A 144179-nucleotide genomic window follows, 5' to 3' on the forward strand; every position below is an offset into this window, starting at 1 on the left:
TTGTGCTCCACTCCACAAGTCATAGTAAAATACTATGACTTGTGCTCCACTCCACAAGTCATAGTAAAATACTATGACTTGTGCTCCACTCCACAAGTCATAGTAAAATACTATGACTTGTGCTCCACTCCACAAGTCATAGTAAAATACTGTGACTTGTGCTCCACTCCACAAGTCATAGTAAAATACTGTGACTTGTGCTGTACTCCACAAGTCATAGTAAAATACTATGACTTGTGCTCCACTCCACAAGTCATAGTAAAATACTGTGACTTGTGCTCCACGCCACAAGTCATAGTAAAATACTATGACTTGTGCTCCACTCCACAAGTCATAGTAAAATACTATGACTTGTGCTCCACTCCACAAGTCATAGTAAAATACTATGACTTGTGCTCCACTCCACAAGTCATAGTAAAATACAATGACTTGTGCTCCACTCCACAAGTCATAGTAAAATACTGTGACTTGTGCTCCACTCCACAAGTCATAGTAAAATACTATGACCTGTGCTCTACTTCACAAGTCATAGTATCATACCATGACTTGTGCTCCACTCCACAAGTCATAGTAAAATACTGTGACTTGTGCTCCACTCCACAAGTCATAGTAAAATACTATGACTTGTGCTCCACTCCACAAGTCATAGTAAAATACAATGACTTGTGCTCCACTCCACAAGTCATAGTAAAATACTGTGACTTGTGCTCCACTCCACAAGTCATAGTAAAATACTATGACTTGTGCTCCACTCCACAAGTCATAGTAAAATACTATGACTTGTGCTCCACTCCACAAGTCATAGTAAAATACTGTGACTTGTGCTCCACTCCACAAGTCATAGTAAAATACTATGACTTGTGCTCCACTCCACAAGTCATAGTAAAATACTATGACCTGTGCTCCACACCACAAGTCATAGTAAAATACTATGACTTGTGCTCCACTCCACAAGTCATAGTAAAATACTATGACCTGTGCTCTACTTCACAAGTCATAGTATCATACCATGACTTGTGCTCCACTACACAAGTCATAGTAAAATACTATGACTTGTGCTCCACTCCACAAGTCATAGTAAAATACAATGACTTGTGCTCCACTCCACAAGTCATAGTAAAATACTGTGACTTGTGCTCCACTCCACAAGTCATAGTAAAATACTATGACTTGTGCTCCACTCCACAAGTCATAGTAAAATACTATGACTTGTGCTCCACTCCACAAGTCATAGTAAAATACTATGACTTGTGCTCCGCTACACAAGTCATACTAAAATACTATGACTTGTGCTCCACTCCACAAGTCATAGTAAAATACTGCGACTTGTGCTCCACTCCACAAGTCATAGTAAAATACTATGACTTGTGCTCCGCTACACAAGTCATACTAAAATACTATGACTTGTGCTCCACTCCACAAGTCATAGTAAAATACTGTGACTTGTGCTCCACTCCACAAATCATAGTAAAATACTATGACTTGTGCTCCACTCTACAAGTCATAGTAAAATACTGTGACTTGTGCTCCACTCCACAAGTCATAGTAAAATACTGTGACTTGTGCTCCACTCCACAAGTCATAGTTAAATACTGCGACATGTGCTCCACTCCACAAGTCATAGTAAAATACTATGACTTGTGCTCCACTCCACAAGTCATAGTAAAATACTATGACCTGTGCTCCACTCCACAAGTCATAGTGAAATACTATGACTTGTGCTCCACTCCACAAGTCATAGTAAAATACTATGACTTGTGCTTCACTCCACAAGTCATAGTAAAATACTGTGACTTGTGCTCCACTCCACAAGTCATAGTAAAATACTGTGACTTGTGCTCCACTCCACAAGTCATAATTAAATACTATGACTTGTGCTTCACTCCACAAGTCATAGTAAAATACTATGACTTGTGCTCCACTCCACAAGTCATAGTAAAATACTGTGACTTGTGCTCCACTCCACAAGTCATAGTAAAATACTATGACTTGTGCTCCACTCCACAAGTCATAGTAAAATACTGTGACTTGTGCTCCACTCCACAAGTCATAATAAAATACTGTGACTTGTGCTCCACTCCACAAGTCATAGTAAAATACTGTGACTTGTGCTCCACTCCACAAGTCATAGTAAAATACTGTGACTTGTGCTCCACTCCACAAGTCATAATAAAATACTGTGACTTGTGCTCCACTCCACAAGTCATAGTAAAATACTGTGACTTGTGCTCCACTCCACAAGTCATAGTAAAATACTGTGACTTGTGCTCCACTCCACAAGTCATAGTATCATACCATGACTTGTGCTCCACTCCACAACTCATAGTAAAATACTGTGACTTGTGCTCCACTCTACAAGTCATAGTATCATACCATGACTTGTGCTCCACTCCACAAGTCATAGTAAAATACTATGACTTGTGCTCCACTCCACAAGTCATAGTAAAATACTATGACTTGTGCTCCATTCCACAAGTCATAGTAAAATACTATGATTTGTGCTCCACTCCACAAGTCATAGTAAAATACTTTGACCTGTGCTCCACTCCACAAGTCATAGTAAAATACTATGACTTGTGCCCCACTCCACAAGTCATAGTAAAATACTATAACTTGTGCTCCACTCCACAAGTCATAGTAAAATACTGTGACTTGTGCTCCACTCTACAAGTCATAGTAAAATACTGTGACTTGTGCTCCACTCCACAAGTCATAGTAAAATAATGTGACTTGTGCTCCACTCCACAAGTCATAGTAAAATACTATGGCTTGTGCTCCACTCCACAAGTCATTGTAAAATACTATGACTTGTGCTCCACTCCACAACTCATAGTAAAATACTATGACTTGTGCTCCACTCCACAAGTCATAGTATCATACCATGACTTGTGCTCCACTCCACAAGTCATAGTAAAATACTGTGACTTGTGCTCCACTCTACAAGTCATAGTTAAATACTGTGACTTGTGCTCCACTCCACTAGTCATAGTAAAATACTATGACTTGTGTTCCACTCCACAAGTCATATTAAAATACTGTGACTTGTGCTCCACTCCACAAGTCATTGTAAAATACTGTGACTTGTGCTCCACTCCACAAGTCATAGTAAAATACTATGACTTGTGCTCCACTCCACAAGTCATAGTAAAATACTATGACTTGTGCTCCACTCCACAAGTCATAGTAAAATACTATGACTTGTGCTTCACTCCACAAGTCATAGTAAAATACTATGACTTGTGCTCCACTCCACAAGTCATAGTAAAATACTATGACTTGTGCTCCACTCCACAAATCATAGTAAAATACTATGACTTGTGCTCCACTCCACAAGTCATAGTAAAATACTAAGACTTGTGCTCCACTCCACAAGTCATAGTAAAATAGTATGACTTGTGCTCCACTCCACAAGTCATAGTATCATACCATGACTTGTGCTCCACTCCACAAGTCATAGTAAAATACTGTGACTTGTGCTCCACTCCACAAGTGATAGTAAAATACTGTGACTTGTGCTCCACTCCACAAGTCATAGTAAAATACTATGACTTGTGCTCCACTCCACAAGTCATAGTAAAATACTATGACTTGTGCTCCACTCCACAAGTCATAGTAAAATACTGTGACTTGTGCTCCACTCCACAAGTCATAGTAAAATACTATGACTTGTGCTCCACTCCACAAGTCATAGTAAAATACTGTGACTTGTGCTCCACTCCACAAGTCATAGAAAAATACTGTGACTTGTGCTCCACTCCACAAGGCATAGTAAAATACTGTGACTTGTGCTCCACTCCACAAGTCATAGTAAAATACTATGACTTGTGCTCCACTCCACAAGTCATAGTAAAATACTGTGACTTGTGCTCCACTCCACAAGTCATAGTAAAATACTATGACTTGTGCTCCACTCCACAAGTCATAGTAAAATACTGTGACTTGTGCTCCACTCCACAAGTCATAGTAAAATACTGTGACTTGTGCTTGCATACTTCATACTTAGTGCTTGTCTAAAGCAAGGTTTTAGCTTGTAAGAATTTAATCTTACATCTGAAAATGTAGAAATCTAAAATACGAAATAAAACCAAAAGAACTATGTTTGAGAATTTATTCCACAATTGTATAGAGTACAAACAACAGGCGTTGTTAAGGTAATGTTTGTCTACAAAGAAAAGTCGTTTCTATCGAATGTATATACATTCGATAGAAATGCAATTACAATGTCGTTATACTACCTCTCCGAACCAGAAAAAAAAATGTGTGGGAACGAACTAAGAATAATTTTAATTTTAGTTTCCAGACATTTTTTTCTGAATGAAAAACAACAATTTCAAAAAGAAAATTTTGATTTTAATTTGCGTGATTATTCGTAGTTAGGGAAAACCCACAAAAAATGGCCTTGCGATGAAGTACAAGCTCTGACAATAGAAAATGTTAGAAATTGGTTTGTTAAAAATAAAGTGATATTTTCAAAAATATCAAAAACTTTGAAAATCAATTTTAATCACTTTCTAATTACAATGAAGAAATACTTAAGAGTTTGTAAATTCTTCACCTTTGTACTTCATTGATGACTTGATGATGTTGAAAAACAAATCGAATTGGAATATGATGAATCAACTCACCAAACCTAGACGAAAAGATGGGTGCTACGTAAAAAGCTCTTTATGGATGTTAAGCTTAACAAGTCTAAGTTTAAGGGAGGGATTCAGTTCATCATTTGAATACAATTTATAGATCGAATTTGAATCATCTTTTGAAGATAGTGAAATTTTATTAATTTTCGGTAAAATTAAGCGAAAAGTTTTCAATATTTTCGTTACAACGAATATCGATTGTATATTCGTCTATGAAATTCAAATAATAAAAATTTCGATTAAATAAATTTTCATTTCTAGAATTAATAGCATTGGATAAAGAATTTAAATTGGTCTGAATATAAAAATTTCGATTCGAAAGGAAACTATGAAATTTTTTGATTTCAAAGACCATCGCTAATAATTCTTGAGAACATTTATTAAATCTCTGTTCAGTATCAGTCATTTTCCTTGATGCGAGCGATAAAGGTTTCCAAGTACCTTCAATTTTTTGTTTTAAAGTAACATTCAGTCCTGTAGGTGAGGAATTTGTTACTACGAAACTGGATACGCTAATTTCGGCGCAATTAATAACTTTTGTTTTATTAAATTAAAAGCCGAAAGTTGTCGTGCATTCAAGGAAAAATACTTCGCTGAATTTTGACTGTATCTAAGAAGTTGATTCAATGGAGCCAAAATTTCTTAACAATTCGGAATAAACCGATTAAACAGATTAATTTTCCCCAAAAAATTTTGAAGATATTTAGGGGTGTTCGGAATTGGGGAATTTGAAATTCATTTAAGGATAGAAGGAGATGGAGAAATTCCTTCAGAATCAATTTGATAATTCAAATAATTTAATTTTGAAACGTTAAAAACAGATTTCGATGAATTTGAATTTTCGCTCTTTTGAGAATCACAAATATAGTTTTAAGTTGTTGCTTGTGGTGAGCATCAGTTTCGCTAAAAATCAGTAAAGTGTCGCGTGAGATGAAAACAAAAGCAAAATCTTTAAAAAGTTCTGCCATAAATTTAAAGTTTGATTGAGGAAAATTTTGTAAATTAGGGGGAACAAATAAAAATTCAAAAGTTCCAAAACTGGTATTTATGGCAATTTTTTCGATATCACTTTTTAAGGTAGGTATATGGTAAGAAGGACTATGGTAAGAAGCAAATTCAATTTTGTAAAGACTTTCTTACCATGTAATTTAGCTCGTAAATTGTTTAAATTATTTGAAATGGTTTTTCTTCATATATAAAGGTGAAGACCATTTATTTGAAGACGATTGCCTGCAAATTCCCAAATCCAATAGGTTCAGTGATAGAATGCTCGCTTGCCACGCGGGCGGCCCGGGTTCGATTCCCGGACGATGCACCAAATTTGTAAGAGTTTACTCTTACATCTGAAAATGTAGAAATCTAAAATACGAAATAAAACCAAAAGAACTATGTTTGAGAATTTATTCCGCAATTGTATAGAGTACAAACAACAGGCGTTTCTATCGAATGTACATACATTCGATACAAACGCAATTACAATGTCGTTACAAGCTACCTAAGCCCGCATTTTACGCCCAAGAATTGATATTAGTTATATAGCTTATATAAATTCTTTTATATATAAGTAAAAAGTTTTAACTAAAAGAAAATCTACTTCAAAAGAAAAACTTTTCCAAAACAAATTAAAATGCACTAAAATATAAAAAAATAACGATAACATAATGTAGTTAAAATTATTGTTATTTTTGGAGTATTATTCGTCCTCTTGTCGTGCATATCTTTATATATATAAATATATATATATATATATATATATATATATATATATATATATATATATATATATATATATATATATATATATATATATATATATACGCCAACCGATTTCGATGATTCTTTTTTTAGTGACAAATTAGTTAGTGTACTTCGGATTCACTAAAAATCATAAAATAAAAAAAACAAAAAGAAAACCGACTTCAAAAGAAAAACTTTTCCAAAAAAAATTAATATGCACTAAAAAGTAAAAAAATAACAATAACATAATGTAGTTAAAATTATTGTTATTTTTGGAGTCGGTGTCAGCTAAGGAGTATACTAACTAATTTGTCACTAAAAAAAGAATCATCGAAATCGGTTGTGGTGATATTGAATTGTTATTCGTCCTCATGTCGTGCATACTTAATGCAAATTAAAGTAATGCAAAATCGGTTCACCCAGTCAAAAGTACTGAGGTAACACACAATCAAAAAAAAATTCACGCCAACCGATTTCGATGATTCTTTTTTTAGTGACAAATTAGTTAGTGTACTTCGGATTCACTAAAAATCATAAAATAAAAAAAACAAAAAGAAAACCGACTTCAAAAGAAAAACTTTTCCAAAAAAAATTAATATGCACTAAAAAGTAAAAAAATAACAATAACATAATGTAGTTAAAATTATTGTTATTTTTGGAGTCGGTGTCAGCTAAGGAGTATACTAACTAATTTGTCACTAAAAAAAGAATCATCGAAATCGGTTGTGGTGATATTGAATTGTTATTCGTCCTCATGTCGTGCATACTTAATGCAAATTAAAGTAATGCAAAATCGGTTCACCCAGTCAAAAGTACTGAGGTAACACACAATCAAAAAAAAATTCACGCCAACCGATTTCGATGATTCTTTTTTTAGTGACAAATTAGTTAGTGTACTTCGGATTCACTAAAAATCATAAAATAAAAAAAACAAAAATAAAAATTTTGTGTGAGTGTGGATGTCACTGAACTCCACCTAGACGGCTGGACCGATTTTGATTAAATTTTTTGCGTGTGTTCAAGTGGATCCCATGATGGTTGAGATTTACAATTCGGTCAACTACAATTGTTTTTGAGGGTTCTTCACCAAAAAAATGAAATTTCATTAAATGGTGGGAGCGCATATAAATCATACATTACATTATATTACAACTTACTATGTGTACTATGTATTTTTAATAGTATTTAGGTATTGTCAATAGGCATTTATTATAGCCATATGGAAGCGCAGCGAGCTCTACTATCAAAGGCCAGCCCAAAGGTCGAAGGTCAGGCCAGTCCAATAAATAGGAGTTACATTGGGGCGGACAAGCTAAACGAGGTCGCTAGAATAATGTAAATTTAAGACTTTTATGGTTTTCTCATGGATGCCGTTGTCAGAACTGAACCAAAATGAAATGGGACCACACGGGAAGCACCAGCTTTCAAATAGGTCAGTTAAGAAAATAGTGCCTCCGCACCAAATTTTATCAAAGTCGCGCTATCCATTCTAAATTTATGGAAGAAAATGGATTTTGAAATTGCAAGTTCAAGAGCGCATAGCGCCAAAATGGAAAACTTTTGCTAAGGCATGTTTAGCTAAATCGACTTATTTTGAGTTATGCTATATATGGTAGAGCGTTGTTGTTTTAGCAACATCCTGTATATTTAAAAACTGGGAATTAATCAAATAAATTGACAATTTTCAAAACAAGTTGAACATGGCCTTAATATAAATAAAAATTGGCAAAATTTGCCCTCAAAATTATTGCGGAAAATGTAAACATAAATAAAATTTATATTCATAAATTCTCTTGACGGCCTTGTAAACAAATAATTTTCATTGAATTAATTAATGCAAAATATACTTACTTGTACAACATACATATTAATTATAAGTTTTTCAAAAATTAATTGTATTTACATCCAAAATAATAAATCAAATCAAATACTCGAAGGGCATTCGCTGGAAATCAGCCAGAAATTAAAGGTAGAATCTTATTATCGCGTAACTTATACGCATGGGACACGGTTAATATAATTTGCTTTGTTACATTTCCATTTCTTGAGTTGAGACTTTGTATTTAAAATAAAACTCTATAAGTAATACCTAACATTGTTTAATTAACAAGGTCAATATTTTAATTTTCCGATAGAAAGAGATTGTTATCAACCCCATAAACGAACTTGAAAATTATCCTTACGTTTTAAAATGCTTAATATGAGAAATTAACATTTAAAAAAATTTGTAAACTCATCACAACCTTCACCTTATAAATATATATGTCGCAGCCAAATAGCTTAGTTAGCCGTTCATCTGACAGATTAGCCTTTTCGAAGCGACGCAGTTCAATTAGAGGCCTGAATGATATTCAACCGTAGCGTCTAATACAACATTTAATAGACTGGCTGGCTGATGCTTAGGCCACTCATACAATAGAGTGATTTTTCTGCAAACAAAGATAAAATATGTAACATAAGAAATTGTTTATTTTCGTAATTTAAAATATAACATATTGTTATTTGGTAAGTATACACATGTACATAGAGACGTTGCATGTTTTGTCATTTTATTTTTTTTTCAAAAGATTATTAAAAATTACTAATAAAAAATTTTAAAAATAATGTTTTTATACCATGTATATATGAAATATACATAGTATATTAAGTTTAGTCCCAAGTTTGTAACGCTAAAAATAATGATGCTAGGAAAAAAAATTGGTCATAGGTGTTCATAAAATCACCTAATTAGTCCATTTCCGGTTGTCCGTCCGTCCGTCCGTCTGTGGATACGATAACTCAAAAACGAAAATAGATATCGAGCTGAAATTTTTACAGCGTACTCAGGACGTAAAAATTGAGGTCGAGTTCGTAAATGAGCATCATAGGTCAATTGGGTCTTGGGTCCGTAGGACCTATCTTGTAAACCGTTAGAGATAGAACAAAAGTTTAAATAAATTTCGATTTTTGCCCCAATTCCTAGATCAGTTTTTTGTATTTTTAAAATACGTATTTTCGACTACCAAGTAGTCATCATCAGTAAGAATTAGCTAGTGAATGTTACTCTTTGCTAATTTGGTGGCGGACGTGCAGTCCGCCACCAAATTAGCAAAGAGTAACATTCACTAGCTAATTCTTACTGATGATGACTACTTGGTAGTCGAAAATACGTATTTTAAAAATACAAAAAACTGATCTAGGAATTGGGGCAAAAATCGAAATTTATTTCGACATATCCTAGAGTTCTCATTTATTATCTTCGATAATATTTATATTAAAAGTTTAAATGTCAAAAAAATGTTCCTTATCAAAAATTAAACAACTTTTGTTTGAAACATTTTTTCGTAAACATCACTGTTTACCCGTGAGGGCGCCACTTAGGCGGAAATTTTATAATATGTACTATACTTGATTATCAGTTATGTATGTGTCACATGTTTGTATGTGTAATGTGATAAAGAAATCAACACTGACTATGCATGGTATTTCATCAATTAACTGAGTCAATTGTTTGTTTTCACTTGTTTAAATTGATTTTTCATTTAATTTTACAATTGAAAATGGTTTTTCTAAACTATAAATTCAAACGGCAGTGACGTCAACACCTTGCTAATGTAACGCGATATTAATGGAAACGGAGACTACACGAAGAAATGATAAAATAATATGATAAATAATGATAAATGGTTTGTATCTCAGCTGGTTTTCACTATATTATAACGCAAATTTCCATAGAAACCGATTGGCTCACAGCCTCAACGGATTTCAATACGTCACTACCGTTTTATTTATTTAAAAATATAACTATAATAAATTTAATTATTAATTTAAAAAAAAAAATTATTCTTTCATTTATATATGAATATGTGGTAAAACAAAATTTTTGCTTCTTTGCTTCAAACTTCTCTATATTGTTACTCTAACATGTTTTTTTCTGTCCTACCCTTATCTTCCATATTCCTTTATCAAATTCCATGATTCACCCCTCATTTTCAAGCTTTTATATCTAGGTTTGACTATTCTCACTTTTCTACAAAATTTTTTGTTTGTTATTTTTAGCCAAGGTTACATGGTAGCCGCGGATAACGGTAACTACGAGAGCGAAGTTCGGTACGGGTCGAGCTAGTTCAATTTTATTTGTTAACGCAAGTTAAACTTACATGGCATTTTGATTCGCAAAAAAATCTTGTTTTTAAAACAAACACATCTATTATTACGACACTGATTCACAGCAGGTCTATAACTACATCCCCCGGAGACCGAAACTGACTTGCCATAGTATCTCTCAAAGAATTTTAACTTTCTGAAAGTTCGTCTGCGGACACGATAACTCAAAAACGAAGAGAAATATCAAGCTGAAATTTTTACAGCGTACTTAAGACGTAAAAAGTGAGGTCGAGTTCGTAAATGAGCAACATAGATCAAGGAGTTGTAAACCGTTGGAGATAGAAAAAAAGTTTGAACTTTCTGAAAGTTCGTCACCATAGTTTGCATCTAAATACTGCTGCTCTTATCTTGAATACCAGTTTTTAATAGTACCATACTTAGTTTCAACTGTTTGTAAAAAACATCCAATGAAAGAGTGTAATGGCTCTTTCATGAAAACACTAACAATATTGTTGCTTGCCGACACCTTAATGACAGTGTGTGGGTTTCAGCGCCAGGTGGCAGAAATTGGAACTAAATTTAAATGACTAGGCTAGGCAAGTACTTAAACGTTATCAATCCAAGTCATTTGCCTAGCTGTTTGTTTGAATGGCTAAATATCGTCCAGGCTGCTAGTTGAACGTTGTCCTTTAGTAATAATTCTAGGTTGTTAATTGAACAGTTAATTAAGCGCGTAAGCTGCGACACATACAGTATGTACACAGAACATACAATTGAGTTTACCGTAAGGAAAAATTTTTTACTATGTGTTTCCCAAAAAAAGGCATTCTTTATAAAAAGTTCTGCTTAATTAAAAAAAAAATTGAAGTTACAAATAATTTATTAAAATGTACAGGGTGGTATTTAAGAAATCGTGAAATTGCTTCAAAAGATATGTACATTTATTTATTCGCTCCGTGCGTGAGTTTCGTTTCCATGGTAACGATACACTACTTTAATTATAGAATTGTATGGATGCATATATAATTGTATGGATTGCATTTAAGACTTACATTGAAAATTTAATATTATTGTCTCACAAATTTAAATAAATAATTATGATAATTTACATTTGAAAAATAATATTTGTGCAATTTGATTTCTTATTTTCACAATTTTTAATGCATTAAGTTTAATTAATTCGTGTTTTACAATAATTTTAATTTGACATTTCTATAACATTAACATGTAAAGAACTGCAAATTAGTAATAACAGCCCCCTTTAACTCCAAAATCGATTTTATTGTCCCTACCATGACTACGCACACACCAAATAGGTATATATAGAACAATTTCATTAGAGAAAGTTAACAATCAAAATCAAAGTAAAAATATGAAATTATAAAAAAAAAAATATGTTAACATTTATTATTTATTTTTTTAAATGAGTATCTGGAACTCGTCCAAAAAGACTGGTTTTATTATAATTTACCAATGTCATTGTCAGATCGTAAAAATTGAACTAAAAATATGTTAACGTTAGCGCAAAGAATTTACATAATAAAACGTTTTGCGACTGGGGAGCTGTGCTACCGTGCGGTAGTAAGAAAATTCAACAAAAAATATCTAAGAAAATGCCAACCAAAAGAACTCAAGTGACTGCAAAAAAAAAATTACCAAGATTTTGGAAATTACGTTTTAAAATAAAGAAAGAAGAGTTTAATGAATACGAATGGCACTGTCTGTCACTCTGGAGAAGCTCCTTTGGCTTTGAACAAATTGTCTTCAGCAATACCCATTTATAAAAAATTTTCAATTGAAAGTGCCGTTAAAGATGTCCAAATGTAGCGAGAAAAATATATATCGAACATGTCCCGAAAATCATATTCTAAATCTCGTGGATCTTTTATACAGTGAATAAATCTATATTTTCGGAGAAAAAAAAATGAAATATTAAAAACTCAATAATTTATTACAATTTATACTTCCAGGATATTATGTCCTATGAGATTCTCTCCAAAGATTGTGCCTTGTGGAAATTGATTAGCATAAGAGGAAAATAAATTATACTTTTAATTATAAGTCATATTTTCCCCGAAAATATAGACTTATCGAAGTTATAAACTGTGTAACCAGAACAAGCGGTTCATAATTTAGAAAGGATTTCCAGGAGAAAAAATCGCTTTCTTGAAGATTATTATAGTTTTAAACTTCTGTGCAGCCGCATATAAAATCGTTATGCGGGTTGAGTTACTGTCAAGGATGTATCAACTTACCAGCCTCCTACCCTCGTTTTATACCATGTAATAATATGAAATAAATCAAGGTATACTAAGTTTAGTCCCAAGTTTTTAACGGTTAAAGACATTGTTGCTACAAACAAAATTCTGGTACAGGTGTTCTTAAATTTACCTAATTAGTCCATTTTTAGTTCGTCTGTGGGCACGATAACTCAAAAACGAAAAGAAATATCAAGCTGAAATTTTTACAGCGTACTTAAGACGTAAAAAGTGAGGTCTAGTTCATAAATGAGCAACATAGATCAAGGAGTTGTAAACCGTTGGAGATAGAAAAAAGTTTGAATATTAAAAATTGCTTCAAAACTTTTCATCAGTTTCCACAAATTTAAGTTAAAATTCGTTAACAGCGTGTTAAAAAACATATAAAACAATGTAAAACTCGTAATATTTTTTAATTATATTACAAAACCGGCGAATTTTATCGATTTTCCGCTTTCCACGTTAATATTATGGAAACTGACTCAAAAAACATACTGGATCCCATTTTGCGCGTGCTTGATACGAGTTTGAAGCATCTCTAAATGCGTATAATAATGTATGTGAACTCTAGATGTAGAGATACGTAGATTTTCCGATAAGAAAAATGAATATCTTCTTATTTTAAAAAATAATCAATTAAAGCTTAAAATCTGAGAAGTATCACTATTATTTTTTTGAATTCCGACGAGATAAAAATTTTTTTAATTTAAACTTTTTTAAAGCACATTTGTTCGAAAAAATCACTAGAATAATATGTGTTTTATTTTGACCGTTTTACGCTTAGAAATCATTTACGAATGTAAAAAGTAACTGTTTATTAGTTAACAAATTAATTTGTTAATAAAAATTAATAGCCCACTGGCACAAATTTGTTTTTTTTTTACCAATTGACTCCTTTTGGGTCAAGGTTTACAAAAAGTACATAAATGTTTAGTCGCATTCACATTTCCAGTGATTGGTCAGTCATTTTAGTTTTGCCAGGGGTTTGCCGTTTGCCTATATAGGTGAAATTATATAGTTCGCGGGGTCACCTAGTATAGAAATAATAATTAAATAAATAAATTTTACATTTATGTTGCATGTTAAATACAATTATTTTCTTAATCAGCAAGTTATAAGTCTGGTCCCTAGATGTCCAGTTCCATCATTGTTTGTTCTGAATGTAAATCAATGAATTTCATTTGTAAATAATTGATTTCAAGGGCAATAAATATAATTCAATATCTTACAATTAAAAATAAAATTATTAGTAAATAACTAGATTCAAAAGATTTATCCTCGGTTGTATAAGATGCATTACAGGGTCATTCCATTTTACCGTATAAAAAATTTTGATTACTGGTTTGGTAAATTATTGTAAATTTTCCTTGTAGAAGCTTTTTTATTTGAATTAAAACATCAATAATCGCCAAACAATTACTAACATTTCACAAAAATTAAATTTCCGTAAATTCCTACCTAGCAGACGTAGAAAATCACCTTCTATTTATTGGGTGTATCGGGTGTTTGATTTTTAACCCGTAATGTTTTTTCAGGAAGACTCAAAACAAAAAACAATCCGGGGGAGATTTAGGATCAATTAAGCGCTCAATAACTTTCTGAGCAAGTTAAATCAATATTCATTGATTATAATTTATTTTCTAAAATTCTGCCGTCATTACATAAAAAGTTATACCTTCCTATCTTAAGGATGTATGAGCATGGTAGTGGGGGCACAAATTTAAAAATAGATATTTTCAATTTTGATGATAAATTTATATTATTACTTGACGAAATAAGACGAAAAGTAAGAATAAAATTTTTCGATATCTGGCTTAATTTTCAAAATATCGAAAATTGAAAATTTTGTTTAATTATTTAGCTTTCGATATTTCGAAAACCAAGACACATATCGAAAAATTTTATTCTTATTTTTCGTCTACATTCATGAAGTTATAACAAAATTCATCATCAAAGTTGAAAATAAGATAAAAATAATTTCAACCCTTAATCTACCCTGCTCTTACATCCCTAATATGGACGGTGGCACTTAGTTTTTTTCTTTTCTAATTCATTGCTAATATGTTTACTTTCTATTAAAAGTTTTTTTTTAATTTGTTTTCATTCATTCCAAATGAAAATTATCAAAAACTTCCAAAATATGTCGTTTTTTGAGATTCCTCCATAAGAGCCAATGTTTTAACCACATATTCTTTGAGTAAAAGACTACCTACAAACAAATTTTGAGCCTTTAAGTCAAACATTGTTGTCATGCTCATACATCCTTAAAAACAAAAAATTTTACACTAAATAAGAAACAAATCTCTTCATATGTGCATAGAAATTAATTTTTTCAAATTCTTTTGAAGTTTAAAAATTATTTTTAATACTTTGTATTATGATTAATAAAATCAATTTTTTAATTTATTTTAGGGAATAATTGATTAATTAGTAAAGACCAGTACAAATTTTAATTTAACTTATCTTATTAGTTTTTCAGAAAGAAAAAAAACGAGAACGCTATAAAAAAGCATTTGGAAATGGTTGGCCTTTTTTAATTTATCAGGTCGAAACCTTATGTATGATAAATATATCCATTTTACAAATAATAATCGGGAAATTCCAAATTTGGCTTAAAATTGAAATCTCTCCGTTGTCTGATTAATACAGAAAAATGATCTTCTACAGTTTATGCTAATTATCCTTTTTAGTACAGAAAACCCGGCTGTTGTTTAGCTGTTTTTCTTTCGCTCCAATTTGATTATTGGTCCGTTCCACTAAGCACTCACAACAATCGTGCTCACGACCTCTTTTTTTCGTTCAATCATAATCTCAAGGGGAATGGATGATGGAACGTTTTGATCGTATATGAAAACATTACAAACGGCGAGTTTGAAAAGACAGAGCAACGAGGTTACAATTTTTAATCCTTAACAGTAAACGTTAATAATTTTGGATTAACTTAATTTTAATTTTTTTAAATAATATAATTTTTTATATTTCATTTTAATGGAGTTTTAAAATAATTTACGATTAAATATAATCAAAAGTTTTTCTAGACGAACATAAGTTTCCACTAAAATAGCTTTTTCCAAATCATACAACGTAAATTTTTCTGTCATCTTCGATAAGTTTTAAAAATTACGCTCGAACTTCTCACTCTACGTGCATCTGAAGAGATGGGCCAACAATAAAGACCGTGCAGACCAAACTTAGCGCTCCCCCAAGAAAATATTAAAAAGAGGTCTAGGTGCGACCCGAAAGGTCCACACGACTAACTTCCAGTCCTCCTAGTGGAAAGGATAAAAAATATAATATGTTTTAATATTTATAATTTTTTTTGTAAATTTTTTTTTTTTTCATTTTTCCGTGGACCCTTCCCCCATGTGCACACACGGACATTCTTTTAAAAACCATACTATTCAACTCCAAAGGCCTTGAAACGTGGAGATATATGGCACGCCATTTTACTATTTAATGTCCGAAAAAAAATGATCGTAATAATAATACATTATTATTATGTTATCATCATAATAATAATCATTTTCATTATGTACATAATTTTAATTCAATCATTTTTATTATGTACATAATTTTAATTCATATTAAATAGTAAAACGGCGTGCCATATATTTCCATTATGTACATAATTTTAATTCAATCATTTTTATTATGTACATAATTTTAATTTTCTATTTCCATTATGTACATAATTTTAATTCTCTATTTCCATTATGTACATAATTTTAATTCAATCATTTTTTTTTAATCGAATTCAAATAAAATTAACTGATTTATTATTATGTATCATCATAATAATAATACATTTTTATTATGATGATAACATAATAAAAATGTATTATTATTATGTATCATCATAATAATAATACATTATTATTATATTTATTTTTTTTATTCGTCTCAATTCAATCAATAGAAGCAAAGATATTCAAGAAAACGTCACCTAAGAAAATAATGAAGAGATAATTGGTCCCAAAACCGCGTGCTGAAGGTCGTGCGATACGTTGCGGAACCTTTTCTCTGTTTTTTACAACGAAAGAAATCTATTTAAAAAAATTAGCCTTCTCCCAAAATTTTCCGTATTAATTATCAAAATCCGGTAGTTAGTAAACTCTGATATTAGCTGTGCTCTGCGCCCAGCGAATATCATATCAGCATATTAATGTAGTTTCTGAACAAGTTAAATTTACAAAATTTAAAAAACCGCCAATTTTTTCGGGTACGTAACTCAAAGCTCGCACTTGAAACATATCTGAGAACACTCTCCATTTAATTACCTTTTTCCTTAAAGCCTTTTCAAACTGAATCGTTGTTAAAGATCATAACCAATTTTTTAGTTTTTTCGGATACGGATCCCTAAACTCGCACTTGAAAAGTATCTAAGAACATAATCAATTAAATTACTTTTTTCTTTATAGTCCTCTCTAGACAGAACATATTTTGTGGTTATCGCATTTTATTTATTTTTTTTTTTTTTGTTTCGGGTACGAAATTTTTTTTAAATGCATTGGTGCTTGTACATACTTAAAGAGTATTCAAAATTGTATCTACTTATAAGAGAACATTAATAAAAATATGTACAAAGGTACTATTTAAAGATGATCTTAAGAAATTTTAGAAGAACGTTCTTAAATGGTCCAAACGAAAGTATTACCCTCAATTATACGGATATCAGACCTATTTTATGTGAAATATTATATGTGTCACTGAGTGAAGGGCAATGAAACAATATTAAAAATATACGGTCATTGTTTCTGTTGTCTGACCCCTGTTGAGTTTATGTTTATTATATGAATGTTTTTAATGGGTTCATTATTTGTTAAGATATTGTACGAAAGTATTCTGATTTTAATAAACTGAGACGAATACGGAATGCTAAAAGAAAATATTAAAATAATATTTAAAATGATTATTGTTAATAATTGAATTTAGCCTCAAACAATTAAATATAATATCATTATCATTTATTTTGTATGAATAAGTAAGTAGATAGTTAGTTACATCCCTTTATGACTTAACTTTAACTTGTATAGGTAGTATTTGTATTTATACAGTAGCGTAGCTACCAGTGTTCACGGAACACGGACCCCGCTTCTCTAAACGCTCCCCTTCAACAGCAAATGCCATTTTTTTTTTTGTAAACTATGAAAATATCAGAGTTTCTCCTTCATGTATAAGAATGATGGCTTTAATTATCATGATTGAGTTTTATTCATTGTCAGCTTGAACACAAAGCTGAAAACCTATCTTTCATAAATTTCCTAGTTCGCACTGATCGTGAATTAGAATTGCTGCCATGTATGGCAGATGATAGCCCGATCTAAGAGGTTGCAAATCGGGAAAATGCCCAGAGCGGTAAGATGAGGGCACCAGGCGATTGGAAGTAGTCCCCAATTTGCTCTCTTGGAGAAAAAACTAACATTATTATTATAACAAAGTCGTGAGTAGAGTCTGATGCAACCCTTGAAGTCGACACGAATAACTTCGGAGTGTAATAAATAGTTATAACAAAAATAAATAAATAAAAACTCGATCGACTGGAAACGACTCGAACGAATGTTATGAAATTCTTTCCAGAATATTGCCGTCAAAACGTTCCAATCGACACCTTAACGAATTTTTACAGGCTGTTGGGAGTACTCTAGGATGTCTATCCATAGTTTTCGACCTCGAGGACTCTATGCTAACTTGAGTGGGAGAGGACAAAAACTTCAAAATTTTTAAACGTCTTTCAATTTTTCGCTTATATCTCGTTACTTAAGCCCATTTTTTTTTTTTTTTTTTTGCATAAGCCCAGTTCGATGGTTTATTACAAGTTGCAGAACATTAAATTAGCTAAAATTTGGCATGCAAAACGATTATCTAGACTTAATAATAACCGAGATACAGCCGATCAAGAGTAGACAAAGTTTCTCGAAAGGTAAAAAAGTATCCGAAAAATGAAGGTTTGAGCCCTATAACTATTTATTACCATCATATTGTGTAAATTATGCTAATCGCACATCAATATCAACAGTTTAGTACTACTATGACTTCAGCCCTACCCCCCTACCCTTTCCCCAACTTTCTCCCTTCCCCAAACGTGAAGGTCTTTTAATGTAAGAATTGCATTTTTAGTAAGAATTGCATTTTTGGAAACCTTCACGCCAAATAGTGTTTCGTTGTACACTCAAAGATTTGCGAGATTTCTCTTCAGTAAATCTGGTCCGGCTTATTTTTCACGAATCCTGCAAAAAAAGTTTTTCGATGTTAAAATTTATTATCTGAGAAGAAAGGTCAAGAAAGTTAGACCTTTTTGGCTATTATTTGTATTGAAAACGAAGAAGCAAGAAACTAAACAAAAATATGAAAGTTCGCAAGAAGGATTTTTAGTAATCACTAATCTATAATGCCTTTTCAATGTACAAAATTGGAAAAGATGCTTTTTATAAACTCAGCGCAAAAGAAAATTCTTTCTTTTCTTTGTAAAATTTATAGGGGAAAGGAAATCCAATAGAAAGGGGAGAGTACATTTTTCTCGTTGGTACACATCTCAATCGACAGTAATTACGCCACTGTATTTGCTGTATACGTATTAAATTCATTTCAATGTGTTAATTTATTGGTACGAACTGTGTTTCTTCATGGTAAAATTAATTTTATTTTTTTATAAACATATCAAATAAAATATTCCATCATTTTTATTTATTCATTATCATTATTACTACTTATTTCCACTCGAGAAACCTGTTGAGCAATCAGAAATATAGTTTATGGTCTAAATCTCTTAATATCTAGAATTTATATTCTGCAAAGAAAATACGCATAGCCAAGAGGATTCGCGGGTTGAGTGATTTTTCCAATTTATCAATTAGAATCAGCTAGGTTTAAGGGGGTATTCTGGCCTAGAAGCCTAGATTGTAACCATTTTTCAAACTAAGATTATGAAAAAATGAAATAAATTTTTATAGCCTACATTTCATATATTTATTGACTTTTTAAAATAATAATCAAAAATTGTAAAAAGAAATTTAAAATTCAACGAATTACAGACCGGTAAAGTGGTGGCTACAAAAAAAATACAGCACTCTGGCTGACACTAATCCAGCTGTCGTAGTGATCCGAAACAAAAAATACTTAAAAAAATCACATAATGGAATCGAAATAAAAAAAAGTTCGATTTGACGATTTGAGACTTCTTATTCTTTATAAAGAGATTTATAAAGATGATTTCAACTAAATTTCAAAAGAATCGATCGAATGGAACTTGAGATATCATGTCAACCATCTCAAGTAACTCGGATAATATTACTCTCTTTAGATTAACAGGGCAATCCCAAATCCATACATTGAGCCTTCCTCTACTTCATATGCAATGCTTTACAAATTTATTTCTGTTAACCGAGCGGTTTTGCCTTCTTTTGAAGCATCAGAATGTCGCAGTATATAGCGATCAATTCTAACTTCGTCAGCAGAAAATTCTCTGTATCTCCGAAAATGAATCGAGTTTGGAAAAATTCGTTTAAAAACATATTCTTAAGAGTCTAACCCTTAAAAATATGCACACACAAAAAAAAAACTATTTCTTCAAATATCTAGACCAGAATACTGCCTTCAGAAATACCTCCAAGGTTTGTTTTACACGTGTGTGGTAATAATGAACCAAAAACTAGTCTTTATGGGCAGGTATAGCCAGCGGTGGATTTATACTATAGGCTTGAGGGTTGGTGCCCATGGAGGCAATTTTCAAATTTCTAGACCAGAAAACTGCCTTAAGAAATACCTCCATGGTTTGCTGTACACGTGTATGATGGTAATGAAACAAAAACTAGTCTTTAAGGGCAGATGTAGCCAGCGGTGAATTTATACTAGGGATTGTGAGGGTTTATGCCCAAGGAGGCACATTTTCAGGGGCGGAAAAATTCGGTGGGTGAAATTTTTTCGCGTTATCGAAAATGCTTTAAAAAGTGAAATCGCTTAACATTTCAAATAAAGATTGTTTTCAAAATTGTAAACATTGCAGATTCATCAACAAAATTAACAAAAAAGTTTCAGTGATAAATAATTAATTAAGAATTATTTTAATTAATGTTCAATTTTTGAGGCTGGTACATCAACGCCATCTAAATTTAAGGCTATTTAGGGATCACTTTTCGTTATTAAAGGGTATTTGACTTTAAAATAACCTGACCAATACACATTGGACATTCATAGCCATAATAATATAATAGTTATGATTTATTGTTATTTATCATTAACATTATACAAACAAAAATATTAATTATGAAAATTTACGTTGATTTTTAAAATATTATTAATACCGGAATGTTTTTGTTATTGTTATTGATTAAAATATAAAAGATTATAAACTTACCTACATTAATTTATTGTTTTTATTACCTTTTACATATATAGGGTGAATAATATAGTACAAAATTTCAGAGCGAGATCCTTGAACAATATTAAGCCAAAAATAGTTTTTACACTTTTGACTAAAATTCAATTGCTAAGAAACTTCATGCAATATAAATATGAAATTTAAAAGTAAATATTCTTTAATTTACTCTGTATATATGAAATATATCAAGGTACAATCAATTTAGTCCCAAGTCGTCTGTTTAGTTCGGTTGTCTGTCCGTCTGTCTGTCAACACGATGTCTCAAAAACGAAAAAAGGTATCAAGCTGAAATTTTTGAGCAACATAGGTCAATTGGGCCTTGAGTCCGTAGATCTTGTAAACCTTTAGAGATTGAACAAAAGTTTAAATGTAAAAAATTTTCTTATAAACAAATAAACAACTTTTGTTTGAAACATTTTTTCTTGAACATCACTGTTTATCCCTGAGAGCGCAAATTGTATAGAATGTATTATATGGAAAAATCAGTTATGTGTCTGTCGTTACATGACGTAAAAGAACAAACGATTGCATAATCAACACTATCTATACATGGTATTTTAACCATTAACTCAGTCAATTGTTTGTTTTCATTATGAAACCAATTTATTATTAAACCAAGTTTTTGGGTAGTTTATAAAAGGTAGGCCATTTTAATCAATTACGGCTAAAGCTCGTTTTATGGTTAATCAATCCAAAAATAACGAACAAAATTTGCAGAGTTTGATGGGGAACATCCTGTTCTGATATCAGATTAGATCTGGTTCTCCTAATTGCTTTGATAGTCCATTTAGATTCTAAAATGGAGAGATAGAATAACACTTTAAGTTAGAAAGTTGATCCTCATAAAAAAAGTAACACTTTTTCGAAAATCGTTAGCTTTCGGAGGAAATGCGATTTAAAAATATGGCATTATTGCATTCAATTGAAAGAAAATACGCTAGCTTTTGAAAAAATGGGTTAGACAAAAGTAATCAAGGGCAATGAAAGTTATTTATCAGTGTCTTTGAGCTCTGGTAAAATTTCAAAATGATTTGAAGATTCAAATGACCTTGAAACTAAAATTGGACACAGGCGAATATTCTCTATTTCCCTTGACAACTTTTGGCAAAAACATAGCTAGCGTATTTTCATTCCATTTAAATGTAATAATAACATACTTTTGGGTCGCATTTCCTCCGAAAGCTAACGATTTTCGAAAAAATGTTTAAAATAAAAAATGTTACTTTTTTTATGAGTTTTTATGAAAAAAAAAATTGATTTTTTTTCAAAATATATCTTTATTAATTATAATTCATGTATGAGAAATATTACCGTCAAGTTTCATTCAAATCCATTGAGCAGTTTTTGCGTGAAAGGGTAACAAACAAACAAATATCCTTACTTTCACATTTATAATTAATAGGGATTTAGTATTTTTTTAAACATTTGGTCATTTAGGTACAAAAAATTCTATCAAGTGTGTTTACAATTTAAATAACCGTTAAAGATTATTAAGTTAATTAGCAGTGATACTTGAATAATTAAATATTTGTTCCTGATTTTCCAGATTTTAATTATCGTAATAAATCGATTTATTAGTAACAGAAAATTTTCCATTTTCTGTATATCATATAATTATTAACTAGCGACATACGACTAAAATAGTTTTGTATTAAAAATTCCAAATATGTTTAACAACGACATAAAGCTGTAAACAAAATTTTAACACAAGTGATTGTCTCTGATGGCTGCTATAAATTTTCAAAGTTGTCGGTAGTTAACACATTTAACAATAGGAAATATTCATGAAATTTAAATTTGGTTCAAATATTTTTCTTCCGTAACTTTAACGACTGGACATTTCAACTAAACCATTATTTTAGTAATTATTATCTTTTTATACCATGTATATAATGAAATAAACATAGTATATTAAGTTTAGTCCCAAGTTTGTAACGCTTAAAAATAATGATGCTAGGAAAAAAATTTTGGTATAGGTATTCATAAAATCACCTAATTAGTCCATTTCCGGTTGTATGTCTGTCTGTCTGTCGTCTGTCGTCTGTCCGTCTGTCATCACGATTACTAAAAAAGATATCAAACTGAAATTTTTACAGCGTACTCAGGACGTAAAAAGTGAGGTCGAGTTCGTAAATGAGCAACATAGGTCAATTAGGTCTTGGGTGGGTCCGTAGGACCCATCTTGTAAACCGTTACAGATAGAACAATAGTTTAAATGTAAAAAATATTCCTTATAAAAAAACAAACAACTTTTGTTTGAAACATTTTTTCGTAAACATCACTGTTTACCCGTGAGAGCGCATATTATGCGCAAATTGTAGTATTATATGGGTATATCAGTTATATATGTTTGACATGTATGTAAGTGTAATGTGTTAGAGTAATCAACACTGTCTATACATGGTATTTCAACAATTAACTCAGTCAATAGTTTGTTTTCACTTGTTAATTACTTAAAATTAATTAATAAAAGTACAAATTCAGTGAGGACAGTTAAAAATTTCTAAAATGGAAATTCAAATTTTTATACGAACGTGACATCAAAGTACGGGCTTGTCAAATTTGTTGACATACTGTATGATATTAATTACTTACATTTTATATGGTATTTCATTTAATTATATTATTCTACGGCTTTTTATTAGAAAATTTAATAATAGCTAGTGTAAATTCTGAGTTGTAAATTCATTTAAGTGTAAACTATACATTGAACTGTCACCAATTGGCAGATCACGTACTTATACGTCATCAACAGAGAGCGCCAAAAATAAATATCTCAAAATTCAAACAAAAGTTTTTTATTTTTTTATAAGGAACATTTTTTACACTGAAACTTTTGTTCTATCTCTAACGGTTTACAAGATGGGTCCTACGGACCCAAGACCCAATTGACCTATGATGCTCATTTACGAACATGACCTCACTTTTTACGTCCTGAAAACGCTGTAAAAATTTCAGCTCGATATCCTTTTTCGTTTTTGAGTTATCGTGTCCACAGACGGACGGACGGACGGACGGACAACCGGAAATGGACTAATTAGGTGATTTTATGAACAGCTATGACCAAATTTTTTTCCTAACATCATTATTTTTAAGCGTTACAAACTTAAGACTAAACTTAATATACTATGTACATTTCATATATGCATGGTATAATACTGTTGTTTTTTATTATTAATTATTTATATAATTTTTTCTAAAAATAATAATTGATAACACATCTAGACATAAATATGGAACTACAACATTTCATTTCATGTCTAAATTTTTAGTATTTTTTTGTAAAGCTTACCACCAAAAAGTTACATTGTAAACTAGTAGAGGCTCGCTTCGCTCGCCTGGTAATAAGCGTAAAATATGGCTATATCTCGGTAAATTTTTAACCAAAAAAATTTTTCAGTTTACCATTTAAAAGTAATAATCTACTGTTTTTTCTAAAAAAAAAAAAAAAAAAAAATATGGGCGAAAAAGAAAAATACCACAAAAAATCGTAATTTTTCCATTTTTTTTCCTGTATGTTGAAAAATGTTTTGGCATGAATTTTTTTTTTTTTTTTTTAAATTTGATTCTCTACAAAAAAGTTTATATAAAATTTCTTGAAATTTTGCTTAATTTACGAGATATTTGGAAAAAACCAAAAGGAATGTTTTTTTAATAACCCATTGAACGATTCCTGCAATAAAGCAGTCAGTTGTTTCTCTGTTTTTTAAGGCATACAATAATATAGTCGTGTCATTTTAGCATTTCATAGAGAATTTTTTTGTACTTTAACCTATCGAGCCAGTTTTTTTTTTTTTTTTTTAAATTATCAGGATGATCCATATATCGGATTCTACATCTAACTTTTTGCCGCTAGAAAGTTTTGGTTTTTACTATGGGCCAAATAGGCCAATTATTAGAATACATTAATGAGGTGATTTTTGAAAATTTTAAAACCTTGAAAATATGGGCCAGAAACGTATACTCGGAGGTTTTTGGAGTCTCTAATCACTTTTCCGAAATTGGAATTTCGATAAATTCTCCATCTCTTGGGGTAATTTACCTCGCTGGTCCAAAATTGCAATATTCTGTAAATATGCAACAAAATGGATCAAAAAAGTATACTCAAGGGTTTTTTGATCACGATTTCGAAGTTACAATGTAGATATACTCTCCCCCTTCTTGGGGTTTTTCGCCCTTCGTTGACCTAAAACTGCAATTTTCTGTAAATATTCAATTTTGATCCAGCGGAGTGAATTACCCCAGGGAAGGGGGAGTATATCGAAATTATGATTTCAGAGTAGTGATCAGAGATACCGAAAACCCCCAAATGTACGTTTCTGGCCCAGTTTGTTGCTTAATTTCAACGTTTTGAATGTATTATAATAATGGGCTTTTTTGGACCATAACAATTGCCAAACTTTCTGGCGGCAAGAAATTAGATGTAGATTTCGATATATGGACCTTCCTAAACACTTAAAAAAAAAACTGGCCCGAACTATTAGTGTAGTAAATAAGCTGGAAAATACTGTAAAATCTGAAAATGTTGCGGGCAAGCACTGATTCCAAAAATTCTTGTTGGTACGTATTTCTTAGGCTCACTGGAACATTCATCCCCTCTAACCCATGCCTCAGGAAAAAAATGAATTAATGGGGGTGATAATTAAACACCCCAAAACGACAAAATTGTTTTAAAATTGAATCAACCGATATTTTGCTTTAAAATTGTGCTCCAGTAGGTTTTTTGGATCGCTGATCACGAACTCGACGTCTAAATGGAGTGAATACGTATAGTTTAACCCCCAACCCCCAAAGCACCTCGAAAAGTAGCTGTTAGGCCCTTTGCTTTAAACCATTTGCTCTATTTAGACGCCGGATTCGCGACCAGCGACCGAAAAAACTATATAGAGATCATTTTTAAGGCAAAATATCGATTTATTAAATTTTAAAACAATTTAATGCTTTGGGGTGTTTAAAACCATCCCCATTAGTTCATTTTTTTTTGAGTCAATGGTTAGTGGAGATGAATGTTCCAGGAGGTCTCAGGATTACGTACCAGTAAGAATTTTTCAAATCGGTGCTAGTCCGAAACTTTTCCAGATTTTCCGGCTTATTTACTCGATTATATTACGAGTAATAAATATCTGGGAATACCCCGATTATTTAATAAGAAATCAGTAAAAACGTTTGTTTAATCTTTATATAATAAGAAAAGTAATAAACAAAATTGACCGTGATTTGAATATAAATAAACAGACATAAAAAATATCCTGCACGGGTATTTACCAAAACAGTGATTTCACTTTACAAAGAAAGAAAGATCCTTTCAAAGTAAAAATCATTTTAAAATAAATAAAATATATAAAAAGAGATCAAGCAAAATACTATTATAAGAACCAGGTAAGTTTAATATAATAAAACATAACATTATAAAAAATAAATCCCACCAAAAAAGAACGAGTATACACACAATAGATGTATTGTATATAAACCTATCTTTGTTTATTGTGAAATAAACTTCGAAGTTGTTAACATATAAAAGTAGTTGTTAAACAAAGATAACTTTATGCAGTTACCCTTTGGTTATCTTTTTTTATTGAATACAAGTTGTTACTTTTATAAAGTCAAATCAATTGGCTGTGTTTGCATGAAGCATTGACTTAAAACGGTTCTGTACACATTTTTGAATGGCGTGAAACTTTATAATTTTTTAAAGAATCGTCGAAAATATTCATTAGTGGCAAAAAAAATTTAACAGAGAAAAGCGGTTTTCCAGATAAGAATGGTTACACTTACAATTGACTTTCAAGCACAGCGATTATACCCTTTACTCTATCGTTTCGAAATTTGGATATGTTATAGGTATTCATATTCTACGAGCCCTGAGGATTTTTAGAAAATCCTGATAATTTTCCCAATTTTCATTGTTCACACCTAGGTTCTTTTTCAAAAATAAAAGTACCCAAGGCAGGTAGAATATGAATACCTATAACATCCAACAATATCCAAATTTAAAATCGATAGTGTAAAGGGTATAATCGTAGTGCTTGAAATTCAATTGTATTTTTAACCATTCTTATCTTCAAAACCGCTTTTGTTACAAATTTTTTTTTCCACCAGTAAATATTTTAGAAGATTCTTAAAAAGCATGATTTCACGCATCAAAATTCACGCAATCAAAATCAAACTGGGGACCAAAATTATAGAGCGTGGGAAAGAATGGGCGCTTTGTTTAGTGATAAATACATATTTTTAACTTGGTGAGTGGCTTATTTTTGGCAAGTCTTCCAACTTTCTCCGCAACTTTTCGGAGAAAGGAATTTGTCGGACACTAAAACCACTTGATAACATAAATAAATTATTTAACAATTTAGAAAAAGTGAACCATGTATTTAAAAACAAAAATACTTAAGTACTCGAGCTTAACTTGTATTATATTGTACTTGTATTTGTGTCGGTGAAAATAATTTATTGTTAAATATAATTATTAATGTTATCAAGTGGTCATAGTATCCGACAAATTCCCTGCTGTTTTTTTTGGTAGACTCGTCAAAAGTAATCCACTCATAAAATTTCAAGTATGTATTAATCATTTAACAAAGCATCCTTTTTGTCCCACGGTCTATTTGTATTTATTTACTTGATATATATTTCATATACACAGGGTATAATAACAAATGACTTATTAAATGTACATCCCTATATATTGTAAATGTGAAAGTAAGGATGTTTGTTTGTTTGTTTATTTATTTGTTACGCTTTCACGCAAAAACTAGCGAATGGATTTGAATGAAACTGTACAACAATATAGCTCATCCATCAGAATAACACATGAGCTATAATTTATAAAGATATATTTGTACAAAATATTCAAAAAATTAAATTTATTCTGACATTTTGCTGCTCCATCTATGATAATCATTTTAAACCATAAATTAAAGATTTCTGTAAAAACTTGTAAAAGTAAGTGTTAAACAATTAATGACCTTCTTTTTTGATATACTCAATAAATTATGACTATTTTTACATTTAAAAAAATTGTGAAAATATTTTAGCTGTGTAAAAAAATTCCTCCGAGTGTTATGGAAGGGTAATAAGTGAGATCAAGAGGAAGTTACACAGTTGGATGGTGGACACAATGTTCTGACATCAGATTGGACCTAGTTCTTCGAGTTTCTTTAATAGCCAATTTAGATTCTAAACGGTAAGAGATAAAATAACACTTTAAATTAGAAAGTTGATCCTCATAAAAAAATTAACAACTTTTATTTAAACATTTTTTAAGAAAACGGCAGCGAATCGAAAGAAAACACGCTAGCTACAGAAAAATTATTTAGCCAAAAGTTGCCAAGGGCAATAGAGGACATTCGCCTGTGTCCATGACTTTGATCTGTCCATGACCATCAAACCTTTTGTTCAAGTTATTTTTTTATTGATTAGCAACAAAACGAGATATTTATACGTATAGATTAAAATGGCTCACACAGTATGTTATCCATAGCCTTTCTTGTCCACTAAGAATAAATCGGTCGGTTTCGATCAAAAGTTTCTAATGATTACTCAAGCTTTGCAGAAAACAAAACACTAAATTATTTTTCATAAAAAATAAAGTATATTATTATTTTGATAAAATAATTTTAGTAAAACTAGGTATTCAGTCACGTGATAGTAAACACCAATCAGAAAGTATTGAAAGTATTACGTCACGCCAAACGTAATGTAAACAACATTATATTTTAATAGAACGAAGCAGGTTGCTTGATTACAAAAGCTTAAACTTGCATACACACAAATGATTGTATGCCAAGTCGTGATGTCATTCATGTCATTCAAGATGCCATGACACTCTACATTGTTTTCGAATTTTTGAATTGGTTTTTGAAAATGCAAAGTCCATAATGTAAATAATGTTGTTATACTCTGTATATATGCTAAGTTTAGTCCCAAGTTTGTAACGCCTTGAAATATTGATGCAACGAACAAATTTTTGGTATAGGTGTTTATAAAATCACCTAATTAGTCAATTTCTGGCTGTCTGTCCATCTGTCCGCCTGCCCGTCTGTCTGTGGACACGACAACTCAAAAACGAAATGAGATATCAAGCTTAAATTTTTATTTTAATTTTAATGAGGCTAAATTTGTAAATGAATAACATAGGTACATTGAGCCTTGGGCCCGCAGGACCCATCTTGTAAACCGTTAGAGAAAAAGTTTAAATGTAAAAAATGATCCTTATAAGAAAATGAAGAACTTTTGTTTCAAATATTTTTTCGTATACGTCACTGTTTATCCGTTAGGGCGAAAATTAGGGCAAAACTTTGGTGTCTATTTTCTCTAAAACTATAAATGACTAGCAGTACCCTTTCACGCTTCGCTATTGCACATTATGATTGTATGGAAATAAATGAGAAGTCTAACGGATCGTAAATTTTATAAAATTTGGCAACTTCCCGGTAAAAGAGTTCAGATTGTTCATCCCTACTTCCATTCCACTCCCATATCTCCATGCGTTGGGGGGTTATAGTTATGTAGGTAATGTACACGTCATGCTCTTTTATTCGATACCTTACTTGGGTATATTTGAAAATAATCGAGTGTTTATCCCCACTTCCCCTTCCATATCCCACTTGCGTCGAGGGTAAAAATAGATAAAACCATCCTCTAAGCGGGTTGCATATCGTGTAAAAATTTGAACTGAATCGATGCAGAACTTTTTGAGTTTTTGAAGCGTACACAAACCAACATAATGTATATATATATATATATATATATATATATATATATATATATATATATATATATATATATATATATATATAGAGTTAAAAATTTGTAGGTAGCTTCAACTAGTTAGTGGTCTTGTGAAATATTTTCGCAAAACGAAAAAAAATTATAGAAAATACTTTCGAAATTTTTTAAAATCAAATAAATGGCTGCTTAAAGGTCGCCATAATTGTGTTGGTTTTATAAACGCTTATAATTTATAAACAAAATTGCAAACACTGATATTAAACACTTTCTATACAGAGTACTTAAACAATTAACTCAGTCCATTGTTTCTTTTCATTTGTTTTAAATAATACTATTTTGTCATACTATGGTAACTCCCTGAAATAAAACTCATGGACGAAGCGAATACTATAACAGCAGCTACAGTACAGACATGGCCAATTGAGTAGAAGCAGTATTTTATACTATTTTATGTTATATATGCAGCTGCTCTAAGACAGTTTTGTTAATAGCATAGTAGTAAAGGTAGCGTGTACATAACACAGACCAATAATACAAAATAATAACAATACATACACAACAGCAACAGTTACTGAGTTACTGACTGGTGTGTGTTGTATCGTATGTTTTTATTTAAAAATAAATAATATTTCAAAAATATTATTTTTGTTTTTTTGGTTTTTATTTTTTGTATTAAAAGCTGCCTTATAGACTATGCAACAACAGAAATATTATCAAAAAATATTAATTCTTTTAAATTTAACCTAAAGTGTGTTTTGTTTATTAATTTTTTTATTTAAAAAAAAAGTTTAATTATTTTTTTATTTTGTAAACTAACAGTGATAGAAAGTACAGTAATTACTTGATTTGTGAAAGTTTTATATGTTATTTAATTATTATTGATGAAATTGGTGTTCTGATTTATTTATTTTGATCAGTTTTTTTTTGTTCTCTTGTGTGTTTTGACCTTGATAAGTGCAACAAATTAAATTTTGATTGTTTTGCTTCTAATTCAAATCTTATTGTAAGTACAATAGTTTTTTTTTTTATGTAATGTATTTTTAAAAGGAATTCATTGTCCATTTTAAGTATGGTTAATTAAAACAAACAAGTTTTTGCAATAAGTTAATTAGATGCCGCAAAAGAAGTTTCGAGATTTAATTAAAAATCCAATTCAATTAGGTACAAGTTTTTTCTTTTCTTTTGCTATAGTTGTAAAAGGTGAATAGCCCCCAGAATATAGTTTGAAAAAATTCTTATATAAATAAATTGTATTACTTACATCATTTTAAAACGGTTCCAATGAAGTTTTTTTTTGCAACAACTTTAGTTCTTTGTAAAAGTTCTTAGTGTATAATTAAGTAAATTTCAAGTTTTATAGTTTGAAGGCTCATAAAATTATGAAAGGTACTTGTAAATTTGAAACATAACCTAAGTTGGTATGTGTCCTTGAAAGGGAATTTAAGGATTAAAATATGAAGGTATTTGATGAAAGTATATGTAAATAAAAAAACTTTTAGTACTTCATATTGTAGTCATTTTATGAACAAAGTTTTTCCCGTGCTCAAAGCTAACTTTTACATAATTGATGATTGTGACAGTCGGACATATTAATATAAAAAATAACTTAAATAAATAAAAAAACCCGACTGCGTTAAATACAAACTGAAGAGAAAAAAAAACAAGTCCAGCAGTTTACATAGCGACTTTAACAGCCGGGACACATTCTTGGAAAGATTAGAACCGGTGTAAACTTTAATGGGTCCCGACTGTTAAAGTTGCTATGTAAACTGCTGGACTTGGTATTTTATTTTCAGTTTATATTTAACGCAGTCGGATTTTCTTGATTTTTGTCATTATTTTTTTTATTTAACCTTTTTAGTTAGGATTTATAAATACTTATTCCAACGATACCCCACTTACCATAGTTTTTCCACTTTCATTTTCAGCCTATGAATGTATGTTTTATCTTTTTTAGCGCTCTAGACGCGTGTGTCGATTATAACGTTAATCGATGCCTATTTAATACTTATTCAATGATATTTGACATAGTTTGTCGACTTTCATTTTTTTCTTTTTCACAATATGGAATCTAGTGATCGCCATATTGAATTTTCATAACTGCCATATCTTCAGTAGCACTCGCAAAGTTAAGACACATCGATTGACGTATATATATATATATACGTCAATCGATGTGTCTTAACTTTGCGAGTGCTACTGAAGATATGGCAGTTATGAAAATTCAATATGGCGATCACTAGATTCCATATTGTGAAAAAGAAAAAAATGAAAGTCGACAAACTATGTCAAATATCATTGAATAAGTATTAAATAGGCATCCATTAACGTTATATATATATATATATATATATATACTGATAAACACATTACCACTCCTTTGCGTCGCGCACTCGGGTAAAAATTTGGCATTAATGATCATTATAAGTTTTTTTTTCCTTGTCTTCAGAAATATATTCTAGCACAATGATCAACATTGAAACGTGTCAATTGATTCAAAAATAAACTAAACTCCTAACTCGAAAAATTTTATTGCTTAATTATCAATAAATATCCGTGCTTCAAAACTGAACTACAAAATAAACACTTCCTGAATTTTATAACTTTCACCCTTGGTTTAACATTCTCCAAGGCCTAGAGTCAGGTTAAATTTTGTCAACTCATTTTATTAAAAATTAATTAAAACAAATTATCAAAACTACCGATTTTATAGATGTCCTCATAAAAAACAATCCAGTGAATTTAAATCAGGAGAACGTGGTGGCTAATTTACGGGGCACGTTCTCCTGATTTTAGTCCATTAGATTATTTTTTATGGGGATATCTTAAGTCGGTGGTTTACTGGATATCACTAGAAAATATTAGACAATAAAGTTATGGATTGTACTTAAAAACTTACCAAAAATCGTTGTGAATAATTAAATGCTATTTCAAAAATATCTGAATCAAATGAAAATAATTTTTCGAAGCTTAATTTTTGTCTTAATCTGGCTGCTACTAATGATTAAAATTGCAAATTGGGAGTAAACCATGAAAATAATCGATGTTTATGAAGAGGACTTTTTTATTGTCTGCTAGCTTTAGTTCCAATTTAAAGGAGTCCCGAAAAATAGCTTTGCACAACTTTAAAATCTTAATATGCTCAGAAAACTTTCTTAAGTAGGTATACGATTAATAAAATAAAATCAAAATCGATAGGGAAAAAAATCATTAGGTTTTAATCACAAATTATTAATGGTTTTTCGACCTCATCTCCGCGGATCCCGATATTCCAGGAGTCCCTAAAATAGGAGTTGAACGTTGCATCAAATCAGGTATGTTTGTTTCTTTGATATGTTGTTCGCAATGTAAAGGCAATGTTAACTCCAAGTTTTCGACTCCGGTATACGACCAGATCATGCCGAAAAATAAGAAATTTTTACTTTATTTCGATTTTTCCTGATTTTGACCTGGAAGAAGGATTTCTGATTTTTATTTTTAAAGAAGGTTAAATTTGCAATCATTTAAAATCAAGCCGTTTTTTATACGACTGGCAGTTTCGGAAATACAGCTTTTCCAAGTTTGTCTATTTCTTCCAGTTACACGATTTTAGGCAAAATTACATCATACATTCGAGTTCGGTTGCAATAACTGAAGTTTAAATAGGGACAATTGAAAAATAAAAAATATTCTGAAACTATAACAAATTTTTCTCATATATAATTTTTCGATAAGGGCTGGCTTTCAACTTACTAATACCGGACCGGAAAAATGATAAAACTTAATACTTACAATCGTGCTAGCTTCGTTGATATATAACGCATAAAACGTATTTTTATGAGCGTAAAATTAAAATATAGACTTATATACCTTTATAATGAATACCTTAAATATAAATTTATTGGCCAATCTACGGGTCAAAATACGTCGAAATACACTCCTTGTTCGGTGATACCTGTAAATGCATATGAAACCCACTGAGCGCCTACATTACATTTACTTAAATTGAGGTATGTTAAATGATTATTAATTGAACGTATAATGAAATCAAATTCGAATCTCAAAAATGAACACCTGCCCCCAAAAATATTACAAATATGTGGCTACTATGAAATATAATCTAATATTTGAAACCACAATACGATTGTGTTATTAAAACTTTATAGATTCATTGTCTTTGTTTCACATGCACAGGATATCGTACCTAACTCAAAGGCATTTTAAATTATTTACTTATATAAATAAATGCTAATCGATTTAAGTATCAAATCCATTAACTTTGTCTGTAAGCCAAAATTTTATCATCTTGAAAGAGGGTATTCTTTTTTTTATATCCGGTGTAAATTGACGAATTATGTTTCGTGTTGGTATTAGATAACAATCAGTCAAAATAAATAATCATTGATACAAATCGGCTGTGTTTTTATGATCTTCAATTTACATATTTATATATGATTGTGGTTAATGACCCAAAAAATTATAAAATACCTGAATATTGGAAAAACAAGATTTAATCAAGATATAGATTACAAAGAAGATAGTCAGTCATTAGAAACTTAAAACTTGGGAATAACTGTGTTTTTTTATTTAATTTTTGTAATTAATTATAGTATGAGTAATTAAAACTTCGTAACTTGTAAATGGAAATTATTTACGTGGGTATTAAAAACTATTATCTCTATCTTCTCTATCTCTATATATTATAAATGTGAAAGTAAGCATGTTTGTTTGTATGTTTGTTGCGCTTTCACACTCAAACTAGCGAATGGTTCTTAATGAAACTGTTCAGCAATATAGCTCATATATCAGAATAACACATGAACTATAATTTATAAAGATATATAAAAAATTAAATTTAATTTAAAATTTACCATTTTATAAATTTTTACAGAAATCTTTATTTTATGGTTCAAAATGATGATTATAGATGGAGCAGATCTCTGATCATCATTTTGAACCATAAATTAAAGAATTCTGTAAAAATTTAAAATAGTTAATGTCAAACAAATCATGGGCAACTATTCTGATATACTCAATGAATAATGACTATTTTCAATTAATAAAATTCAAATCTGTGTATATTAAGAGAGGGTGGAGGCTATAAAGCGGTGGTTTTTACTTTTAAGCCCAATGAAGCGGGCGGGTATCAATCTAGTCAATAATAAAACACACAATTGTTAATTGTTGAATTACCCTGTATAGCAAATATTTAAAGCCATTGCTTTATAAAGTAGAAGAGTTTAAAAAACCAACAAAATTATGCCATCTATTTGTCTTCGAATTTATTAATTTTCGAAAGTATTCTTAGAATCGAGATTACTAAATGAAGCTATCTGCAAACTTTCAACTCTCTATCTTTTATAGTTTTCTAGAAAATAAACACCAAAATTTTATCGTAATTTACGCCCTCACGACTTAACAATTATGTTTACGACAAAATATTTCAAACAAAAGTTGTTTATTTATTTTTTATAAGGAACATATTTTTCATTTAATTGTTTATAAGGAACAAATTTTACTTTTGTTCTATCTCTAACGGCTTACAAGTTGAACTCAAGACGCAACTGACCTATGTTATTACTCTTTTACAAATTCAAATTCAGTTTTAAATCCTGAATGCGCTATAAAAATTTTAGCTTAATTTCTCTTTTCGTTTTTGAGTTATTGTGCTCAGGGGTGGACTGATAGAAAAGAACTAATTAAGTGATTTTATGAACACCTTTACCAAAATTTTGTTCGTCAATATTTCTAAACGTTATAAACTTGAAACTCAAATCAGTATACCTTAATCGTACCATCAATATTTCTAGGCGTTAAAAACTTGGGACTCAAATTAGCATACCTTGATCAACAAATCCATATTTTTAAACGTTTTAACTTGCGACTCGAACTATAGTATATCTTGAAATATATTTCATATATACAGAGTATGCAAACATAGTATATTAAGTTTAGTCCCAAGTTTGTAACGCTTAAAAATAATGATGCTAGGAAAAAAATTTTGTCATAGGTGTTCATAAAATCACCTAATTAGTCCATTTCCGTTTGTCCGTCCGTCCGTCCGTGCGTCTGTGGACACGTTAACTCAAAAACGAAAAAAGATATCGAGTTGAAATTTTTACAGCGTACTCAGGACGTAAAAAGTGAAGTCAAGTTCGTAAATGAGCATCGTAGGTCAACTGGGTCTTGGTCCGTAGGACCCATCTTGTAAACCATTAGAGATAGAACAAAAGTTTAAATATAAAAAATGTTCCTTATCAAAAATTAAACAACTTTTGTTTGAACCATTTTTTCGTAATCACTGTTTACCCGTGATGGGCGCCAATTAGGCGGAAATTTTATAATATGTACTATACTTGATTATCAGTTATGTATGTGTCACATGTATGTATGTGTAATGTGATAAAGAAATCAACACTGACTATGTATGGTATTTCAACAATTAACTCAGTCAATTGTTTGTTTTCACTTGTTACTGTGTTGGGTTTCGAACGCAGGTTTTTTAAAAGGCACAATAAATTAAACAAAAATTTTTATGATTTAATTTTTCGTTAAATAGTTATTTAAATCTTGTAGCAGATGTTATCTTTCTTTATCGATAAACAAAGATCCACACTTGATCGATTTTTTAATAGTTTTGGTTTTTAAAAAACATAATATATGTAATTAGATACGTTAAAATGATACAGTTAAGTTAGGTTTAGGTATAGATAACTTTATGGTTTTTAAAATGAAATGAGACTTTTTATAAAATAAAAATCACCGCAATGTATTAAATGTAACTTATTGATCGATGTGACCTTTTTGGCTTTGGCTAGTATGGTATTGTATTGTTTGTTATACAGTAAACCTATTATATATACATTTACATTTCTTTTTTATTTATAATCAATTTTTATTCATTAGTTACTTATGAACTAAATTCTAAACAATCATTTAAACATCAAATAATACTACAATTGTTTCGTTTTTTGTGCTCTATACAAATTTTATTGTTAAATTTTAACTATTATTGATTCTGTGTAAAGGCTGATCTATAATATTTTGGAGTCTTGAACCGACTACAACACTGATTTTCTTTCTTTAAATCGAAAGAAGGCGGGTATAAACAAGTTTTGTTGGTACTTTGTACTTTCTTTGCATTTCTATAAACGTCTAGAAAAAGTTTCAAATTCGAACAGTGCAAACATCGTTTCGTACTCCAACAACCCAGGAAATTAAAGGTTTTCCTGGTTTGTTGGTCCAAAATAAAGATCCGGAATATATAGATCAGCCTTTACACCAGGCATGGGCGAGTTATTTTAAGTCAAAGTCACCATCGTTATAACTTTATTGTGTCCATAAACTTTACTGTGTATCTCTATCCAAGTCCGCATTGCTCATAGAGGAGGAACCGAGACGGGTATACGACTTTTTTACCTATCTCAGCTTCTCTAATAGTAATGATATAGGTAGAACAAAAATGTTGTCTCTCTGTCTTACTCGTATTATTGCTTGACACTGGTTAGGTTGTCGCTGTCTTGCTCGTTATTTAGATACAGAAGTGTAAGGGACTTTTCTGAGTCACATTTGCCCATGCCTGCATAGTTAACAAATTTTTTGGAGAAACTTATTTTCGCGACCTTTGATCTTGAATAATTTTTTTTGTGCACATAATTTTACAACGGAGTTTCATAAGTCATTTCTTGCATCCGAATAAAGATGGTCCCGATAAAAAAAACTTCAGTTTGATTTTTTAAACCGATCGGCGGTTTTTTTATCTTATTTTTCTGGGCTACCAAATATGACTTATATAAAATTTACCTGTCCCTTCTTGAAGAATTTATTTCTAAATTCACCCAAGCCCTCTTAAAATTTATGACCTCAAATTTAGATAGTTTTTTTAGTGTTTGACAAAATACGAAATTAGAATATTTGGCATAAAATTATAATTTTTCATAAGAAAATTGCATGAAAATATTGCTTTATTTATAAATCGTTTTAAAAAAAATATGAATAAAATTTGATGAGTCAATACTACAATAATAATTTTGTTTGATGTTGTGACGTAATGATTTACCATCATTTATCAAAATATGATTTATGACTTCAACAAATCGCTCCCACGCCACTCAATATCACTCAGAATTGATTTAAAAATAACTTTTCCTTTATTTGGAAAAATAGCTTAAATAAATAAGTATTTGAAATGTTAGGTATTAGCTGTGTGGCAGGCTAAAAATAAAAAGTAAAACATGCCTGATTTAAAGATAGACTTAGCTGAATTTGTCATTGAATGAAAAGACAAAAAAATACTGTACCATATTTGCTTCTTGAGTCTATTTTACGTTGTTAGATGGGAATTTTTTTTGCATATAATTTTTTTGTGCCAAAAGATCTTAAATTTTTGATAATTACTTAATTACAATTACTATAAAATAAGAATGTATATCGATAACTTTAGTAGTTTTTTCGTAATGCTCGATACAAATATAAAATGGATGAAGATTTTATTTGGGTAGATTAGCGACGAATCGGCAGTCATTGTCAAAATGGAAATAAAATCATTAAGGATGTACCAGCGCTAGGACTATTTTGGATAAAAGGCTTGATTTTTTTGATATGAAGTTAAGTCTAAATCAATCCTGAAAATTTTATTGCGGGTTGCTCGATTATTTAGATGGATGATATTTAACGGTAGATGGATGATATGTTTTCACAGGTTTCTCCAAAACTAATCGGTGGAAATTAAAAAAAAAAACTATTTAAATTAAATTTAAAAAAATATATTTTCAATTTTGAATTATGTTATAACTTGACAATATAAGATGAAAAGTAAGAATACAATTTTTCGATATCTCGAGTAATTTTCAAAATATCGAAAATAGAAAATTTTGTTTAATTATTTAGCTTTCGATATTTCGAAAACCAAGGAAGATTGTATCTTTTTTTCGTCTACATTCATGAAGTTATAACAAGTCCAGTAAGTAGGAAATGAGGTATAAATAATTTCAACCACAAGTCTGAACAAGCCTTGGCGCTCGTACTACTTTAAGCAACAAATTCGTAAAAATAAAAATCACTTGTCATTTCAACTATAATTTGATATTCATAATGTGACGTATACGGAACACTTACGCACTAGGTCAACACGGTTGGTAGCTCTATAATTTTGTATAAAATTTTTTCTTTCTAGAAATTTTTTTTTTTGGTTTCGTATTAACATTATGAAAAACTTTTTCCACTTAATGGTGGAAAATTACCATTATTACTTTTAAATTCATTCTTGTGTGAAACGTATGTTTTTTACATGATAATAAAATATTTTCGTACGGACTAATGTACAGTGGAACCTCGATAATTCGACCTGACTAAGTCGTAGTCCTCAGTAAATCGAAAAAAAATTGCAATTCCCTCGAACCTTTAAATACGCGATAATTCAAATAATTTGATAATATTGATAGTACATGTTTATACTCTGTAAATCGAATTTCAAAATCCAGACTCCCTCAAGTCGAAAACTCAGTAAATCTCGAACTAAAGTCGAAAATTCAGTAACTTGAAATTTTTTGAAATTCACTTGAAGTTTGAGTTATCGAAGTTTCACTATATTTGTGTTCCATTTAAGGTATTTCTAACGGAAAAAATATAGTTTTCAACGACATAAAGCTGTTAGTAAATTTATTAGGACCATTTTTTTTAATTTTTATTATTTATAAAATACGGAAAAGTTTTGCCCACTTAATGATGGAAAATTGACGTCATTACTTTCAAAAATATTTCATTGTGTGGAAAATATAATTTAATTTTACATGAGAATAAAATATTTTCACCTTAAGAGGTCGCATTTTAAATCAAAAAAGAGGTGAATAGGTTCGTTTTGTATTTATAATAATTTACATATGGCGACATAATTAATAACCGTGTAAAATATTAAAATATATCTTTTTTTAAATATATTTTGTTTATTTTAATTTTTATAATTTTGTATTCAATTAACATTCAAATCACTTTGATTTCTAGGTTTTTTAAAGAATTTAATTAACATTTTTTAATAATTAATTATATTTTATAAACAATTAATTTACCAGATCAGATCAGATCACACTCAAGCAGGTGAGGAGAGTGTGAATAATAAATTTTGACTTTTGAAGGATTTTTAACCACTCCTTTGTGTTCGAGTTTCTATAAACGGATTTGTTGAGTGAAAATAAATATGGGTGCGTTTAATAACAATAGAGCTGTCCAGCAAATTTTTATTTAAATTCATTAAAAATAATTCAATAAAAAGTGTAAAAAAAGCGTAAGGATGTACGAGCGTCAGGGCAATTTTGGATAAAAAGTTTGATTTTCTTTTATATGAAGTTCGACTAAGTCTCAATCAATTCTGAAAATTTTATGTTGAGGGGGGGTTGCCCGATTATTTAAATAAATAAATGACTTCAAAAGTAGGCATATTTAACATTGGCCTTATTGGATACGGTAGATGGATGATATGTTTTCATAGATTTCTTAAAAACCAGTCGGAGAAAATTAAAAAAAAAAAAACTATTTAAATTAAAGTTAAAAGCTTAATAAATTATTGAAAAAAAAAAAACTTTTGTGGCCGATTATTAAAGATGTATGAGCACACTAATGGGGACACAAATTTAAAAAAAAAATTACTTTAAATTTCAATGGTGAGTTATTTTATAACTTGATAATATAAGACGCAAAGTTAGAAAATTTTTTCGATATTTGGAGTAATTTTCATAATATCAAATACCTAATTTTGTTGGTGGCATCAAAATTTTTAAGCGTTACAAGCTTGGGACTAACCTAAGTATACCTTGATATATTTCATGATAGAAAATAAAGGTGTAGAACCATTTCTATAAAAATTAGAAAGAAATTTTTTGCTTTCCATAATAAAAAATAACTTACGCGCGTTGAGAGATAAATTTTTTCAAAATTAATTCTCTATCATAAAACGACACTGATTTGATTTAAGTCGATAATTGAAAATAAAATTATGGTAATTATCAAACAGGAAATTGTTGTCAATTATTACAAATACTGATAATTAAAAACTGATAGTTATGGGTACAATGTTTTTCAAAATTTGTAGGAAGTAATATCCACAATGGGGAATGATAAAATTAATTTCCTATTTAAATATTTGATCCGGAAGTTGCGATTAATTTCCAATAATGTGCACTATGTATGTGCTGACTGTTTAAAATTTAGGGTTACTTTTAAGGAAAATTAACATTGGCAGCGAGAGGTCCTTCGTAATTCAATAAAATAAGTATTTGACTTCTTAAAAATTAAAGTATGGCAAGAAAATATTGTCTTAAATCAAAGTATTTACTTGCTATCTTATGAACAACCTTTTCTGCTAGTACATTTTTTTCAGTTTATTATTTATTTCTCAACTTTAACGGTAACATATATATTTTAGAGCTAAAACAGAAAACAGGATATTTCAGGAAACTAATTTTCTGTTTTGTTTATTTTTTCACTTCATCTAATCAATGACTGGTAGTATAATTAAAGAAAAGTTGGTAGGGTGTTACTTTCTCGTAAGGCTGTCAACAAATACGGTAAAGTATGATTGAAACTTGACTATACGATAGATAATGACTTAAACTATTATAAAAAAAATTATTTTTCATTGTAACCTAATATTTTTTAATTAACATTGGCGGCGAAAGGAACCCCTTAAGTTGTAAAATATAATTTTGTAAAGCTTTGTAAGTATAAAAAAAAATTTTTTTTGCTGATATATAGAAAATGTTTAATATTGCATTAAATAATTTTTAAAATATTAAATAATATTTAAATTCTTGTTGAACGTTTTGATAATTTTCAAAGGTATTCGAAATATTTTTGTTGTTGTTGTACAGGCAAGGTCGTATTATTATTTTTTTTTAGATTAATATTCAATTTTCAAGCACATTCCGACTAGAAATTTCTATGAATATAATTTAATCAACTTTCATTGAAACTAAACATTTTTAATAATTTAAATTATGAGGGAAGCCAGAGGTGAAGTACACTTCAGACATAAAACTCTCTTTACAATGAAATTCTTTTTTATCTGTCAGCACTCACGTCAATCGTTCGGTAATCTTTAGTCACGTGATGTGAGATATGCTCACGCGTTCTGCACATGCGTAAAATATTTTGCGTGTTAAATATTCCTTAAATTTGTAAATCCATTACCTCTATATAGGTTAGGTTAGGATAGGTTAGGTTAGAGTGGCTGTCCTGGGGTGGGACACATTTAGACCACTACTCCATGAAGTTGTTTAAGAAGAGCAGGAGTGCTTTGACGTCAATGGAGCTCAGGTCGGAGAGATCGTTAAAGAAAGGCTGGCTCAAGTGAGTACACCTCCTCGTAGAAAGAACTGGGCAGTGACAATAAAGCTGAGACATCTTTCCCTTCTCTTCATCGGTGTGACAGCTCCTGCGGTAGTCATGATACATTGTTAGGCCCAGAAATTCAGCGTGCCTGCCACCTAGCCAGTGTCTTATAGAAGCCGCTATTATATTGCTAATAGAGGCCTTTGGAAGTGGTATAAGATCTTCGGAAAGCCTACGATTGTACTCAGACCATATCTGTCTTGTAGTACCACATCTAAGTTCCTCCCTCCATCTAAAATTGGCCTTTTATAAGATATTCTATTTGAGGAGCAACTTGCAGTTCGGAACGGAAATGAAACTCCCGGCTGTCTATTGATACTTGTGCCCGGCAGCATTATGCCATTTCTAGCAAGCTCGCCGGTTTCACTATTACCTGGAACGTTCCTGTGTCCAGGTACCCATACCAGGTTTACATTTATTTGTTCCGCCATCTCGTTTAACGACGTTTGGGAGTCCAGTGCTACCTTTGATCTGCTTGGCTGCCGGTGAAGATAGTTATGCGCTGCACATGAGAGTATTCAGTCTACACATGCACATACCTCATAAATAGCCATTAACTCGACTTGATACACGCTAAAGTAATCCTGTGGTAACATAACCGGTTAGGAAAAATACTAAGCTTCGTTGAGAAGTAGCCTAACGTTTCTTTCCGATTCATGCTGTACAAGATCATATACGACAGAGAATTTATTGAATTAATTAAAAATAATAAAACAAATTACATAACATTGACAGACATTTTTTTAATTGAACTAATCAATATAAAAGATGTATTATGATATCTGTTGGCATTCTTGGACTATGAGTATGTTATATAAAATGTCTGATATACGCTATAGTCCAGTACGAATCGGCGCATGAGTACAAACAACTATTCCACTAACCTCAATTTTTATTGTATGTATATATGAAATATATCAAGGTATATTAAATTTTGTCTCAAGTTTGTAAGGTTTAAAAATATTGATGATTCCAACAAAATTTTGCTATAGGCGTTAAAAAAATCACCTAATAAATCCATTTTCGGTTGTCTGCCTGTCTGCCAACACGTTAATACAAAAACGAAAAGAGATATCAAGCTGAAATTTGTATAGCGTGTTCAGGACGTAAAAAGTGAGGCCGAGTTCGTAAATGGACAACATAGGTCAATTGGGTCTTGAGTCTTGGGTCCCTTGAACCCATCTTGTAAACCGTTAGAGATAGAAAAAAAGTTTAAATGTGAAAAATATTCCTTATAAAAAAATTTAAAACTTTCGTTTGAAACATTTTTTCGTAAACATCACGTTTTAACCGCGAGAGCAGAAATGAGACCCAAAATATATTGTATGCAGGTATTATATGGTAATATCAGGTATGTGTGTGTGGCTATCTAAGAGTGGCTATGTTTCTTTACTTACATGACGTAAAAAAAAAAAAAACGATTGCGTAATCTACACTGTCTATACATGCTATTTCAAATTGTCCTAATGATGATATACATTTATTTTGCCAGGTCAGAAGTAGCTGGAATACTTTAAAACAATTTTTTTCAATAAAATTGTGAAAATTGTTTATTCTGCCTCAGGTTTTAAAGATGGTTTGGGAATTTAAAACAAAAACTGTATCTTGCAAATGTTCACCAAAACTAATAGTTTCAGAGATATTAATAATTTAAAGTTCGAAAAAATGCGAAAATGGTCACACCTTATCCTGAAAAACAATATAAGAAACCAAAAATTTTAATGTTACCAAAGTTCTTAAATATTTTTCAAACATATCTTTAAAAAGTTCCATAGCGCTTTAGCCTAATATTTTATTGCAAGCCCTTCTATTTTAATAAATAATTAAGTTGCTTGAGATCGGCTAAATTATACTCATATGTTCAGTCTCTCTTCCACTCACGCAGAGTATATATGCCAGCACTTTGAGAACTTTGGTAACATTTAAAATTTTTGGTTTCTTATATTGTTTTTCAGGATTAGGTGTGACCATTTTTGCATTTTTTTGAACTTTAAATAATAATTAATATCTCAGAAACTATTAGTTTTTGTAGAAAATTTACAAGATGCCTTTTTTGTTTTAAATTGTCGAAGTGATCTTAAAAACTTTTACCTGGGGCATTTCCGACCCGGCAACGTGTATTTATATCATCATTAGGACAATTTTAAGAGAATGTATAAAAAAATTGAGATGGAATAGTTTCTTTGTACTCATGCGCCGACTCGTACTGGACTAATAATGGCTGGGCATTTATCACTGATTAAATAGAATTGATGAATGTCATTAGTCCAAGTCAATTGTTTTGGGCCAAACAGTTGTCAATTTTAATTTTATTTAATAATTCTTGTTGGTCCTTAAAATTCATTTGTTTCAATTACCAATAATTTGTTTTGTTTATGTTCAAAATAAATTTAAATTAATAAAATAATATTCGTTGTTATGAATATTCGTTATATTGAGTAAATATTTGTTTGTATCACAAATTTATTTTTTTTTTATTACAGTAACAAATTACAGTAATACTTACAAAACATTTCACAAAAAATTGTTTATTGAGTTTGAAAATTCTTTTATCGACCGTAATTTATATCTATGAGTTGAATTAAAATTTGGTATCGTTAGTGAAATGGGTTTGCCTAAGCTCGCTGTAACTGACGAGAAGTGTTTTATGGCTTTACGTTTAACAATTGTCCATTTTACCAATTCAAATTCAGGAGTAGGATCTCTATCCCAGTTAAGTATCTAAACTATTGTGAAACCTATCAAATTTAACTAACTACTGAGGTAGAATTTTGTGTTCCGTGTAAAAAACATGGTCCGAAATGCATGATTTTTCGATTCGATGATTCTTGACATCGCTTTTATTTCCCTTTTCGGGTATTATTTCTCGAACTATGTGTCCTTATAAGGTAAGTGACCATTTCTACTTCGAAAATATGTTATGTTATAATTACATTATATTTTGAAAATGTACCCTTGTAAACTTAATACTCGTTTGGAAAATACTTGAGTATCTTTTAAAGTGTTTCGATACTAAAACGAAACTGTTACCAAAAAAATTCGATTTTGTGTGTCAATTAATGAGTAGTTAATACGCCTTCTGTGTAAATTTCAAGTCGATTCTCTGTACGCTTTACGATAAATTAATTATTAAAAACAGCCCTTTTTTCAAGGCGGTATACTTGAAGAAGTTATAAATGTCGGTTTTTTAATCAATAAGTGCTTTTAAAAATATTTTACCCTTTTCATAAAAAAACTTTTATCAGTATTCCTCAAATTTTAAGCTTTGAAGTCAGACCAAAAATAGCAGTTGTGCATAGAAATGACAAACTTTTTTTGATAAAAACTCTAACTTTTAGTTACTTAATTTCTCTTAAACCGTTCAGAGAATCGATATGAATTTTTTACAAAAGACGTATAAAAGGATTTTTAATTGATAAATAAAATTTCAAGTTTTTTTAGATCATTTTAGTTTTTCAGAATCGAAATCCCTTAAATACTTTCGTTGAAAAATTCTCCATGCATGAACATACCCACAGAACTCGGTTCAAACCGATGACTATTAGTCGCGGTAAATTAGGACGTTTAAATTGGTATATTAGGACATTTAAATCACTAGAATATAGCCTAAATCTTGAAATTTAATTATAATCAATTTGAAATCCATGAATGTTTTAAAGTGATGACATAAAAATTTGTAACATATCTAAATAACGGAGATTCAAACTTAAGAAATACCTACAAATGAAATATATTTATAATATTATCTAACTACTAAGAATGAGTCTGTCTATATGTCTGTTTGTCATTTGTTATGTTATAATGCTTTTTTTTTTATTGTTTATAATAATAAGTTGTTTAATACTTAACTGTTCTTACCAGTTTGTTTCTTAAATCCATTTTGTTTTTGTTGCAACAATCATATTGTTTATATAAGTATATTGTTTGTTCGACGTTCGATATTCGATGATAGATTTCTGTCAAACTAAAGTGTCACTTGTATATAGAGAAGCTTCTTAAAGACCAGTGGCGCCTTTTTTATAAGTTCCTGTGTTACTTATTTTACCACATCTATTACTTTTTATAGAAATTACAGTCAGTGTTTGAACCACGCAACGTGATGGTTTGAAAGTTTACGCATTCACAGCTTTCTCTATAATGGATGTTAGAAAGAAAGTGCGACAGCCGACAATTCAATTTTTATTCGATTTTAATTTAATTTTACAGTTGATAAAAAAACGTTTTCTGTAAAATTTTCATAACTTAGTTGAAGATTGCTTTTTGTCACTTTTTAAACATAAAATTCAACGAAATTAAATCGATAACAGTATATTTTTATCTCTATTAACAAGTTTTATGAATGTACGTCTTTAAAAAACTCAATTGCAAATAATTTCTGTACTCATATTTATTTTTTGAGAAAATATTCATGGAAATAAAAAAATAAAAAACCGATCTAGGTGCGACCCGAAAGGTCCAAACTACTAACTTCCCAGTGAAAAGTATAAAAAGATATGTTTTAATATTTATAATTTTTTTTTTTTCATTTTTCCGTGGATTTTTCCCATGTCCTTCGCCCTTTGCGACCCCAGCGAAGGCTTCGCCACGAGCACCCCCATGACGTTAAAAATATATAAATGATAAGTGATAATAGTGACAATTATACAATTTTTCATTTGGTACAAAAAAGGATTTTGCTCAAAACCTAATCAGGTCTAAGTTACATAATTATGCGTTAAATGAAACTAGTCCCATGTCAATATCATCATCTGTTCTCGAGATATGCGAGACGAAAATTGAACCCGACCATACATAAATACATGCATACATACATGTGCACGCATAGAGTGCCGTTGTTTTTTCAACGTGTTTTTGCCCTTACGTATTTATTAATTCATCTCGCGTGTAAATACTGCTATTACATGCTTGGCGCTATTGTTTCAATTTTTTTGCTGTTTGTAAATTTAGTTGAAAAATTTCGTTCTGGTTTTTTAATGGCATTTAATGCAAATGTAAAACAATTCGCACGGTTAATCGATAAAAGTTAAGTTGAATATTTCTTTATAAATAGAATGGTGCTAACTAGAATAGCGATGGCTTCATTTTTTTTAGACATCAATTTTCAGCCAGTCAGAAATACTAAATGATAAGCAATTTTCAGCATTAGAAAAACTTCAAAATTGAAAATATTGAACTAAAATTTTCGATCAACTTTAAGTGTATTTTCTTTCGATTAAATGCAAAATTAACATATTTTCAAATCTCATTTCCTCGAAAAGCTATCGTTTTTCGAAAAAATATTTTAAATAAAAAGTTTAATGTTTTTATGAGGATTCAATTTCTGATTAAAATGTTATTCTATCCTTTATCGTTTAGAATCTAAATTGTCTATTAAAATAACCCGAAAAACTAGGTCCAACCTGATGTCAATACTAGGTGTCCCCAATTAAACTGTACAACTTTTGTTTAAGTTATTTTTTGATTAGTTAACTAACTGGTTTTGATCCACCCTGTCTGTCTCCCTAATATTACGTGTTAAATTGTTTGTGTTTTGAAATTAAACATATTTAATTATTTAATTTTAAACAATTCGCTGTACCTAATACTTTTCCGACAAATTTAAAATTTTAATAATTTAAGCAATTTGGGGGATATGTAAATTTTTTCTATTGTAGTTCAACAGTAGTTTTATTTTATTAAATTGCGTTTTTACATTAAAAAATTAAAACAAAGCATTATAAAAACAATATCATTTAAATATTTTTATAGCCAAAAACAAAGTCTAATTATAGAGCATTCACAAAAATCGTGATCATAATTAATCATTCAATAATAAATAGATTCATTCGAATTTAATTATAAACACAAATAGTAAATAAAGAGTAATTTGCTACACAAATTTTAATCGCAAATTATATTTTTAAAAACCTGTTAACGGTGGTCTATTCGATGAACTATTAAATCAACTACCAAAATAGATTCTAGAATTCTGTTAATAGATTTAAAATTTTTGATTTTCATTTAAATTATTTAAATTAGAAGGAAAACAAAATTTTTCCTCAGCTTTGCAATCAGACCTTACAATTTCTTTTATACTGAATTTCGCCTCAATTTAAATCGTTCGAATTCAAAAGCATATAAAACATTATTATGATTTCAATTTCAAAAAGTTTAAAATGTTAAAAAAATTAAGGTAGTACGAGCATCAAGGTAATTTTCGATTTAGGGTTGAAAAATTATTTGTATTACCAGAGCCTAAATGACCGAGCGGTCGAACGCGTTAGTCTTTGACCGTTTTACTACTTAGACTTAGGTTGCGGGTTCGAATCCAGACAGAGGCAGTGTGGACTACTATAATTAATGGGGTCTGTGGAATTGATCATATTGTCGTCGCTTGGATAATAACGAAGTAACCGATTCCACTTACATAAAAAATGTAATTGTAAAAATTAATGTAATTTAAAAAATAAAGCATAAAAAATAATGATATGGGTGGCCTCGGTTATAAGGCGTACGTCAGAAAAACGGAGGTTAAACCCCATTATTATTATTTTATAATTATTTGTACCTTATTTTCAACTTTGATGATGAATATTATTTTAACTTCAGGAATGTAGACGAAAAATAAGAATAATATTTTTTGCTATCTTCCTTGGTTTTCGAAATATCGAAAGCTAAGTAATAAAACAAAATTTTCAATTTTCGATGTTTTGAAAATTACTTCGGATATCGCAAAATTGTATTAGTATTTTTCGTTTTATATTTTCAAGTTATAACATAATTCACGATCAAAATTGAAAAAATATATTTTCTTAAATTTATGTCCACACTACCGGTCTTATAATTCCTTAATTAATCGAACAAAACGGTTTTTTTTTGTTTTCAATAATTAACTTAGGTTTTAACTTTAATTTAAATAGATTTGTTTAAATTTTCACCCTCTAGTTTTGGAGAAATCTATGAAAACATATCATCCATCTACCGTTTTACCATAAAACCAATGTTAAACTGCCTAATTTAGAAATCATTTATTTATTTAAATAATCGCACAACCCCCCTAAAATTTTTAGAATTGATTTAGACTTAATCCAACTTCATTTAAACATCCTTAAAATCAAAAAATGGAATAGGGTTTATTTTTCAAAACTAATTCACATCTTAAATTTACATAGCATAGATAATTAATTTTTAAGGATGGACACTAATTGTAGTTCCAACATTCTTTTTTTTAAAGATTGACTGATCTTAGTAAAATTTGAATTATAAAAGAGCTACAGGCAAAATTAATTAAATCAAATTTAAAAACAAACATTAAGTATATTTTTTAAGAAATCAACTAAGTAGGTAAATAACCTTAACCTCAAAATTTGTGTTTATTATTTATATATCAATTGCAATAATTTACGTCATCCAATAAAACTATTTTTACAGATGTATAATAACATGGTGTTTTATTCGCATGCGTATAAATTAATGACGTAACGTAAAGTTAGATCTATTAAAATTTCTAATTGCAAATTGTATGAATAATAAAATAAAATTGTTACTTAAGTGTAAATTAAATAAAATTATAAATAAATAAATAAACAATTTCTTACTTACTTAACTTAGTTTTGATCTTGACAATAAAATATTCATACAGAAAGTTTTTTAAATATTGAACGTAGGTAATTATTATTTTTCACTAAATTGTTGATATACTCTGTATATTCTTGAGTAAAATGTTTTAAATGCTGATAATTTTAAATATATAAACAATGGTTATAAATTATTATTACTTATTATTGTTGTTTACATTTAATCATGAACACAATAATAAGTAATAATAATAAATAAATAAGTGGATAAACAAATTAAAAATTCATTGAGTTGAAAAAATTGCATTCGTGTCTAGAACTCGAATAGCCTAATTGGTAGGGCACTTGACATGAATCCAAGAGGTCCGGGTTCGAGTCCTGGTTCGAGTGTATTTTTTTCAATTCTCTTTAACCAATGGTTATAAAATTAAGCTGAAATTTTTACAGCGTACTCAGGACGTAGAGAGTGAGATCGAGTTCATAAATGAGCAATATAGGTCATATTGGGTTTTGGGTCCGTAGTACCCATTTTGTAAACCGTTAGAGATAGAACAAAAGTTTAAATGTAAAAAATATGCCTTTTAAAAAAATAACTAACTTTTGTTTGAAAAATTTTTCGTAAACATCACTGTTTACCCGTGAGGGCGCAAATTAGGCGTAAACTGTATAGTATGTATTATATGGGGATATCAGTTATGTATGTGGGACATGTCTATGCATGGTATTTCACTTGTTTTTTTAATTATTTCCCTCAACTTTGCGAAGTTCAAGTTGACGATATATCCACTTTCAATATTCTACGAACTATCCTTCTTTATTTGAATAAAGTTTTATTTAGCTTTTTCAACTAAATGTGATTCTATTCGATTCAATGATATTTATTTATTTATATATTTACTTATTCTTTAAATTCACAGTTATAAGTATGTGATGTAGACATTTTCTTTATTTTCTTTATTTTCAAGGTACACATACATATGATGTAAACATTTTCACGTCATGTCACAATAAAGTCTTTTCATTACCTACATTTTAGTTGCATAACGGAAGACATAAAATATAGCTAGAAGGCTTTCAACGGGAGGAAATAGTTTGGGGGGGGGGGAAGACTAAATCGCTAATGATATAAATTTGAAATTTCGAGAGAATATTGCTTTGATAGTGTGCCATTTAAGAATGGATTTTACGAAATTTAGCCCCTACAGTGAAAACAAACAATTGACTGAGGTAATTGTTGAAATATCATGTATAGACAATGTTGATTACACTGTTACCATTACACATACATATAACTGATATTCCCATATAATACATACTATACAATTTGTCCCTAATTTGCGTTCTCACGGGTAAACATTGATGTTTACGAAAAAATGTTTGAAACAAAAGTTGTTTATTTTATCATTACGAACATTTTTGTTCTATCTCTAACGGTTTACAAGATGGATCCTCCTCGTTTTCGTGTTGGCACACGGACGAAAGGACAACCGGAAATGGACTAATTAGGTGATTTTATGAACTCCTATACCAAAATTTTGTTTGTAGCATCAATATTTTTAAGCGTTACAAACTTGGGACTAAACTTAGTATACCTTGCCTTGATATATTTCATATACATGGTATAAAAAGGAGAAATACGCGATTTAGGTTGAGCGTCGATATATCAGTAGGTACATGTCATCCTCCAGATTATTTCCCCCCTCTGAAAAGTTTCTGATTTTAAATAATATGAAAAAAGATACATTAAAAAAAACATCAAAATCGAAGCTGTTATTGAAGACTTACGAGTAAAAACGTTCATTGATGCGACTATTTATTGAGATGCAAAAAACATTTATCATTTTTATGATTTATTTATCTTTGAGTAAAAATTATTTTACACCTGATTGAGTTATTTAATTACTTTATCCGTGCTGTTTAAAACATGTGTCAGACACGTTTTACCGAACGTGTTTATTTAAAACTGATCATAAAAATGTTTCTTCAATCCACTTAAAATTTATGAATGAATATATTAAGTATCAGTTACCATGATCTAAGGAATTAAATAATAAATGATAAATACCACAAATATCTGCTCAATTTTGAAGGACAATTCACAATCTGTAAAAACTTTTGCACTTCAAAAAAACAGTTCACGTGAATTATCATGTGTGAAGATGTTTTCTTACGAGAGAATACTGTGTTCAAAAAATAAGATGACATTTGAATTTAAACTGCGCGCATTTGTTTTGCATTTTGAATTTCTTCCGCCCGGTCAAACAGTCAACTAGGAATATTATTTGAACGTTATGCGTCATTTGCGTAACGCTATCCGCCAGGCCGGAATTGTGGAAAGACAATTCATGGTTTTTACACTACGATAATGCACCATCCCATACTGCACTCATAATTCGTGATCATTTCGTCAAAAACTCAAACCATATCGTTCCGAAATCACCGTATTCACCTGATCTGGTGCCGTGCGACTTCTGGCTGTTCAGCAATCTCAAAAGACCGCTCCGGGGACACCGTTTTGATACGATAGAGGAGATTCAAGCCGCAGCGAAGACGGAACTGAAGGCAATCTCGGAAAGTGACTACAACCAGTGTTTTGCAAATTGGAAAATCCGTTGGCATGAGTGCATTGCATCGGCAGGGGATTACTTTGAAGGGGATGAAATTGATTTGGAAGAATTAATAAAGAATTTTCAAAATAAATACAATGTCACCTTATTTTTTAGGCACAGTACAAAATTGGGAAAATAATTTTAAAATTACAAAATTCGCATTATTTTTGAAGTTATTTAAATAATAATAAATTTATAAGTACCTACCACACAAAAAATTCCAATTATTTGCGTGTTATTTAACGAAGGTAATAATAATCACTTCTAAAAACTAACCAGCTAAAAACCAGCCACTTGCAGAAAAGGAAGAATATGATGAGGAATTATTTGGTCCAAGAACGAAATTAGTAACTGTAAAAATGAAAAAAAAACTTTAAACATGATTTCCTCGAAATGTGATTTAATAAAAAACGGTTACCACGATTCTGAAAAAACTATTTGACATATCGGCTCGAATCTTTGCCGAAGTTAAAAATTGCTAAAACCAGTCTCCAAATGTCCAAAATCTGTCAAAACAACTAACAAACTTTTTATACCATGCATATATGTAATATGCATGGTATACTAAGTTTAGGCCCAAGTTTGTAACGCTTCAAAATATTGATGCTACGCACAAAATTTTGCTATAGGTGTTCATAGAATCATTTAATTAGTCCATTTCCGGTTGTCCGTCCGTCCGTCTGCCCGACCGTTCGTCCGTACGTCCGTCCGTCCGTCCGTCTGTGGACACGATAACTCAAAAACGAAAAAAGATATCGAGCTAAAATTTACAGCGTACTCAGGACGTAAACAGTGAGGTCGAGTTCGTAAATGAGCATCATAGATCAATTGGGTCTTGGGTCCGTAGGACCCATCTTGTAAACCGTTAGAGATAGAACAAAAGTTTAATAAACAACTATTGTTTGAAACATTTTTTCGTAATCATCACTGTCTACCCGTGAGGGCGCCAATTAGGCGGAAATTTTATAATATGTACTATATCAGTTATATATGTGTCACATGTATGTATGTGTTATGTGATAAAGAAATCAACACTGATTATGCATGGTATTTCAACAATTAACTCAGTCAATTGTTTGTTTTCACTTGTTAAAATTATTATTATTATATACCATGTATATATGTAATATGCAAGGTATTCAAAGTTTAGTTTAGTTTGTAACGCTTGAAAATATTTATACCACGAACAAAATTTTAGTATAGGTGTTCATAATTAGTCCATTTCCGTTTGTCGCTTTACGACTTCACGACCCGAAGTGGGTTTGTAAATTAGCAACATAGGTCAATTGGTTCTTGGGATCGTAGGAACTATTTTATACACCAGAACAAAAATTTAAATGGTAAAATAAGTTACTTATAAAAAAATTGACAACTTTTGTTTGGAACATATTTTCGTAAACGTGATGGACCAAATTAGGTTAGGACATTATATAGTATGTATTATATGGCAATATCAGTTGTGTGTGTGTGACCCCACAGTCGTGTTATATGTACACGACTGTGGCTATTTAAAAGTGACTGTCTTTCTTTAGTTACATGACGTACAGTAACAAACGATTGCGTTATCAACACGGTCTATACATGATATTTCAAAAATTAACTCAGTCAATTGTTTTTCTTCACCTGTTACATCCAATTCTTGACCCAAAAATGGTTTTGTTTTCTTCACAAAAACGTGCAATTTTTTTAATTTTTAGTGTCCATAAAAACACAGTCCTGATGTTTCCCTCTTAAAATGATCCAACATTTAAGAACAGAATGTATTTTTGTATTCAACATGTAAGAATGTATTTTTGTCAGAAAAGCACTCCAACAGGAACATAAAGGCCTAATTTGTTTAAAATAGACATTCTGTATATACTGAATTCAATAAGATATAAAACTTTTTAATAAATACCAAAAGGTGTGTTTTTTCCTGTCAATTGCGGAAGTAAAAAAAAATAAATAAATAATTATTAAGATGAGATTTAATTATTTTAGAAATACAAAAAGACGTCGTTTATTTCCTTGATTTTAAACGAATTTGGGTATAATATTTTAAACTTCTTATACATATATCGAGGAAATCCCCAAAATGCTAATTTTAAGCTAAATATATAAAGTTTAATGAGCAAAGTTCATTTTCCTAGCATAATCAGAACAATAATAAAAACATTTATTATAATTCACAACAGCTAGCCTTGAATTCATGCGTCTTAAAATAAACTGAATACAAAAATACAATCTATATACTCTGAACTGAATATGCAAAAATCAGTGAGCAAATTTTCTGGTTCAGTATACGAAAATGGTTATTTCCTACTTCCAAGATATGCAAGGGGAAGTTTTGATCACATTTTGGAAGTCTTCGTGTCTTTAAGCAGGCACTGTAATTGATAAATTAGTTTTCAAAATAAGAATTGTTTTTAAAAATTTTTGAAGTAGCATTCAGGGCAATGGCGTTTTAGCTCACATGTGCTATTTGCTCCCTTGCGTTGCTTACTTTCCAAATTTTTATTTAAAACATATTAAAGTAATTATTTTTAGATTATTATGAATTTCAAAATGGCATACCTGGGAATAAAACCTGGTTGGAGAGATACCTTGAAGATGAGATTTGATTTATGTTGGATTATCACGAGTGATCTAGTAAAATTTATCAAATTAATGAGCTTAATATTTGCAAATTTTCAACTATAGGCGTTTCCAGAATAAAATTAATGAGGAGACACAGAGACATTACTAAGGGACCATGTGCTCTCCTTGTGTATTTTTTCAACAAATTTTTCTACCAGTTATAATTTTAGTATTACGAAATTTTGATTGTGATTTTAATATCATGAAATAATATTATACCAACTGTTTTTGTACCATCTAGGCATATACATATCTGTAGTATGACTGAATACATCCGTTTAGTAATGCATCTAAGCGAGATGTATTATATACATGTATTTAACATTAGTTGGGAGACGCTTGGAGAGTGGAAGTTTTTTAGATAATTAATAATATTTGTATGCAACAAAACTCCCACTCTCTGCATGCATACAACAAAAGTCTTGTGTATCGTATCTGTAGCCTTACAATATATGTATATAATACATCTCGGTTAGATGCATTACTAAACGGATGTATTCAGTCATACTACAGACATGTATATGCCTAGATGGTACAAAAACAGTTGGTATAATGTGTATTCGCAGTAGAATTTTATTTTGGAGTAAAAACTTAATTCGTTCACGTTAGGGAAATAATTCTCCTACCATTTCTTAGATATTCAATTTCAGCCAGCGTCCAAAAACAACAAATATTCAAAAAAAAAAAATAAAAATAAATAAAAATATTTTGCAAAAAAATTTATTGTACATTTATTTACAGACGCTAATCTTTGTTCATTGGAATTTTACCAAATATGTGTTGAATAATCTTTTTTGCGTTTTTTTTGTATTGAATTTATTATTTTATATTATACTAGGTATTGCAATAATATGGGAAGGTTGTTAAGGCTGGTTACACATATGACTAATGCCCAAAATTTGCGAAGAAATTAGAGAAATCTAAGCCTCTGTTACAAAAAAGGCAGGAAAAATAGAATATTTTATTTTTCTAGACATCGTAAATTAATTGGATAGAATATGAAAAAAAATTAAAAATCTTTTTTTTTTCTTTCTTGTTTATGATTTGGAATCAAAATTCGAGGAAATAAAATAGCTTAGCGTTGTATTTCTAATATTTGGACCAAACTTTTTGAAATGGCGATATAAAGTAGTTAATGGAAGGATTTATAACTTGTCGATCCATCCTTTTCGGGCGCAATGGTATCCGCAAATTCATGATACATGCGATATCCACAATATTTAGTATTATTTAATACTGTAATGTCACTGATGCTGCTAATGGCATACCAGCAATATTTATTAAAATGACAAAATAGGCTTAAATAGAGTGACAACAATAACGTTTACACCTTTAGTGAATAGGATCGTAGTTCAATAGTGCGTGTTGATAAACGCGCCAAAAATCATAGCGGGAAAAAGAAGAAGCATTACGACATCTACTAGGTAGTAATACTGTCGAGCTGAACTTACTATTTACTAATGTAAATGGCGCCAAAGTTTTTAATCATACACAGTATTTTACATAACGCCATAGGTATGGATCTTAAGGCAATCACTACATAGTATAAAACAAAGTCGCTTTCTCTGTCCCTATGTCCTTTTGTATGCTTAAATCTTTGAAACTACGCAACGGATTTTGATGCGGTTTTTTTTAATAGATAGAGTGATTCAAGAGGAAGGTTTATATGTATAATAACATCCATTAAATAGTGGAGAAGTACTGCTATTTTTGAGGTTGCTAATGTGATGTCGTAAATAATTACATTTTTTCCGCATACATTTAGATATTCCAAAGATAGCAGGAAATCTTCATGGTATAGGGAAAGAGGGATTGTTTTACTCCAAATTTAACGCGTGCGGGCCACGGGCAGTAATGAATAAATCAAAACTACTGGATCGATTTTAATCACATAGGCTATATATTTTATACCCGTGCGAAGCCAGAGCGGGCCGCTATGTTTTTATATACAACGTTCACAGTTTTTCTGTAGTGTATTTAGTATCAGCATTGCACCCGTGCGAAGCCGGGGCGGGTCGCTAGTATTATATAAAGTATTATCAGATTCTTTTTAAGTATCTGTCTCTATACCATACCTGCATTTTAATGAATACCATGCGTTTATTACCGTGTACATCAATTGACTTGGAGTAGAGTAATGACTTTTCCAATTTAGTTTTTCCTATTTTAATTTTTATTCACGTTAATTTTGTTTTAAAAAATATTGGCTCAATTTTGACTATAAAAATTGTCTTACCAAAGACTTTGTCTGATCATTCTTCACCACAACTAAACAGATTAAATTTTTCTTTGGAAGTATTAAAAAAAAAAATACCGCTACTATACCTTCATTACAGTTACCATGATGATTTCTTGTATCTGAAACCTTTCGAAATATTTTATGATAGGAAAAATTTTTATTTTCGTAAATATTTAATAGTTTTTGCATCGTTGGGCCCTATCTAGACAGAATACCGACCTAGACAACTTTCTCTATATAATACTCTTTATTATTATTATTATATTATCATTATTATAAGCATTCCGTGTATTGTGGAATTTTAATGGTATGGAATAAACAACATGTTTCTATTTAAGTATGGTTAAGTTTAAGTATTTAAGTAGTTCGTGTTTCAATATAAAAATACACGTGGTTCGATTTATTTTTTCATCGATTATTATTTATAATAAAAAACAACACAACACTGTATACACAGAATTGGAAAACAATGTATACTTTGCATACCAATTTGTTGTAATACTCAATTAAATTAAGAAAGATGATAAAAAAATAATCAGATAGTCTTGCAATGTTTAAGTTCAGTATTTTGTAATTCAAAATAAATATAAATGTGAAATTTATCATTAAATTTTAACGATAATAGGCTTACTAAATGTGGCTTACACAGGATGGCTTTTTTTTTTAAGGAGAAGTAAGTTTGAAAATCGATAAATAAATTTTATCGAGGAAAATGCTTCAAACGAAAAATAATAGTTTTTAGGTTCAATTAAAACCTCACCATGATTCATAACTGACAAATATTAGATCAGCGCTTTAAATTAGAAAATTCTTTATAAATACATTTTTTGTTTAAAACGTTTTTTTGGAAACTGAATAGTTTAGACAGTAATTGATTCAATTTGAGCATAAAAAAACTTTGAGAACAAGTTTTTGAGACCAAAAAAAAAGACGACTTCAAAAAGAACAATTCAAAAACAAATTAATGTGCACTAAAAAGTAAAAAATAACGAAAATATAATGTAGTTACAATTATTGTTATTTTTGGAGTCGGTGTCAGCCAAGGAAACAACTCTCACAAAACAGTTTGCTACATAAACTTGGCTGATACCGACTCCAAAATAACAATAATTGTAGCTACATTATATTTTCGTTATTTTTTACTTTTTAGTGCATATGTTTTAATTTGTTTTTGAATTGTTTTGTTTGAAGTCGGTTTTTTTTTTTGTTAAAAGTATTTTTATTTTGTGTTTTCTAGCAAATCTGAACTACACTAAAATTTGTCACTAAAAAAGAATAATCGAAATCGATTGGCGTGACTGGGTTATTCGTCTATTTTTCGCGCACATATTTAATGCAAATTTAAGACTTGCACCAGCTTTCAAATAGATAAAGAATCATCAAAATCGGTCCACCCAGTCAATAGTTCTGAGGCAACAAACATAAAAAAAAAATACAGTCGAATTGAGATCCTCTTTTTTTTTTTGAAGTCGGTTAAAAAATGTTCTTTGTAGAAAAACGAAACATTTTTATTGGATTTATTGGAAAATTTGTACGAAGAGTGCCTAGATTTCGCAGGAACAATTATACGAAATAACAATTTTGATACGAAAAAGTAATTTTGAGTAAAACTTTTTAGCCCGTTTTTGTCTAAATTGTACGGTTTGCGGAATGTTTCGAAGAAACAATGTTACTTTTTTAATTAATAACAAGTATTTAATTTAAGTATTCATCTATTGATTATCAGTTATAGAATAGAGTGAGCATTTCATTGAGCTTGAAAACTTAGGTCAAGTTTAATCTCTGCGTAAGATGTGCGTCTACACCGCCGACATTTTTCACTTGAAGCATTTAACGATAAAAGTTATTTTTCGAGTTTCAAGCATATGTCAACTTAAAATAAATACCCCCTGTATTATAACAAGTAAAAATTAAAACTGACTGAGGTAATTGTTGAAATACCTAGTATTGATAGTTTTGAGTATCAGTGCATTATTATTTAAAAAAAAAAAAAGATTTTCGAAGCATATTTTAGAGAATTTTTAAAAACTCAATCATTTCTTTACCACATTTCGTAATAAATCCCCAAGAATACCTCTTCTATAGTGGGTCACTCACTGTGGGTGAAAGTTAAGGCAACCAATTTTTGGATTAAAAAAAATTCAAAATTTTATTTGAGAAATTGTTGTATGAATTGTTGTAAATTGTTGTATTCATTGATAAATTATGGTACAATTTATTTTTACTAAATTTTCGGTTGGAACCAATAATGTTGAGAAATACTTGTGTTTACTTTGACTTACAGATTATTTGCAATATATAAAATAAAATATGACAAATTTTTATTGTGAAATTTGAAAAAAATTAAATAAATCAAATTGTAATATTTTCTTAATAAATAATAATTTTTTTCCTTTTTGTTACAGGTACGTTCTTAATTCCTGCTTATTATTAGTAAGTAAGAAACAAACAAGCCATTTCAGATTAAGCTATTAAAGAAATTATAAGTTTCCACAAAAAATATCGTTGAATATAGGCCTTCAAATAAGAATAAAAGCATTTTATTAAGCATTTCAATAGATTATTATTATGAAAAAAAAATGTACGTCATGTTATTTGCTGATAATGTACCATTCTGTAGGTGAAATAATTTTTAAAATCGGTTAAGTAATTAATTCAAAATTGACGATTTGTGTATATACAAACTTCCATACCCTATTTTATCACTTTAGGCGATGAATTTCGAAAAATCCTTTCTTAAATGACATCTTCAGTATACACTCCATATTCTCTTGAAATTTCAAACTTCTATCGTTTAGTCGAGGAGTTGATATTTCATACATTGATCATATATCCCTTCTTCAAGGACTCTGAGGAAAAACATTTTTTGATGCGACTATTTCTTTTTAACTTCCTGGTATAGAAAGTTATTGCAAGGGGTTCGATTTTCGAACTTTTCAAATATATCTTTACGTTTCATGGTCAGAACAGGGCATTAACATTAATTTGGAGAAGAAGTATCTGTGTGTGTGCGTACGTATGTTGATATTTTGTTCGTCATCGATATCGATCCACCTAAAAATCCAATCGACTTCGTTGAGGTGTCGATCGAAGCGTAATTAACTCATATTCATAGATTCGGTTGAGTCATTTCGAGTGGTTGAAGTTTTTATTTTTATGCTGGAAAGTTATTCGTGTGGATCTTGAGGATCGCACTAGACTCTACTCACAACTTGTTTTTAACCCCCGAACTAAAAAGGGGCTGTTATAAATTGGACCGCCTAAACGGATGAAACGATTTTGTTTTTTTTTTGTTTCGTTTGAAAAGTAATTTAATGCAAAGTGTTCTAACTATATTTCATGTGTGAATTTAGGGTTCCGTACTCGAAAAAACTAAAAATTTGCGATGATCTTCCAATTCGGCTCAGTTTGGAAAAGGCTTTAAGGGAAAAGGCAATTTAATGAAGAGTGTTCTTAGATATGTTTCAAATTGTCGGGGGGTTTTTAAAATTTTGTAAATTTCACTTGTTAAAGATTTGAAGGAGAGATACATAAGAGATAAACCCAATTTTGCTGCGTGAAATGTTATATTAACAAACAAATATGCCAGATTTATTTGGTCACGTCGAAATTTCGCTTCAACTCTCCTGAAATATAAAATGCACCCTGTTTCCAAATATTCTACTGATCTTAGTTTCTGTACTGCGTATCATTCAAGCTTCAATTGAATGTATATAATAATTTTTTAATCAATTTTTTGACCGTGTAAATTTTTTTTTGCTAAAAAAAATACTTAAAACAAAGAATCAAAACAACCAATAAATTACAATAATTTTTTTCTTGTTTTCGATAAAAAATCAAAATACATACCTCGAAGTGGATTCGCTTGATTTTTTTAAATACTTTTCAATGAGCATATAAAAAGTAGTTTTTTCAATTTATAAAATTTTTTTAAGAATTTTACGTCAGATATATCTTTATGGTAAGTTAATTACAAATGTATTGGAAATTTTTTAAAAAGAGTTTTTTTTTTTAAACACCAATCTCTTAATTAGGTTGTTTTGCTTTTTAAATAACAGCTATATATTTGCAGCTATAATAATCATGCATGTAGTTACCTTGTTTAAGTCATATAAACATATAATTTCCGTGTGTATTCAAAATCATTTAGCTTATTAATTAATATTTATGTATTAACATAAATATAATAAATACTCACAAAAGTTTACTTTAAGAATATAATCTTTCTTTGTGTAAAAAAGAAATACTTTCTTGTGGAAAAATATATACATAGTTGGAGTTTTTTTTATATTCTGATTGAAAGTTATACTTTCTACGCTGAAAATTGATATTTTTAAATAAAATTTCTTTTTTTTTTTTTTGGTAAAAGGAAAAATCGAAAAAATTGAAAAACTCTTTTTTTTTTATAAAAATTAGCAATTGTTTTACCTTCAAAAGGCTATAATTTTCTCAATTACCGAAATATTGTAACGAAAAGAAATCCAAGTAAGAAATTTTATAGCCTAAACTATTTTTTTCAATCCAAGTAACAAAATTTTATACCCTAAAATATTTATTTCAATCTAAATATTTTTCCAACTTTTGCTTCCACGTTTATTTTTCGAGTTATGGACAAAAATAAAAAAGGTAATCTTTAAGTGCCTCTTCCAAAAGAAGAGAGGTGGGAAATTCTCGAAAGTTATCATATCGATTCTCGTTTTTCAGTACTTATTCCAACTTAAATATCTTAGTACAAAACTAAAGTTTCCACTTTCTCAAAAACTATGAAAGATAGAGATTCGAAAATCTGTAGGTTTTTTTTCAATAGTGAGTTTATTGAATCTAATTTCATATTAATCCCATTCGATAATATTAAAGAGATCAAAAGGATCATATTTCGGGGAAAAATTTTGTTTTAAAATGTAGATTCCAAAAAACGAAAATATAATACCTAGAAAATTTTTCGGAGAAAAATGGCAACTATTTTATCCTACAAGTATACTCAATGTCAGAAAAAATGCTCGTTTTAAAACATTCTAAGTGTTACTATTATAACATAACATATGATGAGTACGCTTAGAATGTTTTAACTGTGGCATTTTTTCTGACAGTGAGTATATGTTTTTAAAGGTATTTTCTTTATAAAAGTAATGCAAGCACGTATTCAATACTGTCGATGTAAGGTATTTCAATAATTAACTCAGTCAGTCCTTTATTTGCACTTGTTTATTATAATTTATGAATTAAAATAAGAATTAACAAGACATTTATTGATATGTCTTCTCACGTATATTTTTCGAGTTGTGGATCAAAAATAAAAAAGGCTATCTTTAAGCTCCTGTCAGAAGAAGAGGGGTTTCGAAATATCTCGAAAGTATATCTTATTTACATTCGTCTAAAACTTTTATTATAATTTATGAAGTAAAGTAACTTACTTAACCGGAAAGTTATTGGTTTGTCTTTTAATGCTCGCATCTATCACTGCGTTTTTTTTTTTTTCATTATAAATGCCAAAATATGGGAATTCCCCAAAAAAATACAAAATACTTATATGATGGAATATTTTAATAACGGATTTATCTACAACTTTTTAGTAGTACCACTTTTTATGCGAGAGAGATTTCGTAAAATATTCAAGGTCAGGTTAAAAGGTGTTCTAAATTTAGATAACATGAAGTCGTCCGATTTTATGTTTTAATATTGCCTTTGATAGTTACTCAATTCTAATAAGACTAGCGCGGGGTCCATTATCTGCATACTCGTCCTTCAGATATTATCTGCTTACTTACTTCTCACATTTATGAGACTTGTAAACAGATAAAAAAAATTGTAATAATATAAAAGTTTAAATGATTTAAGTGAAAAAAAATATACTATTATCGATTTCGTTGAATTTTAAGTTTAAAAAGTGAAAAAAGTAAGGTTATACATGGGACTAAATGATATATAAATCAATATTTCTTAAAAATAATATCGATAACTTTGAAATTTTTACTAGTTAATAATTCTTTAAACTTTTTTAAACTTAAAAAGAAAATTCAATTTTCTATTCACTTAAAACTATTTAAAATTTACATACTGTTTTCATACGAAAGCATATAGCAAAACAGAGTGGTGAATGAACGTCCTTGAGCGAAGTAAAATTAAATTATATTTAAAGAATAAGTATTAATAATGATTCGTGATAATCATTGGAAGAAAACCATGGCTACGCTATTATCTTCAATATTACACATACTCTCTGTACAAATTTTATAACAATAATGAATATTTTGAAAGTAAATTTTAATAAAATAAATCTCTAGAGTTGTAGACGTCACAAATTAAGATCAGACACGATTTAGTCTGTCTCATTTAAAATAAGCTACTTTTTTCATGAAATTACAATACTTATTAAAATTCAAATTGATAGGTTGCTTTATATAATTATTATTATTTCAATTCAACCAACATAGAATTAAGATGGAATTAACTTAATTTATTTTTGAAAATATTGAGGGTTTAATAAGTATATAAGGATTATTTATAAACCTGCCCATACGTAGACGGTACTATTAAAATATTAAAAAATAATATGCAGTCATATGGAGACTATCGACAGAAGTGAAAACTTAAATTTTTGTAACTGTTGATATAAAAACCCATAACAGAAAAAGGCATCTATCTAACACCTCAAAATTATAAAGTGAAAATGACTAAAAAATATGTTACGCCCGCCAAACTAATAAAATTTTTTATCTTTTTTTAATTTTTAAATCAAGCTAAAAAAAAAATTTTTTTTTCAAAACATCTACTTGAACTTTATTTTGAAAAAATTTGTCTGGCTCTCAATTTTTCTAATTAACTTCTGATAGATCTTTTGTTATAAATTATTTTTTTTTTACAAAAATGCACTTCATAACACCTTTTTCAAACTCTATTTTGAATGCGCGGAAAATGAAGGTTAAAAAATAAAGTCTGCCGTAGTAAAAAAACATTTTTTCGCTTACAAACCTATTTTATGTATAAAACAGATGTCAAATCTTCTTTCTGAGAAAAATTAAGGTGGTGTTTGGAAATGACAAACTTGTAAAAGCTTCTCTTTTTTTTCAAAGAACTATCATGCTAGGACATCACCATAATTTTTTTCTGAACGAAGGTTAGATGTCAAACCTGCATAAAAATTGGTCTGTCAGCGAAAAAATGTTTTTTACTATCACAGACTTTTTAAGCATCATTTTCTTCGCATTCAAAATTAAGTCCGACAAATTTATTAATAAAAATTATTAGCCAGACGAGTTGTAACAGATAGAAGATATCAAAAACTTTATTTAAAAAAATATTCATGGAGGTGTTATGAAGTGCATTTTCGTAAAAAAAATAATTTATAACAAAAGGGCTGTCAGAAGTTAGGTAATTAACAAAAATTTTAAGCCAGACAAATTTTTTCAATAATAATAAATATAGTTTAAAGAACTTAAAAACGTGCTTGTTGCTTGTTCTAAGTATATATATGTGTAGTATAGTTATCGGTAGTATAATAAATGTATATAACTGACGATGTCCTATGCATGTGTATGATATTAGAGAGTTACATACATACATACATATCAGATGAAGCTAATATAAGCGTGTTAAAAATGGTTCATTATTTAATAAAAATTGTGTTTTCAAGCAGATGTTTTGAACAAAAAATCTTACCGGTTACGAAAGTGAGCTAAGTTTTAGCGACTGGTGCCTAATAGTTACATAATAAAATAATTTTATCAAAGACAGATATTAATTCTTTAGACGATTCTTTATTCAGTCTATATCCTTAACTAATATAATTTTACACGTGTATGGTGGACTTTAAAACGAATATGGTTTGAGTGACTCACATTTTTGATGATATTTTTGGAGAGATTCATAAAGGTGTGGTGGACCATACAATATGGTCCATTTATATATTCACAATTAAATTTTATTTCATCAGAGCGATAAATTAAAATTTTTATGAAATAATTCTTATAAAAACATCTCAATAAATTATAAAATATCATCTTGTGTCATTTCTACTAAAGGTATTGTACACTTATGCCGATATATCTTCTTTTTTTTAAAATGACCAATCTCATTTAATGTTTCAATTACCCTTTATTATTATTTGATAAGTGTGGGTGAAAATTTTTTTACTATTTTAATTTAGGTTTTATTTTTCTCCATAATATTGAATCATGTTGATGATTTATTAGTTATATTTTCATTGTTTGCGTCTTTAATTTTATTGTAAATCATTCTTGACACCCTTTTTTAACTATCCTACTCAAGTCAATTTTACTTCAATCTAATAGAAACTTAAAAAAAAATATTATTTCCCGTTTTTTTTTGTCTTAAAAACTTACTTAAAGTTCCAAAAAATGTCATCAAAGCTATCGAAACCGTTTTTTAATCGGTCATTTAAGTAATTAAAAATTTAATGTTAAAGTTCAAATTTTTGCAAAGTAATATAAACATCTTTTATGAATGGTTTTGAATTCAAAGGGTTTATATACATGGATAACGCGAGGGATCTGCTAACCTGTAAGTGGATGCGTTATGTGTCCCTGTCATAATCATATGATACATAGAGATTTTGTGTCTGCTATTATATTTGTTTTGTACAAAGAGGTTATATACAGTTTTTTATTTATTATTTTTTTTTTGAAAAATGAACAAGTGTTTAATATGCAGATTTGCATATTCTCCAATATGTGGCCGGAGTTTATACTACGTACACAATTTGTTTTTTCAGAAATATTGTAATTGAAATATTGGTAGATGAAGGTGCATTTAAATTTAAACTCAATAAAACTTTTAGTTAATTTTATTAAAAATTAAACTGTTTATGTTGTGTTTGTTATGTCAATAAAGTTTCTTTTGACGTTTCTACTTTTTGAATAACTTTTAATGTATTCAATAATATTCCATAAATCGTTTTTAACTATTTAATTAATAGCAATAATGTAAACAATATGTATCCAACGATATATAGATTAGACAAAGAACACAGGGTAACTCACTGCAGACCGTTTTTTTAACTATATTTTTTGAATAAAATATCTTAATATACAATTTTCTTTCGAGTACCTATCGTGATATTTGTTTTCAATAACTATAACAATTAAAATTATTCATTTTCTAGTGAAATAAAACGTATTTTTTTTAAGTTTTTTAAACTATAAAGTAGTGTATTTAGAAATTATTAGCAAAAGTAGTGAAAAATAGCTGTAAACGTCGCGAACTTGACAGTCACTGAACTCGTTTTCTGTAACTTTTCTGTACAGTTTAATTTCTAAAAATTTTCTTTTCGCTCAATTTTGCATGTAACAAATAGCCAAATGCACTCTATTTCTTTCGCCAAATTCAATTAACAAAGAAAAGGAAGGTCTTATTCGAAGATTATAATAATGTGTGCAGTCATGTGAATTGTCTATTTTTGGGTGAAACGATAAATTGCATATTTAAGATCACTGTCAATCATGACTCGGTGAAAACTAAAAAAAGAATCCTTGGTATATTATTAATAGAAAAAATCAACTATAACACAATCGACAATGCACTATATATATTATATTATCGTGAATCATAACAGATACGAAAAATTTTTAAGTTTATTCCACGTAACGAATCAAAACAATTGCAGTAAATTTTTATATTAAATACAAATAATGAACTTTGGACATAAAATAAAATGTACGATATATGCAAATTTGTAAGTGGAGGTATTTGTAAAAATAATAATAATAATATACTTATGACTTTTTTCAGTTAATCACTTAATATACAGAACGTTTTATTTTCAACGTACCACGAATTTATTTTCAGGAGATCCTATTTATAGGTATGGTTTTCAAATTCATCATAAATAAATCTACACCAAAACAGTCTAAAATTTTCACAATTTTTGTAATCTCACATCTATAGATTGCTTTCTCTGAAGATGTGAGAAGTTTTTAGCCTACGCCGATAAACCAAGGACAATATAAGAAAATCGCTCAACGCGGCTAAAGAAAGAATTTTCACTTAAAAAATCTATTCTAAAGCAGTTTTGGATAAATATTTTTTTTTTAATAAAAATGCAATTAACAATGTTTTTGGAAAACAGGGTTTCCATTCCACGGTAACTGAAATTTTTAAATGAGTTTTAAGTTACATTTTTAGGTTTTCGTGGAAATTGAAGATAAGGGTGAATGAGAATCCCTATTGGTTTTTTTCAAATATCTCGTAAAATAAGCAATTTTCGGGATATTTTATTTAAAACTTTTTGTAGGAAATAAAATTTTCCATCGGATTAGTATTTTACAAAAAATAAAAAAGTAAAATTTCATGCTAAAGTTCAAACAAACAGGGAAAAAAGACAAAATTTCGATTTTTTGTGGTTTTTTGCTTTTGTGCCAATATCCTTTTTTGAACAGAAATAGGTATAGCTTCAGACAAACGAAAGTAGATTAAATTTCCTTCTCTTATGCTGAAAAATCATTTTGGTGTAAAACTGAACAAGATGTAACCATTTCAAACCAGATTTTTTCGCATTTCATCCCTCGTTTCCATTTTTTTTTGTTAAAATTATTGTTTTACTCAATGGAAAAAAAGTATTTTAATTGACTAAGACATAGCCATTTCAACCTGGCTTTTTTCGCATTTTCACCTCTATCCTTCAATTTCCATCCTCTAATTTAATAGCACTTCGCGGTTCTTTCTTCTTTAATAACCATTGAACGATTTCTGTTATAAAAATCCTTGAACGCCTTAGTTATTTTCTATATGACATAAACAATGGCCAACATACAGTCAGTGCTTTTATCCTGAAAGCAAATATGCGTTTCTGCAGTAGGTATCCAAAATTATACTCAAGTATTCACAGCAACTTTTTTGGTACACATCATGTATATTATAAAGTAATATAATCAAATCATTTGTGTAGAATGGACAACATTTTTGTTGCTATTAAAAATAAAACACAAACTAACCTGTTAAGGTGGGTTCAGATCAAGGTAAACATCAGTTTGTATACTTATGTGTAATATTCATACCAACTGTTGTAGAATTTTTAAAACTACACTCTGCCTTTGTTCAATTTGCTAAATTTAATAATTATAAGAACATTTATAACAGTTTTTTAAGGTTATTCATCAATTCAATCATTCGAATCTAATTCATCGCCTTGGTCACGCAAATTTTTCGTAAGAGTATGTATCAAATTTACATCAAATTTGTATGGTGGAAAAAATTTAGAAAATATATTTTTTATTTTCTGATGTAAAGTTTTATTTTAACAAATGGAGAAGGTAAGTATGATCAGGTATCTATGCCAATTTTAAAATCGATGAAAATTCAAAATTTTCATTAGAAATGTGTATGAATTGTAAGCATATGCCAGTAAATAAAGTTTAGCTAATTTTTTTCAAAGAAATATTGCTATACCAGTAGTACTCGTGAATTTAGGTTTTTCCCTTACATCTATGAGTGATGTGACGTATATAAGCAATTCGCTTTTGTAACGTTCGGAATGTTCGCATTCGCGTTTAATGTTTTGCGAATGATAAATTTTGTGAATGAATTAGAACTTACTATTTACTTATAAACCCTAAACTCGCTCTTGAAACATGACTAAGAACATTCTACAAACAAAATCTAAATCAGTTCATCCATTTATGTGCTACGATGCCACAGACGGATAGACACACACATAGCGGTCAAACTTATTACACCCCTTTTTTTGGTTAAAGGATTAAAAAAAGAAAAATTGACTGGTACATATGATTGATTATTGGAGAAATGCAATTATAACAAACTAGTCAAACATTTCTAATTGGAGGTCGTAGGCCTTTGGATGATAATTGGATCCAACAACAAACAAAGGCCTGCTAGTTCAATTTAGAAAAATCAATGTTTGACTCCAGGCCATCGCATGCTTTTTTTAAGAATTCATATTAATTTTTTTTTTACTTACTACAATGTTTTATCGTAATATAAGAGCAAATAAAAGAAGCCCTCCCTAAAAAAAAATAGTCAGTCATGGGGAATGTCGACAGAAGTGTAAACTAAAAACTTTGGAATAACTTCTTTTTTTTTTTTAATTATTTAATATTTAAAATTCCAGAATTTGTAAATTTTAATTATTAACGTGTGTATAAAAAACTATATATCAATCATAAAACAAAGCAACGAGACACAGTATTTCGAGCGGTCACCCATCCTAGAACTAAGCGTGCTCAATGCTGCTTGACTTCAGGCGAGAACAGTGTTTTCAATGTGGTATGAATGTCACCTGATGATGGTTTTTGTGCACACAAAAAGTGCTCAATGCGCAAAAAGACTTCAAAAATTCTAAAGCTCATAAAACAGAATTTTTTCATTTATATAAAAAATTGATTAAAGTAACTTTTTTAAAACTTAAGCGATGTAATCTGACAGGGATGAAACGTTGTTTAATTATTTAAGGTATTTATGCATTTTGCTGTAGAAAATTGCACAAACTACGCAACCCCTACGTGTCGAATTATTTTAATAATATCATAACTAAAAATAGATCACAAATTAAAAAAATATTTTTTTTATATTAAATTTATTAAATAAATATTTAAGTTCAAGTTTTTTATTTTATTTTTTTAAATTAATATAAATATAATTACACAATTTATTTATTAATTATGTTAATTATTAAAAATTAATTTTTTCAAATACAATAATAATTAATAATTAATTTTTATTTGTAAATTGTTTTTTTGTTGTAAGTTGTTGTTACATGGTAGCGGATTGCACTAGCAAGAGGTAGGTTGACGGCCCTCACTCTAATCAAGTGTTTAAATAATATTTTATTATTATGTGTTCCGCCTTGGTAAATTTTTTAACATTATAAATAAAAATACTTTTCATAAATTATAAAATCTAGTGTGAACACCACGCAATCATGGCAGGTTCATTTCAGATTTTTCTTCCAAAATCAAATTACTTATAGTATTTCAAATTTTTTGACGATTTTATTATAAGAGTTTTTTAGTGTGAGGTAAAAATTTTTGTTGGAGTTCACCTTGGCTTGGATTGTCACCTCGGAAGCGACGCACAGTGGAGTATTTATACCAAATTTCCGGACAAAAGTCAGAAAACTCAACTCTTTTGTTGCATTGAAAATGGTTTTTTGGTGTAAGTAGATAACCACTCCAAAACAAACAGATCACTTAAGTCATAGATAATAAATATTTATATTATACTATAGATAGGCATCTCTATCATCACCAAGGAAACTTGAGATTTAGTTCTCACTCTGTTCACCAGATAGCGCTTCAATCAATTGACCGCCTTTTTTAAAATACTCAATGCCAAATTCTAAATACATTTTAAATTTTTACTTTTTTTTTGTTTTACTGTTTTAGAACATGTTTTGGTATCAAATTTTTATTTGAAATGCTATCAAATATCTTTTTTCCAAATCATGTGCTTAAAACAGTAAAACAAGAAATAATTAAATATTTTAAAGAAAAAAAAAAACGCTTTTAAATTATAAAATAAATTTATTAAACAACTATTCTTTTATTTTTGTTTATACTTTTATGTCTAATTTTATATTTCTTATATTTACGTAAAGCTAATTTTTTAATCCTATCAGTAGCAAATCTTAAATCTATTCCCCTCAAAATATTATTTACATTCCGAACCCACACCCTTGCATAAAATAAAAACATTCTATTTATAAATAAAAATTTTAAATCGTGTTTCTTACAACTAAAATTAAAACTAATAAATGTTTGCATCCGTGTTGTAATTAACAGTTTTAGATTTTGCAAATACGCAAACTGAGGTAAATACGTATGCATAATCTCGGAGCATTTTGAATATATTTTTCGAAAATGTGTATTTGGCCGCAACAATGCTTTTTTTGAATATGCCCTAATTTCAATTAAGGTATGTTCGTCATCTGAAGCAGCATCTTCTTTTAATAAATCATTTCTGCAAGTACGAGTATTCGATGTCCGTTCGACCAATAGCTATTGTCCAATTTTTAAACTTCTGAAAAATTAAGTCTTTCAGGAATATTTCTATCCAAGTTAACAATTTTTTTACTTACCTCAAAATTCTTAGGAATCACATGTAAACTAATATCCTTCTGTGTTTTTACACAACCTTTCACACAACAATGAAAAACCATCTTAATATTTATTTAATTTTTAATTAATATTTTATTTGACACTATTTCAGATAAATTTTTGTATTAGTCTGTCAAATTTGACCAGGCAACTATGATCAAAATGATTGTAGAAATTTAGAAAGTTTATGTGATACATACAACGTTTTTGTAATATTCATTGCCTATACTGTATAAATTAAGAACTTGATCCACAGTAGTGAAATCTTTTGAACAGAGTGATAAGTTTTTGGAACTCACATGGTAAAAACAGTTCAAGTTTCTTATCTATATTATAATTAGTTGTCTATGACTTAAGTTACCTTAACCTCACCTGTTTTGTAAGCTCGAATCTACTTGGTCTTACAGTTATTATTGTTGTTACTCTCTATTAACCGTGTTATTCAATTTACGTTTGCTGTATTTGTTACTGCAATTAAGTAAGGATTTTTTTGTTGTTGAAGACGAAGGCTTGTAACTTAAAAAAGGTAACTTTTTATACCACGTATATATGAAATATACATAGTATATTAATTTTAGCCCCAAGTTTGTAACGCTTAAAAATATTAATGCTACGAACAAAATTTTGGCATATTTGTTCATAGAATCACCTAATTAGTCCAATTCCGGTTGTCTGTCCGTCTGTCTGTCAACACGATAACTCAAAAACAAAAAGAGATATCAAGATGAAATTTTTATAGCGTGCTCAGGGGGTAAAAAGTGAGGTCGAGTTCGTAAATGAGCAACATAGGTCAGTTGGGTCTTGAGTTGAGATGGTCCGTAAGATCCATCTTGTAAACCGTTAGAGATAGAACAAAAGTTTAAATGTAAAAAATGTTCCTTATAAAAAAATAAAGAACTTTTGTTTGAAACATTTTTTTGTTTTGAAACATCATTGTGTACCCAGGAGGGCGTTAATTAGTTGCAAATTTTATTGTATGTATTAATATAAGAATATCAGTTATGTGTGTGTGGCTATTTAAAAGTGGATATCTTTTGTTATTTACATGACGTCAAAAAACAAACGATTGCGTCATCAAAACTGTCTATACATGGTATTTCAACAATTAACTCAGTCAATTGTTTGTTTTCACTTGTTTTCATTAAATTTATCAAACTCAAAGCTTTTGGTTTATGTGCCCTTTTGCGCGGTAAAATTTTTTGCAACAGGACAAAGTTTAAATATTCTATTACATGTTTTTGAAAAAACAAATCTTGCGCGAACTTGCGCCTTTTAAAACTAAAATAAGGATAGAGATTAAGTTAAAAAAAATTAAAAAGTAAATGAAATAATTGGGTTTGAGGACGAATATGAATAAAAAAATTTTCCTAGTAATTAATGGTGAACTTTTGAAAAAAGTAAATAAAAACATGCAATTTCTTTATTAGCCTTCCACCTCTCTTGATCTCACTTATTCCTCTTCCATAATACTCGAAGGAATTTTACACAGCTAAAATATTGGCACAATTTTTTTTAAAGTGTCAAATAGTCACAATTTATTGAGTATATCAGAAAGAAGGCCATGAATTGTTTGACATTTTCTATTATATTATTATTATAAATTTTTACAGGAATCTTTAATTTATGGTTTTAAATGATTACGATAGATGGAGCAGTAAAATGTCAGAATAAAATTTTTTAATTAAAAAAAAAATATATCTTAATAAATTATAGCTCATGTGTTTGTTATTCTTTTGTATGAGCTATATTGTTGTACAGTTTCATTCAAATTCGCAAGTTTTTGCTTGAAAGCGTAACAAATAAACAAACAAACAAACATCCTTACTTTCACATTTATAATATATAGGGATATGTTACCGCAATGAACACAAGTATGTGTGTTACAATGTCCATGAATATCTGCAGTACAAATGAAATATACGCAAGCAAACATTGCCAAAAATTAAAATAAAATTATAATATTTGTCTATTTAATGTCGTACGCCACTATTTACATTTCCAATTACAAATTCAATGAATTAAATTTGTAAAACATTATTTTTTATAGATTTGTATAAATATTTATTAATATAATATTTGCACACAAAATAAAATAAAATAAATATGTTATATTGTGTGTCATTGAAGAGAATTAAATTTTTTTTTTTGTTCACATGCATTTTAATTTATTATAATAGCATACCATACCACCTATGTTGTGTGTTTTAAGTTGTGTCAGAGATAAAATACCGTTGCGTTGTCTCTCATTTAATAGATTTTATTATAATGAATTATTATTACTTTTTAGTATATAGTTAGTATTTAAAATGTATTTATTTTTTATCGTTTATCTCCCCACTCCATATCATAACTTATAGTATGATAATTAGAATCTTTTGTTTTTAATAAAAAAATGTATTAAGGTAGTACGAGCGCCAAGGCAAGTTTAGAATTGTGGTTGAAATTATTTGTAACTTACTGTCAACTTTGATGATAAATTTTGTTATAACTTCATGAATGTAGACGATAAATAAGAATGCAATTTTTCGATATCTGCCTTGGTTTTCGAAATATCGAGCTCGATAATAGAGTACTTTCGGTAGTGAAAAATATTTTATGAAATTTGAAAAAAGTTAAAATTTATGTAAAATATATTTAAAATATTCTGATTTCGAGTCGTAAAAGCACATTTTTCTTTCAAAATATTAAAATTAAAAATCGTAATTTTTAAACTGTATATCACGTGACCTAAAACGCAGGCCCTGATGTGGTGTCAATTCGATTTGAACCATAGACCATCAGTTAGCTCAGTGTAGACAGCTGGGTATAATATATTCATAGATAATAAATATTTTTATTTATTATAATTAGTTGTCTATGAATATATCTGTAAAACTTAACTGTTGTTATTTCGTATAATGATACCGATATTACGTCACCAAATTGGATGCCCGCGTTTTTGACAGTTTAAAAAAGTTTTTGGCAAGAAAGCGTGCGTATTTTTCCGAAATATTTTTTTTGTGACTTTTTATTAGCAAAATCAACATTTTGAAGTGCTTTTTCGAAAAAAGTAGAATACCCTATTAAACAGAATTTTCAATTTTCGATATTTTGAAAATTACTCCAGGTATCGAAACAATTTATTGTTATTTTTCGTCTTATATTGTCAAGTTATAACATAATTCATCATCAAAATCGAAAATATATATTTTTTAAAATTTGTGTTTGTTGATTTAACGGCCAAGTTTATTGTTTTTTACACATGAAAATATGACAATAAGAGCCAATCTTCTTGTACTATATATTTTTGTACTATTTTGTAACACAAACTATAATTTTGTGGTGATTGATTTGCTTTTTGTATATCATTTGAGAATATATATATATAAGAAAAAATAATAATAAAAAGTATGTCGAAATTACCGTTCTCATACAGCCTTAATTAGTAGGGCACTACAATTTTGTTTTTGTTTTCAATAACTTTTAAGGTTTTAACTTTAATTTAAATTATTTAATTTCCACGGACTAGTTTTGGAGAAATTTATGAAAACATATGATCCATCTACTACAGTAAAACCAATGTTAAATATACTTACTTTTGAAGTCGTTTATTTATTTAAATAATCAGGCAACCACCATTCTAGTTTATAAAATAATTTTTGATTGTATATTGTCTATAGTTAAAAATTGCATTTTTTAATTATTTTTTAATGAACACCTGAAGAAGGATTAAAATAAATCCGAAACTAGTTGTAAATTAAGAATTTAGTAAAAAATAAATAAAAAATTCATCCAAATACCTGCGAAAGATAATATTATTTAAAAAAATAATAATAATAATGGATGATATTAATAATAATTTGATTTAATTTAATATTTAATACTTTGAAAAAATTATGTAGTGTGAGATACTCGTTTTTGACGATATTACAATAATATAAAAATGACGCAAAAATACCTATTTTCAGCGTTAAATTAAAATTATTAATAATGGATATAGACTTCCGGGAGTGGAAGGTTTTTACTAGAAATTTATTCCTCTTTAAGAAAAGTTTAAAATTAAATAAATATTATTATTTTATGAAATATTTGTGAAATACGAAAGACCCTTTTTGTCGCCTTTAATTGTTTTTTATATGAGCTGAAAAACGCTTTTGGCACATTTTTCTCGCCATCATTCCGAATCCAACAAGCTATCACACGTATTTTACGATCAAGTATTGCAATATTTCATCAATTTGAACTTGTTGACTAGATTATTCAATTATAAACTAATTATTAATCATAAAAGATAACATTGTTATTTATAAAGAAAACAAAAAAATAATTCACCAATACAGAGGCAGTTTGATGTGGGAAATATCAAATTATATATTAATATAGGTGCGGGAGGGAGATTAAATTGTGTAATACATAACACAAAATCTTAAACATTGTATCGCATAATTAGCCAAATAGAGCTTTTTTTTTATAATTTTGCATTTAGAGACGCCTTTCACTATGATTTTATTTTGTTAATTATCTCGCAAAGTAGGCCTCAGATCCAAAAGTGGTAAATAACTTTACCTCGTCTTCACGATCTTATTCTGCAGGCCAACGATCTACAGTCAATAACAGAACGCCCTGTATATACTCAGTGTCCCAAAAAATGCACGGATTACGTATAGTATTATGTATAATCCGTGCATATTTTGTGACATTGAGATATCTTCTGTGAAAAAGCTATTATAAATTTTCACCTGGTATAATTTGAAAATGCGAGGTTTTTTTTTTACATTATTTACATTAATAAATAAACAAACAGTAAGATTGTAAAAGAGGAACTTCCATGTATTTTCATTTTAAAAATAAATATTATTTATTTTGATGTGTAATGATATTATTTATAATTTCATATAACTTGTACGTTTTCCATTATTTAATACCATTCATGTCAATTAATTATTTACTTTTAAATAAAAATGAATATTTATTGATTTTACCAAGAAACAAATTATGCGTTTTTTCCCAAGTTCATATTAAAACATCAACATTGATTGAAAATAAAGAAAAAAACAAAAGTGTAGGTAAATATTAGTTAGGTTTATTTCGTTATAACACTTGTTATGGACTATTGATTATTTATGAGTAATTTTAAAATATATTTTACCCTCTAATTACACAATATCATTTATCGAGATTACTTGGTCTGTCTTTTTTAAATTTCGACTTTTTAATAAATTAACTCAAATTAGTTCACGTTTACTACAATGCTGGTATGGAATAGAGACGGATACCATAGTATCTACTAGATTGATACCCGCCCGCTTCACTGGGCTTAAAATTAAAAATCACCGCTTTATAGCCTCCCCTGATACCCTCTCATGATATACACAGTTTTGAATTTTGTTAAATGTAAAATAGTCATAATTGTGTATATCAGAATAGTTGACCATGATTTGTTTGACATTTTCTATTTAAAATTCTTACAGAATTCTTTAATTTATGGTTCCAAATGGTGGTAATAGATCTGCTCCATCTATAATCATCATTTTGAACCATAATTTAAAGATTTCTGTAAAAATTTAAAAAAAAGTAAATGCCAAATTAAATGTAATTTTTCTTTTTTTTTTTAGTATCAAATTAGTTAGTGTACTTCAGATTCACTAAAAACCACAAAATAATAAAAACTTTTAACTAAAAGAAAATCGACTTCAAAAGAAAAACTTTTCCAAAACAAATTAATATGCACGAAAAAGTAAAAAAATGATGATAATATAATGTAGTTAAAATCATTGTTATTTTTGGAGTCGATGCCAGCCAAGTTTATGTAGCAAACTGTTCTGTCAGAGTTGTTTCCTTGACTTACTCCAACTCCAAAAATAACAATTTTAACTACATATAAATATTATCGAAGATAATAAATGAGAACTCTAGGATATGTCGAAATAAATTTCGATTTTTGCCCCAATTCCTAGATCAGTTTTTTGTATTTTTAAAATACGTATTTTCGACTACCAAGTAGTCATCATCAGTAAGAATTAGCTAGTGAATGTTACTCTTTGCTAATTTGGTGGCGGACTGCACACTGTTACATTCGTGTTTTTACAATTTATACTGTTCACAGTATCTGTCAAATTGTAGTGTCAGTGGCGCTAGCCAATCAACTGCCATCAGTTGACTAGTCTGGCCAATGAGCATGATACTTGTGCGCAGGCCCATTCGAGTATTTTTTGACGTTTAAAATAATAAATTACAAATCTAACCTAAATTAAAAAACTATAAATAAATCATAAAAATAAATAATCCTTTATTTTTATAACGTATTGACAATTTTTAGAAATTCAACCTTGATTTTGCAATTTTTATTAAATCCGAATTTGGAATAGGTCCTTTGTCCAAGTTCATTGCTTCATTACCCATCTTTTGAATGAAGATGCTTTCATAAGCGTCTAATTCGCAAGGATTGGGTACTGATTTTAAGAGCTTAAGGTTTGATTTGTCGATTTTGTGGTCGTTTTCGATAACGTGAGCGGCTACACATGATTTTTCAATTCTTCCATATTTTAAATGGCCCATATGTTCTTTGAATCTTGTGATAATTTGTCTTCTACTTTGACCTACATACTTCTTCGAACAATTTTGACATCCAATGCAATATATTCCCGATTGTTGTTCCATGTTGATTTTATCTTTGGGATTTCCAAGTAATTGTTTTAATTTTGTTCGACTAATGGGTGCTAATAATATAACCTAAAAATAGCACCCATTAGTCGAACAAAATTAAAACAATTACTTGGAAATCTCAAAGATAAAATCAACATGGAACAACAATCGGGAATATATTGCATTGGATGTCAAAATTGTTCGAAGAAGTATGTAGGTCAAAGTAGAAGACAAATTATCACAAGATTCAAAGAACATATGGGCCATTTAAAATATGGAAGAATTGAAAAATCATGTGTAGCCGCTCACGTTATCGAAAACGACCACAAAATCGACAAATCAAACCTTAAGCTCTTAAAATCAGTACCCAATCCTTGCGAATTAGACGCTTATGAAAGCATCTTCATTCAAAAGATGGGTAATGAAGCAATGAACTTGGACAAAGGACCTATTCCAAATTCGGATTTAATAAAAATTGCAAAATCAAGGTTGAATTTCTAAAAATTGTCAATACGTTATAAAAATAAAGGATTATTTATTTTTATGATTTATTTATAGTTTTTTAATTTAGGTTAGATTTGTAATTTATTATTTTAAACGTCAAAAAATACTCGAATGGGCCTGCGCACAAGTATCATGCTCATTGGCCAGACTAGTCAACTGATGGCAGTTGATTGACTAGCGCCACTGACACTACAATTTGACAGATACTGTGAACAGTATAAATTGTAAAAACACGAATGTAACAGTGTGCAGTCCGCCACCAAATTAGCAAAGAGTAACATTCACTAGCTAATTCTTACTGATGATGACTACTTGGTAGTCGAAAATACGTATTTTAAAAATACAAAAAACTGATCTAGGAATTGGGGCAAAAATCGAAATTTAATTTTAACTACATTATATTATCGTTATTATTTTAATTTTAAGTGTATATTAATTTATTTTGGAAAAGTTTTTCTTTTGAAGTCGGTTTTCTTTTTTTTAAAAGTCTTTTTTATAGAGAAAAAGTATGGCACCTTTTTAACATTTCCTCTGTGCAAATTTTGCGATGCAGAGATACATAAAAAACTGCAATTTGATCTGATGATTGGCCTGAACTGTGCTTGCTGTTGAAATTTTTCTGAAAAATTCTTTTTTTCAAAATTGAGATTATGTATCGGGCTGAAATTTATCACTTTTCTTGATGATCATAAGTTACACCTTTTTACAAATTTTTAACTCAATTCCTTCATTTTTCAAAAAGTTATCGGGGAAAGTTGAAAATATAAGGAAACAATGTAGAGATAAATTGTCCCGAAACCGCTTGTGGATCAATCCGGAACCGGAAAATTCCTTTTCTCTGTTTTTTACAACGAAAGAAACCTATTTAAAAAGAATTAACCTTCCTTAAAAATTTTCCGTCTTGATTATCAAAATCCGGTTGATTTACTCCACTATTTAGACTGTTGAATTTATGAAATTTTTAGACGTAAAATTTTCTGATTTGTCTTCGTCAAGGACAAAAGCTGTGTACTCCCATGGATATAGTGTTAGTAGCTTTGATATGATTAGTGATTACCTTCAATGAACATATGCCCTGAAGTGATTAATATGATATGGTTATATAATGACGATAGCCAGCCATAAGTACTGCGTCTGATGTGTAGTTTGAGAGTTGAATAATTGAATATAAGTGTTCCCTGTGGACTTTGTTAATTTCTATGTAATTTATTATTGCTGATACAAATTCTACTTGTAATATTGCTTATTTTTTCAAATGATATGATCATGAAGATAATTATATAGAATTATATAAGATATCTATATTAATTACGATATTTCATTTTATAGCCTCCTGTTCAAAGTACTGTGTACTTTACCCGTAAAAATTGATTGTTTTTCTTTTTGTTTCGTCATTGTCTCTTTATTGCAAATAAATCTTTGTTATATTCAAATTCTGCTCAGAATATTTAAAGCAAGTAATAAAAAAAAAAAGAATTTGTTAAAAAATAATGTTATGAATTTCTGCATCGACCTTGCCTATTATCTATCGAATCCCGAACATAGCAAAATAACCTCAAAATCTGAACAAAACCGCAGTAACCTCCTATTTTCGTCTTTCTCTGATAATTTTTCGAAAAATGAATGAATTATGTTGAAATCAAGAAAAATATGTAACCTATGATCCCGATACATAACCTTACTTTTGAGGAAAAGCAATTTTTCTGAAAAATTTCAACAGCAGCTCAGGCAAATAATCGGATTTTAACTTTATGTTTTTTAAATTACAGGTTTTATTATGTACTTTCGGATAGTTCCAACGATTTTCTGTCAAAACCTTTTTATGAACTTTACCCCAATAATATCTGTATATAATATTTCATTTTGTTTGTCAAATACATTCGCCAAACACTTGTATCGTCTTTTCGAATACGAATGGAAATGTCAACATTTGTCACCTCACTAATCCGCACATACAAATCAATAGCTGAAAAATATTATTTATGATATCAAAAATCTTAAAACGTAAAGATTCAACAGAGACATTGTAATTTTTCCGATTCCAGTTAACTTAAACTATTTTAAAAAAATTAATAGCTTTCTAAGACTTTGTCAAGGAAAAATAATTTTTACAAAAAGATCTGTGCGTCACACAACACAATAGGTAGTAACTATTCTTTCTGTCATTAATAATTCATAACCAATTAAAAATTGATGTTATTGCATGCAAAATTGATCTGAAAGACTTCAATGATTCTTTTTTATGAAATAAACTGCAATAACCAATCATACTATTATTATAAAAAAACATTGAAATTCCCCTTTTAATTTCCCTTATTTTGATACCCTACTCGCTACGTTTTGTTATTAACGTATGAGTATTTCGCTCCAAAAATCCGCCATTTTGTTTTATTTTTCAAACATCTATCTGACATCATTTGGGTTTTTGAGATGTATATAATGATACCTTAAATGTTGTAAAAGTAATTTTCAAATATACATACATACAAGATACGCGCGAAATACATAACCACTCCTGGAGAGTCGGGTAAAAATAATCGATAATCGAATGAAAAACATCAATGCTCGATTAATCGAATTATTTTGATCATCCCTAGGTTACAGGTATGTAATTGGTAAAATCAAAAGTTTGGTGTATATGTTCATGATAGTCCAATGATATGATGGTCCATCTTTACAAATCTGCCTCTCTGCGTCTGTTATACAATTTAAGCTTTCGTTCATAAAAAATTTGGTAATTTTACAAAATTTTGGACGCAATAAAGCAAAACAATGTTTCATGCATTCATATTTTATTGTTAAAAATAATTGTAACATGTTTACAAATAATTATATAAAAAATTGACGTGCTAATCGATAAAAAATACATTCATTTATGTGCATTTTCTGCAATGCAGTTTTTCTTGGACAAGTTCATTTTATAAAAATTGTAAATCCGTGATAACATAATTATTACCATTAAATCAAAACATAAAAGTGATTATCTTTACTTGAATGAATTTAGTTAAAAGTTTTGAATTTAATTGTTTTTCACTCGAATGAATGTTTCAAACATTTTTATTTTTTATGAAAAAAATATTCTTTGACAAATAATATACTCTTGAAATACTTTTTGTACTTTCTAGGGTGTCGGGGAAGAATAGATTAAACCCGATATATTATTTGGACCTACTAGAGTCTATGATGACGGACACCCCGCACCCAATCTTCGTTAGTTATTTTTGCATACTGACTCCACGGTATGAATTATAAATCCAACACCTCTCTAAAAAATTCAAACATGTATGCCTTTGCAATAATAATTCATCTATTTAATAAAAATCTGTAATTTACAGTAATAACAATTATTAAATGTTCAATGAAACATTTTATCGCGTGGGATAACTGGAATCAACTAATATTTCCACTTTGAGTACATCACAGTGACGACTGTTCTTCTATCACATCAAATGTCTAAACTAGACATCGTAAAATTAACGCTTTATCTTTATATATTAAATTGTTGGTGCGTCTGTTTGTAATCGTGTAACTTCTGAACGACTTCACCGATTGAGATAAAATTCCCATAATACATTTGTATTGTAGAGACGATTTTATTTTGGTATATTGGGCCTCAAAGGTCGAAGATCAAAACCGAACGTTGTATGATTCTCCCCCTCTACTTAACTTGACTTTTCTTTAGAAGTATACATTCTTTTCCTTTAAACACTAAATAAGCTTTCGACTAACTTAGGTCTGCGGCAATAGAACTTGCTTTCGAATTAATGCAATAGGATATTATAAAATGTATAAATATCATTTTGCAAAAACTCGAAGGCCGAAGTCAGGTTGAAGGACTTATTGATTCCCCTCTTGGACAACTCTTTATGGGTGTAAAACTAGATATCTTTATTCTTTATCGAGCGAAGCGAGTTCTATTGCCACAGACTTTACTTACTCGTAAGCTTATTTAGTATTAGATTGATACCCACCCGCTTCGCTGGGTTTAAAAGTAAAGATTGATAAAGATTGCTCTCGCTTATCCCCTTTCTATCGAAATAAATCTAACACTTGAAATAATGGTAAGGATTTTTTTTTACACATGTAAAATATATGTATGGTTTTCAATTTTTTAAATGTATAGTAGTCGTAATTTTTCATTGAGTATACTAGAAAAGATGGCCGTGAAATATTTTATATTGACTATTTTTACAGAAATCTGTAATTTATGATAATGTCAAATGACTACTTTAACAGAAATCTGTAATTAATGGTAATGCCAAATGAAATTAATTAAAAAGTTTTTATTAATATATTTTTATAAATTATATCTCATGTGTTATTCTGAAATATGAGCTATATTGTTGTACATTTTCTTTAAAAACCTTTCGCTAGTTTTAACGTGAAAGCGTAACAAACAAACACACAAACAAATAAAAATGCTTACTTTCGCATTTATAATATATAGAGATTTAAAGGAAGAGAATCAAAGAGGACTTATAGCGCACAATTTTTATGCTCAAAATTGATTCAAAAGACTATTTAGATGTAAAAGTTCCTTTTATTTGGCAATCATAAAAATAATTTTTTTAAATCATATTCGCGTTCAAATAATTTTTTTTTTTTAGTTTTTCTGCTTCGGAGCCACTTTTTGTCTTATCTATGCTTGCTTTTGTTTCCTCGTAACGTGATTTTAAAATTATAAGTTATAAAGTTTCACTAGAAAACTGCTTTTGCTTCTTTTTTTACTTTTGCCTTAGTCTCTGTCCTTATCCTTGCTTTAAAAGAAAAGGCACAAGTTCGCGTAAAATTTTTTTTCATAAAAACATTAAAGAATACTTAAACTTTCTGTCGATAGAAGAAATTTTGCCCGATAATATATGACACATTAACATTGCTTTGATATAAATGTTGAGTTGAGTTGAGTTTTTAAGGTTGCATTTGTTCGGCGAAGTAGACAGGTAATGGCTGATTTAATATGTAATGAATATCATAAATACAAACGTAGTTTAATATTCTTTCTCATAAAAATAAATAAAATAATTTTAAAAGGTAAACAACACACAATAATTGTCAATAATATTCCTTAATTAAACATCAAAGTATAAATTTAAATGCAGACAAAGAATTTATTAATAATATTACTGCGAAATATACTATTAGACAAAAGGGCACTCACTGCTACAGAGAATATATCTCTAATTTAATCACGTAGACCACAGTTTAAGAGATACGTAATTTAATTTTGTAGGAAAAAATTTACATACGTTAAGGAGGGTGACTCGCCAGTAATAGAAAAAATAAATTAGTAGATAATGCTCAGAATTTTTCGTATGTTATAGTTAACGAAATATATTATTGTATAAACAAAAATCTTATCGATCAATTAAGAGAGGAATTAATTAAAAATACACTAAATAACATAACCATCCTCATAACAGGTTATGTTATTTAGTGTATTTTTAATTAATTCCTCTCTTAATTGATCGATAAGATTTTTGTTTATACAATAATATATTTCGTTAACTATAACATACGAAAAATTCTGAGCATTATCTACTAATTTTTTTTTTCTATTACTGGTGAGTCACCCTCCTTAATATTATTGTAAACATATGCACAACCAAGAGACGAATCTAGATATGTGATCTCTCGAAAGTACCGAGCTTGCTTTGACAGTGCATAATTAGAAAAAACAAAAAGTACAGGCAGTATTCTGGTCTAGAAATTTGAAGAAAACGATTTTTTGTGTACATTATTAGCTTCGACTCTTATGAATAGATATGTCCTTAAACGGATCTTTCAAAATTCGAATTATTTTTGGAGATGCAGAAGATTTTCTGGTAATGAAGTTCGAATTGATCGTTCTGTAATGTGAGCTTATGACAAAACAGCTCGGTTGGCAGAAATAACTTTGCAAGATATTTGAATGAAATAGAAGAAGGCCTCAATGTATGGATCTGGGATTCCAAATTAATTCAAAATGAGTAATATTATTATCCGAATTTTTCTTGAAATTGTTTCGCACATTGTTTTTGAAATTGTTTTTTTTTTTTTACTACATTTTTCGAGGTGGTACACATGATATCTCAAGTTCAATTCGACCGATTTCTTTGTTTGGTGGGAATCTTCTTTATAAATCACTCTATCATTTGGGCGTTGGAAAAATTCAATTTTGGGTATTGTTCGAAAAGGTCAAAAAAAATTTTTTTTTCCATTTCGATTTTGTGAATTTTTTTTCCGACTGAGGCCCAGACGATAGCGACATCTTTATTAATTAAACTTATCAATTTTTTTTTGTTTCGGAATACAACAAGGGCTAAAATAATGTCAACTAGGGTGCCGTGTTATTTTTTGTAGCCCCGGCCTACCTGTAATTCGAAGAATTTTTATTTTTTTGATTATATTTTTTAAGGCCCTGTGAAAATAGCACCCCCAAATACGAATTTTCATAAATTGCTGATTGAATTCGTTTGTCCACATTTGTCCACCCAAAATTTTCGTTTGTCCACCCTCTAATTGGAAATTATGACGGAATTAAAAATTTTTATATCAGCACCCCCAAATGCAAATTTTCATAAAATGCAGATGTCATTCGTTTGAAAATTATTTGTCCACATTTGTCCACCCAAAATTTTTATTTGTCCACCTTTCAATTTTAAGGTATGAGGAAATTAAAATTTTTTTCAGCACCCCCAAATGCGAATTATCACAAAGTGATTATGTCATTTGTTAGACAACGATTTGTCCACGTTTGTCCACCCAAAATGATTTAAGCAAATTATGAGATAGCTTTTTTATCCTTTTTAACCTTCGACATAAAGCGGTTGGAAATGCTATAGTTTTTCGAAGGAATGGCCATTCAGTAGTTTTTTTTGAAGAATACCTGTTTGAAATTTCGTAACAATTTTTTTAAGAAGAATAATTTTTTTGACGGGAATTATAGTTATGGACAGAGAAAAATTGTATCACTGTCTGTACTGAATGGTCGTCGGCGTGGTTTGTAGCTCGTGGTCGACCGGTATAAAACATAGCACGTTGAAACACAACGTGTAATTAATTAACTAAAGCTTTATTAATTATTATATTGTATGCTCATTCTGAATAAGGTAGGCATATTTCAATATTATTAATATTATTTATGAATTATAATTACACGTTTAATTATCACTAATTATTTTATTAAGTACTATTATACCGGACGGAATGTTTTTATTTTTTATTTTGACGTATTTGATTAGGAAGGAATTGTCGATGATTTCATGCACAATCCTAGTTATTCCGTATCAAACAATTTATTTCAATCTGACCTTAAAACGAATTTAGTTGGCTGTAACGATGGTCAATTTATGGTGGATCATAGCTAATGCATGGTGTAAATGCATCACATTTCTAGATTACTAGAAATTATTAGATTACTAGAAATTTCTTGATTATTAGAAATTTGATGGATAATATGGAGTGTAGAGTAAAATGAGAATCATCTCTTATGACTGTTTGACCAAAAAAGTGTCCACAAAATAGTATTAAAAATAGGTTTTTGATGTAAGTTTCTCTATCCTACTCTAATAACTTGTTTAGCTCTCTATCCTACTCTTATTACATTGAGCACATGTTTTAAAATGTACACTTTTGATACAACAGCGCTATCCTTATTTAATGCTTTACGACGGACACTTTTTATATACAGAGATGGTTCTCCTTTTACTCTACACTCCATAATGGATAAATTATAAAATAATCTTGTCATTTTTCTGTAATCAAACATTAACAGTCGAAAAAATAAAATTTTATTTGTCTTTTATTGTTCTTTTAATTCGAAATCTGAGATCTTTTTACGGATCTTTAATAACAGATCAATCAATGTATGCGTAGTTTCTAATTTTTAGGTCAGTTATGTCGTCCAATGTCATTTGATAACAAAATTTTTGTAAATATATTAGTAAACTTCTTATGTAACTATAAATAAAAAAGAGATATAACAACTAAGAGAATTAATTGTTTAAATATACTGTACGTATTAAATTTATTTATTAATTAAATCTGTATCTTTCTGTTTAAGCATGCTATGTTCGGTTTAACCATGCACGATACGAGATGATAAACATGACTGGGTAAACCGATTTTGATGATTCTTTATATGTTTGAAAGCTGGTGCTTCTCGCGTGGTCCCATTTCATTTTGATCCAGTTTGGACAACGGCATCCATGAGAAAACCATGAAAGTCTTTTTGCATTTAGTATGCACGACAAGAGGACGAATAACTCACTATCATGCCAACCGATTTCGATGATTCTTTTTTAGTGACAAATTAGTTAGCGTACTTCAGATCACTAAAAATCACAAACTATAAAAAACTAATAACAAAAAGAAAACCGACTTCAAAAGAAAACCTTTTCAAGACAAATTAATAAGCACTAAAAAGTAAAAAAATAACGATAATATAATCTAGTTAAAATTATTGTTATTTTTGGAGTCGGTGCCAGCCAAGCTAATGCAGCAAACTGTTCTTTTAGAGTTGTTTCCTTGGCTGATATCGACTCCAAAAATAACAATAATTTTAACTGCAATATATTTTTTTAATTTTTAGTGCTTATTAATTTGTTTTGAAAAAGTTTTTCTTTTGAAGTCGGTTTTCTTTTTGTTGCAAGTTTTTTTTTCGTCTATAATATTGTTGGTTTTAAAAAAACCTAAATTTTATCGTTTTATCATAATAATTTTTATCAATATATTTTAAGTTGCTAAACCACAAAACCTTTCATAATCTAAATATAACAATGGTTTTTTCATAGCCAATTAATCTGGGTTTTTTTTTGTTGATGGTTCATGGAAAAATCACTCTACTAGGAAATGAAGGAAATTTAAACAAAGCCCATTTGTTAAATGGCCTATTTCTCGGTTATTTAATTTTAAGGCAGATAAATTTTAATTGACTTTCATATTCAATTAAATTTTAATAAATATATTTTCTTTTTGTTACAGGTACGTAGTTTTTATTTCATTATTTTCGAAAGCCTAAAACTCCCATTTATACGTAAGTAAAAAAATAATTTATTTGCTGCTTTATTTAAAGGAACATTCGTAATTTTTTTCGATAATCGAATGGATATGGAGTACAACCTGACACCGACTCCAAAAATAACAATGATTTTAACTGCATTATATTATCGTTATTTTTTTATTTTTTAGTGCATATTAATTTATTTTGGAAATGTTTTTCTTTTGAAGTTGGTTTTCTTTGTTAAAAGTTTTTTTTTATTTTGTGATTTTTAGTGAATCTGATGAATTTGTCACTAAAAAAAGAATCATCGAATTCGGTTAGCGTGATATTGAGTTATTCGTTCTCTTGTCGTGCGTACTTAATGCAAATTTAAGACTTTTATGATTTTCTCATGAATGCTGTTGTCAGTACTGGACCAAAATAAAATGGGACCACACGGGAAGTACCAGCTTTCAAATAGATAAAGTATCATCAAAATCGGTTCACCCAGTCCAAAGTTCTGATAACCTCCTCCTTTTTTGTTTGAACTCGGTTAAAAAGGATAACCTATATGATTCATCATTTTTTCAGCCAACTTTGAACGATAAAATAATAATAAAAAGCCCGATGACCTAGAAATTTATTGTGATTTTTGAAAACTTTGTTAATCAAAAAATGTATTTATAAAGTTTTATCGAAATCCCTAGATATTCAATCCTTGCATATCTCCTTAAATAATAATTGTATCAGGCAAAAAATGATAGTAAATTGTAAACAACTGCATCATTGACGAATATGTAAATATATCCACCACTTAATTAAAAATAATTAAAAAACTATGTTAATGAATTTAGTTGATTCTTTTGAATGGTCAGAACTTGATAAATTTTATCATATATTGATGATGATGTATTGATAAGTAAAAACACTTGAGTGCAACAGTGGTACTACATTATTGTTTTATTGTTTTAAGAACCACTTAATGTGTAACATGGAGGACTTATGTGTGTTTATTAAATTTTATCGGTAGTTCAGCTTAAATGTTTAGTGATTTATTTAAAAGAAAAAGAGTGTTATCAAAAATGGATTATCGAATTATATGGTTTGTTTGATTTAAATTTTATATATTTTGTATATTTCTTCTATGGAATTTGATTATGTAGTTTTAATCATGGTAATTTATAACCATCAACTATTTTTAAACTAGCTTTGCTAGCAGCGGAGTATTAATTTCTATCAATCCAAGGCCTAAAAGCTACTGAACCTTATTTTTGTAAATTTAATGAGACAAAGTCGATTAAGAAATTTCTAATTAAGTATAGATATTGGTTAATTAAATTATTTCCATAACAATTAATAATCTGATGTCGATTAAATTCACGCGATAAATAATCTTAAAAAATTAGATTTTGTAACTTTTATAACTTCGAAAAATTTTGACACTTTTTCAAAATGCAATGCAAGTCCACTCTCAAAATTCGAATTCAGAATGTACAAGTGACATTTATCAAATTTAAAAAACTACTTACAAATTTAACGGGTACGGAACCCAAAGAACACTCATCATATTAAATTATCTTTTTTCTTAAAGCATTATGAATATCGTCGCCAATTTTTTAGTTTTTTTCGGGCACGGAACACTATACTCGCACTTAAACATGCATAACTAAGAACACTCTCCGTTCAATTACCTTTCAAATGAACCCAAAAATGTTAAAATTGGCTCATCCGTTTAGGCGCTACGATGTCACAGACAGACACACACACACACATAGCGGTCAAACTCATAACATGTCTTTTTTTTAAATTTGAGGGTTAAAAATTCACAGATTAAACCGCTATTAAGCACTACTAAAATAACGCCAATTATCCCAATTTTTCTATAAAAACCCTTAAAAAGTGTTTTGTTTTCTCAATTTTAATCAATTTTAAATATTTTTGTGTAATTTTTCGAAAGTCCCAGCAAAAAAAAAAAAAATAAAATAAAATTTGTGAAGCAAAATATATAAAAACATTTTGGTGCAGTAAAAAATTTGAACGCCAGAAGTGTATTGAAAATTAAAAAATTTTTACTTCAGTCTCTAGATAAGTAGAAAAATTTTCCGAATAAGAAGAAAAAATTTCATTTTATTCAATGCACAAACTTTATTATCCTACAAAAAATACAATTTAATTTTAAATTTTTTTGTAAATTAAACAGTAAAAAATTATCCTTAGAGGCAATGTATAAATTTTGTAAAATGACCTTTTTAAATATTCAAGTCATGATTTGAAGAAAATTTCTCAGAATATGGAGAACAAGGTTGATCATAACCATCTTTAAAATTACGTCTTGATGATTTTTTATGATGAACATAATTTGTTGAAATATTGAAAGTTTTATAATATTTTTATAAATTAAATTATAACTTTCTACAAAATAAATAAAAATCAATAAAAATTAAGTAAACACCACAAAAACATTGGTTGTTGGTATACCTTTCTCATTTATTTATTTATATTGCGTAAAAATTTATTCATATTTGTTTATATTAACTAATCTTACATTCAAATTTAAATAAGATTACAACAATTTTATATCATACGAATTATATTTATTTGCATGATAAAAAAAAACTTTTAACAAAAAGAAAACCGACTTCAAAAGAAAACTTTTCCAAAACAAATTAATATGCACTAAAAAGTAAAAACCTAACGATAATATAATCTAGTCAAAATTATTGTTATTTTTTGAGTTGGTGTCAGCCAAGCTAATGTAACAAATTGTTCTGTCAGAGTTGTTTCCTTGGCTGACACCGAATCCAAAAATAACAATAATTTTAACTGCATTATATTATCGTTATTTTTTTACTTTTTAGTGCATATTAATTTGTTTTGGAAAAGTTTATCTTTTGAAGTCGGTTTTCTGCTTGTTAAAAGTTCTTTTTTATTTTGTGATTTTTACTAATTTTTCCTTAAAAAAAGAATCATCGAAATCGGTTGGGGTGATATTGAGTTATTCGTCCTCATATCGTGCATACTTAATGCAAATTTAATTTTAATTTAAGTATTATGGTTTTCTCATGGATGCCGTTATCAGAACTGGACCAAAATGAAATGGGACCACACGGGAAGCACCAGTTTTCAAATAGATAAGAATCCACCAATCTTCAAATAGATAAGAATCATCAAAATCGGTTCGCCCAGTCGAAAGCTCTGAGGTAACAAACATTAAAAAAAATAAAGTTGAATCGAGAAACTCCTTTTTTTTTGTTTGCAGTCGGTTAAATATTCAATTAACAATGTATGAACATGACAACAAAGTTTGATTTAAAGTCTCAAAATTTTTCATTGGTAGACTTTTACTCAACGAATATGTGGTTGAAATTTCAGCTTAGATATCCGCGCAAATTTTTAAGAAAAATAATAACGAATTAAAACAATTAAAAACTTAAGGTTGAAATTATTTTCAACTTTGATGATGAATTTTATTATAACTTCTTGAATGTAGACGAAAAATAAAAATAAAATTTTTCGAAATCAGCCTTAGTTTTCGAAAAGCGGGAGAGAATCCGTTTAATATGACATCGGATTCGTAATCAGTTACCAAAAATAACCTCTAAAGCAGTTTGAGCCGTAAATACTTAGTTTTGGCCTTTTTGTATCAAAAAGTGGTATTTCCGGTCAAAAATAGCACGATTTTCGGAATACTTGACGTAATTCGTGTAATCAGGCATCGTATTCGTTTTTAGCAACCAAAAATACCGATTAGATGACAATTTTAAGCCAATAACAATTTCAAAAAAGTTTTGGGCTTCATATGCTTCCTGCTGGGGCCCTATGCTCTTACATGACTTAGTTCAGTTGGCTGAATGTTCCTTGGGATCCTATATAAACACGTTACATAAATGTTTCATTAAAATCGGTGCTGTTCCCAATTTTTCTAATGCATCCCGGATTATTAATTGTCCTTTTTGTGAGTCAAATTCCATTACATTTGAGTAATAGGTTCGCAAAAATTGTAAAATTTTCCATCAAATTTTAAATTTGTTTCTGTCACATACTTTATATAATGCAATAAATTATGGGCGCTTGAATTTAATTCTTGAATGTAGTTAGCGCCATAATCGTTTTGAAATGGCTCTCAATATTATTTTGAAGAAATAAAATAACAACTTTTTTGTAATATTATAAATATGTCAAAAATTCGTGAATTATTTCGCAAAATAAAAATGAAATAATATATATTTTTATAAAAATTAATAATTATGTTTGAATGTCAAAATAAAACTGATTATAATAAATTAATTCAAAAAAATTTTATGAATGAAGGAATTAAGTAAATACAATTTATTTATTAAATAAATAAAATTAAATTGGCGTGGCGTGGCTTGGCGTGGTGGCTTGAAGCACAGTGAATGCGCGGCGTGTTAGTTCATACTGATACATAATAACAGAGTCATATTTAATAATATTTATTTTAACAAAATTAATGAACATCGACCTTAAAATTTATCATCGAGATTGTGTTGTATTTATTTAGATTTTTTTCAAATTGAAATAAATCATATTTTTATTTATTGAAAACCTACATAAGAATCAAATAAATTTTTATTAATAAAATTACAAAGCAAGTACACATATACATCAAAAAGTCTTGTCACTCCAATCATTTTAGGGTTTCATCTCGGAATCTAACGGAATAAGGTGAATTTTTGCACTAACCTTTATTTTGATAGTACAAATGTCTCAAAAGTCACATATGGTCACGCGTGTGCGTCCTTAGATATTCAAGGTTTAAGGTCTCGTTTCTTTTGCCCTCAATCGTATAAACATTTATTATGCAAGTTGTAGAGGCTAAAATTTTCTACAAATTTTGTCTGAAATTTTTTTTTGTACATTGATCCGTATTTGAAATAATGGGCGCAGAAGATGGAGCCCTCTGCTTAATGTACTTCAGTAATGCGTCAATTTTTGTAAATATAAGGTATTCAATAGTTATTTAAGTATTATCAAAGACTATAGGATAGACAAGAAGCAGAAGTATAATTATAAGTGACATCTGGAGTCTGAGGCGATCAACTATTAAGTTTGTAGGCCTTTGCGGGTATGACTATTAAGTTTGACTACTTTGCGGGGGTGACTATTAACTATTAAGTTTGAAAGCCTGACTCGGTAGAGGCGCTGAAACTCGTATACTACGATTTTACATTAGCTCATATGGGCTGCTTCTCCTCTACCCTATGCTCTTTGAGTATTATTTATAAATAACTAGCGACCCGCCCCGGCTTCGCACGGGTGCAATGCTGATACTAAATACACTACAGAAAAACTGTGAACGTTGTATATAAAAACGTAGCGCCCCGCTCTGGCTTCGCACGGGTATAAAATATATAGCCTATGTGATTAAAATCGATCCAGTAGTTTTGATTTATTCATTACTGCCCGTGGCCCGCACGCGTTAAATTTGGAGTAAAACAATCCCCCTTTCCCTATACCATGAAGATTTCCTGCTATCTTTGGAATATCTAAATTCATACACTACATTTTTACTTATTTACTTTTTACATTTTTAACTATTAACCTCAAAAATAGCAGTACTTCTCCACTATTTAATGGATGTTATTATACATAAAAACCTTCCTCTTGAATCACTCTATCTATTAAAAAAAACCGCATCAAAATCCGTTGCGTAGTTTCAAAGATTTAAGCATACAAAGGGACAGAGGGACAGAGAAAGCGACTTTGTTTTATACTATGTAGTGATTAAAGGAAAAAAATCGCATAATAGATTCACGATTAACCCTGTCTATTATCTTAAATTTTAGTTTTTGACCTACTGACTTACACCACTATCATACTGAACAGAGCTTAAAATAAGCCCATTTTTGTAACAATATCAGATTTGCAAATTTTTGACTTACACCACTTCCATTCTAACCAGCTCATATGTTAACATTCTTGCTTTTAACAAGTTGAATTTTGAAATTAAATTTTATCCATACTTTTACATTAAAGTTTATTTTTTTAAATTGGTCCCAAAATCGTTTGTATACATATACAGGGTGGACCATTTTAATCTATAATCGCTCTTAGCTCGTCCTGTAGTTAATCAATCAAAAAATAACTAACACACAATACAGTGTTCCGACATCAGATAGGACGAAGTTCTTCGGGGGGCTTAAATTAGAAAGTTGATTCTCATAAAAAAAAAACTAGCAATTTTTGTTTAAAACATTTTTTCGAAAAACGTTACCCTTTCGGAGGAAATACGATTAAAAATGTGTCATTATTGCATTTAATCGAAAAAAAAATACACTTCAAGTTTGTTTATGAAATTGTAGGCCAAAATCATGACCACAGGCGAATGATTTTGGCCTACGAATGATTTCTATGCCCTTGACAACTTTTGACTAAAGCATTTTTTCGGGAGTTAGCGTGTTTTCTTTCGATTAAATGAAATAATAATAATAATAATGGGGGTTTAACCTCCGTTTTTCGTGACTCATGCCTTATCACAGAGGCCACCCACATCATTATTTGTTAATCTTTATTTATTCCATTACAAACATATTTACAAATACATTTTTGATGTGGGTGGAATCGGTTACTTTGTTCTTATCCAAGCGACGACACTGTAATCAATTCTGCACTCCCATTATTTATAAATTGTTCACACTGCCGCTGCCTGGATATATATCGAACCCGCAACCTAAGTCTAAATAGGCCAACGTTCTAAAACTAGCGCCTTAGACCGCTCGGCCATTTAGGCTGTGAAATGAAATAATGATGTACTTTTAACTCGCATTTCTTCCGAAAGCTGACGATTTTCGAGAAAATAGTTTAGTTGAAAAATGTTAGTTTTTTTTTAATGAGGATCAACTTTCTAATTTAAAGTGTTATTCTATGCCTTACCATTTAGGATCTAAATTGGTTATTAAAGAAACCCCAAGAACTAGGTTCAATTTGATGTCATAACATGATAGTCCTCCCTCAAACTCTGCAACTTTTAAGTAATTTTTTGATTTTTTAACCACTAAACAAGCTTTAAGCCATTATTTAATAGAATGGCCCACCCTGTATTTGTGTCCTATGAGATCATATCATCTTAAAATTTTTTTTGGAGTTAATAAGTTGTTTTAAATCCTCAATATTTGTTTATATGGTCATGTTATGTGTCCACTCACATGCGGTCGGTCATTAATTAATTAATAATCTTTATTACTAATTATATCGCCAAATATTTTTATTTGGCGACCATGAGAATGTTTAATTAAATTTTTCATTTAACACAAAGACGTCACGTGTCTTAATTTAAGATATTTACTTGCATATGTTTTTAGATACAAAAATTTATTTATCTTTTACATCTAAATCCTTAAAATTTATAAAATTTTAAGTAACCTTCTGGTTTTTAAAACATTTATAACTTTTGACTATTTTAGTAAATTTATGCCAAGTATGAAATTTATAATGAACTGCTGATTTTATTAAGGTTAGAAAGAACAAATAGCTTTTTACATTTTGATTTTTTAGTTACACAAAAAAAATTTAACCGTTCAAATGTTTTAAAATGCAAGTTAAAGAAATTTTAGTATTATTCCGTTAAACATATTAAAAATCAAAAGTTTTTGTTTTGCAATAAAATTCAATCATTGTTCATGCTTAAAGTGATTTTTAATGATGCTGACTTTAAAATAAAAAAAGAAAAACGTTGCTAAGCGTTCAAGTATACTTTCATGTGAATGGATGACAGGGATTTCAATTGTTTTTTATGTGATGGTCAATTAACTTGGTAGATTTTCGTGTTACAAGAAACTTACAAAGTGAAATGTGTTATCTTGGTCAGTTATTTTCATAATATATAGTGTGGTTTTAGTGTGTTCTTCAGTTAGTCCCCTCTCTTACTAGTTTTTTTCAGCACATCTTGACATTGATCAGTGGGATATCTTAATTATTAAATTTTCACGTAGGTACGTACGAACTACGAACGTATTTAACCAGATAATTTTGACTAAATAAATTGTTGAAATACTCTGTATAGAAAGTGTTGAATGTCAGTGCTTGCATTATTTTTATATATTGGAAGATTTTTAAAAACCAACAAAATTAAGGGTGCCTTTAGCCTGTCTTTTATTTTGTTTTTCGAAAATTTTCGAAAGGACTTTATAGAATTTTTTTCATTTTTCAATAATGTTTCACAAGGTCACTAGTTGAAACAGGATGCAAATTTTCAACTCCCTATCTTCTATAGTTTTGGAGAAAATGGACAGCAAAATTTTGTTATAATTTGCGCTCTCACGGCTAAACAATGACGTTTAAAAAAAAATGTTTCGAACAAAAGTTGTTTTTTATAAGGAAAATTTTTACATTTAAACTTTTATTCTATCTCTAGCGGTTTACATGACAGAATGAGCCTATTTTGTTTCTTTACTCAAGTTCACTTTCTACGTCCTGAGTACGTTAAATAATTTCATCTTCATATCTCGTTTCAATTTTGAGTTATCGTGTTTATGAACACTTATACCTACCCCCATATCCCTTTGCGCAGGGCTTACAGTTATGTAATGTACACGCCATGCTCTTTTATTTGATACCCCACTTGGTATATTTGAAATTATTCGATTATTAATCCACACTTTTTCGCTCCACCTTTCCACCCCCTGAAGATTAAAAATAGATAAAAACAATCTTTGAAGCTGGATGTATATCTTGTCAATATTTCAACTTAATCGCAAAAAGGTTTATCATTTATGTAAGAATATTGCCAATATTTTTTTATTTAATGAGAATTAGTTTATAAAGTGTAAAGTTGGAAAAAATTAATATCTCTGGCGTTGGGGTTTGTTTTGTACTCACCCTGACAAATCTGGGAAAAAATTAGTTCGAAATTAAAAGAAAGGTGCGTTTACAACTTTAAATATAGATTTTAGATAAGTTTAAAGTTTGATTTGAATATTTTAATAAAAAAATAATTATAAATAAAAAAATTTCATGAATGTTAAATAATATATTTAAATAATTATATTAATTAATAAAATAATTATTACAAATAATAATTTTGTAAGCACTCACAGAATCAACGATGCGTTAATTTTGACACACTTTCAATTATATCGCATGTGTGTTTGTGTATGTATATTATTTATTGTTTTAAAACAACAACAAAAAAAAACTCCTTGGCTTGTAAGTAATGTAGCTCACTACTCGTTACACGTCTAAATATATTTAAGTAATTTATGCATTATATGTGTTAGCATAAGACGGATAAACCGTTGAAAAATTAATGATAGCCCTTATTGTGTACAACTTTCCCTCTTATCTATCTCTCAAAATATCTCTCCGAAAACTTTTGTTCGAAATATTTTCGAAAAATTAGGTTAGAACATTATTATGTATGTGTTTGTTTATAGCATATACTATGTCCATGACACTATAATCAACACTGTCTATACATGGTATTTCAACAATTAACTCAGTCAATTGTTTTTTCTTCTCTTGTTTTGTTCTTAATTTGAGTACTAAAAATATCAACAATATTTCCACTTATGTGCTATACATTCCATTATGATTCGTTGTTTAAAAAATTTTCAATGTTCTTTAAGTTTTGTTTTCAAGGAATCAAAATTGAAACGTTTTTTTAATTTTCTAAACGTTAAAAACGTTTTCTAAATACTTGTGAAAAAATTAGAAATTTTCAATTTTTGTTATTTTATTTTTAGGGTATCACAAATATATTTTTATAAAAAAACTGATTTGATTTTAAGGTATTTCGATACCAAAAAAATGTAAATGATCCCAAAAATTTGAAATTTTTTTTATAATTTAATCATTTTTTTAATACGCCTTGCGAAAAGTTCATATCGATTTTTTGTACGGTTTAGGATAAATTAACTATCAAAGTGAAGGTTTTTAACAAAAAAAAGTTTTTCATTTTTATGCACAGTTCTCAATTTTGGTTTGATTTTAAAGCTTAAACATTGAGAAATATTGATAAAAGTTTTTAATGTAAATGGTAAAATATTTTTAAAAGCATTTATTGACTAAACACCAACATTTATTAGGACTTCTTCATATACAACCGTGAAAAAAGGCCTGTTTTCAACCCCCGACCTTAAAAAAACGGGTGTTATAAGTTTGACCGCCATGTGTGTGTGTCTGTCTGTCTGTGGCATCATAGCGCCTAAACGGATGAACCGATTTTTTTGGTTACGTTTGAAAGGTAATTAAATAGAGAGTGTTCTTAGCTATGTTTCAAGTCCGAGTTTAGGGTTCCGTATCCGAAAAATTTGTCGGGGTTTTTTTAAATTTTGTAAATTTTTATACCATGTATATATGAAATATACATAGTATATTAAGTTTAGTCCCAAGTTTGTAACGCTTAAAAAAATGATGCTAGGAAACAAATTTTGTCATAGGTGTTCATAAAATCACCTAATTAGTCCATTTCCGGTTGTCCGTCTGTGGACACGATAACTCAAAAACGAAAAAAGATATCGAGCTATCGAAAAATTTTTACAGCGTACTCAGGACGTAAAAAGTGAGGTCAAGTTCGTAAATGAGCATCATAGGTCAATTGGGTCATAGGTCAATCTTGTAAACCGTTAGAGGTAGAACAAAAGTTTAAATGTAAAAATGTTCCTTATCAAAAATTAAACAACTTTTGTTTGAAACATTTTTTCGTAAACATCATCGTTTACCCGTGTGGGCGCCAATTAGGCGGAAATTTTATAATATGTACTATTACTTGATTATCAGTTATGTATGTGTCACATGTTTGTATGTGTAATGTGATAAAGAAATCAACACTGACTATGCATGGTATTTCAACAATTAACTCAGCCAATTGTTTGGTTTCACTTGTACTTGTTAATAATTAATTTCTCGTAACTTTTACAGAGAATCGACTTGAAATTTATACAGAAACCGATTAAAATACTTATTAATTGACAAAAATTTTTGTTTTATTTCTTTTTGCAACTGTTTCGTTTGGGTATCGAAACACAGTAAACGAAATGATGGTTTCTATATAAATGATTTATTTGGCCAGGCGCAAAAAATATGGTAAAAGAAAAACAGCTGTTTTATCCGATGTGATATTAATTTTCAATGGGTTTTAAGAGAACCGATGAGGAGGACATGATAGCTTTGACGTTCAACAAAATGATCATTATTTGTTAAGCATATTTGAGCATATTATATATTTTTGTATGTATGTAATACCTACTAATAATATAAAAACATATGTTTACAGCATATTGTATACATAATATATGTTACAATAAATATTATAAGATATAAATAACGACCATGTTTACATACAAAATAAGTTTAAATAAATATCTACCTATTTAGTCAGCTATTGTTTAGTTTTATTCACCTTAAGCTAAGAATACACTGGCTACTAAAGACGACAACTTATCAAGTGCATTTCTTATTTTTTGTGTGAATGACCTCTATTTTATTATAATCTATAAGATAAAAATCACATAGAAATTTTTCTTATCGCTAATTTTTAAACTAGTATGAACTTATGATTTCTTATCAATTTAAATTTCATTTTCATAACACATATTAATTACTAGCTTTATACCCGCCCGTTTCACTGGGCTAAAAAGTATTTAAATCACCGCTTTATAGCCTCCACCTCTCTTGATGTGCACAGTTATCAATTTTGTTAAATGTAAAATAGTCATAATTCATTGAAAATATCAGAAATAAGTTGGTCATGAATGGTTTAAAATTTAATATTCAAAACAATACTTTAATTTATATGGTTCAAAATGATGATTATGGATTTGTCCATCTATAGTCATCATTTTGAACGATAAATTACAGAGTTTTGTAAAAATTTAAACTAGTAAATCTCAGATGAAATTTTATTTTTTTAAAATATATTTTCATAAATTATAGCTCATGTGTTATTCTGAAGTATGAGCTGTATTGTACACTTTCAATACAAACCATTCGCTAGTTTTGGCGTGAAAGCGTAACAAACAAACAAATAAACATCCCTACTTTCGCATTTATAATATATAGAGATTTGTTTTTTTGTGATTACATAATTTTTATGTGTTTTTGTTTCGGTTTCTGCTCGAGAATTTTTGAGAAATTTATCTTTAGTCGAGACGGAAAAAAAACTCAAAGCGCCGAGAACTCGAAAAATCAATTCAACGCGCTAGGTAACTAAAAAAATACGCATACAACACGTAGATATTAGATTGTATCCAAATTAAAATTCTAGCTCAACCGAAGTTCCCCACATAGCAAATTAAAATCGCAAAAAAATTCACTTTTTTCAAGGCTCGATTTCGGAATTAAAAATTAAGAAATTTCACTTGCTGTTAAAACATCATGATAAAAGAAGTCAAGACGAAGATATTACGCCCCAAGAAACCAATCTACCATAATTCTTCGACCAAGAAGAAAGCTTTTATGAAAGATGTTTTTTTTCGAAATATTCGATATTTCAAAAAATTTAAATAAAAGTCGAAGGATTGTCAAGATGTTTCTCATATCTTCACCAAATATCAACTTTAAAATCGAAGAAGAAAAACAAATTTAAAAACGACAAATTTTTTCTCTTTTTTTCAAGTTTTCGCGGCACCTATGCATCGAAATCGGCCTTAACAGACATCAATCGATAGGTTTTTAAGATATCTATAATTTTCCCATTTAATTTTTTTACATTGGACGTCAACTTTTTTTACTCGCAAGAAAATCTTTTTTTTAAGGTTAACTTAGCCATTGATTAGCCATAAATACAAAACGCTATGGTTCTTGGCTTGATTTCTTCTATAACAACGTACGTTTTGTTTTCTGATAGCAATTTTGTCAAATTTAACATTGGACCCCGGTAGATTAATTAGATTAATAAGAATATCTCTTTTTCCAACTGATTTTCCTTTTTCATAAATATAAAATAACATTGGATTTATAAAATTTGCGTACATAATATTTAATCTTAAAAAATGTCTAAATAAATAAAATTACATCGAAAAAAAACCCACCATACGTTAAAAAAAGCACATGGGAAGCAGGCACGTTTTTTGTCAACAAAATATGTATATAAGAGAATATACTGAATAGAGAAAATACGTGTGAAAAGAATTTCCAATTTTGTGATAGAAAATGTAAACCTGACCGCCTGAAGGTTATTAAAAAATATTTGTCATAATCTCAAAAAATTTTAGTATCCAATAATGTTTTTTTTTGTTTTTAAAACAGGTGTGTGACCTTAACAGAAAAAGTTTACACTATGAAATAAATAGAAAGAAAAAACCTTAACTTGAATTAATTAAAAGAAACACTCAGCAAATGTAATTTAAAACTGATGACTAAATCAACATTTTATGCAACTCTATCGTCTTCAACATAACATTAGTTACAGGTACTCTACTCTACAGACGTTATTGATATGTCTGCTGCAATATTTATACACGTGGTGGTCCATATCAAGCTTTACAATGTTTTATCAGATATAATTATACTTTTACAATAATTTATTATACCCTGTATTAAGTCCCAAGTTTCTAACGCTTAAAAATATTAATGATTCGAACAAAATTTTGGGATCGGTGTCCATAGAATCACTTAATTAATGCATTTTCGTTTGTCTGTTCGTCCTTGATCATGATAACTCAAAAACGAAAAAAGATATCAAGCTGAAATTTTTATAGCGTGCTCAGGACATAACAATTAGGTTGATTCGTAAATAGGCAATATGAGTAAATTGGGTTTTGGATTCGTAGGACCCATCGTGTAGGCAGTTAGATAGAAAAAAGTTTTAACGAAAAAATGTTCCTTATAAAAAATAAACAACTTTTGAATGAAAGATTTTTTCATATTCACTATTTATCTGTGAGGGTGCAAATTAACTAATAACTAGAGTGTATCCCCCCCCCCGTATACTGACATGTACTTTAAGATTTTAGCTTTTAGGTGAAAAACTTTTCATACAATCTTTTACAAAATTTAACTGTGATTTTTAACATGTCAAAATTTTTAATAAATTATCAAATTTTTAGTTTTTTATGGTGTTTTTTTTTTTGTATCGCTTCAACATCTTCAACGTCACAATGAATTTAAAAAATGCATAATTTATTAAATTTTATTTCTTCAGCAAAAATTCAACTATTTTGATAGAATTTGTTAGATTAAAATAAAAGATTTTCAGAATAAATTGTTTGGTGAAGAGTAAGAAATTTCTAATTATGTGCATTTTTCTAAAATATTTTTTTAACTTAATAGACATATCAATACGTAAAGATATCATTTAAGTACACAATTATTTAATTTCGATTTTCGAATTGAAAACGATAACTTTCTGTCAGGCTAGTTAGTAAAAACATATTGTATTAAATGATAATATTTTGTACTTATTAAGATATAATTATTTATGCTGTGTTGCAATGAAAATTGATAGTCTCGATGATGATTCCCGTTTATACATATAATAAATGTACGCTCGAATTCAAAGAAATTGAATCAATGCTCATATTAATGATAGTATAAAACTGTTTTTGATTCCATGAATGTATTTAACTTATATGGCTTTACAGATATCTTCCCTTAAGGCAATCGTCTTGCTATGGGCATAGTGTAAAAAAATTCTAAATATTTGTATACTTATAAGAAATATTTTAATATAATTACCATCACATTGATCGTTGATTGATTGGAATCATTAACTTGGAGAGCATTGGCGAGTTTGTTTTTTAACAAGTTTTTTAATTCCACAAAAAAATTATTTGCTATCTTCGAAAAACATGTTCTGAGTTAAAAAAGAAAAACAAAAATTATTGACCGTTTCTTTGTTGAGATATAATAACTCAAAATTAAACCATTTTATTGTGGACAGTCGAAACAACTATAGTTAGACTATTGTGTTTGTGACAGAAATAACTATAGTAGAAGTTTGTAAACTAATCATCATCATTCACCGAGTGTTGTATGTGGACACAGTTGTATGGTACAGTATAGAAAATAATTATACTTCATTTCATTACAGGTTCATCTATTTCAAAATTTATTTTCCAACTTTATAACTTTGAGATTAAACTCACTGGAATGTTTAGAAAGAGATTATGAATAGATAATATAACCTTGTAAAGTTATTTTTCTACCAAAGTTACTTCAATTTTTTTGATCAAAATACTTATATAATGAAAATACTTAATTATGTAAAGATGAAAAAAATTTAATATTCATTTCATCAATCTTTGTACTTAAAACACCTAATATGGATTTTATATTAAATACATAATAATATATATTATATCATTTCAATTTTTACCAAGAATAAAAAAATTTATATCAGTAATTACTGGTAATTATTTAGATTTTTTTTTTGGTCTGATCAAATTACAAAATTATGTAATACATTTTTTATAAATTAAGGCTGTATGACTATTAAATATTAGTATCGTCGTTTATGCCTACACAGGGTCGTCAGATCTCATGATTTTTGAGTTCTATCGCTCAAGCGCTTTTTAAGAGTTTTTAAAAATTGTTAAAATTATTTTCCCATATCGTAAAAAAAAATTATAGAGCTGAAATTATGAAAGCCAAAATGCGAGTCAACGGTATTTTTACTGATTTTACTGCTTTTCTAAGGTACCATTTACTTCTTTATAAATGATATAATTTGCCAATTGTGCCTACAATATATGATTTTATTTCATAAATAAAAATTTGATATTGATTTTCTTAACAAAAAAAATTATTTCGAGCAGAATTGGTTTTTTGAAAATATCTTGAAAACTGTTAAGAATATGCGAAAAAAATGTGCTACCTCCTGGAACTGTACCACCAATATTTATATAGCTTTAATTTAGAGGTGAAAATAGCGCAAAAATAAAACAATTCATAGACTAAACTTAATGCTTTTAGCGCTATTGTAACCTCTAAATTAAAATTATAAATATCGGCAGCAGAGATCCGGGAGATTGGACTTTTTTAGCAAATTTTCTGCGCTTTAAGGTTTTTGTATTTCGGATATTTTTCATAGTTTTTTTTTTTTATGCAAAAACCCAAACCTGTTTTTTTGTTTTTAAATTGTTAATAACTTTTGTAATATTTACCATAACCTGTTCATTTGTATATTTAAAAGTTACTAAACATAATTCCGAATCAAATGATACCTTGATAATAATTTTTCGAGAACTAGATCAGACTCGTCCCAAAATGCTTGTTGACTAGACTAATCTCTAATAAACGATTATATAATAGTATACGATTAATTAAAAATATTAATTAATAATTATTTAAAAAAATTTTTTTAGGTGCAACTAATAACACTACGAATATACTGATTTTGTTTCATGAAAGCAGGCACACGAAAAAATGAACCAGTTATAAGCAGCTATATAAAACATTTCATGAAAAGAACCTTTTTCATTAAGTGAGGTATAGTCTGCTACTCTAGATAGAACATTCGAGATGACAGATACTGCAGACAGAGTTAGTTACTTTTAGCTTAGATAATGCGTTTTGGCGCTAAGCCAATAAAAATATGTATACGAATCGAAGAACGAAGAACGGCCGCATACAGAAGCAGAAATGAACAAATGCATTCTAATTATTTATGCATGTCATGTTTTCTATTTCATTCGCCTTCGTGTCTTATATTGACATTTTAAATACTCAATATGTGTACATGTAGACAGATAAATCTGATATCACAAACATTCAAGCGACTTCTGTGTATAAAACCAATAATTAAAAGGGAGCTTTAAGATTTTAAAATGCATACTTAATATCTGGCTGACAAATTTCCAAGAATCTGAATTTTAATTTCATTATTATACAGCCTCGCTAAAGAAAGGAAATCAATATCACAAGATTTCTGGTCGTAACCAAAGGGTATAAGGTAGAGGAGAAGGCTCCCATTACTGGCCATGTTAAAAAGAAGTATACGAGTTTCAACGCCTCTAGTGATTATATTCAGCCATAAACGCTCGTCACTTCTTTAATTTTGCACTGAGCCACTCTGATCTGTGTAATAATCTCGTAATAACTTGTACTGCTAAATAATAAAAATCTTTAATTTACGTCAAACTGTGAGTTTTAGTATCCTTGATAACTGATCCTTTTCTAACAACGTTTTATTATTCGGCGAAATGAGGTTAAAAGGGCCCTTATCACTTTGTTTCGGGTATTGAAAGGGCGAGAATCTTTCTATTCGTTGTGTGCGTAGTCATGATAGAGACAATAAAATTGATGCCAGCGCTTCCAGTGAAAAATTTTGGCGATAAAGGAGGCTGTTATAACTAATTTGCAATTCTTTACATGTTAATGTTATAGAAAATGTCAAATTAAAATTATTGAAAAACACTAATTAATTAAACTTATTGCATTAAAAATTGTGAAAATAAGAAATGAAATTGCACAAATATCATTCAAGTGGAAATTAGCATAAGTACTTATTTAAATTTGTTAGACAATAATACATATTAAATTTTCAATGTACGTCATAAATGCAATGCATACAATTATATATGCATCTATACAATCCTATAACTAAATTAGTGTATCGTTACCATGGAAACGCCTCCAATAAAACTCACGCACGGTGCGAATATTTGATGCATTTCGAAAGGGGCTCGAGCAAAAAATCTAGTTATCTTTCAAAGCCCAATTGATACACTTATACTGCCTTGTCTGTTAATGACCGCTTTGACACTGCGTAACTAGGCCAAAAAGCTCGAGCTAGAAGTGAGCAAGGTTTCAAGAACTTTTACTAGATTTCTTCAAACTAAATTTTTTGATGCTGTTGATGATTATAAAAATTTGATATCTTCTGATTAAAAAATTTAGTAAAAGCTTTTGAAATGGTTTTAGTATGTGCACTACAATAGGAATCAGTTTACTTTTGATTTATGCATGGAGGTTATATAAGCGTATATGAAGAATTTCTGGAATAATATTCTAAATAAATATTTTAATATTTGAATTAATGAACAAATTTTTTACTTCTCTTAAGTTTGTTTCGAAATGAGGGCATGCAAATTGATGGAACTTGATTTATTTTAAGATGAATATATTTTAATCCAGGTTAAGTTAGCATGAAATCATGATGTTGTCTTCAATTGCATCAATTTTTTCGTAATTACATATTTTTATCTGGTACTGGAAATTCTTCTATAATTAATATAATTCGTACCTATTATGCATAATTATAAACAGGGATTATAAAATACAGATTAATAAAATTTTTTCTAATTTCTTACGCGAACCAAAGAGCATAGGGTAGAGGAGAAGCAGCCCATATGAGCTAATGTAAAATCGTAGTATACGAGTTTCAGCGCCTCTACCGAGTCAGGCTTTCAAACTTAATAGTTAATAGTCACCCCCGCAAAGTAGTCAAACTTAATAGTCATACCCGCAAAGGCCTACAAACTTAATAGTTGATCGCCTCAGACTCCAGATGTCACTTATAATTATACTTCTGCTTCTTGTCTATCCTATAGTCTTTGACGCGAACTCAAAAACGGTAAAGAACCAAATATGAAATAAAAACTTAAAATAATCGCCAACGCATAAATCACACATTGTACCGATTAATATCGGTAAATTTATGAGTAAAAAAAAACAACAGAATTAACCTACAAAAATTAACATAATTAATAGAATTGAGTTTATGCTTTTTTTGTTTTAAATTAAACAGTAGGTTTTGGGTGAATAATTTTTATTTTTATCATATATTTGACCTTCTGTCTGACCATTTATGAATTTTTGTTACTCTTAATAACTGAAGAGCGGATTTTAAGCACTAAAAAACCAACCCACTTTTCGTAGTCGATAAAAAAATTTAACGTTTTGTCTTTAAAAAAGATTTTTTTTAGGCTTATTTTAAATGATAAACTTGTAGTCATTTCCGAATTGAAAAAAAAAACAAAAAAGAATTTTTAAAGCAACAAATTAAAGCACAAAGTTAAAAAATAAAATTTGTAATCTAACAAAAGTTGTTTAAAAAAAGTGAAAACAAACTTTTGAATGAGGTAAATGTAAAAATAGCCTGTATAGAAAGTGTTGAATATCATTATTTGAATTTTTTTTTACGAACACAATTATGGCGACCTTTCGCGATTTATTTTGTTTTTGATAATTTTCGAAATAATTTTTTAGAATGTTATTTCTTTTTTCGAGAATGTTTCACAAGACCACTAGTTGAAGCTAACTGCAAATTTTCAACTCTATTTGTTTATAGTTTTAGAGAAAATGGACTCTTAAAATCTTAATTTGTGCCCTCACTAGTATACAGTGATCTTTACGAAAAAAATGTTTCAAGCAAAAGTTGATTTTTTTAATAAGAAATATTTGAACTTTTTTTTGTCTCTTATGATTAACAGCCGGTCAGACAACTGTAGACGGACTATTATGTGATTTTATGAACACCTGTATCAATATTTGTTCATAGCATCAATATTTTAAGCGTTACAAACTTAAGAATAAACTTAGTATACCTTGATTTATATTACAAGTATAACAGGGTATAAAAATGAATGATTTTTTATTAGTATTCTGAAGAGTATGTACCGATTTTTTTCGTAATGTTGAGTTTTCCAAAATTCCAAAAAGATTTATGCGTTAAAACAATTTATTGCGATAGAATTCTTCAATCCTGATCATTTTGTTTCAATACCTAATTGTCTAAGTGAAAATTTTCTTAAAGAACGTTTACCTATAACAATAGACTCAACATGCTTGTTTAAACAAATCCGTGGTACATTAAGTTTACAAAAATCTATACCTTTGAGATAATCGTTCATATCTATTCAAAATTTGTATGATCTAATTCTATAAATTGAATACTGGTTCTAAATCCAAACCATAACGGGAAGTGATTATTAAAATTAATTTTTTGTTTGTTATGTAAACATAGTTTTTTGTATTAGATTATTTATGTTTAACTAAATATTATGTCAGATTAACTTGTCAGGGATAAATTGACGAATACGCTATCATTTTCTTGAACAAATTATCTTTTATAGACACAAGTTATTGAAAGGTAATCTAGTGTTATGTAAAATCGAACTTTTTTGTGTCGTTGTAATAACTTTGTAGATATAATTTTGACGCGATTCAAAAGGTCTTTTTAAATTCATTTATCTTAGTCAATTAAAATTTTTCTTTTTCGTATTAGTATCATATTTCAAGTCGATAAATCCATCTAGTGTGACATTCATGTGAGATGTTTTAAAAACAAAGTAACTGTATTTAGAAACTAATTTATTTGATATCAAGAAGATTAACCTACACACAATATAAGAGATAGATTATTAAAAGATAACTACATTTTGGGTTTAAATTATTTATTGCCAATTTTGGACAAATTTAATTTAAAAGTTGTTCGTTCACCTTTAACGTTTAGGAGAGAAGATTTATCAACCATAAGTTATGTGCCTGTGGATATAATAAGATTTTATTATAAAAACTATTATTAAATCTTTTCGAGGTTATATACCTTTTGAGTTGTATATCTATACCGTGAATCGAAAATTCTGTGATTATTTTTGTCTGAATTTTTGAAAATATTCATACATGTTAGTTTGGTAATAAACAAGAGTGAAAGTATCTGAAAAAATTACCAAAACTTTTGCAAATGTCGATGGAAAGTAGTTAAGTTTTTTACAATTACGTGTTGTGTTATCAATAACTTGCTCTAAGCACGACTAAAATGACAAATTTTTTTTAACAAGCTTAAGTTTATGAACATTCCGCAGTAATCAAAATCATATTAAGGGGGTCTTTTCGCTGCCAATGTTAACTAAAAAATATTATGATAACAAGCAAAAATAATTTTTTTATAATAGTTTAAGTTTTTTATCTATCGTATAGTAAAGTTTCAAAAATACCTTGTGAAAAAATTTTTTAAAAATGTTAACGTTTGTTGACACGTCTTACGAGAAAGTAAGACCCTACCAACTTTTCTTTAATTATACTTTTAGTTATTAATTGAATGGAGTAAAAAAAACTGAAAATTAATTTTCGAAATATTCAGATTTCTGTTTTTACATTTAAATATATAATTTACCGTAAAATTTATTGAGAAATAAATAATAAACTGAAAAAAAAGGTACTAACAGGAAAATTTGTTCTTAAAGCATCAGCAAGTAAATACTTTGATTTAAGGCAATATTTCCTTCCTATACTTTAATTTTTAAGAATTCAAATACTTATTATTATTTTATTGAATTAGGCAGGTTCTTTCGCCGCAAATGTTAATTTTTTTTAAATGCATAGTTTACTTCCAGTCAGTGGAAGAATTACTTCAATGTAATTACTAGTATGGAAACCACATAACTTGCTTCCTCACTGTCTATACAGGGATTTCAATATTAAGTCAGTGAATTGTTTATTTCACTTGTTTACAATTATACATTCCATCTTTCAATATTTGCAAACCTCCATTTTCTTCACGTCTTGTGTTACAATAACTAAAATAAACTTTAAATTTATGAATTTAAGGTCTTATTCCACAGTTATTACAGTCATATAAATGTAATGGTTCTGGTATGGGAACCACATAACCTTATTATTACTTTATAAACTAATCAAAAGGAATTCAATTAAAGACAAACGGGATTTTCCTTATGGAATCTGAATTGAAAATTAAATATAAAACAATCTTTAGTCGAAAAAAATATGAACATTCTAAGAATAGTTTCTTAGCTATACGAGATACATATACATTTACAGAATTCAAAGATTCTCAAATTCGATATTTCGATTGGCAACCCAACAACGAATTTTTTGGCTCTTTCAATGAAGAATAGAAGATAGTAAAAGAGAATTGAAGGAATCAGTTGTTTAGTATTAGTTCATCAGTTATTTTAGTCTAGTCCCATAAGTTCAAATTGGTGAAATACAGAAATACTGATCGAAATGCATGTGATAGCTCGTTAAATTCAGAATGATGTCTAGAAAAATATGCTAGTAGAGTTTTTAGAATGGGTAAAAAAATAAAATTATACCTGCTAATAGGTTTATTTAAAAAAAAAATATATATAAATTTCTTTGAGTCACATTTGAACCAGCGACATATTGATTACTATTGACTTTAGTATCCCAAGTCTACAGCTTAATTAACCAACTGGTATATCAAAAAATGGTACATATTATAAAATTGATCAATAAGTTTATTTCAAACTTTCAGTAATTTAGTAACAATAATCTTCATGTAGTTGGCTCAATCACATATAGACATGAAAGACATGCGATTAAATCGCATTTTATTGTAAATACAAATATTTTTTTAATTGTAAATTTCCTCTTCTTTAAGAATCTTTTTTTTTTTTTTTCTTAAATATTAATATTTTAAGAATCATTATCTTTAATTGTTTATAACTTATGAATTTTTTATGCGCTCAAAAAACGCTTCTGGCACATTTTTCCAGGCATCATTCCGAATCCAACAATCCAACAAGCTGTCACACGTACTATTACTAACAGTATTTCCATATTTCGTCCAATTTGAACTTGCTTACTTGACTAATTGAGAATAAAGAAGATTTAAATCGTATGGTAATGGTACGGATCCATTCAAATGAATTATGACTTCACTTGTTTAGTTGATAAATTACATATGGTTTTATATTTTAATTGTGATTCTAGGAAATCATATTATTTTATTCTTTTTGCCAACTGATGATAGTGCTATTTTTTGTGTAGGTGTTCAGTTTCAAATCGAAGACAATATGTCTACCACATCATATAAAATTACAACTTCAATTACGAGAAAACAAAACGAGTTTGTTACCAAACAAATACAAATTATCATTTTTTTTAAATTTAAATAATTATCGTGAACCCATAAATATTGATATTCAAATTGACTTTTATTGAAATTTAGATATTTCTTAGAAACTTGTTTAGTTAGGACCGCCGTCATGTCTAGATTAGCTTAGTTAATTTATTTTTCGTGAAATTTGACTATTTATTTAGCTCAGTTACAATATAAGTGTGAAATGAAATTAATTGCTCTCTGAGTTTATTGTGGAAATGTTTTAAAAATTTGGTGCTCTTGAAAATTAATTTTTTTAAATTTTGTGTTTATTTATTTTTTCATATAAGTATTGTCATATTTAAAATTGGTAATGTATTTAATATTTTTTAAATTTTGGTATTAAAAAGGTGTTTTCCGAATAAATTTAACTATTGACGATGTTTCTTCATTCCGAAGTTGGCCGTTTCATATTGAAACAAATTAAAAATACTTTCCAACAATTTTCTAATGATTGGAACAAGTACAGCTAAATATTTGTATTTACAATAGAACGGGATTGAATTTAAAATATGAATTCATTGATACAAAATCAATAGAGTTAAATTAACAAAATCATTACTTTTATGAAAGAGATTGATTTTAGTTTAAAGTCATACATTTTATTGATGGAAAATAATACTGTACTTAGTTGGAATATATAATCGTGTAAATAAAGTGAATCGATGAATTAAAAGAAAATTTCTTTGCGTTTGCTTTAAATATAGGATTTGGTTATTACGAGCACATACCTGTTATGTTTAGTCCATATGTGATTGAGTCAACTACTTAAAGATTTTTGCTACTAACGTACAGTGAGTTTGAAATAAACTTAGTGATCATTTTTATGGTATATGGTATTTATGGTATAAATTTGTTAGACAGTTTATTACTTTCATGCAAACAACTTGTGTCAACCGCATCACTCAATCCCGTATGGTAGTTGTATCACATTTGTCGTCTCATTCGCTATATTTGATCTACAGAGGAATTGCGAAAATTGGCCTTGCCTTGCAAAACTGAATATTTGTTGTGCATGAGACAAATAAAAATATTTTCATTCGCAGTAGGTACTAAAAGTTTTGACTTTATAATTTTTAAATTTGGACTTGACGTCGTTGAACTTCATCAAATTCTATTTTATTTTAAAAAAGACAAAATTAAAATAAATTTTAAAAATTTTGTTGAATATAAATTAAACCTATGTCGTAACGTTTAAATCCATACACGGGAAATAAATAACAAATCAAAATCTTACAAAAATGTTAACATTTGTCGAAATTTGAAAAATTTATTTACAGTGAGAGTCATTTATAAAGTCGTTTATTATTAAACATAATACTATATTCTATAATTATAGTTGGCAAGTTACAAATAAAGCAACACTCATTGTTCCTTACTTTAACAACTTTTTTTTAAATTTGTGTATGAAATTTACCTACTACTAAAAAACCAATAGATTTTCCCGTATATAAAAGTGAATTGTTGAAAATTTTGTTGTTGATAGTAGCAAATGAAATAGATATGTCACAAGTATGTCACGATTTTTATAGCAAATGAGTGAATTAAATAAATAATAAATGTGACTTGAGAACAAAATTTTGTCTGCTGATTAGAAATAACAGATATATATAATGGTAAATCAGTGCTCTAAATACCCGGGGCTAAAGATCATGTAGATCTATTCAAGAACGGCATTGGTATACATTGTCAATTCAGGTATTTCTAACAACATGGGAATAAAATTAGTTTTGCACGAAATATTCCAAATAACTCTAAAATTAGCTGTAAGATCCCAAAATTGCAGAATTTCATCTGAGATATTCATTTGTAAAGTTCACGATTTCGAGCGTAAAAGCATGTAAAAGTCACCGTCCTCCCAGCTATTTTATATGATATTTAAAATATTAATTTTTACGTAAATTGTCAAAATTAAGTATTTTGTGTTTTAAACAGTCAAAATTTCCTTTTGGATCTAATAGTATAGGCTCTATTCTCAACCTGTGAAAAAAACTTCGTTTTATTCTGTTATTCTGTAGTAAAGTGGGCTTTCTCATTTTTAGCATAGGAACTGAAAATACCATGGTAATACCTTAAGGAACAACAATTTTTACCAACAAAGTACTTACAAAATAAGTATACTTATTTTAACGGTCAGACTTTTTAAGGTGGACATTTCTTGACATTTTGTTTCTCATTGGATCCAAATTAATTAGACAAAGACATTTTAATCAACTCTGACTATAAATCAATAAATTTATTATTATTTTGAAAGTTCGAGACAAATTTAATTGTGTTTAATATATTTTTGTCAGGACTTTGACCCTCCTAACTTTTAATTACTTTGATACACATTCATAAAAAAACTGATGAAATAGTGTTTATTCTATCTATAAAAAAAAAAACGAAAGTTGTTATTAGTAGATGATCATTTCGTAAAAATCTCTTTTTTAGCTAATTTTCTCAAAGAAATGTGTAGCTATTTCAGCTGCACACTCAACAGATGACATTTAGCAAAAATTTCTTGCAAGTGTATACATTGATTCTACCTAGCCGGAATCCCAAAATTTCAACCCCACTTTACTTCCCTTATGCGCTTTCCCCCAGTTTTATTTCTGTAAATTATTTGAGGAGATGCGGGATTTTAATGTGAGAAGTGTCATACTTTGTCGGCAAATAACTCGGTCTCAGAGTGTATTTAAAAGAGAAATAACAAGCTTTCGATTGCATAAACTCATTTTTTTTCTATAAATGCTTATGTACCCGCGCACAGTTTTAAAATTCATATTAAATTAATTAATAAATTTTCTCAGGGTTTCAGCTCTGCACATAAAATATTAAGGGGTGATACAAATATTTGAGATAATGATTAAAAGAAACTAGAAATACAAGCTATCGGATCAAGTACAGGGTGTACCATTTAAATCTATACACCTATATATCTCGTTTTGTTTTTAGCCAATCAAAAAATAACTTAAACAAAAGTTGCAAAGTTTTATGGGAAACATAATGTTCTGACATCAGATTGAACCTAGTTCTTCTGGTTTCTTTAATAGTCACTTTAGATCCTAAACGGTGAGAGATAGAATAAGACATTAAATTAGAAAGTTGATCCTCATAAAAAACTCACATTTTTCATCGAAAACATTTTTTCGAAAATCGTCAGCTTTCGGAGGAAAAGAAACCCGAAGAACTAGGTCCAATCTGATGGCAGATCATGATGTCCCCCCATCAAACTGCGGAACTTTCGTTTAAGTTATTTTTTGATGAGTAACTACAAAACGTGTATTTAGTTTACAATATAGATTAAAATGGGACAACCTGTATATGTCATTCAGATCCAGTAATTTTTCGCCGAGGTATACCTGTTTGAAATTTCTAAAAAATTTTTAAAATTTGTTCATCCTTTTTTTGCGGCGCAGAATATTATATACTCTTTTGTTATCACGGACCTTTTAAAACAAACACATCTATATTTTTTAGCCCACTCTATTTCTCCCAAACTACAATACAGAAAACTCATTTATATCTAGTGGAGAATGAAATTTGAATTCGATCAAAAAGAATTAAATATATTTCTATGCACAATTAAACAAGCAGCTCTTGGTACAATAAATGAATCTGAAAGTATGTAATATTATTTTCCTGAATCAAATATGCTAAGCTTACGCAGCCTCTACGTTGCGAATTTTTTAAGTATATAGTAGTTGTATAGTTTTTTCTTATTTTAGTGCCAAAATAAACAAATAATTATGTTTGTTTTGTTTTGAAATGAATTTTTTATTAAAGTTTGAAATATTTTAATTAACTATTTTTATTATGATTTGATTCTGTAAGTTAATATTTATATAATTTTTTTAAATTGTATGTGGTGTAGTGTTATTTATAAAAATTGATTAATGATTATGGATACCTAATTTCAAAATAAATTTCTTTTTTTAATTTTATAAATTTTCAATGTGAAGGTCATTAAATTTTATTGTTTATTTCATTTTATGAGTATATCATTAATAAATAGAATTAAAATTAAATAAAGCCCACTTTACACAGCGATATTGAAGAGAAATATCTATAATTTCAATTAAAAAAAAAAAAAAAAACATTAATTTCTGAAATGATTGATTATTACAAATGCGCAAGTTGGCTCAAGATTTTTTTTCAGAAACATGTTTTCAAAAAACACACAAAAAATTTTACCATGCAAAAAGGGGCACAGAAACAAAAAGCTTTGAGTTTGATAAATTTAATGAAAAAAGTTATCTTTTTTAACAGCAAATATAATCACAAATATTTAATTATATTAATAGAAACATTAACATTAAATACTAATAAACAAAGCACAAACCTTCGCCTTTAATATTAAAAAAAATCCTTACTTAATTTCACTATCAAGCACAACGTCAATTGAATGACACGGTAAATCAATAACGATAACAATAATAACATGCATCCGTAAGAGCAGGTTGATTGCGGCTTAAAAAACAGGCGGGGGCGAGGTTGAGGTAACATAAGCGACCTGTTTGTGATAGAGTGGTCTAATTATACCAAAAAACAACTTTCAATGCAAAACAAATGAGGTGATTTTTCTGACTTTTGTCCGGAAATTTGATATAACTTCACTTTGCCACGGTCAGAACTTTTTGGTCTAAAGTAGTACAATTTTATTCTTAATTCAAATAATTTTTATACACTGTTCTATACGTAATATATCAAGGTATATTCAGTTTAGTCGCAAGTAAAAATATTGAATTCGATCTCGCAGTTCTACTGTAATATCAATAAAAAAGCATTAGTAAGAAATCGGATTAATTTGTCGGGAGAAAAAGCTGCATTATAAACTCTTATAAATTGCTTTAGAAATCTATTAATTTATTTAAATCTTTACTGCTTCATAAATTGAAGCCTTCTTTGGCAAAATTAGTTAGAAAAAAGCTAAAAAAATTAATGTAATATCCCTCTAATTACTTAATACCTACATCTAAATTTTTTTTAAATAGTAAATATATTTCAGAATCAAAACCTTGAATCGAACAAAATTGTTTAAAGTGGCGAAAGTTATGCCCAAAATAAATAATGACAAATTTTGATTAATTGACTTAAATGATATGCCGGTTGAAATGGATTAGCAAATATTTTGTTCAAACACCTGTTCAATTTTTTGTTTTAAATCAATTCATAGATAAAAATTAAATTTGGCTATTATTGGTCAAATCACTCTAAAAATAAATATCCCATTCAATTTGAAATTTCATACATAAATCAAAATTAATTAATTTTAGCCAAAAACAGAGAATGAATGATTTTTCTTATATCTTGATTATGTAAATTATACAATATGAGTGTTTAATTTTTTTTTTCGTTTTTTGAAAATGGCATTTAATTTAAATCATGGGATATTTAATTTTGTTTTTTGTTCACTGCGCGATGTACAACATCTCTTCGTATCGCAAAAACATTCACGGAAAAAATTATTTGTCCCAAGTAAATTTCTTCTCCTTGTAAGAATGTAAGAATATTTTATAATTCATGATTCTAGAAAAAAAATTCATTTTCTTCTGTGTATGATATTGAAATATGAAAATTATGGCACGTTCGTGAAAAAAAAAACCAAGGAAACTATAAGAAACAAACGGTTGCAAAATTATGCCCATCTTCAAGTCATTGTTTAATGTGACCATAAAAAAATTAGCGCCAAACATTAATAAAAATTATTTTCCAAAAATTGCTCCTAAAATGCTCTTTCTGAATAAACAATTGCTATACTTAAATTGCTCCTAAAATGCTCTTTCAAAATATACAATTGCTGCACTTAAATAATATAGAGTTAATTAGTTAATAGTTAATTCCCGATTGTCTTCATTTACATATTTTAATCGATAGTATTTATAAAAAATTGGAGTTGGTGTAAGTAGACCATGTGATAGTTATATAATACAAACATAAATGGCAATTGTATACGGCTGACTGCTCTTAAAAGTTTTTTATTAAGAATGTATTCTTACTTTTTAGCACAAAGATATTATTATTTTATCTATTGTTTTGCATAAGCAAAACTCAAAATTTTAGCATTTCTAAAATTTTCCAAGCATCATATCTCAAAAACTATTAGACATAAGGAACTGTAGATCGGCTTAAATCGTTTCAAATTTGGTATACTTTCAAAATGATAATGGCAACTAATGTCAAACACGGTTGTTGAAGTGCACTGAGAAAATTTTTGGGTTTTTCACTTATTACGTAGGAAGTACAACTTTTTTTTGCTTGCAAAATGTGGTTTCACACTTCCCTAAGGGGTCCAAATAAATATCAAAAATGTAGCTTTACATCACGTTTTGTGATTTTAGCTGTTTTTATTGTAAGTATTGTTTTATTGTACTGACGTAAAAAAAATAGTAATAGATGACTGGCATTAATTTTTCAACAGGTTTTCCCCTCTTGTATAATTTATTAAGTTAACAAATTTATTAACATTAATGTTTGACTCATTTATAAAATTTTCAATCATTTGAATAAATAATATCAATACCGGTTTGAAAACGTTTTTTTTTCCACACGGCATCTTGAAAATTTTTAAGCGTAGAAAACTTTTCAAACTATATGCATCAGTCTTTCATCAGTTGTTTGATAGTGAACAGAGTAGTTGTTAATATTAAAATCAGTGAAAGTATTGTTATTGTTAATGAAAATGTGTATTTATTTGTTGCAGGATTTGGACATAAAAATATGTCCACAAAAGAAAATAGAAAAATAATACTTTTTGGTAAGTTTTTTCATTTTTTTTTTTTTTTTAATATTCATTTTGTCAGTAATTTTTGAAAACCTTGAATTATAATTCACATTATTAATCTCTTAAAATGATTCCTTTTGATAAATTCAAATTAAATAATTAACTTTTTTCATTTCTTAAAATTTTTTTAATGATTCAATGAAATCCTTAAGTAATCTCTTCTCCTCGAAAGTAATGGGAAAATTTGAAGATAAGAAGTAAAAGTAGCTTCTTTTAAAAATTATTTTAGTTAAATCTGATTCATTAAAAATAAGTAAATGATGTAAAAAATTAGTTTTTACATTCTTATAATTTAGAAAATTTAAAAAATTTAAGTCTAAAGTGATTTTAAACCTGTAAAATCTGGAATTAAAAGAAATATGTCTCGACCTAAAATATTATAGAAATATATACGAGTCTAAGAATGTATCAGACAATTTTAATTGCATATTTATTATAATTAATGTATTGGTGAAATACAGAGATAATGGTCGTAAAAATACGTGTGATAGCTTGTTGAATTCGGAATGATGTCTAGAATAATGTGCCAGAAGCGTTTTTTAACACATCAAAATTGCAAAAATTATAAATAATTAAGAATGAAAAAAAAGCTATTTCGTTTCTCGGCAAGATTTCATAAAAGATTATAAACTAAATTAAACTAAAAAAATGTTTATATAATTGGCGTAAATTTTTTTTTGCTTCATGGAACTATTATATATATATATATATATATATATATATATATATATACAAATATATATATATATATATATATATATATATATATATATATATATATATATATATATATATATATATATATATATACATATATAGGTATTTAACAAGATCACGTTAAAAGAGTTACACGTTAAAAATATTTTAATACTTTGTTTATAATAATTTTTTTAACTCTTTTGATTTGTTTGATTAAAATCATACAACTCTTTTAAATGGTACTACCGAAAAATAATAATTAATTGTAACTGACAAATTTTATATATTTAAACGAGTAATTCTTGTATATGCCATCAACAATCTCGGAAACTGCTCCAACGATTTTCATGACATTTAGTATCTATGCAATTTCATTTCTAAATTAATTCATTTTTCTTGGTCATCCAGTACTATCTTATTAATATTCCTATTGAAACATATTTTATTATTTAATTATTTAATGCAGATAATATTTATATGAGTATTTGGACAAAAATAATAATCCAAATTTCTTCTTTTTTATTGTATTTAAAAGTATTATTCGTCTACAATAGGGTAATTTCGATAGAAATTAAATTATAAAATTTTTGTAAAAATATACTTAAATATTCTACTTACTCATAAAAGCACATTTTTCTTTTATAATATTAAAATTAAAAATCGCAATTTTTAAACTGTATATCATGAGACCTAAAACGCGGGCAAGCCCTGATGTGATGTCATATCGGTATGAACCATAGACCACCAGTTAGTTCAGTGTAGCCAGCTGGATATAATATATCCATAGATAATTAAATTTATATTTATTATAATTGGTTGTCTATGAATATATCTGTCAAACTTAACTGTGTTATTTCGTATAGTGATACCGATATTACGTTACCAAATTGAATGCCCGCGTTTTTGCCCGTTAAAAATTTAATTTAAGTTTTTGGCAAGAAAGCGTGTGTATTTTTCCCAAATAAATTTTTTGTGGCTTTTTATTAGCAAAATCAACATTTTGTTTTTTTTTTTAAATTTAGGAGAGTACCCTATTACATTTCATTAATTTGTTCTTTATATTAATTGTAAAATTAGTTACTATTTACTTAAAAAAGCGTTACAAAATCAGCCAATCGATCAATCCATCATTCAAAGGGATTCAAGAATATGCAAAAATATAATCATTAACATTATTTATTTGTCTTAACCACGAACTATTTAATAATAAAGCACATTTTATTCTATAATTACACGTGAGCTAAAATGAATCCCCTGAAAGATAATCAATTAAAAAACATTTTAAATTCAACTTTAAGTTATAAAAATAACCTGTGGTAAAAAATTAGCTTATAAATAGGATCTTTTTATATAAAACTACTGTTAATTTAATACATTCACGTGAGTTAAGATTTGGCCGGAAAACAAATTTATTTAATTATATTAAAAATTCAAATTTAAATATCTTTTAGCAAAAACGTGATGAAAACAATTGTTTATCTTTAGTATTTTTTTATAAAATTTAACTCTCAAATGTAAAATATAATATGTATAGATTTAAGAAACAAATTAAATATAATAATTCACGTGACTCGAGTATTTGGCCTGAAAGAAAATTTATTATAAATAATTTCAAATTCAAATTTATGCTTTAAACAATATCCTCTAGCTTGAAATCATAAACATCGATTTTTTTTAAATAGAGTATTGAAAAATCATGATTTACTTCGTAAATCATAAATTGTATGGTTATATTTCAAAACAAACGAGAATGGAGATTAGCGGAGTAAGCTAGAAATACCCGGCTTATTTTTCGGGCTAAATAACGACCTATTCTTTCAATTTTTATGTTGTTACCTACTAAAGGCAAACAAACATTTCTTTTTATTAAAAAATTCTTCCAAAACTTTTACTCTATAATTAATTTTCCATGACTTTTTGTCGGTTGATGGATATCAGACGCATGCAAAGTTCTAGTCATATTTGACAATTATTACACTGAAAAAAAAAATTAAATAATGACAACCTCATCCCGAAGTTGGCCGTTTCATATTGAAATAAAGTAAAAATATTTTCAAACAATTTCCTAATGATTGGAGCAAGTACAGCTAAATATTTTTATCTTCAATGGAATGGGATTGAATTTAAGATATGAATTTATTGATACAAAATCACTGAAGCTAAATAACCAATAAGCTGTATACGTAGGAACCCAAAATCAATAGCAATCCATATGTCACTGGTTCAAATCCGACTCGAAGAAATCTATTTATTTTTTAAAATTTTCCTATTAGCAGGTATAAACTTTTTATTTTTTTATCTGTGCATGTAGTTGTGACAACCACATTAGTATTTTGTTCAAACATTTGTAACTAGTAGAACCAATAAAAAAAAGATTGTTTAAAACTGTTGCATTTCAAAATAACAATATTTGAAATTTGTTGGACAGTATATATTACTTTCATACAAACAACTTATGCGTTTGTGTCAACTTCACTCTCAACCCCATACGGTAGTCGTGGCACCATTCGCCATATTTGATTTCGCGATGAGGTTGAGACAACCTCATATCGGTCTGCATTAAGCATTTTTTTTCAGTGTACAGAAAGCGCTTTAATTATAGATTATAGACAATACGCTTCAGACCGAGGTTCAAGTAGAGATGATGCTATGTTTTTTTAAACGATGCTAAACGCTATTTTATTTAAAAGAAAAAAAGTTATTGTTAATTAGGTACCGAAATTTTAACATTTAAGGACAATTTGTATAAAAATAGAAAATACCCGATTATCTAATATTTGTACAAGTGTTGTTTTGTAAATATATTTCTAGACATAAGGTTGTCCATAATTTAAAAAAATCTACTAAAAATAGGTATATAAAAATTAATAAGTGAGTCATATCATCTGTTGTTAAAACAAAATACATTTTAAATTTTTAATACCATTTTTATTAAAATTTTCAAGGTAAACAATCTGCTGTAATCAATCTTATACTACACATCAATTTATAAAATTAATAAAAAAAACAAGTGAAAACAAACAATTGGCAGAGTTAATTGTTGAAATACCATGTATAGACAGTGTTAATTATGGAATTGTTTTTTTTTTTACGTCATGTAAGTAAAAAAAGATAATCACACAAACATACAAGTCTTACACACATAACTGATATTCCCATATATGAAATACTATATAATTTGCGTTCTCATGGGTTATCAGTGATGTTTATGAAAAAATGTTTCAAACAAAAGTTATGTATTTTTATATAAGGAACATTTTTTATATTTAAACTATTGTTATATCTTTAACAGTATATAAGGTGCGTCCTACGCACCCAAGACCCACCCAATTTACCTATGTTGCTCATTTACGAACATAGCTTCACTTTTTACGTCTTGAGCTCGCTCTAAAAACTTCAGCTTCATATCTCTTTTCTTTTTTGATTTATCGTGTTATCAGACAGACACACAGACGGACAACAGAAAATGGACTATGTGATTTTATGAACACCTATACCAAAATTTTGTTAGTAGCATCAATATTTTTAAGCTTTACAAACTCGGGACTAAACTTAGTATACCTTGATATATTTTATATATACATGGTATAAAAACTATATTAATTTTATTTGTTTAATGTATCATATAAAATAATTTTGTAAAATATTATTATTAATTAAAATTATATAATGCTCGAGTTTAAAACCCACTTAATGCAATTATATTCATTTCGGACGGTTTTTTGTGGGCTTGTTTAATACTAAACAGAGGTTAAATTTTATGTTTCTTTTCTTTCTTTTTAAAGTATAATGTTGTGAAATTTCGTAATAAAATTTGACTCTTACATTTTTGTGGTAATTAGGGGTGAATTGAACACTTATTCAATAGAATTTTAAAAAAAGCGCCTTAACCAACTGTGCCATGTTTACTCTAGGTACAATATGTAATTTTTTCATCTCAACGGATTTAGTTTTGCTATGTTTGTCAACATTAATTTATTTATCATTTATTTTTGTTTACTAAATGTTGTATACAAATTTTAAACGTCTAAGTCTTCCGATTATTATTAATGTTTTTTCAACACTTATCGTCCAAAAAGACTAATTGGACTATATTCTGTCGGAGAAATTTTTTACCATAGCTTTAGTATGAACTTTAAATGCCATGCTATAAATACCTTAAAAATTATAATTGCTGAGTATCAGTAATAATAATAAATATCACAATTAAATTAAATTTTTTTGGAAATATTTATAGCACATAAAAATTAATATTAAATTTGTTCATGAAAATTCAAGGTAAAATGAATTGCATTATGTAACTTATGAAGAAATTTAATTCAAAATATTTAAAAATTTAATACGGTACGCGATATTATATTCAAAAACTATTTATTTTTTGAGTAGGCAGGCACATTTCAGTCCATTTTTATTATTTTCGACTGAGGTCAAAATTTATTTTTAATAATTATTTGATATATAATATCTACCTTCAATCTACCATACTGTATGGTTCAAACTAATGGACACTACTCAAACTATGTATGAGTTACTTATATTAGTACAATAAAAGCTTGTTCCTCAATAAATATTTTTTTAACTTCCCACTATAGTAAGTTATTGTAATGGGTGCGATTTTCGAAATCGAAATTTTCCACATATCTTTACGTTTCATGATTAAGAGAAGGCATTAACACTAATTTGAAGAAGAAGTATGAGTGTGTGTTTGTGTGTATATATACGTCGACTTCGTTGAGGTGTCGATCGATGCTTATTAAATTCATTATAATCCGGAAAGAATTTCATAACATTCGATCGAGTTTTTATTTTTTTAAATTTTGTATATCTTTTTATTATGCTCTCAAATTATTCGTGTGGACCTCAAAAGTCGCACCAGACCTCTATCCACGGCCTGTTTTATTTAAAAATATGGTAGAAGCGATTGTAAAATCAGGTCAGGCCTATCATAAAAGACATTTTCACTCAAGTGGGTCAAAATTAACTTGCAAGATTTGATTACAGACACAGATAAAAGTGAAACAAAATAAAAGCTTGTAAAATCTCATATCTAACACACGAGAATATATCGCAAACATTTTACACCTAAAACAGAACCTAAATTCGTATTAAAATCACTCGCTATAACATCTGTACAACAAATTTATCATTGAATTCTGGTGACATTTTAGACATGTGTTTATAATCATGTAACAGTAATTTCAAAATTATGTAATATACTGTTATCAAAAAGAAAATAAATATGAACATTTCAAAATGTTTTACAACATTTTAAAACAATTATTTTTATCAACGCCATTTTTTAACAACAAATAATAAATATCAATTAATGTATAATAAATTTAATTTCATAATCAATTTAGTTTTAATGGAAGTCCATTAAAAATATCGACACATCTGCTTTGCCGACTTAAGCAAAGAATATTGTCATATGATTCTGCTGATTCTTGTTTTTTTCTTACTAGAAAATATTTTCGGCAACAAAAAGGATTTTGTTTTCAAACTCTTATAATCTACTTAGTCTTAAGAAGAACTCTTATAATCTACCTAGTCTTAAGTTCGATTCCAAAACAAATGAAATTTACAAAATTTAAAAAAAACCCCACAAATGTTTCGGGTGCAGAACCCTAAACTCAGTTTTGAAACATAGCTAAGAACACTCCCCGTTAAATTACATTTCAAACGAAAAAAAAAATTAAAATCGATTCATTCGATTAGGTACTACGATGCCACAGACAGATACACACACAGACACACATACATAGCGTTCAAACTTATAACACCCCTATATTATTATAACTTGTTCGGGGGTTAAAAACTTATAACACCTGGGGGTTAAAAAAATGATAGGCAGTTTTGAGAGTGTCGACAGAAAAAAATACTGAAAACTTTGGAAATACTATGTTTTTTTGAATTTTCAAATTATTCATAGCAATAATTAAAATAACATAATTTGAAAATTATTAACATACTAGCCAAATCCTACCACGCTTTGCTGCACCTTAAATTAGTCTAATAGAAATTATTAGCGGAATAAATAAAAATAGTCTACAAACACGTTAGACGTTTATATGGCATTCATACCTTTTTAAACCCCCAACTAAAAAAAAAAAAAGGAGTGTTATAAGTTTGACCGCTATGTGTGTGTGTGTCTGTCTGTCTGTCTGTGGCATCGTAGCGCCTAAATGGAAAAACCTAGTTTGATTTTTTGGTTTTGTTTGGTGGTACTCCGAAGCCCTAGATAGAAAAGTACTGAGTTTGTCCAAGTTACCTTATATATTACACATAAAAATCGCAATTTTAAGTATTTTATTTAGTGCATTTAAAACATATCTAGGTTAATCGAACATATGATTGGTTGATTGATTGATTGAGTCAATGATTAATTCATTGGAAATATTGATTTGTATATATTTTCAATTATGAATTTATAAAATGGCTTTAAGTTTAATATGAATTGTATTAAGGTATGTCACTTATTTAAAATTGAGATAAATGATTTTCAAATGACACGTGAATTCTTTTATAAATATTATTTTTATTCTTCTTTTTATTTATTAGTTTATAATTTATCATTTGCAATTTATTATCATCGTAATTAAGAATATTACATGATAATTGGTCACGTGAAAAATTATATAAACTGAGGCGTAACAGAATTTATAATAAATCTATTAATAGACATCCAGCAACTACAATATAGTTATCCATCTGTTTTCAAGTAAAATAGAAATAAAAATTTCTAGTTAAATAAAAAAAAACTTTTAACAAAAAGAAAAACGATCCAAAACAAATTAATATGCACGAAAAAGTAAAAAAGTAACGATAATATAATGTAAATAAAATTATTGTTACTTTTGGAGTCGGTGTCAGCCAAGAAAACAACTCTGACAGAACAGTTTGCTACATTAGCTAGTCTGACACTCCAAAAATAACAATAATTTTAACTACATTATATTATCATTATTTTTTTTACTTTTTAGAGCATATTAGTTTCTTTTGGAAAAGTTTTGCTTTTGAAGTCGGTTTTCTTTTTGTTAAAAGTTGTTTATTTGATTTTGTGATTGTTAGTGAATATAAAGTACACTAACTAATTTGTCACTAAAAAAAGAATAATCGAAATCGGTTTGCGTGATATTGAGTTATTCGGCCTCTTGTCGTGCATGCTTAATGCAAATTTAAGACTTTTATGGTTTTCTCATGGATGCTGTTGTCATAACTGGATCAAAATGAAACGGGACCACACGGGAGGCACCAGCTTTCATGAATCATCAAAATGGGTTCACCCAGTCAAAAGTTCTGAGGTAACACACATAAAAAAAATACAGTCGTTAAAAAGAATTTACTTTGACTCTGTATTTGTTTACAGGTTGACTATTTGTATTTTAAATCGGATTTAAACTTCTTTTTTGTGGGTGTTTTGGTATACAATTTTTCTATTGTAAATATAACATAATCTAATTTTTAACCAGTCAGCAATCGCGTCAACCGTTCAGTAATCTTTAGTCGTGTGACTAGAGATTTGCACTCGTGTTTTGCACATTCATCTTTAGCTTTGTAAATCATAACCTCTACATAATTTTACATAAATTAAATTTTTTATGCATTAGCGAATTAAAAACAGTTTGATTACATGATTATTGAATTATGTTTGAGAGTGAAAATTTGAATGCAAGGAAATAATGTAAATAATAACATTTATTTTAACTAATTTCACCATATTTCTATCACAAGTGTTTTTAATTTGCTGAGTACGACTGATATTTAACTAACTTAACAATTTCTGTAGTTAATATTTTTTAACCTTGACTCTGATGATGAGAGAAATTTTCACAATTTCTGAAGGACTTGAAAAAATTATACATATATTTAAAAACTGTAGATAGATTGAAAAAATCTGAAAAATCCATAATTGGAAAATAAATAAAATTATATGAAGATAGGAAAAGTTTCAATCACATATACCATTTGAAAAAAGGAAGTTATTTATATTTTCAATCGAGTATGAGAAAAATACTTATAACGTGAGTGCTGGCGGGTTAACGAAATAGAGTTTGCAAAAATGTAGGTACTATCACGCTACATACTGTGAAGTTCTATTCACCCTCCCTCAATGAATAAAAACAGCAGTTAAAGCTATTAGAAATAGTGGAGCCAAGCCTAAAGAAACTTCTATAAAATGATACGAGCTTTTTTCGATATTGAAACTAAACACAGTTGAATAGTTATTTTTAAAGTAACATCAGATTAAAAAAATTATCTAACATATCTGGCCATTAAAAAAAGGTAATAATGTCTTTCATAACTAATAAATTTAATAAAATATTTTAAGAATTTTTTTTGTGATAAGATAATGGCAATAATAATACATGAAAAAAAAAAAACAATTACGTAAGTTCAAATTATTTTATATTCATCAAACATGTCTACAATTTAAAATAAAAATAATTTTTAAAGAATTAAACTGTAATTATTTTAATCACTTGAATGCATGCAATCGTAAAAAAAAACACAAATATGGCTATAGAAGTTAGAATAAATAATAAGGTAATTGTTTGAAGATTCTATGTATACCGAAATTCACACTCTCTTGCAAAAAAAGTGATATATTTTCAATTTTTTTCGTAATTTCATAACAGTTATATACATCTTCGTGAAAATTGATCAGACCTGTAACATTCTCAGTTCATTCACTTTATAATTTTAAATTTTCTAAATATGTAGTAGCTTTTACCATCTGTTACTTCTATCTATCTCCGTTGACTTTCGATTAATTTTCGAGGAAATATGACTAAACGATACATTTAAGGTAGTACTATCGGTAATAGACTATGCATTCAGAATTTAATGAAACTTAGCATAGTTGTCCATTATTATATCATAATTAACGAGTTAAATTTTTAGGGGCCTTCAGAGAACTGGAAAAAAGATATTTTAAAAATATTTTTACATTGATCCTTATGGGAAATCACAGATTTTATTTTATTTCACAAAACTAGACGTTTTGATTTTCAGTTCTCTGAAGGCCCCTAAAAATTTAACTCGTTAATTATGATATAATAAAGGAAAACTATGCCAAGTTTCATTAAATTGTGAATGCCAAGTCTATTACCGATAGTACTACCTTAATTAAAATAAGTAATTAAATCAATGCAAGCTTGACAAATTATTAAAATCTAAAACAACATTTTAAAATTACAGAACACATCCGTAAAGTAATAAGTAATTTGCATAATAAATTACTTGTAATTAATTCTTCGACAAAAAATCGCAAGCCTTATGTGTACTGAGAGGCGCGTGTCAGAACGCAACCTTTTAACCTATCATATTATTTAATAGCAATATTAGGAATATTAAAATCATAATTTCAAGGTATACAAGATGTTATAATTAATAAAAATAAACAAGCATCAATCAATAATTTATTATTATATTATTATTATAAATATTAATAATTATGTGATCTATGAACTCTCATCATTATTTTATATTTATATAATATTTTATTTTAAAAATAAATCTAAGAAAAAATACAATTAAACAATAATGACTTATTACATTGTATTGTATAATTACAAATAGCTGAGACACTTAAAGTGGAAAAAATTATCCCTCTACGATTACAAGAAATTCGAAGAAAATTTTTCGCTTTAAAATTAAGTATAGTATATAATTCGGTATAAATAAAAATGCAAATTCTGTTCGGAATATAATTATTTACAGACCCAGCCGCTAATGCACCTCAAATCATTCGCTTTGTGTTCGGCCGCGGTATCCACCAAAATAGAACAATATTGAATTTTTGCAGAATTGAGGAGAAATTTTATTTTTATTCTTAATTATATAACTCGCTAATTGATAAAACTCATAAAATGAGCAATACATTTTTTTTTAAATTAACTAGTCTACAAAAATGGTCCATTTTGCGAAGAAAAAAACTTTTTAATTGAATTGAATTTTGAATTTTTTAAGAATAAAATATATTTAATATTTTTTTCCAGAAGTCCTAGCCAACAAAGCTCCTACGCTAGCTATTTTTTGTTGACTAGATTATTAGAAATATTCGTAACCAAAGCTCAAAGGATATCGATTTTCGAAATTTTCAGCAATTATCTTAGAAAATATGGTTTTTAAGTCATTTATTTTTGGAAATATTTCTACAAGTTTGAGTTACGACTAGTGGAGACGTGTCAATCTGTCAACGTTGGGAGACGCAAGGCTCAGCGGCCTGTGAATGCTCAGTGTTAGCAGGAAAAGAGTAGAAAAGGATACTGAATTTATCGACAAAATGATAAGTAAATTTAAACAGTAATCTAGATGCCTGAAGAGGTCACCCCACATCATTACTTTTAATCTTTATTTATTTAAACTACATCTTGATATACAATTAAATTTATGATGTGGATGGAGTCGGTTACGTTCTTATCCAAGCGACGACAGTCAGTGTGATCAATTTACCGCTCCATTAATTATAATGGATCAGTTGTCAAACGGTTAAAGGCGATTTGAAAGGCCTTGACTCGCTTTGCCACTGAGCTAGTTAACTGTGATCTAATATAAAAAAATGTCTACATTTTATTTCCCGACAGGTTGGTGCAAGGCACCGATGCCCATGAATAAGGTGTATATATATTTTAGCAGTAAATTATGCGTCTAATTTTTCGAATATGATTGTATTTTTCCTTATAGTGATTGCCTATTGATCTCGTTTTATATTTTTTTAATGATAGATAATAAATACGAATACTGTGTCTTTATTGGCTCTGTGTGGGGTATGACTCTTATTTTTATTTAAAATATAAATTTTCAATGATAAACTATTTTTTTATTATGATATGGATCAATTAGTTTTTAAATTTATAAATGTATGTATACTCATTAATACTTATTTTAATAGTTATAGTTAATTATGTGTTGTCTTGGAAAACTTGGAAACAGCATTCTTTAAATATTTTTACATGTTGCATCCTTATGACTTTTCAACTTGTTTTTTTTTTCTTTTTTTTCAAAAAATGTTGTTTTGTGAGAAAATACGAAACAACAATTTTTAATCATTTTTAATTACTTTGAGCATCAAATATTTTCTAAAGGTATATTAAGGTACATCGCGAACTACAATTTCGTCATTTATGAATGAATTATACAAAGCTATCTGAAATCTTAGTTAGTAATGTAAGTAAAAAGGAAATGTTTGTGTATAAATAGATACATTTATATGAATGTGTAGATAAAAATAAATATGTGTGTAAAATATACTATACGACTAGTTCGAGTTACATCTAGGCATATTAATATCACGAGTATGGCAGAGTACATGCGATAAGCAATGCATCTAATTAAGAGGTGATGCTATATGAAATTGCAAAAGTGACTTGTATCAGTTATATCGTGGCTTCGATGACTTTTAAGTTATACAACAGTTCTTCTGTTGTATGCCTGCAGAGAGTGGGGGTCAACACATGTATAAAATACCTCTCACTTAGACGCATTCCTTAACGCATGTATTCTGTCATACTCGTTATATTTATAGGCCTAAATGTAAATCGAACTAATGGTATAGTATATTACACATCTAGGCAGCAAAAGTAAAAAATGTCTCAGTTTCATGTTTATTGACAAACATGGGATCTGAGACATTCTTTATTTGCACCCGTGGTGTATATAATATTTTTCTGCTTAACGGAGGCGGAAAGGCCGCAACTTCGTTTAGCACAGCGGGATGAAAGTTGACACTTTTCGCCTGGTGGAAAAACATGACAACATGAAAAAATTCCTTACTTCGTCTTATTTATAGGTAATAAGATATTTGTTTGAAAAAATCTTTTACTTTTTTCTTGAAAAAAATTTTGACTGGGAAAATTATTCCATTAAGCTCTATAAGAATAAGAATGGCACAACTATAATTTTCACATTTATTTCCTAGAAACCCAAACGTAAGAAAAAATTTTCCTTTAAAAAATTTTCTATGTTATCGGTGGAAATCCATTCTAAAATTATTTAACACTTTAAATAACGTACACTCTGTAAATAGATTCAATAATATAACGCTTGGCTTCTATCATTTCATCATATTATAGTCTTTATTTTGTTTGGTAAAGAGAATTAAACATTTCAGAGTTTCTATCCTTTTCTAATCAAATAATTTATAATATTTATATTTTTATCAATAAACTAAAATATTGACTCATTTATGAGATAACTTTAGAACTATTAAGAGTGGCAAATCAGTTCAAAGTACAATTTAAATACAATTAGTAAGTTTTTTTAGAATCTCTAAGTAATTTGATAAAGCATATTTGATTACTATTAGCACGTTTCTCAATGGATTTTATATAAATTTTATTTGAATAAAATCCATTGATTTCTTCTAATTTTATTGATATAAATGAATTTTATTGTTATTTTTAAATAGCATTGATTAACAATTAGCGTCAAAGAATTATTACTGTTTCCGTGTTCGTAAATATAATCACATTTAATTTAAACAAACATGTTTATTGTTGTATGTAATTTTTTTTTCTACAAATTTTATACAAATTCTATAATTGGTATAAAATTGTAATCGGTTTATTTTATCAGCAAATAATTTTTCCATACTCAAATTAAAATTATATAGTACTAGCTTGATACCCGCCCGGTTCACTGGCCTTAAAAGTAAATACCACCGCTTTATAGCTTTCACCTCACTTGATCTCACTTATCCATCTTTCATAAAACTCGAAGGGATTATTTTACACAGCTAAAATATATGCACAGTTTTGTGCAGTCAAATTTTGTTTAGTGTAAAATAATGTCATAATTCATTGAGTATATTAGAAAAGATGGCTATGAATTGTTTGACATTTATCATTTTAGATTTTTACAGAAAGGTTAAAATTAATTTTTCAAAATGATGATCATAGATGTAATAGTAAAATGTCAGATTAAATTCAATTTTTTTTAAATATATCTTTATAAATTATAGCTCATGTGTTATTAGAGTGTATGAGCTATATTGTTTGTACAGTTTCATTAACATCCATTCGGTTGTTTTTGCGTGAAAGCGTAACAAACAAACAAACAAACATCCTTACTTTCACATTTATAATATATAGGGATAGGAGTAAAGAATATGTTTTTCTAAAATGAAAATATTCCATAATTCAATATCCGTCATACTTGATTTAATTTTTGTAATTTAATCTTAATAGAATGCAAGAAAATATAATTTTTTTATTCGTAAAAAAATTTCCATACTTAGAAAATATTTTCTCGGGCTAAATACCCAAATCTAAAGTATATATTTGGAACCTACAAACAAGTGCAAATTTCCTTTACAAGTTTTTCTCGGAAACGATTCATTCAAGAAATAGCTACTTGTTAAATGATAGAACCAACCGTTAAAGAGAATAACCTCAAAATAATATAGGTTTATCTTTTTTTATTGCTTTACAGGGAAAGTAATCAAAATTAATTATTAATATTTATAATAATATTTCATTATTTATGAAAATGTTCTTTAATTTATTTACTTTTATTATTATCTATTTTTTATATCATGAATATAAGAAATATATCAAGGTATACCAAGTTTAGTCCCAAGTTTCTAACGTTTAAAAATATTGGTGCTATCAACAAAATTTTGGTATAATAGGTGTTCATAAAATAACCGAATTTGTCCAATTTCGATTGTCAGTCTGTGGACACGATAATTCAAAAATGAAAAGAGATATCGAGCCTATATTTTATGGCGTGCTAGGAAGTGACGCTAAGTTCGTAAATTAAATGTAAAAAATGTTCCTTATTAAATAAACAACTTTTGTTTGAAACATTTTTTCGTAAACATCAATGTTTACTCGTGAGAGCGCAAATTATATATTATGTACTATATGGGAATATCAGTTATATATGTGTGACATGTATGTATGCCTGGTTATGTTTCTTTACTTAAATGTCGCAAAAAAAAAACAAACGATTGCGTCATCAATACTGTCTGTACATGGAATTTGAACAATTAACTCAGTCAATTGTTGGTTTCCACTTGGTGGTTGGTTTTTTTTTTATTAATTTAATAACTTAATGCTAACAAGGAAGTTAATTTTACGTTTTTGGAATTGGTTACCTTTTTTGCAAGAAATTTTTATTTTGCACTTTTTAGTAAGTCATTTACACGTGTTAGTCCATTATTTACACGTGTATTACTCTACATTTTTTTTAAAACTACTAAACCGATTTTTATAAGTCAATTCTTGTACCACCTGGAGAGTATACATTTTCATACAAAAGAACTTTCCAATTGGAAGAAAATAAAGGTAAACTTACATTTAAGAAAAAATACATACAGTCGAATATAAAACAGCGCCCTTTTTTGAAAGCGGTTTATACAAATCTATATATATATATAGGAGACTTTCTATAGATCTATATAGATAGTCACTCATCACGATATTCCACCCACAAGGGGGGTTGCGGGGGTGTTCATGAATAAAAAATTCATATTTTTAAATTATGGCTTTTAATAGTTCAAAACTTGGTCAGAATGTTTTAAATTACATTTAGAAATTTTTTTAACCTTCGGAGGGTAGAAAGGTGTAGCGAGAAAGTGGGAAGGAAATATCGAATATTTACAAATATACCTAAGTGGGGTATCAAATAAAAGAGCATGACGTGTACATTACAAAAATGTTATCCAACGCGAGGAAATGTGGAGGGAGGGGTGCAAGTGGGGATGTTGCCCAGCAAAGCGGGTATATTTTACGCCACGCAAAGCGGGCGGGTAACAGCTAGTATGGTATATAACTAGATTATTTCGGTATTACTCATCCTAATGATTCTATAAATTAACAAATTGATATCTCTTGAAGGAAGCGTTTTCGAGCAAATTGTTGATAGTCTTAAATGTATACTTAAATGTATAAAATAAGCAAATTTCCTCTTAAGCAAAATTAAAAATAATATTCTACATCCGTTTACCGGAGATCAAAGATTGCCAAGGATCTGCAGAATAACAGTCTGTCTACAGTATCTCGTTCCTTGTATTTTGCACACTGGATTCACTTCAAAAACTGATTTATAATATTTTTTTCAGTATCCTAACAAAGAAATAATTATTTGAAGGTTTTATATGTTAAATGGTTTTGTGTAACTTTTTTTTCATTCAATATATATTTTCACTCAACAGCACATTATTTTACTTACATTATTTAATATAGTTAAACATTACACAAAACAAGTGAAAACTAACAATTGACTGAATTAATTGTTGAAATATCTTGTATAGGCAGTGCTGATTACGCATAGTCACTCTTACGCACAAAGTTATAAGAGTGCTGATTACGCAAAGTCACTCTTACGGACAAAGTAATTTGAGTATCTTTCTTCTCACTTCCTCAGTAGATCTATTATATGCTATAAACAAACAAACACATACATAATATATGTAACGTATAAATTTAAAATATTTACAATACCTGTATACACCTGTATACATACTATTTAATGTTTTTAACGCAATTTGCGCCCTCACGGATAAACAGTGATGTTAACGAACAAATGTTCCAAACAAATGTTGTTAATTGTTTTATAAGGTACATTTTTTACATTTAAAATTATGTTCGATCTCTAACGGTTTACAAGATGGGCCCTACGGACTCAAGACCCGATTGACCTATGTTGCTTCTTTACGAATTCGGCATCACTTTTTACGTCCTAAGCACGCTATAAAAATTTCAGGTTGACATCTCTTTTCGTTTTTTAGTTACGGGTAAACAATGCTGTTTACGAATACTTTTCTTCTACCTTTAACGCTTTACAAGTTGGGTCCTACGAATTCAAGACCCAATTAACTTATGCTGCTCATTTACGAATTCGACCGCATTTTCTACGCCCTAACCACGCTATGCGTGGTTATTTCAGCTTGATATCACTTTTCGTTTTTGAGTTATCGTGTTAACAGATAGACAGGCGGACGGACAGACAACCAGAAATGGACTAATTAGGTGATTTTATGAAAATCTATGTCAAACTTTTGTTCGTACCGTTACAAACTTGGGACTAAAGTTAGAATACCTTGATATATATCATATATACATGGTATAACAAATATAAAATATACATAGAAGTGAGTATAGATAGATTATTTTATATTTAATATAAAAAGACCTTCAATATTTTATAAGCGTTTTGAATTTTTTTTTTGAATTTTTTTAATACGGGTTTTAATTTAATATTAACATTTAATTGTGTTGTATATTAATTAAATAAAATATCTTTAAATGTATCATCGTAACACAATTATTCGATGATATTCTATTTAACATTAATTAGAATAAAAATTTTTCTATTAAAATAATTCGAATATTGGCCTTCGATTTAAATGCTGAGTATAAAATTCTAAAATGCTGGATAATGGTTTATTAAAAATGTAAGAAATGTTATATGCTACAAAATATAGTTATCAAATATTTATTTATTATTTAGAAAACGGAGCATTTGACTCAGGAAAAACTCTGCGACACTTAATTTTTTATGGGAGCTGGTGGAAAATGTAAGTCTCAGTGTCCTCAACAAAATCATATTCATAAGAACTTGTGCATTTTAGATTTCCGCCAATAGGGTAGAAGTCCCCTACTCCCAGACACCATATTCTCTTTGTTTAACATTTAAAAAAAATTATTGGATTTTATATTTTGCAAAAATTCTCCGCATTTTTTGAGTCGCCTATCATAGTTTTTCTATCAAATAGTGTTCATGGATATTTTTAATTAAATTAATTTTAATCTATTTTTGCCAAGAACAGTTTTTTTGCAGGCAAACCTATAATTTATTTATTTTCGTAATTAAATTATTCTTGATCAATTTCAATTGGTTTACAGATCTATTCAGATGAACAGGTAAGTCAATAGAGTAATTACACTGACCTGTTAACCAATCGAAATTGATATCAGAAGAAAGATAATATAATTACGAAAATGGTATAGGCTTACCTGAAAAAACCGTTCATGGAAAAAATTGATTAAAATTAGCTTAATGAAAAATAGCCATGAACACTTTTCGATAGAAAAACTATGATAGGTGTGTTTAAAAAACAATAAAATTTCAAAAAAAATTTATCTCATTTGTTTATTAGATGAAGATCGAGCTTATACCGTCACTTAGACTATAATAAACACGATCCTAAAATACATAAAATAAATAAAGAAGGCGCTGAGGATACCTAGTTGAATGTATTAGTATTTTAACTTAATAAATTAATTTCTGAAAACAATAAAATTTAAAGTTTTGATTAAAATACCAATATATTTGTATTTAATGTATAAGTGTTGAAAATTTTATAAAAATATTTATATTAAGAAACAGTCATAATTTTTAATATGAACGGAATAATTTTTATTTTAAATAAATATACACATTCAGAATTATTTTCACTTCCACACCACGCATCTTATGAAAATTCTATGGTAACTACAATATACAGGATACTAACGGATTCATAGTGTATACTTAGTAAGTCGGTAGATAGAGTCTTCCATAGTAGGATTGTCGAATAGCTTGGAAATACCTTGAATTCATTTCCTATAAAATAGCAATCGAAGTTCAATTGTTTTTAAGACAAAAAAATAAATTAGGTACTTTATTAAATACAGTTCAAATTCAAAAATTAATGATTATTGATTTATTTATCATATTTTTGAAAACAGGGTAAGTATTACATACACTGCCCTCAGTTCTTCCTTCTTTTATTAACAATTTCATAAAATAGTCTAAGTTATTCGTTTTTTACCGGAATAATATTCCATAAGACACGTCTATACCAAATTTCAAGCAGATACGTTCTGTAGTTCGTTTTTTTTACAATTCCATAGGAATCCAACATTTTTTCGGAATAAAAATTTTATCTGTAAATATTCATCCAAATTCGCTGATTGAGTATCAAACATCTAAACAAACAAACTTTCACATTTATAATATTAGTAGGATTACAATCAACCTTCGAGAATTACGGTTTTGTCCACCTATTGTAGCCGCCACTTAAAAGACCTTTTTAGGAATAATTTTCTCTTCCTGAATGCGAAAAATCCCGAATATCTACGCTTAACAAAAAACAGAAAAGTTGTTTTTATTTTCTAGACACAAGTTAAGTACAAAATAAAATCTCGAACTAAAATAAAATTAATGATTCCAATTAATTCTTGTATGATTATAGAAGTCATATTTGATGTACACATTTATTTACCAGCTTAACGATTCGATTTTTTTTTTTGTGCATGTCGTGAAACCGCGAACATGTAAAATTTTTGCATTACAATCATCAGTCACCCATATGTGTAAAAGTGTGTACATGTGTGGGTTGAAACGTTTGGCCATATTGCTGCTGTGTGAAGAAAGGAAACTGAGGCGTATTATTTATAAATCGTGCATATTGTACAGGTTGTGTACTCTGTAGTTGGTAATCTTGGATGAATATAAAAAAAACCAGCACAGGCTCGTTTTGTAGTTAACCAACCACAAAATAACTTAAACAAAAGTTGCGTATTTTGATGGGGGCCATCAGATTTGACCTACTTCTCCGGGTTTTGCTTTAATAATAAATTTAGATCCTAAAAAGTATAAGATAGACTAACACTTTAAATTAGAAAGTTAATACTCATACCAAAAAAAATTTACATTTTTTATTTGAAACATTTTTACGAAAATCGTTAGCTTTCGGAAAAAATTGTTGCTAAGGACGATAGAAGAGATTCCCTTGCCCATGATGACTATGACCTGAAATTTTAATTTTAAGGTCATCTGGCCTTGATCGCCAAATGATGATTATAAACCTACAGTATTGTAAAAAAGTTTTGGTTTATTACACGGTACATACATATAAATAAAATACGTGCTTTATAGTCAAGTAATGAGTTTTTTTAGCTTTATTATGTGTAAATGATGCTTTTAAATTTGATAATATAGATATCTCTCTTCAATCAAATGATGGATCTTCGATGAACTCATAATTAAATTAAAATTTTGTTTTTATATCATCGAATATTTTTATAGTATCATTATAAACTACAAGATTGTCTAAATATTTTAGTTTTTGATCACACTCTCTAGATTTTTTGATATAGAAATATCTTACTGAAAAGGATAACCTATATGATTCATTTTTTCAGGCATCTTTGAACAATAAAATAATAATAAAAAGCACGATGACCTAGAAATTTTTTGTGATTTTTGTAAACTTTGTTAACCAAAAATATATTTATAGTTTTATTGAATTTGCTAGTATTATTCAATCCTTGCGTATCTCCTTAATATAATTACATTTCTCAATGTTATGTAACACATTCTGTATTCAAGTATAATATACATTTATATCGTCAAGTTAATAAAATAAATTAAATTTTATAAGAAAAGTTTTTGGCAAATATTCAAAAAACTACTATTATTAATTATTTTAGTATATAAAGAAATCGTTACTATAAATTATCAGTTTTATTTTAAATGCACTCCAACTCCCGCCCCTCTACCTATTTCATTCATCTTGTACAACATGATCAATTAAATATGTCAAAGAAAATTACTATTTTCACGTAAATGCATTTCATTCATAAATACGGTGATTTATTATTCGCCCTTGCAATATGATTTTTAAATCACTGTAGCGTTATAAAATAATTTTCTTGGTAGAGAAATTTGTGTGCCAATCATGAAATTTCTTCTAAATGTTCACTCAAATTCATGAATCTTATCCAGAAAAATCAAAATCCGAATTATCTCGTTTTTACTATACTTTTTCAATTAAACACATTGCAATTTTTCTAAATAGTTAAAATTTTTTACGATACTACTATCATTTTGTTCAATCAATTCAGGAAATATACTTATAACCTCAACTTGTCCGTATTTGTAAGTAGTTAAAGATGAACTGATGTAAAATTATACAGTTTAACCACTATTAAACGCGTAAAGTACATGTTTAAGAGATGTTGCCATTTTTGTATGTATACGCTCATAGAAGCATCATATCATAGTATTGTAACAACATTAGTCCGATAGATATTTACAATCCAACTATCGTAATTTTACAATAGTAGTATTTTAATATTTCTTATTGAATAAAATAAAATATCTCCTTTGTTAAATTACGATAGTGAGTAGTAAAAAATCTTGTCATCTTTCCAGACTATAAGTGTCCAAAGATCTGAAAACTGAATTTAGACTGTTATCACTTTCTTTGAGATAATTACCAAAAAAAAGTACAAAGTTGTATAAGGTAAACAAAAATGTGAAGGAACAAAAAGCAACGTGTGTACAGTCATGGCTGACTTTATTTTCTTAAAAACATTATAGATATTATCTATAAATTCTTAAAACGTCAGTCGTATCCTAAAAAAGTTTTACGATAGATATAATTACAATCACATCCTGTTTTGTCGCGTTTTTCCTGTGAAAAACAAAATTTTGCGCAAACAATAATTATTTTAAGTGAGATAAAATTGTTTTTACTAGAAAAATTCAAAAGAAATGTATATGGGAAAAATTAATTAAAAATACTTGAAAAAAACTATTTTAAACCATGTTTTTATGATTAGTTTTCCATGAAAAATACAAGGTCTTTTCGTAGGTATAATATCCATTTTGTTTTAATTATTAAAATTTTCGATAAGATTTACATTTTAATTAATAGAAAAAATAAAGTTGTGATAAAAAAAAATTTTCATGATCATGTTAACACGGTGGTTATTGTCCTTACACAGAATTATTTTATCAAAATATAAAAATTTGTTTTTTGTTGTATGTTAAAAATAGCAGTTTTATTGAGCTGTCAGTAATTTTATCTTTGAATTTATTTTTGATAAACTGACTTTTTTCAATAGCTTTCATATCATTTTTTTTTTCAATAATGATTTTAAATTTCCTTATTTCGTTTGTGGTTATAGAGAGTTTATAGTTTTCATCCTAAAAATCGAAACCAATAATTTAACATGTTTATGTTTTTTGAAGTATCATTTGCCATTCGATAAATACCAAACAAATAGCGAAAAAATCGGCAAATTTTCAAATATCACACTAAACGAAATATACCATTTGTTAAAAATGTAGCTAATATTATTTGTATGTTATTATCACAGAAATAATTATACTTTCCTGTAGAAACTTTACAAAAAGAACATTTTATTTAAAAAATTTTTTATTGATATAATTCACGTCTTATAATTATAATTAAATAAACAGGCTATTTACTTAGTGAGTACAAATTTAAGAGTATATTCTTGAGCCAATTTTAATATTTTTATTCCCTTAGAATTATCTGATCAAATAAGGATAGTAACAAATTGAAATTTCTGGATTCTAATAAAAATGGAATTATTTATTTTAAACAAAATATTTATCACAAATCCTATCCCTATATGTTATAAATGCGCAAGTGACTTTGTTTGTTTGTTTGTTACGCTTTCACGTAAAAAATACTGAATGGATTTTAATGAAACTTAGGTCATATATGAAATTGACTAGCATATTATTAGTATTTAGCATAAATAGAGAAGTTGCATGTTAAATTTAAAAAAGTATTTGTTTAAATTAATTTTCCATGTAATTTTATAATTGAAAATGGTTTTTCTAAACTATAAATTCAAACGTCAATGACGTCAACACATCGCCTAGGAGAAATGATAAAATAACATGCAGAATGATAAATGGTTTGTCTTCAAACTTACTTTCATTATATTATAAGGTAATTTTCCATAGAAACAAGCCGAAAAATGTGAATTTAGTATGCTTTCGATTGACTCACAGTCTCGGCGGGTGTAAATACGTCACAACCAATAAAAATTGGTTTTTTTAATTCATAAATATAACTGTTTTTTATTAATAATTATAATAATAAAAAAGGAATTCATGCATTAAAAAATTTAATGTATTTTAGATGAATTATTCCTTTGTTTATATATGAATTTGTGACAAAAAATATTAATAGCAGAAAGATAATTGGTGTGCCCCCTAAGGACCATATGCATGTTACAGTTTGTTTCAATAGCTTCCATATCGCAAATAAAATTAAAAATTTTCCTTATTTTGTTTAAAGTTTTTGTTTTAATATTCAATTAACGATTTGACCCCTATAATTTTATCTACACAAGTGTCATTCATTTATTTTAGGATCGTATATTTATGTATTGTGTATTTCGAATTTATAAATTTTATTTACCTTAAAACTCATCCACAGCTGCGATAAAACTAATTGTGTTGTTTTAAATAATTACTGCGTATTTAAAAAGAGAACCTGCTTGTGTTACGCCACACGACCTCAATATAAATTTGAGTTACATATTTGCATAAGGAACTTGTTTAAAACATCCTCGAAGACTATTATACACCATACGTACTTAAAAGCGTCGAAAATTTTACCCGTCAGCACTTGCGCTATGAGCATTTTGTTCACGCGCGATTTCAAACAAAAATAACTTTTATTTGCAAATGGTATACGTGATTGAATTTTTTTCTGTCTTCATATAAGTGATACAAATTGCATGTTTTTAATATGAAACCCAATTTGTTCAAAACATTTGTTTCAAAATTTTGTGTACTTAAGTCCAAGTCCCTAGTACATTAATTGTTTGATTTATAGGCTGTAACGAAGGTACATAACGCCGGTGGCAAGTATTTAGGTTGCGCCTTATATATATCGGGATCGGCTCTAAAGATTTTGATGAAAATTCGTATACTGATAGTATTTAACATTAATAGTAAAGGCAAAATTGGGAAGAGTAGCCATAATCGTGTCATTTTACCTTAAAGAGTCTGTGCATTTAATTGATAAACTTTTTTAATCTATTCAAATGATAGAGTTTCAAATTAAAGTATTGATTTCTCTCTACGTTTCCGAGCAAAACATATTTTTAAGTAACTCATTACTCGCCTAAATGATACTGGGTATTTGGCATAAAGAATTGATTAATCTCCAAAATCAAAATTTTGTTTATAATAAAATGAATTGTAGTTATTATTAATATATTCGCTGTTGATTAAAATGAATCAAAAAGCACCATTTTGGCAATTTTAATAAGCCAAATATGTAATCCAACTAAATTTGGGTCATACTTTTCAAAAAAAATTCTAACGATTTAAAATATTTTTTTTTTTTTGAAAATTATAGGAATTCGCCACAAGACGATTGTGAAATCTGTTTAATATCATGCTAATTTCGATTTTCAATATTGGTAAAATTAAGTGTAAAACCTCTGTCAATACTTACTCAGTTGTTGTCTCTACATAGAGGTAAAAATGTATATTTAGTTTAAAATAATAAATCGATAAAATTTAATTCACGTGAATGGTTTTATTATTTTTGTTTAGAAATGTTTTATGGTTTTGTAAAAAAAGAAAAAAAAAAAAAAAAGTGGGTAAAAATATTAAAAACGATGTAGATTGCTTACGTATTAAATATAACGAAATCATTTACAAGTATCTGGAAATATCTCTTGATTGATCATATTTTTAAAAATATTGTATCGATGAAGCTTTTACAGCTTTACTTCGTTTCAATGATATTTATCTGGATGGGAGTCTGGATATCTGCGATCAACCGGATAAAGAGATTGCAATAAGTACATTTCTAAATGACTGATGATCTTGTATAGTTGATTTTTCATTATTGGTTGATTTTACAAGGGAGTCCATGATTCGATATGCATAGCTTAAGAGCCTCTTCCTTGGATAATTTTAAGTCGAAAGTACCTTTACACTCTTGTCTAAAATCCAATTGTTAAGGAGTTATGGGCACTATTAAATTTATCCATTTAGCTTTACAATACCACGCAACTACAAAAATATATAATATATTGTGTGCAAGTGATGCTTATTTTGATAATATGGATATCGCTCTGCAATCTACTCTAACTATAGTCGTCACTGTTCATCAAATGATGGATCTTCGAATTTTATTAATTAAATTAAAATTTTGTTTTTATATCATCGACAACCTTTAATTTTTGTGGTAGTTTTATAAACTACAAGATTATCTAAATATTTTAGATACTTTTTATCACACTTTCTAGATTTTTTGATATAGAAATATCCAATTGAAAAGTATAACCTATATAATGCATCATTTTTTCAGCTAACTTTGAACGGTAAAATAATAATAAAAAGCTCGATGACCTAGGAATTTTTTGTGGTTTTGTAAACTTTATTAATCAAAAACATGCATTTATAAAGTTTTATTGAAATGCCTAGTATTATCCAATCCTTGCATATTCCCTTAAAAATTAAATCAGAAGCTATAGCTGATATATGACTGATCATGGACATTTTCGTTTTTATTCAACTTTCTAGCATCCAAATTGGCTGAGATATGCCACTTTTGCTGCTAGAAAGTTGAATAAAAAAAGTAAATGCACGGAATTATTTCAGCTATAGCTAGAAAATTTAATTTTTATGAAAATCGATAAAACATTGCACTAATTCAGGCAACAATGTCTTCACTTTATTGGTTAAATTAAATAGTGACTATCGGCTTAAAAAATATGCAAAGAATAAGCTCTCAAGCTATGTCCATCGAATTCTAGGACACCCTGTATAACAACCAGTATTTGTTCGAACATTTCAAATTAATTACTTTGAAAAATTCATTTAAAATAATTCTAAATCTTGGCGCCAATTTTATGATTGATGTAAACGTCGTAATTGAAAATCACAAAAAAATTTAGAAAAAACCATTCAACTATAAGAATAATCGTTTTCAAGTGTAAGAATAATAAGTTACCAATAACTTATTTTTACCTTGGCGACTTAAAAAAATCTTTTTCTTTATATAAAACACACTTTTTAAATTAACAACCATTAATAATTTTTTTTCCATTCATTGGAACATATTACATATGTATAATTGTCTAATTGTGTGAAAAATGTTTTTTAGAAAAGATTTTTTAACATTATTCACAAGAAAAATTTCATGCTAATATAATATTTTTTTTATTTTCTTGAGACATTTCAAAGTCAAATCTTTTTTAATTGACTATAATGCAACATCATGTATTTCATTAGCTATTATTTAATGAGTCTGTCCATAAATTAAAAAATGATACGCAGTTATGAGGACTGTCGACGAAAACTTTGGTGTAACTGTGTTTTTTTTTTTTTTTAATTTTTAAATTAATTATAGTACGAATAATTAAATTTTTGTAATTTGAAAATTGAAATTATTAACATACTAGCTAAATTCGGCCACGTTTCGCTATGCCTTTGCCTGAAGCCAAAAAAGTTTTACGCTAATTAAACGTTTTTGTTAGTCAGTGCTGGATTACCCATTAGGCCAGACTAGGGCATGGCCTAGGGCCCCCGACGGACAGAGGCCCCCACGAAAATCTGATACGATTATTTTTGAACAAAAATTTTCAATTTCAAGTTATTTTTTTTTCCAAATTTCGAAAAAATTGATTTTGAAGACATCATCGATGAATTTAGTGAATTGAAATGTGGAAAAAAAGTTTTTTAAAGACCAGCGTCGTTTTTATTTCCAAAGAGGTGTCCAAAGATTGTTTCATCAATAATTATAATTTATTGTTAATTATTTGAAATTAGAAAATATATAATTTAACAGAAAAAATTATTTTGTTCATTTTATTTCGTTTATAACCTTGGAATGATATGAATAGGCTGTACGAATGCTATGAATACACAAATAACGATTAATTTTACAATTATTCAAAAAAGTGGGGCCCCAAAATTTTATTGACCTAGGGCTCCCGGCATTGTTGTTGTTGTTAGTTTACAATGAAAATGAAAATTCGAGAAAATTTTACTAATCAACAATTGCCTAACTTGTTGAAAAATACTTTTAAGATAAATTTCCAACATTAATAAACTTTTTTAAAGAACACACTATAATTTTTTCAAATTTTTAAATTAATATTTAATAACTTAAAAAAAAAATTATTTAGTGTGGCGTACTCATTTTGGCGTACTTAAATTACTTTATTACTTTTCAGCAATGCTAAATTAACGTTCCATCCGACCAAATCAAGCCTGGCAACACTGTATGTGAATATTGATATTTACTACAATTAATAATAATTGTAGTAGAATTTCAAAATTTTTAATATTCACTACAAATTAAAAAAAAGTAATAAACATATTCTTGACCTATTTTATATTTTTTTTATATGATGGATATTCGAGGATGAAAATTCTAGTATACATATGATTTATTTACAAATATTACTTGGAAAAAAAACATTATATTATACTTAAAAGTTAAGGTTGTTATTAATGTGAATAACTTTTAAATACATATCACAACAAATGACAATTGACTGAGCTAATTGTTGAAATACCATGTATAGACAGCATAGATTATGCAATCGTTTATTTTTTAACGTCATGTAAGTAAAGAAAGATAGCCACTCTTACATACAAAGTAATAACAGTATCTTCCTTCTCACTTCCTTAGTGGATATAGTATCAGCAAACAAACACATACATAATATGTATATGTAACGTATAAATTTCAAATGTTTACAATACCTGCATAGTGGCATTCAAACTATATAATGTTTTTAGCCTAATTTGGTCTCTCAAGGGTAAAAAGTGATGTTTATGAAAAAAATGTTTCAAACAAAAGT

Source organism: Chrysoperla carnea, chromosome 5, assembly GCF_905475395.1.
Source record: "Chrysoperla carnea chromosome 5, inChrCarn1.1, whole genome shotgun sequence".
NCBI lineage: Eukaryota > Metazoa > Arthropoda > Insecta > Neuroptera > Chrysopidae > Chrysoperla > Chrysoperla carnea.